Below are 144,179 nucleotides of genomic sequence, written 5' to 3'. Positions count from 1 at the left end.
TTGAACTGACCACGGGCATGGCTATTCAGTACTCCATGGTTGCACCACAAATGTCATCCTCCCCCCAGCTTCCTGTAGGAACTTTCAGCCTCCACCAGCCATTTTCCAGAAGCTTCTTTTTCAGCCTTTGTCTGCTTGTTAGTCTCAAGGTTCATGCCACGTTTTAGATTTTTGTTAAAGCAGGATGCCATTGCTGACACAAAATTGAAATACTGCATTTAGCTCTGACTGTATAAAAAACAAGCCCAAAATTTAGAAGCTGAAAAGAGCATTTTTTTCTCACCATTCTGTGAGTTGTTTGGGCTGTTCATCTCTGCTGATTTCATCTGGAGTCCCTTACACCACTGAATTTGACTAGAGGGTTAGTGCAGTGGACAGACTAAGTTGCCTCCTGTCCTAGTCTGTTCTGTGCTGCTTTGACAATATACCTTAGACTGGGTCATTTGTAACAAGAGAAAGTTATTTCTCACAGCTCTGGAGGCTGGGAAGTCCAAGATCAAGGAGCCAGCAGATGTGGTGTCTGTGGAAGGCTGGCTCTCTGCTTTCAAGGTAGCACTTTTTGCTGCATCCTCAAATGGTGGAAGAGATGAAAGGGATTAACTTGCCCCCTCAAGCCCCTTTATAGGATGCTGATATCAACCCTAAGAGTGGAGCCCTCATAGCCTAATCACCTCCTAACAGACCCATCTCTTAATACTGTTGCATTGAGGATTACATTTCAACATGAATTTTGGAGGGACACAAACATTCAAACCATAGGAGCTTCCAATAATCCCTATGTCCTCGCATTCATGCCTTTGAGTTGTCCCCTCTTCTGGAATGTGGGCTGGCCTGGCCACTTGTAACTTGCTTCTAAAAGCAAGAACATGGCACATGTGATGTGGTGTCACTTTCATAATTAGGTTACAAAAGACTGTAATTTCCATCTTGCTAGCTGACTTTATTGCTTCTCTGCCTTGCTGGCTTTGATGAAAAAACACATGATGTTGGGTAGGCCCATGTGGCAAGGAATTGAATACAGAGGAAAGGAATGGTGCCCTCATCTTTATTCCCACCATCACTCACCATCACCATCCTCTTTATCTCCACCACCTTTCATTATCTTGACTCTTGATGAGTCATTCTCCACCATTGACTGAGCAGTGGGTTAGCTAGGCTTAGGATCTTTCCTCCCAAAACCTGTCTCCTGAATTCAGCTGATTCTGGAGCCCAAAGGGCCGCTCTCCAACTTTCTCCTTACTGATATAACTTTTCGTCTTCAGGAGATCAGCTCTGGACTCCGCAGCCAGCACCAGTGGTTTCCTCAGATCCTGCCTGGTTTCTTCTCACATCCAGCAGGCCTATCTAGAGCAGACTTCCAAGGCTCCAGCCTTCCCTTCTTGGGCAGTAGAAGGAGTTGGCTGGTGCTCAGCCTACAATACAGCTTAACAGGAAAGATCAGGCCAGGCCCCAAGGGCACCAACTTCCCGTACTCTGCTGTGACCCTCTCCTCCAAATGCCTGCACCTGTCTGTGATGTCCATGTGGCCTAGCTCCCTAGTAGCACATCTAACCAGAGACCAACCCTGCCAGAGAGAGGAAGCTGGGGTCCCCAACTCTGAGCTACCCCATCCTGCAGAGGTGCCGTGGCACAGCTCTGGTTATCTGGAACAAAGACATTTCTCCCCCCAGCCCTGGAAGACCTGGTGGGATTGGTGGAGGAATGTTTTGATCAGGCTCTGGGGGTAGACAGCAGGATCCTAGAGTTGTGGAAGGTGGCCTAATTTCACTCCAGTGTTGCTCAAAGAGCCTCTAGAAATAATTTATTCTACCTGCTGCCCACAGGCAGGTGTGAGCAGCCCTCCCTCCCCATAGCTGATGGGGCCTCTCCAATTGTAAAGAGATTCTGAGAAGAAGCTGCTTTCTGCTTCCTTGAGAGTAAGTCTCCCTCCACACATCCCACCCCATCTCCCACTTTCCACGTTTCCCTCTGGATCTCTTTCTCTGTATTGCATCAGACAGGCCGAGCCAGATGCCAGAAACCAGTGTGGGGCAGGATGGAAAGAACCATGCATGGCAGGGAGCAGGCGCGACTCGTCCACAAAAAACCCTTATTTGTGGATCGTCAGGGGAGACCAAGGTCAGCGCCCTGTTTGGTTCAAGACTAATTCAAATGCACCTTTTCATTTTTTTTTTTAAAAAAAGCCTTCTATTGAATTAATAAGACATTATTAAACCTACTGATAAAATTAAATTAACATAAGCATCATTGTTCACAAACCTAGTTTTCAATTCATGAGTTATTGATCTTCACTTGCAAAGAGGGTAAGATTTTCTTGGCCTAGTCTATTTGTAAATGAACAACTCTTCACCCACAGGCCTGGCCTTGCTGGGTTGAAGGAAAAGAAAGTCGCTAAGAGACACTCTTCCAATGGGGCCTCTCCAGACCACCCTGCTTCAAGTTCTATTTTGAGCACTCCCCTGCTCCTGCACTAAGGTTCTTTGGTTCACTCCTGCAGCTCAAATGCCCAGATTAGTGCCTGGGACATAAAAGGCACTCAATAAATATTCTTTATTTTCATAAAAGGAGTCTCGCTCTGTCCCCCAGGCTGGAGTGCAGTGGTGTGATCTCAGCTCACTGCAACCTCCGCCTCCCAGGTTGGAATGATCCTCCTGCCTCAGCCTCCTGAGTAGCTGGGACTACAGGCATGCACCACTATGCCTGGCTAATTTTTGTATTTTTAGTAGAGACGAGGTTTCACCACATTGGCCAGGCTGGTCTCGAACTCCTGGCCTCAAGTGATCCACCCCTTGGCCTCCCAAAGGGTTGGGATTACAGGCACGAGCCACTGTGCCCAGCAATATTCAATTTCTTTCTTTCTTTTTTTTTTTTTTTTTGAGATGCAGTACAGTGGTACGATCTGCCTCCCAAGTTCAAGCAATTCTCCTACCTCAGCTTCCTGAGTAGCTGGGATTACAAGCGCATGCCACCACACCCAACTAATTGTTGTATTTTTAGTGGAGGCGGGGTTTTGCCATGTTGGCCAGGCTGGTCTCGAATGATCTGCCCCCTCGGCCTCCCGAAGTGTTGGAATTACAGGCATGTCTTTTTTTTTTTTTTTTTTTTGAAACAGAGTTTTGCTCTTGTTGCCCAGGCTGGAGTGCAATGGCACGATCTCAGCTCACCGCAACCTCCACCTCCCAGGTTCAAGCGATTCTCCTGCCTCAGCCTCCCGAGTAGCTGGGATTACAGGCATGTGCCACCATGCCCAGCTAATTTTGTATTTTTAGTAGAGACAGGGTTTCTCCATGTTGGTCAGGCTGGTATCCAACTCCCAACCTCAGGTGATCCGCCCACCTTGGCCTCCCAAAGTGTTGGGATTACAGGCATGAGCCACCACGTCCGGCCTCTGCAATATTCTTAAATGAATGAATGAGCAACTCTTGGAAAAATAGTCTGTCTCCTAATTATGCAAATGAGGACACTGAGAGAGGAAGCAATGCCAAATGACGTGCAGCTAGAGTCAAGCCTGGGACCCGCTGTCCTGGCACCCAGTCTGGCGCTCTTTGTGCTACGCTAGCAGGGTTCTCCAGCTTCATAGAGCCAGAAGTCAGCCTGCTCTTCCCGGCACACCCTGGTGCGCCCCTCCCATCACATCACCATTGTTGGTAACACCCCAGCGCCAGGCACCTCTCAGGAGATCTAAGGAGTGAGAAGACGCCCTGTGTGCTCTCAAGACAGAGGCCTGCCTACCTAGGGGGCAGATAATGCATGTTCAAGGCTTCCCCTGAGCACATTTCTCCAAAGCGACAGGCTTCCAACAAGGCTTTCAAAGGCGACGCATCAATCCAGTAATTGTTACGCCCATAATGAAAAAATCCACAGAGGAGACAGAGTGACACAAAGACCACAAAGCCTAGAGAAGATTGCCAAAGGATAGTTGACCCAGGTGGTGAGGTCCTGGGGCTGTCACCAGGCCTGTGCCCCCTGATGTTAGAGCCTGGTGAAGCTGTGGCTGAAGGTGGCCACCACTGCCTACTTCTTGGCTCCGTTCTCCTCCCAAATGCACAAGGCATCTGCCCCTCACCTTCTGTCCCTGCTCTGTCCTATCCCAGTCTAGCAGGCACGAGCAGTTCTGTGATCTTCCTGGCAGCTGAGCTTCCTGGGTGGAAATGAACCCATTTCTGGGCCCCAGACAGTTTCCTCCTGCAGGGTCCTAAAAATTCATGCTGTTGGCCGGGCACTGTGGCTCACGCCTGTAATCCCAGCACTTTGGGAGGCTGAGGTGGGCAAAGCACCTGAGGTCAGGAGATCGAGACCAGCCTGGCCAATATGGCGAAACCCTGTCTCTACTAAAAATATAAAAATGAAGTGGCAGGCGCCTGTAATCCCAGCTACGCGGGAGGCTGAGGCTAGAAAATTGCTTGAACCCAGGAGACGGAGGTTGCAGTGAGCCGAGATCGCACCATTATACTCCAGCCTGGGCAACAAGAGTGAAACTCCGTCTTTAAAAAAAAAAAAAAAAAAAAATTATCCTGTTGAGCACAGGGCTGATCTCCCTGCTCCAGTACCATAGCGTGCTGCTGTCACACGGCTGCTTCGTGGTTGTTATGGATTTCTGTTTCTTCACTAGCTTGGAAAATACTTAGGGGGAGATTTCTAAAAATTCTAATTGAGTCTCAACCTAAATACCTCTGTGTTCCCACCCCTGTGGTGGGCATGGAGAGCAGCTGCTGGCCTTGCCCAGGAGCTGAGGATGCCCCAGGCAGGATGAGGGAGCTGACCCATGTCTACTGAGAAGCAGAAAGGAAGCAGGGAGCGTGGTGTAAGCTGCAGCAATCAGGGAAGCCTCCCCGGAAGCAGCAGGCTGCGGCAAAGCTCTGACTATGTCTTGTGGCAGGGCTCAAACTGCTGGCTTTAAATGAAAGCTGAGGCTCTGCTGAAGGGCAGCAGCCCCACCCCCTGTGTAGAGGAGCAAGAAATCAGCTCTACACAGGGTCTGCTAGGTCCCTGACCTGGCGTCACCAAGCCCAGTGCTGTGACTGGTTTCCAGCACCTGAGTTGGAGACCCTGGTGGGGCTCCGCCTGACCCCTAGAGAAAGACAGATACAGAAAGACAGAGACAGAAAGACAGGTGGGGAGTGGGGCCGGGCCTGACCTGAAGCTGGACACTGAACCGCTAGGCCTGGGGAGGGGAGGTCTGAGGAGCCCCCGATCTCCCGTGGAGCAGCCTGGAGCACCCCTGCCTCGGCTTCCCAGAGGGAAGACCGGACTCACTGTGGGCTGAGGAAAGGTGTGTTGAGTACACGGTTGAAAGTGTGGGAATAAACATATGTATGTTGAGATGTCCTTGTGATTCAGCTATCAATCTACATATTTCAGTCAGAAGCACTTAAAATTATATCCATTCCTGACATGCTGCATCCCTTGCAGGTTTATTTATTATTTATTTATTTATTTATTTATTTATTTATTTATTTATTTATTTTTTGAGACAGAGTCATGCTCTATCACCTAGGCTGGAGTGCAGTGGCGTGATCTCGGCTCACTGCAACCTCTGCCTCCCGGATTCAAGCGATTCTCCTGTCTCAGCCTGCCAAGTAGTTCGGACTACAAGCATGTGCCATCACACCCGGCTAATTTTTGTATTTTTAGTAAAGACAGGGTTTCACCATGTCAGCCAGGCTGGTCTCGAACTCCTGACCTCAGGTGATCTGCCCCGCCTTGGCCTCTCAAAATGCTGGGATTACAGGCATTGAGCCACCATGCCTGGCTCAGGGTTTATTTTATTTAAAAACAGACAGTCCAAGCTGGGGTGTGCTGATGCCTCCCTAGTGCCTCCTATTGCCTGCAACATTGGTCGAAGCATCTGGTGGAGGCTTGGCTGCTGATGTCCATGGTGGGGCTGCCGTGCCACTGTGACCGAAGCGAGCCTGTCCTGCACCGAGGCCTTCTGTAAGAGCCTTCTGGGAAACCCATTTGGTAAGGTGGGGCTGCTCCCACCAAGGAGGGAGGAACCAAGTAAGACAGCTCTGCTCAGGGGAATGTAATAGTCCTATTTTGACAGCAACACAAATACTGTAGGATGTTTGATTTGAAATATTTTACAGTTCACCAACTATTTTCCTAAAACTTATCATTTTATTCGTGACAAGCAACTGTGGGACCAGTAGAGAAGAGACGATTGACCCCATTTTACAGATGAGGACACATAGTGTTAGAGAGATTTTGTCCAGTAAAAGTGGAACTAAACCCAAGGTGTCTTTTTCTTTTTTTTTTTTCTTTTTGACAGCATCTTGTTCTGTCACCCAGTCTGGACTACAGTAGTGGATCATGGCTCACTGCAGCCTCAACCTCCTGACCTCCTGGGCTCAAGCAAACCTCCCACTTCAGCCTTCTGAGTAGCTGGGACTCAGGCATGCACCACCTTTATTTGTTTATTGATTTAGTAGAGATGAGGTCTCACTATGTTGCCCAGGCTGGTCTTGAACTCCTGGGTTCAAAGGATCCGCCCACCTCGGCCTCCCAAAGTACTGGGATTACAGACATGCAACACGGAGCCCAGCCCCAAGGTGTTGGCCCCTAGCACTGCCTGGGGTTGAGCTGGCCCTGCAGGGCACACAGACACGTTTGGGACACACCTATGCCTTCAAGCAGCAGTCTCAGGGAAGACCTCACTAGACAGATATCAATAAAGACAGGATTCCATCTGTCAACTCGTTTGAGAACTGGTGGCTTTGGCCCAGTGTTTCAGCCATTCCCAGATGGCGTGGGATGCACTGTCCCCTGAAAAGCTGGCTCCTTGGGTGGAAACTCACTAGGATCGCTGCTCCCTGCATCTTATTTGCAAGATGCCATTGCCCTCAGCAGCTAGGATGGACAGATCTAGCAAATAAAAGTTAAAAATGCCCAGTTACATTTGAATTTCTGATAAATAATAAACACTTTTTCAGTATAAGTATGCCTCAAATGTTGCATGGGACATACTTACACTTAAAAAGATTCATCACCAACATGAAATTCAAATTTAACTCAGCATCCTGTACTTTACCTGGCAGCCCCATCAGATCAGCAGCTTAACGCACTTGGAGAATTTTGTTTTCCCACCTACCCTGGGCACCTATCTGGTGGCCCAAATTCCAGGTTTTCTCCAGTAGGACCAGGCAGCAAGCCCTTTCTTCCCTGGCCCAAGGCGGCTGTGTTGATGAGTATGAAACCTCCCAGGTTATTCACACTCCGTCAAAGACCCTCTGGAGCCAAGATGGCTTAGCTCAGAGGAGTGAGGCGGATGCTGAGGTTTCAGACCAAGCTATCTTGGGCCATGTGGGCTTCAGGGAGCCCAAATCTGCCTCAGAGGCATAGCAATGGTCCTGAGGCTTCTGAGTCCTGGATTAATGAGGCCGAAAGGTTTAGGCAGGGGGGGGTCACACAGCTCTTAGATTTTATCCTTTTCACTCCTGAAACCACTGGAGAGGCTGTTTTTAAACACAGAACATCTAGAATGCTAGGGACCTCCCTGGAGGCAGGTTGGGAATCGTGGCCAAAGCTCCCTCCTCAGACACCTGCACATGTGCACACGGTCCTGTGCAGGATGCACATTTCACAACGACGCGTTTGCTCACCCAGGCACTTGCTGTCCCTCCAACGTTCAGCCAGCAACTGGATAAGATTGGCTTCTTCTCACATGAGGCCTTCTTTCCATTTGCAGATTTAATTTAGATTAACATGAAAAAAAGTCTTAGACGACTTTCCTGCAGGCTGAGTGAATACTGCTTAATTTCAAGGAGAGATAAGGGTGTGTGTATATAGGGGATATCTTCCTATATGCTCTAAGGGAAGGAGCGTGAGGGTGAGCTCCTGGGATGGATTCTGGAACCCTGGAGACACTGACCCGCACCCTGCTGTGCTGACCAGAATGAGGGATCCTGAGGATGTTGGCAGGGCGGTCCCTGGAGACTGGGTAGGTGTGGAGAGAGGAGAATGCTCTCTGTAAGGGCCAATTACTCAGGGAAGGCCTTGAAGCAGATGGAGGTAGGGCTGGGCTCCAAGCTACAGCCAGTTCCAAGCTACTGACCCTTCTTCTGCACCTTTTGCCTCCACAACCAGGCAGGTACTGTTGAGACTTGGGTCAAAGACTGTCAGAGGGGACAAAGAAGGCTGTGACATCAGGGCAGGAGATCTTCACTCTTGAGAAGACACAGCAGGGGATGCCTCTGGACCTCTGCAGGCCTCAGGGTCTAGACAATGAGGGGCAAGGATTCCAGCCTCAAAGTCTCCCTGGGCTTCTTAGCACGGATGGCAGTGGCCACAGTCTTGGTTTATAGTGTTATGAAGTTATTCCTGCCCTTTCCTCCCTGAAAAGGGTGCCAATTCATGTGAAGTAAGGTTTGTACCCGCACCAGCAGTCCCTCCTCAAAACCTCCAGACCATTTCCATTTTGATCAGTGTAATTTTGAAATGCGGCTGGGTTTTCTCTTCCACCTTGCAAGCGTCCCCCTGCCCAGATTCAATTTAGATTAAGGAGAACAAAGGCAGGGGATGTTTGCCCTCTGCTTAATCAGAGGGGCGTAGTTCAGCTGTCTTCCTCCGGCCCCCCTCCAGGCTGGACGGGGCTGGCAGTGGGTGGGGAGGGGCATCTCACAGAATGGATGTAGTGGGGCTCTTGCAGGCGTCACATCCCAAAGCGAATCCTTCCTCCTCAGCGTCCCTGCTGTATTCCCATTACCCTCCTCTGTTATTTACAGTCTGCCTGTCTGCTGCTCCAGGCTGGAGGCTCCTCTGGGGAAGGCATTTCCAGGTCCTCCCCCTGCCGCCAGCTTCCTGAGCTCGGCAGCACTCAGTCACCCCACAGTCCTCTACTGTCAGAGTCCCCTATAAAAACCTGTGCAGGAAAGCCTTGCTTGGGGAGGAAGTCAGGGCTCCCTCACCCCCTCTCCATGCCTACTGCTTCTCCCAACACCTAGAACTGACCTTTTGGATCACATCTTCCTCCTCAGCCCTCTCCCCACCGTGTGCTCACCTGGGCCCTGCTGGGGACAGCCGGCATGCAGAACAGATCTGGACACCTAGTGTGTGTGCCAGGAAGGCCCTCAGGGGTGGCGACTAAGAGTGAGGTCCTGGGCATAGGTTGTGTCTCCCAGCCCCACCCTTACCAGCTGCGCAACCTCATGCGAGCGGCTGGACTCTCCGACCTTCCTTTCTCGCCTATCAAATAAGAATCCTGAAAAGGAGCTCTCGGTGCCCCAGCTGCTCCCCACTGTGCGCTGAAGTTGGACATCCCCCTTCCCCACTGCAGGAGTGACGCAAAGCCCCCACCCCCACAACAGCATTCCTGCACTGCACACACCCCACTTGAGCGTGTGCCATGGAGTCAGACTGCGCACACCCGAGGCCCAGCACAGGGAAGGTGCGGGGTCCTAGGAGGAGCACAGCACGGACTTCCTCTGACCCCAAGTCCTCCCCTTCTGAACAGGATATACAGGAGCTCAACTCCACCTGCACAAGCCCAAATGACAGATGTTTATGTCCAAAGTTGTTACCTCCATAGAACATTATCGCTCTATTCCGGTTTGCAGGTGGGAGCTTGGAGGCTGCCCCCAGCATGGCCTGGGAAGGATGGGATGGTCTCCACCCCAGGACTCTGATGCACTGCATTGAATGAGGTCGAGGCTTCCACCATTCTAGGACTTGAGGCTCTCCGTAGATTAATGACCCTGGCTGGTCCGAAGGGCATGAAATTATGAATAATCTATTCCTGATGGAACAAGGCTTTGCCTTCCACTCCCAGCCCTGTCCTGGTTGTAGGAGGCTGCGGAGGGCCCCATTATTCACGCCACTCAGGTTCCTGCCTGCTCCACACTCACAGGGATGAATGTATTGCTCAGAAACACGGGATGGAGTGTTACAACATTGATACTAGGGAGGCATTATTTTCATTGTCAGGCTGCTTGATGGTTTCATAATTTTCATAAAAGAACTGGGTTTTAGGCTCTAAGGAGCAATTAATAAAGGAGTCCACAGGCACACGGTGACACAGAAGTGCTCTCAGAAAAGGGGGCTGAGCTCCCAATGGGTGTGAGGGCTTGGACCTCCCTCGCCTGGTTCTCCCCAGATGGAGAGAGGACGGGGAGGTGCGCTCATCACTCAGCAGCAAGCCCTCTCCTCCTGCCTGCAGACTCAGACCCCCACTGCAGGTGCACAGTGAAATCATCGTACCCTCTAAATAGAAGGAAAAACAAACTAGAAGCATTTAAGCACGTGCCTGAGCCAGGACCCTCTCAAATGACGATGACAGAAAACCAACTCTGATTTAAATGAAAAGGGAAAGTCCGGTAGGGGTGGGGGAAAGTGAATTAGCTTCAAGAATTCCAAAGACCAGGAGGGCAGATGTCCCTTCAGGCAACGCTGCGTTCAGGGACTCAAATGAAGTCCTTGGCACTCCCTATCCAGGCTCAGTGCTCCTGTCTTGCCCACGGTCCTGCAGTCCCCAGCTGCAGCCCAGGGGTTCCTGCCGCGGGAGAGAAGGCTTCACTGTGCGGGGGCACCCCACTCCGCTTTGTCTTCCTTCTAACCCTATACTCTACTTTGTTTGGTGCTCACCTCCCTTGGGCTAAAGCAGGGGATTTTGTTGGGTTCATTGATTTATACCCAGAGCCTTGAACAGGGCCTGGCAGAAAAGGCTCTGAAATATTTGTAGAGTAGATCAATGAGCCCCCTGAAGGAAATCTGTTTTGTGTCTTCATCTTCCAGATGGGAAGGTGGAGATCAGAGAGAAGAAGTGAATTCTCTGAGCTCACTTGGCTGACAAGGGGCAGAGTTGCGGCCGGACCCCGGATCATGTGACTTCAGACCCTCTGGTTATGAACAGCGCATGTAGACGTGTGGCACACCCGACCTCCAGGAGGCCCTGAATGGGCGAGGGATGGGGAGAGGGGAGGGGCGGGAGATAGTTCCACCAATGGGCAGTTCTGGAGAGTGGGAATGGGAGAGGGCCTCTCCTGGTTCCCTTTCACAGCTGCACTGGAAGGCAACAGTTGGGGAAAGCTAGAGAGGGAACCTATTGAAGGAGCATCTAAAATCATTAGCAAAATCTTACTATTGGCTGGGTGAGGTGGCTCACACCTGTAATCCCAGCACTTTGGGAGGCTGAGGTGGGAGGATGGATTGAGCCAAGGTGTTTGAGACCAACCTGAGCAACACAGCAAGACCCCATCTTAAATATATTAAAAATAAATTTAAGATTAGGTGGGCATGGTGGCATGTGCCTGTAGTACCAGCTACTCAGGAGGCTGACGGTGAGGGGATCCTTGAGCCTAGGAGATTGAGGCTGCAGTGAGCTATGATCACATCACTGCACTCTAGCCTGGGCAACAGAGTGAGACTCTGTCTCAAAAAAAATCCTAATTCATTCATTAATTTTAAAAATCTAATTATTGAATCATTTCACTTTCTGCAAGTCCTGCCTGACCACTTACCTCAGGGCATTTATTCATTTTCCATTTATCTCACTAAGAGACAGTGGGCAGTTCACCTTGTCCCCAGCCCTAGCCCCTCTGCAGTCCACAGGGGGACCCCGAGGGTTAGTGCTGGGCAGAAAGACAGCCCGGAGGTGGCTAAACCCCAAATCTATGCTGCCCTCCCCAGCACACTGATTCGTGAGCAGGGCTCGGGAGTCTGACGGCTGAGGCTGAGCCCCAGCCCCACCACTCACTGACTCCTTGTCCTCAGGCAGGTCATGTCACCTTTCCAAGCCTCAGGCTCCCCTCTGCAGGGTTGCTGCAAAATCCACAGGATAACGTGGACATTGTCAGCACAATGCCCGGTAGCACAGGCGGTCACCAAAGGTGCTGCTGTTGCGAGAGGACCCACGGTAGGTTTCATGATGAGGTGAGAGGGGAGGCGCACTGAGCACGCATCTGATGCCCGGGCCCCCGCGAACTCCTGTTGCTGGGGGAGGGCTCCGGGGCTGCAGAGGTGGCAGGATGCACCCTTAGCGTCCAGCCCTCCCACGGTGCCGTGGTGTAGACACAGAGTAGGTGATGTCGTTATGTCACCATTGGACACACATGAAAGTAGCTGCTATGAAGCCGTCAGTTAATTATGAAGTGATTGCAAACACCCCAAAAGGAACATCTGTGTGATTTATTCTAATGGCTTAGACATCCTCAGGTTCTCCTGATTAAATGCAGGCCTTAGGATGGCAGCTTCCAAGTCCAGGCTTCAGTGTAGAGCCAAGAAGAGGATCCTGGGGCTCACGGACCAACAGAGAGAGGGGGCAAGAATTTGGCCTTGAGGGCAGCTCTCACACAGCCCTCTAGGCCTCAGGGACGGAGCCATCTTTGAGGGTCTATTATTCCCTCTGTTTGGGCTGTTGAGCAGATGCCCAGGGTAACATTTGGGGTGGCCAGCCCAGCCCCCAGTACTGCCAGCAGAACAATCATGCACTGTCCCTGCCTGCTATGCCCCAGGCACCCCCAGGAACCCCATTCACCCCCAGGAAACCCCAGGCACTCCCAGAAACCCCCATGCACCCTCAGGAATCCCCAGGCACTTCCAGGAACCCCCAGGCACCTTTCCTCGGACACTTTCTGTTATGACTTTTCTAGAGCTTCTGTAACAGACAGAAATGTATCCTCTCACAGTTGTGGAGGCCAGAAGTCCAAACCATTCAAGCTGTCAGCCTGGCCATGCGCTCTCTGCAGCCTCAGGAGGAGGGTGCTTCCTGGCCTCTCCCAGCTCCTGACAATCCGGGCAGTCCAACCCCGGCTGGCGGCCACATCACTCCCCATTCCACTTGCGTCTTCACGTGGCATGCTCCCTGCCACCCTGTGCCTTCCCAAGGCTGTCTCCTTGTAAAGATGCCAGTGAGCATGGACTGGGGGCCACCTTGCTCCAGGATGACTGCATCTCAACTCATCACATCTCAATCACCCTGTCTCCAAATGAGGTCACAGCTGAGATCCTGAGAGTTGGGACTTCAGCATGTCTTTCTGGGGGAGCACAGTTCAACCCATAACACACTCCTACAGGTGTTGTATTTGCCATAGCACAAACATCTCATACGCTTTGGAGCAAAACGGGAAGAGAAAATGCTCATGTGCATGTCCACCGGTGCCCAGGATGCACTAAGAAACCCGTTTCTACTAAGGGCTGCTCCTCCCTCTCCCCTCTCTGCCCTTGATTGTGCCCTCATCTGCAGCATGGAGGGATTGATCGGGGCCAAGAGCTTCAAAATGCCCTTTGCGGCCAGGCACGATGGCTCACGCCTATAATCACAGCACTTTGGGAGGCGGAGACAGGTGGATCACCTGAGGTTAGGAGTTTGGGACCAGATTGGCCAACATGATGAAACCTTGTCCCTACTAAAAATACAAAAATTAGCCGGACGTGATGGCGCATGCCTGTAATCCTAGCTACTCAGGAGACTGAGGCAGGAGAATCGCTTGAACCCAGGAGGCAGAGTTTGCAGTGTCACCCCAATGACAAGAGAATGTCTTCCCTTGGGAAACTTCAGCAGCCCCCAGTAGGCAGCAGGACTAAACGTGACCACAACAGGCCCCAGGGATGAGACCGGCATGGACATTGGTCTCTCCTGCCTTTGACTGGGCTTGACATCTCTTCCCTTTTCTTCCCCCAGATGGAGGCACTGCAAAGGGAGCTGAGCCGCCTGGGATGAGAGGATGGCCTGGCTCTGGCCAGGAGCTCCCTAAGGCAAACACGTATGTCCCTGGGCCCTGGGTGTCCTCCTCAGAAAAGAAGAAGCCACCTCTAGGGATGGCAGTCCAAAGTGGCTCTCACCAAAATTATTTGAGTAGTGTGGTCTCTGGGCTGGCGATATCAGCATGACTGGGAATTTGTTAGAAAAGCAACTTCTCTGGAAATAGAGCCCAGAAATCTGTGGTTGCCAAGTTCTGCAGCTTACGGCATTCTTGCAGCATGATAAAGTGTGAGATACACTAATCTCTAAAATGAGATAAAGATTAAAAGTTGCATCAAGGTAGCAAGCAGCCTCCCTCAGGCCACAGCGGCTGGGGGTCATTCCTTGCCCCTCCTGCATTAACCTGCCCCTCAGCTTCAGCCAATGAGCATCCACCCCCTCCATGTCCCCCTACCTCAAACAATTTCATGTTTTCCCATCTCTTCCCTTAGCCTGGCTCTCCTAGGGCCTGGAGCCTAACCCCCTCCATGGAGAAGGAGGATGGTCAGTTAGTACAGAAAGAATCCGTTGGATTCAGCACTGGGGGTGAATGTGTGTCCAGGGAGCCCTGCAGGAAGCATCCCATGTCAGTGGGGCTGGTTCGCTACCGTGACCTGGGAATGCGCCTGACAGATCTCCAACGTCAGGAATCTGGACCAAGCTTCTGTGCTCCGAGCAGCGTTTATACCAAAGCTTCCCAGGAGCTGCTCCCAGCCTGCGTCTGAGCCGGGCAGGGCTCCCAAGACAGGCAAGCCCTGGCAGACTGGGAGAAGGCACCACTCTGCTGGCTGATTTTGACTGGAGGCTTCCCTGACAGCCTTGGTGGACGTTCCCTAGACTGTACCATGGTCTAGGTGGCTCCCACCCAAGCTTCCCTCCCACTTCCCTTCATTTAGGGTCAGGTTTGCACCTCCTTTTGATGATTCTCCAGGCTTTTCCCACTTTCCCTCCATTTACTTCCAACCCTGTTTCCCTTAGGAAAATCGTTACATGCAGAATCCTATGTTGCCATTGTCTTCTCCAGGCACATGGAGTAACGCAACCTCAGATTAGAAAATGTCAGAAGAAAATTGGTGGTGGTGGGGGGAGAGAGAGAGAGAAGGAGAGAGAGCGAGAGAGAAGGAGAGAGAGAGGGAAAGGGAGAGAGAGAAGGAGAGACAGAGAGGAAAAGAGAGGGAGAGAGAGAAAGAGGAGGAGAAAGGGAGAAAGAGAGGGACAGAAAGAGAGAAGGAGAGACGAGAGACAAAGAGGGAAAGACATGAGGAGAGAGAGAAGGAGAGAGAAGAAGAGCAGGGGAGAGAGAGAGGGAGAGGGGGAGAGGAGAGACAGAGGGAGAGAAAGGGAAAGAGAGGGAGAGAGAGAGAAAGGGAGACATAGGGGGGAGAGAGAAAGGAGGAGAGAGAGGGAGAGAGAGAGAAAGGAAGAGAGAGGGAAAGAGAGAAAGAGGAAGAGAGAGAGAAAGTGGGAGAGAAAAAGAGAAGAGGAGAGAGAGAGGAAGAGGAGACAGAGAGGAGAAGGACAGGGAGGAGGAGAGGAGAAAGAGAGGGAGAGAGAAGGAAAGAGAGAGAAGGAGAGAGAGGGGAAGAGAGGGAGAAAGAGGGAGAGGGAGAGAGAGAAAAGGAGAGAGAGAGGGAGAGAGAGAAAAGGAGAGAGAGAGGGAGAGAGAGGGAAAGAGAGGGAGAGAGGGGGAAGAGAGAGAGAAGGAGAGAGAGAGGGAGAGAGAGAGGGAAAGAGAAGGAGAGGGGGGAAGAGAGAAAAGGAGAGAGAGAGGGAGAGAGAGAGGGAAAGAGAGGGAGAGAGGGGGAAGAAAGAAAAGGAGAGAGAGAGGGAGAGACAGAAGAGAGGAGGAAAGAGAGGGAGAGGGAGGGAGAGAGAGAGGGAGAGAGAGGGAAAGAGAAGGAGAGGGGGGAAGAAAGAAAAGGAGAGAGAGAGGGAGAGACAGAAGAGAGGAGGAAAGAGAGGGAGAGGGAGGGAGAGAGAGAGGGAGATAGAAAGTGAAAGAGAGAGGGAGAGAGACAGTAAGAGAGAGGAAGAGAAGGAGAGGGAGAGAGAGAGGGAGAGAAAGAGGGAGAGACAGAGAGAGAGGAGGAGAGAGAGAGGGAGATAAAGAGGAGGAGGCAGAAAAAAGGAGGAGAGAGAGGGAGAGAGGGAGAGGGGAGAGACAGAGAGAGAGAGAGGGAGAAGGAGGGGAGAGAAAGAGAGAGAAGCGAGAGAGGAGAGGAGGAGAGAAAGAAGAAGAGAGAGAAGGAGAGGAGGAGAGAAAGAAGAAGAGAGAGAAGGAGAGGAGGAGAGAAAGAAGAAGAGAGAGAAGGAGAGAGGGGGGAGAGAGGGGGGGAGAAAGAAGGAGAGAGAGTGGAAGAGAGGGAGAGAGAGGGAGGGGGAAGAGAGAAAAGGAGAGAGAGAGGGAGAGAAAGAGGGAGAGACAGAGAGAGAGGAGGAGAGAGAGAGGGAGATAAAGAGGAGGAGGCAGAAAAAGAGAGGAGGAGAGAGAGAGGGAGAGAGGGAGAGAGGGAGAGAGGGAGAGAGAGAGAGAGGGAGAGAGGGAGAGAGGGAGAGAGGGAGAGAGGGAGAGGGGAGAGACAGAGAGGAGAGAGAGAGAGAAGGAGGGGAGAGAAAGAAAGAGAGAGGAGAGAGGGAGAGGAGGAGAGAGAGAAGGAGAGAGGGAGAGAGAGAGAAGGAAAGAGAGAGAGGGAGAGGGTGAGAGAGAGAGAGGGAGAGGGTGAGAGAGAGAGAGAGAGAGAGAGAGGGAGAGAGAGAGAAAGCTAGAGAGCAAGCCCCGCAGGAGAGAACACAGTGGGCACAGCATTCAGACAAGTTGAGCTCAGGATGCAGATTCAGCCTGGAGATACAGACCTGGGGGCATCAGTATATTTTAAACCTCAGGAAGGATTTGATCACCAGGGAGAATACCATAAGGTGGAAGCAAAGAGGCTGGGGTAGAAGTGGAACACTGGCCATCACCAAGTTTTATGGAGCAGCCACAAGAAAGAACCTCAGAGGCCCAGGAGGGAGTTGCAGAGAAAGGGAGGAGCAGCACACAGCAGAGCCGGGGCTCTGGGGAGAGCGGGACTCCAGCGCGGTGCAGGGCTCCGGCCCACCTACACTTGGCAGCATCTTGGTGAGCAGAGCAGGGCGGCTCCTGCTGCGAGAGCGATGCTAGCAGATGCTGAGACAGAGGCTAGGGTGCAAAGAGGCTGCCCTGAGCAAGGAGGGAGATCTTCCGGAAGTTTGACTGAGGTGCCCGTGGAGTTGAGGGAATAAGCTTTCGAGGTGGGGGGCACCGAAGCCCACATAGGAGGCCTGCAAAGGAGTCAGGATGGGACAGGATTGGAGACTGTGAGGAGCCAGCCTGAGTGAGGAGGAGAACAGGCACCTCCTTAGGACAAAACCCAAGCAGAAGAGCTTTACAGGTGACACTGTTTGCAGGCGTCGTTGAGGGCCAGAGGCAGAAGTTGAAGAAGTTCCTGTCTGGGGCTTCTCCTTTATCCCATGCCCTCTGTGGATTGCGATAGAGAGGATCTGGAGTAGGAGGTGGAGTCGCTTTGGAGAGGGGAAAGCTCACCAGGTGAGCAAGTGACCAAGGAGAGCGAGGGAGAGCACAGGAGGACAGTGAGGTTCCTGGGCAGCTCCAGGACCGAGTGTGAGATTGCCCCCACATCTACCAGTGGGTCTGGCTGATGCAGGGCTAGAGTCTGGCTGGGCAGGCATGGCAGGAAGATGAGGATCTTCACAAGGGAGGGTTGACAAAGTAGGCCATGGCCTCTGGATGGTACGGGAAGGCTGTCAGTCCAGCGGGGGAGGGTGGGTGGCCCAGGGGGTGAGGCTGGAGACTGCAGTCTGTGAACGAAAGACGTGCGTGTTCATCCTCTGGGGTGTCTTAAGTGTCGGCCTGTTGGGGTGGTCATATACACGGTGGGCCTGGTTGTCACGCGGGCAGAGCAATCACACTTGGAAAGCCTGTCATAAGGCTGCCTGGTGAGTTCCGCAGTGCTTGGGAGCCCTTTTCTCAGTACTGGCATCGGCCGTGAGTTTCTGATGGAAAGAGCCCGGCTTCCTGGAGAGCGGCACCAGAGCTTTTATGGACTGTTGCTTCAGGTGGAACGTGGAGTAATTATTTTCTTATGACTGTTTGTAGATATAATTGTGTCCTCGCTACTCAGGAATTTATGTTCAGAAAATAATTACTATTGGATTAACTGCAATGGCAATCCTTTAATTCCACTCTCAACACTGTTTGTATTTAAGCCGAGCTTCCTCCTTGCCAATCTGATGTGTCTGTTACAATAAGCGTTTTAACTCAATTATCGTCTCAGACACAATCAAATTATCTGTAATATGATGTAATTACTTTTTTTTATTAGGCTAAACGGGGGATCCTGAGCTGCGAATGCCTAGCGTAGCTTTGAGAAGTGATTAAAACAAACCCGCAGGCCTTTCTACAATGAGTGTGTTTTTCAAAAGTCCAGTTTGAAACCCAGATCCTCCACTCAGGGCCTAAAAACGTATCCCTTGTGCCAAATTGACCTCCTGCAGGAAGGCTTCCTTGCCCTTAAGTCACCCGGCTGTGCGTGGTTTGCTCTACCGCCTCCTGGCCCTTGGATGTGGGATTTGTTTCTCTGTACCTGACGCCGCTTGACTTCATAGCTCCCTCCAGCCAATCCCATGTGGACCTCACTGGTAGACCAGACTGTGAGGCTTGCACCCGTAAAGGAATTCATGCTGGCAGAGCCCCTCCAGAGAAAGGCACTGTTAGGATTGAATTGTGATAGGGTAAAGTTGTAGGGGTGGAAAAACTCCACCTCTGTCCTCAGGGTCCCGGCTGGGCCTGAGAATTAAATGGATATAACATAGACTAACAGGAGAAAAGTGTAATGCAGGATTTATGTAGCATGGGAGCCCTCCTGCAGAAATGAAGACCCACAGAAGCAGTGAGTCAGTTACTCAGAGATTGGACGGGACAAAGAGCAGAGCTGTGAAGAAGCAACTGAAGTCTGCGGGGAAGCTCAGAGAATGGAGTGATGCTAATGAGGTACTCACAGTATGCTCTCAGTTTGGACTTTTCACTCCCAAAGATAAGGATGTTGCTTTCCCTTCTAGGGTAGAGAGGGCATCTTTCGCATTGGAATTTCATCTCAAGGTACAGCATGGAGGTCACTGTGATCTTTTTGCACCTGCTGTTTCTCAAGAGTCTTTAGCTGAAATTGTCAATATGCCAGAAGAGCCTGTTTTAACCCTTTCAAAGTCCTAATCTTCAGGACCTCAGAATGTGAACACATTTGGAAATAGGATCTTTACTGAGGTTAAGGGTTAAGTTACAGAGATTAAGCTAAAACAAGGTCAGGAGGGAGGGCCCTAATCCAACATGACTGATATCCTTATGAGAAAGGGGAATTTGGACACAACTGTGGACACAAAGAAGACAAGGAAAGACAGAGAGAGGAGGCGGCAACCTGTAAGCTGGGGAGAAAGGTCTCAGAGAGACCCAGCCCTGCCAAGACCTTGATCTCAGACTTCCGCCATCGAGAACTGTGAGAAAATCCATTCCTGGCTGGGCACGGTGGCTTATGCCTGTAATCCCAGCACTTTGGGAGGCCGAGGTGGAAGGATCGCTTGCACCCAGGAGTTCGATACCAGCCTGCACAAAAAAACAAGATATCATTTTTACAAATAATTGAAAAAAAAAAAGCCAGGTGTGCTGGCACACCCCTGTAATCCCAATTACTTGGGAGGCTGAGGCAGAAGGACTGGTTGAGCCCAGGAGTTTGAGGCTGTCATGAGCTGAGATAACACCACTGTTCTCTCGCCTGGGCAAAAGAGTGAGACCCTTACTCAAATAAATAAATAAATAATTCCTGTTACACAGACCTAGGAAACAAATACAGGCACTTAACTCTAATGGTTAAAAACACAGCACTGGAATCAGAGTGCCTGAGTGTTAATCCCAGTGCAATTACTTATTAGCACCGGGCAATTTAATCATATGCCTTTGTTTTCTCATCCTGAGAGTAGGACTAATAATCACATCCACCTTGGAGGGTTGATGTTTGTATGAAGACCTTAACATTGTGGCTGGGATATAGTAAACATTAGACATGCATTAATTTTTACTCTGCATCAGATGTTGTGCTGTGTACCTTACTGAGTAAATCATCACCATGGTCCTATGAAGTCAGGGCTTTTATTTTTCTATGAGGAAACTGAGTTAGAGAGAAGTTAAAGAAGAGGTGGAGTGCGGACCTTGACCCCAAGTCTATGCTTACAAATAGTGGATTGCCTCATGCCAGCCTAGGGGGCACAAGGTATGATTATGGGGTGACTGTTGTCTTTTTAAATAAAAATATCCCCCTTTCTGTAGTTTGACATTTTAATTTCAGTTCAGTTCACATACACATGAATTCAATCTCATACAAAATTTAAACATAGATAAAGAATTCCAATACAGATCAAGACAAATGTCCGCCTTCAGGAAGAGGCTGGCAAAAACACATACAATTTGCTCTCTCAATCAAGTGTACAGTGTTCAATGAGTAGAGAGTTTCAGTTTTCCAAGATGAAAAAGTTCCAGAGACCAGCCTGGCGTTCACCACTGATGTGTTTAAAAGCTTCCTACTGTCTCGATAACAAAGCTCCTAAGACTGTTGTTCTGTGACAGTGGATTTCCTGGGCTGAGGTCCAGGGCGGGGCAAATGCAGCAGTTCCCACCTTCTCTTAAAGGCTGCAATGCCCTGATGGAGAGTTCTGGTTGCCCCAAGGCCTTTTGCCAGCTGCTGGCCCATAGCTCTGTCCGCCTTTGTGTAATAGGCAGGGCTGGGTGTGGACATCTGGGTCTGAAGCCGAGCCCTGGCACTGCACACATGTGGCCTGGGCAGAGCCCACTCTGTGCTGTGTTGCCCACTAATGGTTTTTTGATTTTAGCCTGACCACCAGTGTTTACACCATGCATCCTTTTGTCTTTTTTATTTGTTTCAAGAAAATAAAATATCTCACAAGCAGACCGCCACCCACTGTGGCAGGGATGCTGCTCTCTGTTCCCACATGCTCCGCTTGGAGGGGGGCACACAGTAGACCCCCTAGAAGGATGTGCCAGTGAGTTTATTCCTCCTGCACTATCCAATATGGCCAGGTGTGGTGGTTCAAAGTTAAATGCAAATTATTTAAAATTAATGGCCAGGAGCCAGACCCAGGCCGCCTCACTCACCTTGTGACCACTGAATCTCTGCTGGTTCTTCCATTGAAGGGAGACGCCTCAGGGCACCAGGAGTGTTCTGGGTTTGATGGAATGGTTTGAGATGCTGGTGGTGGCAGTGGTTCCAAGGATGCTGGCATCTGTCAAGATCATTGTGCTGTACGCTTCTAGGTGATTATATGGAGATCAGAAAGCTGATTTAAAAAGTGAAATGTCCCTCCCTGCCAAAAAATAAAGAAAATCTTTTATTTGCAGTCCCAAACTGACCTAGAGCAAACTATTGTCAGAAGAATGAAACCAACCAATTCCTAAGTAGGTGGCACCACTCACAGCACTTAGGAAGCCCCAGAAAGGGAAAGGCAGGATTTCCTAGTCCCTGAGGAGTTAAAGAGAGGGAAGCAGAGCGCCAGCCTTGGGCATCCAGACCACGGGCCAGCGCCTCCCACTCCAGACACCTGCCAAGTCCTTCCCTGCCACACACAGTGCTGGGCGCAGCGGGAGCCTTGCAGGGACTGAGATGGGGCTCGTGGATAGGTGTGTATCGAGGGGTGTGTGAGTGTCTATGTGTGTGTGCTAGGTGTATGTGTAAGTTAGATGGGTGTGTATGTGCAGGTATATGTGTATATATGTGTGCCAGTAGTGTGCATGAGAATTAGGCAGGTCTATGTGTGAATGTGCACTTGTATATGTGTGTTAGGAGTGTGTGTGTAAGTTAGGTGGGTGTATGTGTGTATGTGTATATATGTGTGTGAGGTGTGTGTGTGTGTCAGGTGGGTGTATGTGTGTATGTGTACATATGTGTGTTAGGTGTGTGTGTGTGAGTCAGGTGGGTGTATGTGTGTATGTGTATTAGGTGTGTGTGTGTGAGTTAGGTGGGTGTATGTGTATATATGTGTGTTAGGAGTGTGTGTGTAAGTTAGGTGGGTGTATGTGTGTATGTGTATATATGTGTGTGAGGTGTGTGTGTGTGAGTCAGGTGGGTGTATGTGTGTATGTGTATTAGGTGCGTGTGTGTGTGAATTAGGTGGGTGTATGTGTATATATGTGTGTTAGGAGTATGTGTAAGTTAGGTGGGTGTATGTGTGTATGTATATATATGTGTGTTAGGAGTGTGTGTGAGTTGGGTGTATGTGTGTATGTGTATATATGTGTGTTGGGTGTGTGTGTTAGGTGGGTGTGTGTATATATGTGTGTATGTGTGTTAGGTGGGTGTATGTGTGCATGTGTATATATGTGTGTTAGGTGTGTGTGTGAGTCAGGTGTGTGTTAGGGGTGTGTGTGTCTTAGATGGGTGTGTATGTGTATATATGTGTGTATGTGTATATATGTGTGCTGGGGTGTGTGTGTTAGGTGGGTGTATGTGTGTATGTGTATATATGTGTGTTAGGTGTGTGTGTGTGAGTCAGGTGGGTGTATGTGTGTATGTGTATATATGTGTTAGGGGTGTGTGAGTCAGGTGGGTGTATGTGTGTATGTGTATACATGTGTGTTAGGGGTGTGTGTGTGAGTTAGGTGGATATATGTCTGTATGTGTATATATGTGTGTTAGGGGTGTGTGAGAGTCAGGTGGGTGTATGTGTGTATGTGTATACATGTGTGTTAGGGGTGTGTGTGTGAGGTGGGTATATGTCTGTATGTGTATATATGTGTGTTAGGAGTGTGTGAGAGTCAGGTGGGTGTATGTGTGTATGTGTATACATGTGTGTTAGGGGTGTGTGTGTGAGGTGGGTATATGTCTGTATGTGTATATATGTGTGTTAGGAGTGTGTGTGTGAGTTAAGTGGGCGTGTGTATGTGTATATATTTGTGTTAGGTGTGTGTTAGGTGGGTCTATGTGTGAATGTGCATGTGTCTATGTGTGCTAAGTGCATATGTGAGTTAGGCGGGTGTATGTGTGCAGGTACATGTGTACACATGTGTGTTAGGGGTGTGTGTGTAAGGACAGGGTAATGGAGAATAATGTTACTTGGGAATCCGAGGCACATTCCACAAGGAAGCCCCACTGGCCTTCAAGTTATGTAAATCCATCAACCAGAAAATCACTGATGTTTTCGGGAAGACACATCACTAATTACCATAATGCCCACATTTGTGAGGCATTTAGCACCTGTGCTAAGTACTGGGTAAACTGCAAAGGTATTAATCCACACGGCAGCCCTGCCAGGCAGATGTCATTATCTCGTTTTGTGACTTGGAACCTGGGTTTCTCGAAGAGAGTCCCTCAGCTGGAGCCTACACGTCCAGGCAGTGGTAGGTCCGGATGTTCGATGCTGGGCTCCTGACCCTCAGCTGCTTCTCAGCCCCAGCCCAGGAGCTTAGATTCTGACTTTGTTCAGCGGCTGCAGGGACCGAGGGCTCCTTCCTTCCAATGCCCTTCCTCCTCGCCTGTCAGAATCCTCCATGGCCCTCAACATTTGGCGTGCGGAAAAATCAGCTGGGACCTTCTTAAACAGCAATTCCCACCCCATCCTAAGCCACTCTGACTTGCAGGGATGGGCTCAGGGCCAGGAATCAGCATTTTAGCACGAGGCTTTCCCAACACTCCAGTGCTGGTCTTGGGAGAACATCACCCTGGGGATTCCACCGCACCTGGTGCCAGCCTGGCTTTTATCCAAAGGATGCACAGGGATGTCCCTGGCTGCTGTTTACAGAATAGACTCAGCCACAATGGAAGAAGCAGAAAGACCTCTCCGGAGGCCACTGCAGCCATCCAGTTGAGACAGGACAGAGATACATTGAAGCAATGGAAGTGGTTGGATTGGACAGAAACTTCGCCAGTGATGCTGACATGTTGTGAATGACGTAGAAAGAGAAAGAGACTGAAGTCACTGCTGACTTCAGGTTTCTACTGGCCATTAGGTGGAGACGGTGATACTGATGGGGTACCATGCACCTGGATAGAGTGGTTTAGGGGAGGGGAGAACACAGTGGTTGGTTTGTGGTGTGTTTCAAGAGAGTGTGTGAGGAAGACAAGGGGAGCCTGACTTTAGGGGAGATGGGGGCTTCACTGGGAAGGGGTGAAAAATATTTGAGAAGTTGGGTGGCAAATGTGTAGAGGAGACTGGGCCAAGAAGAAATAGCAAACAGCCCAAGGAGGGAAGGGATCAGAGGAGATGATGTAAAAGGTAGGTGCAGATTTAAAGTATTGCTGGGCGGTGAAAAGAGCAGAGGTCAGGAGTCTTGGGTGGAGTCCTGCCCCTCCTGCACCAGGCCCCTTGGCTGCTCCAAGCTCAGGGTTTCTCCAACTGTAAAAGCGAGGTAACACCTGTGCTGTGGCTCTGGCAGGGCTGTGGTGAGAATCAACATCATATAGCATTCAAAACACCCTGGGGGGTGTGTTGCTATGAGCAGAGCTTTCCCAGCACCCTTTGGGGTTTCTGCTATTGACCCCAGGGGTTACCCTGGGTGCAGGGCCCCAAACTCTTTTGGCAGAATGAACTCTTTTAGCCCCTGGGAGGCAATGACAGCCCTGTGGGAAGCGAGTGTGCTTCAAGATGATGTGCTGTTTTCAAAATCCAGCTCAAAGCCAGGTGCCAGGGCTCACACCTGTAATCCCAGCACTCTGGGAGGCCAAGGTGGGAGAATCGCTTAAGCCCAGGAGTTGGAGATCAGCCTGGGCAACACAGAGAGATCTTGCCTGTAGAAAAATTAAAACAAATTGGGCATGTTGGTGAGTGCCCGTATTCTCAGCTTTTCAGGAGGCTGAGGCAGGAGGATGGCTTGAGCTCAGGAGATTGAGGCTGTAGTGAGCCACGATCGAACCACTGCACTCCAGCCTGGGCAACAAAGTGAGACCCTGTTTTATATATATATAAAATATATATATATTTTTTTAATTAGCTGAGTACAGTGGCGCACACCTGTGATCCCAGCTGCAAGGGAGACTGAGGTGGGAGGATCGCTTGAACCCAGGAGGTAGAGGTTGCAGTGAGCCATGATCACACCACTGCACTCCAGCCTGGGCGACAGAGTGAGACCTTGTTCATAAAAAAACAAATAAAAATAAAAATAAAATGTCCAGCTCTGCGTCTGGGTGACCTTGGGCCACTTCTCGCCTCTTCGGAGCCTCCCAGTCATCTTCTGTAGACTGAGAAAATCCATACCAACCTGGTCCTCATGACACATCTCTTGGGTGCAGGAAATAGAAATCTACTTGGGCTCACTCCAGTAAACAAAGATTTATTTAAAAGAATGGACGTGCCTCACAGAGCCCATTAGAGTGGAAGCGCCCTGGACAGGGAGTACTGCACACTGGGCCCTGGAACAAGGCCACAAGGCCTGGCCCCTATGCAGCACCCAGTACAATAGAACATCCATGGAATCAGTGCAGCTACGGGAAGGTGGGTTCTCAGGAAGGCTGGGAGCTGAGGGCTGGAATCTGTCTGGAGCTTTGGTGATCAACAGCTCCATACCGCACCCCTCTCTATTCCTTATCCTCTCTGTACATTTGCTGGTTCATTTTCCTCTCTCTGTAGGTAGGAAACCTGGAGCTCCCATCTGCAAGTACCAGCCCAGGCTTGTGTGGGTGGGGCCTGCCTCTCAATGGCCTCTATGTATTTCTGAGCCCAGTTCCCCATCCCCCAGAAAGAGAATGTAAGTGGCCCAGGCTGAATGAGCGTCCACTTGGTTACAACTAGAGGAGAGCTCCCTGGCATTGACAGCGGCTCCTCAGGCTGGAAGAGGGGCATCCTCTCTAGAAAATGAGCTGGGGGAAGGTGCTACATCCCCTTTATGTAAATTTGACCAACGGGCCATTTTACAAAGCCACCTAGAGCTGTGTGTGGCACATAGTAGGTGCTCAGGGAATAGGAGCTATTGTTCTGTGTGGCCAGGAGTCTCAGGACCTCAGCAGGTGGGATCTTCAGCTCATTTCTCATCTCTGCATACCTGACTGGTGACTCCGTGTGTGTGTGTGTGTGTGTGTGTGTGTGCGTGTGTGTCTGCGTGTGTGTGTGTGTGTGTGTGTGTGTGTGTCTGGTGTGTGGGGGGCGGGAAGGGAGGAGAGCTGTCACTCCCAGAGTCTTGAGACCACAAATTCAGCAAAGTCCCCTCAGCTGGCAGCCTGATAAAACATGTGTTAGTTCCCACATTTTGGAGTCCAGTTCCAGCCCAGATCTGATTTAAGAAGCTTTTGAGTAGGTACTGTGGCTCATGCCCATAATCTCAGCACTTTGAGTGGCCAGGGCGGGAGGAGGATTGCTTGAGGCCAGAAGTTCCAGACCAGCCTGGGCAACATGACAAGGCCCCATCTCAACAAAAAATAAAATAAAATAATTAGCTGGGTATGGTGGCACAAACCTATAGTTCTAGCTGCTGTGGAGGCTGAGGTGGAAGGATTACTTGAGCCCAGGAGTTAGAGGCTACTGTGAGCTATGATCATGCTCAAGTGAGCTTTCATTTTCTCTGTGGAGACAAGTTAAAAAAAAAAAAAAGCAGCAGCTTTCACAGTTACAAGCAGAACCAGGGACATGATATAGCACTTCACTGCAGCCACATCTCATGGACTTCCCTCCCTTCTTAATACTACAAATTCCAAATACTTTACTCATGGAAAGAACATCCTTGATTAAGTTGGCTTATCATCATATAACGTATTCTGGGTCTCTATATAATTTATTCACATGATCATTCAACATTCTACAGTTAAATCCTTCCCCCAGCACCACGAATGAGAGTCTTTCACTGCAGATGAGTGAGGACCGGCCTGTCTTGAGCTGACATTCTTGCTACCGCCTGGAGCATATGTTATACATGAGAATTAATAAGTATGAAGTTCAGAACATATCTAGGTATTGCATCTATGGTGTTTTTCATTTTTTGTTTGTTTGTTTGTTTGTTTGTTTGTTTGTTTGTTTTTGATGGAGTTTCACTCTTGTTGCCCAGGCTGGAGTGTAATGGCCCAATCTCGGCTTGCCACAATCTCTGCCTCCTGGGTTCAAGCGATTCTCCTGCCTCAGCCTCCCAAGTAGCTGGGATTACAGGCATGCAGCACCATGCCCGGCTAATTTTTGTATTTTTAGTAAAGATAGGGTTTCTCCATGTTGGTCTGGCTAGTCTCGAACTCCCGACCTCAGGTGATCCACCCTCCTCGGCCTCCCAAAGTGCTGGGAGCCACCACGCCTGGCAGCATCATATGTATTTTATGAGAATTCTACCTTGAGTGTTGAGAAAGAGACTGAGAGAGAGAAAATTGTCGTTCAAGCCATCAGAGTCATCGAGGTGTTTCTATCAATAGCTCTCTGTAAACTGAAAATAAAATCCTAAGCCCCTACCAGCTGAGTACCTCTTCTTGGCCTAGTGGACCCCAGAAAAATCTTAGAAAATCAGTGTCTGACCATGACAGGAAGGGAGGCCAGACACGCCTCGTTACACTCCCTCCCTTTTGGAGTTTAGACAAAACCACTGCTTGGCATTCATGCTAAAATAGAGATCAGAAGACTGACAGAGCAGACCCTTTGCAACAATAAGATACCAATTATAAACAGGACCTAAGGCCGTGCCAGACAAGGGGTAAGTCATGCACCCCTACAGGTCACTCTGACCCAGTAGTTTGGTTAACAAACTTCCTTAACTTAAAACATTCTTCTCTGCTAACTCCAAATTTTTAGACAAAGCTCTACTCCTTTGATCAGTTGCAAATTAAAGAATCTCTAGGTCCACTGATGATCTATAAGTCTCTGCTTCAAGATATTCCACCTTTTGGGGCTGATCCAAAATACACCTTCCATGTATTAATTCATGTCTTCACTCGCAGCTCCTGCCTGCCTGAAATGTACGAAACTGAGCTGTAATCCAACTGTCCCGGACGCACTCTCTCAGGGCCTCTTAAGACTGCATTTCCGGGGCCGTGGTCACTCATACTGGCTCAGAAGAAACCTCTGAAAAATACCTTACGGAGTTTGATTTTTCCATCAACAGCTCCATCAGTTAGCCGGGAGATGAGGAAGTTGCCTTGCTGATCTCTCTTCCAGTCCTGAGTCCCATGCATCTTCCATGGCCTGGGGATCTCTAGATTTGGGGGTCCTGAGGCTGCGGGGATGGGCCGGCGGGCCTGGCTGATGGGGCGGTGGCAGGTGGGGCTCCTCCGCAGCATGCTCAAATCTGTGGCACATGTGACCCTGCTAAACATTTCCCTTTTCTGCTTCTTGAATTTTTAAATTTTTTATTCATTTTATATTTTAGAGACAGAATTTCACTCTGTTGCCCAGGCTGGAGTGCAGTAGTGTCATCGTGACTCACTACAATCTCTGAACTCCTGGGCTCAAGTGATCCTCCTGCCTCAGCCTCCCGAGTAGCTAGGCCCACAGGCACTAGAGATGGGGTCTTGCTATGTTGCTCAGGCTGGTCTTGAACTGCTGGGCTCAAGTGATTCTCCCATCTTGGCTTCCCAAAATGCTGGGATTACAGATGTAAGCCACTGCACCCGGCCACATTTTCTGACTTTCGCAGGCAAGAGCGGGAGAGCTGGGTGCAAACCTCAGCATTACAGACATCTGCAAGAACTTTCCAGCAGGCTGCTGGCTTCCTATGGCTAAGTCCCTTTTCCCTGGGGTAGTGGTGGTCTCTGATCCGCAGAATGTCAGCTGTTCAAGTGGGAAAGCCTGGGCCCAGAACTGAGAAAAGGCCTTTTCCAAATCCCAGAGTGAGCTGCTAAGTGAGATGGAACAAAACCTTCACCTCTGGCTTCTTCTCAGCCAAGCCCACATTCATTTTCCCTGTTTGACATTTTTGACTGGAGGTTCCAACTAAAAATAGTGACCCAGTTACACACAAGGACTAGGAAACTCACCCTCCGGCCCTGGTGGCTGCATCATCTCGGCTTCACTCTGCGGGGCATCCTCCACAGACCCATCCCTCTCCAGCTGCCTCTGCAGTGTCAGGATGATTGAAAACAAAAGGAGACAGTGCTGAGACATGCCAGGCTTTACCACAGGATTCAAAAGGATTCAGCATTCAACCTCCAGCCTGGCGATTCAATGCCAGATTATCAGCAGTTCTGAAGAAGGAGCTCAAGAGGCTTCATCAGGAGTGCACAGCATGGCCTGAGCTGGTCATGAGAGTGAAGGTCCCACCATGTGGGCTGGGTGATGGGGGAGCACAGAGAAAGGGGGTGGGGATGGGGTCACGTTGAACCAGGCTGGGCAGCAGCCTGTTTAGTAAAAGTCAGTGGGCACACAGAGCTAATGCCTGAGCTTTTCATTCAAGACCACAAGGTCCCATCAGGGGTTCGGGCACCCAATGTGTTAGGAATTCTCCTTAAAGGTGGCCCCCAGCCCTCCCAGCCTGTCTTCCCCGAGCATACCTGAGCAACATCTTCATTGCATTTTAGTCCTGAGATGGGGAAGGGACCCCCTCTTAGGGGCCTAATGAGCCTTCCCAAGCATGAAAATAAAGAAAACTCCTGCGTTCCTCGAAGGGAAATTCCAGGCACCTAGGTAGGCCTGAGAAGTAAGTAAGCAAGAAAGCAATCGTCACCTAAAGCCAAGGAAATAAGTCCAGAGATTTTTGGTTTCTCTACAGAAATGAAAGATAACATCTCAACATATGTCCCTGAGTTCTTTCACACACCCAGACCCCACTGCAGACCCCTGTGGGATTCGCTGACAGGTAGACCTCGGATAAGGGGGAATTGCAGGCAGAACTCTGACCACACTGTTCTTTGTTTTAAGTTTATTCCTGAGAGGCTTGGTGGGAGTCACCCCGTCCCCTAGCCAGTTAACATGTTTTTCTGCTAACCCCCAATTTTTAAACAAAGCTTCTCTTCCTTAACTAATTGCAAATCAGAAAATCTTTGAATCCACCTATGACCTGTAAGCTCCTCCCCTTTAAAGATGCCCCCACCCTTTTAGGCCAAAATCAGTGTGTACCCTCCATATATTGATTTCTGACTGTGCCTGTGCCTTCTGCTTTTCTGAAGTTTACCCCTATATTTATTTATTTATTTATTTTCAGTCTTGCTCTGTCTCTCAGGCTGCAGGGCAGTGGCGTGACCTCGGCTCAGTGCAACCTTTGCCTCCCAGATTCAAGCAATTCTCCCACTTCAGCCTCCCAAGTAGCTGGGACTACAGGCGTGTGCCACCACACCTGGCTAATTTTTGTATTTTTAGTAGAGACAAGATTTCACCATGTTGGCCAGGCTGGCTTGAACTCCCAACCTCCAGTGATCTGCCTGCCTCAGCCTCCCAAATTGCTGGGATTACAGTTGTGAGCCACTGCACCCAGCCTACCCCTACCTTTAAACACCTTCACCCTCAAGCCATGCGGGAGGTCAGGAGCTGAGCAGTAGCTTCCAGATCCTCCTTGCTTGGTGCCCTGCAAATAAACACTTTCCTTTTTATTGCTGTGAAACCTCGGTGTGGCTGTCGGGTTTTACTCACCTAGCGCTTGGACCCCAGTTCGGTTCTGTAACAGTGCCTCTCAGCGCTCAGGGCTTCCTGAGGATAATGGCTGCAGAGCTGCTGTCTCCCTCCCCAGGGCTAGCTCAGGGTCTCGTGTCTGAACCACATGCTTTGTTCTGTCTGTCACAGTTGTTTTTCTATATTAGAGGAGAGGCTGCTTCCCACCTTCCTACTTACATTTGTGGGTGTCCTCCCGAGACCATCCCACACTTTGCTTAAGGTATGGGGCTGGGCAGGAGAAAGGTGAACCGTGAACTTCTAAGAGATCCATCTGCCCCCACAATTTGGAGCTTGGGGGATTCTCTGACTCCATTCCTTTGGGTGAGGGGAACACGTGTTTAGTCAACACTGTCCTTGTTTAGCCAACATTTGCTTTCAGAAAAGTACATTTCCCATGGAGACTTTTATTCCTAAGCTTGGTTGTCCCGAAAAATCTTTTCTCCTTTTTCACCCGTTAAGCAGAAACAAAAATGCATTTCTGCACGGAATAAATCATTTGCCTGGAGGCCGAAACTCTAGAGGAAATCTGTCCAAATGTTCATTTGCATATTCGAGCTTTTAGCATTCTCCTCGTGCCTCCGAACTGGAAACTTGGGAGAAGTACCGACTCAATGTTCCAGCACAGTGTTTTATGAAACCCAAACCAAGCTGATCAGTGAATCAGTCACCCAGAACTGTTTCCTCCCGGGAATGAGCTCTGGGAGCTAACCTTGAACCAGGAAGACGAGATGAGGAAGGAGGGAAGGAATCACTGGATTAGAGCTGCCTCTGTCACCCGGTGGCTGATAAACTTTTTATTTCTCTGAGGCTTGTCTTTCTTATCTGTAAAATGGGCACACTTTGTTTTCTTCCATCCAAGTATTGATCAATCCAGAGCCTGTTTAGCTTCTGAGATCAGATGACACCAGGCACATCCATGGTATTATGGCCATAGACACCTTGTTTTCTTAATTGAAAACAGTTTTTTTGTCAGGGGCGGGGGAGTCACATTTTAACCTTTCTGAAGCTGCTGCCGCTTTTTCAGTGGACCAGCCGTCCTCTTAATAGGCTCCTCCTGCAAGCCGCTTTGTGTGGAAATAGCAGGGCCTTCCTTTGGCAGAGGAGGGCAGGGAGGGGGAGCTGGTGGCTGCCTCCAGCTCTCGCTCACAGTGACGATGCCACACTTCCCCAAGACTGCTGCCCTAGAGTCCCAGGAGTTGGTCGCATTCTCTCCCTTGCTCATGGGTCCTGGCGTGGATGCATCTCCAGACACCCGGACATTTCCAGGGCTGGGTGATATCCTCCATGCTGGCGTTAGATTCCAAGATAAGATTCCAAGGTAGATTCCTCCCACATCTACTCCTAACTCCCTGCTCTCCAGGTGCATTATGGGATGTTTGTAAAGAGCGGTTCTGGAGGCCCTGGACTCTGGTTCCATTCCGGGACCCGTCACCCATGTCTTTGAAGTGGAATTCCCCCACCCCTCTCCCCGCCTCCCTCACCCCTCTCCCCACCTCCCCCACCCCTCTCCCTGCCTCCCCAACCATGCACCAAAGATGGCTGGGGCACCACAAGGATGTATTTAGGAGTGAAATGACACGATGTTGGGAATCTGCCTTAAAAATGTATATGTATGGGGCAGCTGAGAGAAGAATGACAGAAACACGTAATTGTTAAAAATGAGGATTCATTATATTATTTTCTCTACTTTGGGGAGTGTTTGAAAATTTCTGTAATTGAAAGTAAAAATAAAATGAAAACTTATGAACAGAGAATTGAATGGAGGATGTGTGTACCCCACTGGCATTGATAAACAGCTCTTGCTTAGAGCAGGGTGGTCCAGGATATCATTTTTCCAGGCTTCCGAATCCAATTTACTCGTTAACCTAATTGTGGACTCATTGCAGGGTGCAGAAAACCAGGGGAAGAGCTGGGCCCGGGGAAGCATTTTGCAGGAGACAACTTAGCCTTCTGTGTGTCACCCTCTCAGCTCGGGGTTCCCCTGCCCCTTGGGGTGTCCCAGGACAGAGACATAGAAGGCAGCTTATGGGGGGAGGTCACCTCCTCCATGCCCACCTTCTGCTCTTTCAGAGCTCCAGCCCCTGAAGAGGGCGAGGATGTGATGATGAGGATGCTGATGGCTCCCCTAGTCTGAGCACCTACTGTGTGCAAGCCCCCAGGCATTTCAACTACACAGCAGCCCTGTGAGGTGGCCCCTGTCACCGAGGCTTACAGGGGTAGAGTTTGAGGCCTAGAGGGACTGAGAAGTGGTACTTGGCAGTATTGAAACCCAGTTCTCTCCGGTGGCTGTAGGCTGAGCTAGGGTGAGAATGGTCTTGGCAGCCACAGCTCTGAGCCTGCCTCAGGAGGGAGGGAAAGAACATGAGGACTCTCCAGTCCCTGGGGTTCCCCTGGCACCATGGCTCTGCCCCCGAGAGAGCACAAAGTACCTTACAAGCCTCCCTGAGGCTACAGGTGAAGGCTGCTAGTGCAGGCCCCAGCTGTGGCTCCCTCAACCAACTAGTCCCAGGGATACCTGCATCTTCCGTGTGTACCTCCCTGGGGGCTGGTGTTCAGAAAACCCTCTGAGAAGAGACTCAGATGGTTTGAACGTGCGCCAAGAACACCCTGGCTGTGTGGGCCATGTCTGACTGCCTCGAGCGAGACTGATAAGCTCTGACACTACAGGGAATTACATCTGACCTGACACCCATTAGGAGATAGTCATAAAAATCTCAACACCGTCAACAGTCCTCACTATGTCCTGATCACCCGCCAAGACTGACGGCTGTTATTATTCAGCAGTTACAGGGCGCTTTATATTTGCAAAACCCAGACAGGAAAGGTTATTGTGCATTCTCCTCTGTCTTATTAGGCAGTCAGGAGCTGCCCTGGGAGAGAGGTCAGCCAGGCCTTCAGTGGCAGGGTGGTGGCTTAGAAAGATGCCTAGGGATGGAGCCTGTCACACCCAGGTTTAAGTTCTGATTCTGACAGTTAGTGGCTGTGAGACCTTGGCGACTCACTTTACCTCTCCAGTTCATAAATGGGAAATGACTCTCCATACTCCAATAATTTTGTTGTGAAGACAAAATGACCTCATTTATGAGCAGTAATGTGCCGAAGCCTGCGTATTACTTTCATGTTAGATGTGGGAAAGCTCAGATATGATTTAGATGTTTGTCCCTCCAAATCTCATGTTGAAATGTGATCCTCAGTGTTGGTGATGGAGCTTGGTGGGAGGTGTCTGGGTCACGGGGGCAGGTCCTTCATGGATGGCGGGGTGTGCTCCCAGTGGTAATGAGTTCATGGGAGTGCTGGTTGTTGAAAGGAGCCTGGCACCTCCTCCTCCTCGCTCTCTTGCTCCCTCCTCACCACGTGGCACTCCTGATCCTCCTTTGCCTTCTGCTATGAGTAAAAGCTTCCTGAGGCCTCCCCAGAAGCCAAGCAGATGCTGGCACCATGTTTATACAGCCTGCAGAACCATGGGCCAAACAAACCTCTTTTCTTTGTACGTTACCCAGTTTCAGGTGTTCCTTCATAGCAACACAACACAAAATGGACTAATACATGCTCTTTATCAAAATGAACTGATAAACACATGTGTCTTGCCCTTGGGAATACACAGTGCAGCAGGAGAAATAAGACATAAACATGTGACAGTTTTTATTAATTGCAAGGAATTTATATTTCAAGGCAGAATAAACCATCGACCCAATAGTAACAGGCCTCATGAGCTGAGGCTTAAATTATGTGGAAGCAAATGGTATAATTAGGTAGCCATATAATTTATCATTCACACCGAGAAACGATTAAGAGTGAAAGGGGGTGTTATGAGTAATCAATATCAGGGCATCATATGCAAGTGGGGACTGACCCGGGCACGCTGGGATGTAGGGCATCCTAAGGACGGCACATGCTGCCTCATCTAAGGTGTAGATGTGTGAATGTTTAACCCGTCCCTTGGAGCATCCCCAGGCAGGCATGTGCCTTTTCTTGCAAGATCTAGGCCTCTGGGACCATCGGTGTCCATGGAGAAGCCTGCACACGTGTTAGAATTTTAGTCTGTTTCCTGGGAATTGCTCTTGCACTCACCAGCTCCCCATCTGCCTGAGGAGAAAGTCCAAATTTCTGAACATGCCCCGCAAGGCTTTCGATGGTCAGGCCACAACCCTCCCTGACTCAATGCTCCCTCCCTCCTCTCCTGCTAGGGTGCTCCCTCTCCACCCATTTAACTTGCTCTTCTTCCTGCCTGGATGCTTGTCCTTCGGCTTTCACACAGTGTCTTAGCTCTGTGATTTGCATCTTAGCTTCATGTCCCTCCTTGCAAAGGGCTCCCATGGCCATCAATTCCCAGCCATCCTCAACAGACTCCCCAGCCTCTGGCTTACTTGTGTCATTGTGAGGAGAGAGGCCATTTCTCTTACTGTCTCCTGTCTCCAAAGAAAAGGAGGAAGTAAAAACTGAAAAATAACAGACTGATCGGTGCCACCGGCCAGGCCTGTAGGTTAAACATTAACCCCCACCCTAGAGCTTGTGCTATCTATAGATCACAGACAATGGTGTGGAGAAATACTTGCCTTGCTAACCACCCCCACCTAGTCACGTACCACCTGCTTGCTCAATCTATCACGACCCTGTCACGTGGACGCCTTAGAGTTGTAAGCCCTTAAAAGGGCCAGGAACTCTTTCTTAATGGAGCTCAGTTCTTGAGAGCAAGTCTACCGATGCTCCTGGCTGAATAAAGCCACTTCCTTCTTTAACCCAGTGTCTGAGCGGCGTTGTCTGTGGCTCGTCCTGCTACAGTTGTCTCCAAAACATTCAGCACAAATGATATTCTTTTTTGTTTTACAGAGAGTCTTGGTCTCCCATTCTCCACTAGCCTGCACCCAGAACAGAAGCACGCCATCCAGGTCTTGCTTCCTGAATCATCCCCTTTCCTAAAACAGGCCTGGCTCCTCACACAAACCTGATGGGTGAGTGGTCCAGTGGCCTCCAGGGGAGCCTTTAGACAGAAGCACGGGGATTGCTTTCTGGAGAATGATCATCACTCACCTTGGTAAGCCAAGGATAGAGACCAAGAGATAAAGGGGAGGAACTGTGAGGCAGAGCTGAGAGTGGTGGAAGGGTCTTCAGGAAAAGGGGAGGATCAGGAACCAGGCACTCTTGTCCCAACTTTACCACTAACTCCTCAGTGACCTTGGGGAAAATGCCTTCCCTCTTTGGGTCACAGTCTCACTGTCTGTTAGTCTAGAACTATTCTGCCAAGGGCCAGATTGTAAATGTTCTGGGCTTTGTGGCCACACATTCTCTATTACAAGTGTTCAACTCTGTTGTTGCAGCTGAAAGCAGTTATAGGTAGCATAGGAACAAATGGGCATGGCTGCATTCCAACCATAGTTTACACACACAGAGAGGCTGCAGGTCACATTCAGCCTACAGGACTTATCTGCCAAACCCCAATCTAGAACAACAATTTCCAAACTGCCTTCTCCCAAAAGAGGGTCAAATAAATGTGGGAAATATTGAGTTCAAGGTATCTCCTCATTTCAGAACTTCTGAGAACACTCACTATGTGAGTGAATACTGTGACTTTCCAGAAAGGGATATTACATATTATATTATATAGTGAGTGTGGCTTTTGTGTGTTCTGATTAGAATGGGGGCTTCTTGGACTACAGAAGTTTTGTTTTAGGGTAGAGTATTAGGGTTCTGTAGAAAAACAGAACAAACAGCATGTATCTATCTCTCTATCTATCTATTATCTATCCATATCCATCTATATATATATATACCTAGTGAGAGAGAGAGAGAGGAAGTTTTTGTTTTGTTTTGTTTTGTTTTGAGATGGAGTCTCGCTCTATCACCAGGCTAGAGTGCAGTGGTACAATCTTGACTCACTGCAACCTCTGCCTCCTGGGTTCAAGTGATTCTCCTGCCTCAGCCTCCCAAGTAGCTGGAACTACAGGCGTGCACCACCATGCTCAGGTAATTTTGTGTGTGTGTGTGTATTTTTAGTATAGACGGGGTTTCACCATGTTGGCCGAGCTGCTCTGGAACTCCTAACCTTAAGTGATCTGCCTGCCTCGGCCTCCCAAAGTGCTGGGATTACAAGCATGAACCACCATGCCTGGCCGTGAGAGAGATATTTAACATGGGGGGCTGGTTCACATGACTGTGGAGCCTAGGAAGCCCTCACAGTCTGCCACCTACAAGCTGGAGGCCCAGAAAAGCTAGGGTGTAGTTCTGATATGGTTTGGCTCTGTGTCCCACCCAAATCTCATGTTGAATTGTAATTCTCCATGTTGAAATAGGGACCTGGTGAGAGGTGATTGGATCATGGGAGCATATTCCCCCCTTGCCTTGCTGTTCTTGTGATGGGGAGTGAGTTCTCATGAGATCTGGTTGTCTGAAGGTGTGTAGCATCCTTTGCGCTCTCTCTTGCTCTGCCATGGTAAGATGACCTTGCTTCCCCTTTGCCTTCCACCATGATGTAAGTTTCCTGTGGCCTCCAAGCCGTGTTTCCTGTACAGTCCGTGGAACTGTGAGTCAGTTAAAGCTCTTTTCTTTATAAATTACCCAGTCTCAGGTAGTTCTTTACAGCAGTGTGAGAACAAACTAATACAAGTTCTAATCAAAGGCCCGAGACTCAGGAGCTCCAGTGTCCAAGAGCAGGAGCAGGTGGATATCCCATCTTAAGAAGAGAAAGCAAATCCGCCCTCTTCAGTTTTTTTTAATCCCCTTCTGGTGCTGAATGGGTTGGGTAATACTTGCTTACGTGGGTGAAGACAGTCTTTACTCAGTTGCTTGATTTAAATGCCAACCTTTTCTGGGAACACCCTTATAGACACAACCAGAAATAATGTTTTCCTAGCTAACTGGGAATCCTGTAGCCGAGTCAAGTTGACATAAGATTAACCATCACAGGCAGGGTGCTGTAACAGACACTGCCAGGCTTCCCACATGGCTCCATGCTGACTCTCCCCAGGTGAGCTCATGGTGCCTTACTGCAAGTGCCAGCTTCTCTGCACAAGGACTTTCTCTCCCCTCATACAGATACAGGCCACCAGTGCTAGAGAGCCACTGCCCCTGAGGGCTGCCCTCCACCAGCAATGAAAGTTACTTGGATGGTAGATACCCAAGCTTCAAACTAATCCAGGAACAGAAATCCAAATACCACATGTTCTAATTTATAAGTGATAGCTAAATGATGAGAACACATGGGCACATAGAGCAGAATGACACACACTGGGGCCTAATGAAGGACGGAGGGTGGGAAGAGGGAGAGGATCGGGGTACTAGGGTAATACCTGGGTGATGAAATACACCATACAACAAACCCCCATGACACAAGTTTACATATGTAACAAACCTATATGACAAACATGTACCTGAGGGGCACATGTACCCCTCAACCTTAAATAAAAGTTAAAAAAACTTCTTGTTCCTTGGGGATGGGTAGAGGCAACTGTCATGTACAGTGTGAGCCTGTGGTTCTCCAAGTGTGGTCTTGGGCCCATCAGTAGCCATGTCACCTGGGACCACTGAATCGGGGACTCTGGGGTGGGGCACAGACTCTAACAACCCCTCAGGGGATTCCTTCATGTGCCAATGTATGAGGATCACTGCCCTACACTGCCCTTCAGAGGTCCCCAGGGGACTGAGCCCCAGTTGCTCACCAACATTCCTGGTGTAGGCTCTCTTCTCTTCTCTATTTCACTTTCCGTCTTCCTTTCTGTGCTTTCTGGAATTGTCTCCCAAATCAGCCATGTGGCATGCAAACCCTTGTTTCAGGTTTGCCTCTAGGGGAACCCAGCCTAAGATAGACCCTCATAACGTCTAATGGAAGAGGCACTGTATAAATCCTGATCTAGAAGCTATCAGAGGCCCCTCCAGCAATATATTATATAGTGACTGTGGCTTTTGTGTGGCCTGATTAGTCTGCTTTATCAAATAACCAGTGTGCCTTGGTTAAGTGCCTATTGTTTGCTCAACGTTATACCAGTTACAAAAATACATTTAAGTGGCGTGGTTGTCTGAGGTAAATGCCCGGGGTTCATCGTCTCACGCCAAGGAGATTAAGGACACAGACACACATGAGGAGTGAGTTTAGGAGCAGAGGCTTAACAGGCAAAAGAAAGAGAAAGGGGAACAGCTCTCTTCCTGGTGCGGGAGAAGGGCTTCTGAAAGGAAAATCTGGTGGCTTTACAGGGTCTGTCTGAGCACCCTGTGGGGTGCGTGGCACCTAACAGATGAATGTTATTTTAAAATGTGAGTTTTATTTTTATTATTTAGATAGGTGAGGTCAATGGATCAGAAGAGGATTGCCATTAAAATGGTAATTCGTTACTCCTGTAATTCCCTGACCAGTTCTTCCTGCCTGCCGCACAGATCAATCAACTCACTGAGACCACAGCATCGCAGTAAAGAAAAAGTTTACCTGATATAAGGCCAGCCAAGCAGAAGATGGAGTTATCATTCAAATCAGTCTCCCCAAGGCTCGTGGGGGTTAGGGTTTTTCAAGGATAGTTCGGTGGGCAGGGGCCAGGAAGGGGGAGTGTTGATTGGTTAAGAATGAAATCACAGGAGTATGGAAAATGGTCCTCATGTGCTGCATTTGCCTCTGGGTGGGGCCACAGGATCTGTAGAGTCGTGAGCCACAGGTCCAGGTCCGGGTGGAGTCATCTGATCTCAGAAATGCAAAAGCCTTGTTATATGTAAAAATGTGTATTTAAAAATCAAATGATTGTTCTCCGGTGCCACAAAGAAATAGCACTTAAACACAAATTTCATTATCTCAGCAAGGCCAGTTTTACTTTCTGCAGAAAGGGTACACTCACCAGCAGTTTTGCCACGAGAATACACCAAACAAAGGAGACAGGGTCATTTATAACGTAACATGTCCACCTTACTGCTGTGTTTGGTTTCCATTGCTTGGAATGGGACCTCACATTTTGTATTTGTCCCAATTGGCTAGCAACTTAGAACTTTTCAAAAGAGGCAAAGGCAGAGGAGAACAAAGGAAGGAGGAAGTAACTTGTGGAATGCTGAGAAAGGTAAAAATACCTCCAAATAAGGAAGAGGAACAGGCTATGACCCAATGCTTGCTTGGAGCAGTATAAGCATGCCAGGGCAAATATTTAGGCTAAATTGTGGGAGCTAAGAACACAAAGTATATTGATTTCTTTATTATGGCTGGCAGATATTTAAGAATGTTAGCACAGGTCTTGTATAAATTTCGCTTCTAAGAGAAGTTACTACTTGTTCTTCGTCAGATGGGGAGGAGAGTCTCTTTGAAGAGGAACCTCTACTTCACTTTTTACAGTCTGAAAAGACATCTCCAAAGGCCAGGCACAGGTTCTACAATAGTGATGTTACCTGCAGGAGTAATTGGGGAAGTTACAAATCTTGTGACTTCTGGAGCAATGGCTGGTTATCATTTAGCAATGCCTATATCTTAGCAGAATTCAGGTCCCTCTCATCATCCTAATCTTGTGGATTTTCATTAGTTTTACAAAGGTGGTTTAGTTTGGGGAAGAGCTATTATCATTCTTGCTTTAAACTAGAAAGTATAATTCCTCCCAAAATTAACTTGGCCTATGCCCAGGAATGACCAAGGATAGTTTGGAGGGTAGAAGCAAGATGGAGCCTCTTACTGTCAGATTTTGTAAAGGCAGTTTCACTCGCAGTTCCCAAAGTGGGAGGCATGCCATGCAGGGCCTCCTGGGGAGGCACCAAAGTCGGTCAGGAGGCAGGGAGAGCAAGGGAGAAACAGGGACCAGAGCCTTTACTGTGGTTCCCATGGAAAAGGCAAGGCAGGGTGGGGTAAGCAGACTTGGGGCTCAGGATAGGCTCGTTCTAGTACTTTCAGAGGCCCCTGGGCTACAGGCACCTGGCCCTGGGATGATCAGGGAAAGGGAATAGTGGTCCAAAGTATATGAGCCCATGCAAGCCTGATAAAGGGGGCCTGGGGGGATGTGGGTTCTGCATTTGTTGGTTTTCATATGAAAGGGATGCTTATTTACTATCTCCAGCCACTGGCTAGCCCTAGGAGGGGTAGGCTCTCTAGGATCTGCCAAGTTCCAAGAAAAAAATTAAAAGGTGTAATTAATACACAAGTGTTAGTCGGTAAGGCTGTAAAGTTCCAGAGCAAGGTGCCCTGGCAGGCAAGTTCCATATGGATCAGAGCTCCTAGGACATCCAGGTGGAGCCTTCCCCTGGGTTTGAAGGACACCTGAGTACAGAAGACAAGTAATATCATATCAAGATAAAAATAACTTTATTATCTTCTCTAAAATGTAATCCAAGCTTATTAGAGAGAAATTCAAGAATTCAGGCCAGGGAAAGGAAGTTATAAAACAACATCATGATTTTGGCCACCCAGAAATGATTGCTGGGGAAAGTGCTTTATAGCCAACCTCTAGATGTTCAGTTATTTCAGTTGCAAGTGACAGGGAACTCAATCTAAACTGGCCTAAAAACTCAAATGGATGGAAACGAAAATTCTAAATATGGACTGGCTTCAGGTACAGTTCGATCCAGAGATTCAAAATGTCCTCAGGATTCCAGCTCTATTTCTCAGAGACTCTCTCCTCTGGATGTTAATTGTGCCTTCAGACCAGTTCACCTTATAGCTGCAATAGTTATTTTAGCAATCTCAATAGCCCATGGCAGCCTGGCTCATGGGAAGATGAGCTACGTCCCACCATTCCCAGGAAGAAAGTCCCAGGTGTCCTCCTGTCAGATAAGCCTGGGTCACAGGCTCGACCATGAGCCAATCCCTGTGGCCTGGGAACTGTGATTCATGAAGGAATGGGCAACCGGGGACCTCTGTAGTTGAAGGTAGGTTAAGTGACAGGGAAAGCATGGTGCCCAGAACTCTCTTCGAATTCCAGAACCACATTCTCCACTCCCTGAGTCCTATTTCCTGAACAAAGAGGGACTGGATGCTGTAAGCAACAGGTGTGCTTTATCCATTATTTCACCAGTGCCTTTTCAGTGATTTTTCCTATTGCAAATTTCCTTAGAGTTAAATCTCCACACCCAAGCTTGCCTAGGAAGTATTCTATTTACCCTCCCTTTCAGTCCAAGTGTGGGATCATAAGTGTAGGGTGACAGGTCCCCCACCAGGTTACCTAAGGGTGCATGTCCGCTGCTTGAACCCTGAAGACCGGGTTATGAATCAAGGCCATAGAGCCCAGCCGAGAAGCAGGTGTCCCTGAGAACCCAAACATCCCAGAGTGTATCTGGGAACAAACCAAGAGAAACAGTCTCTTTGCACACAGAGCCAGAAAACTAGCTCAAAAGCAGCTTAGAGATGGGAGGCAGGGCAAATCTCCAGAGCTGTCCTGCCACCACCCAGGGGGGCCATGCATGGAGTCCTAATAAACTCATATATTGGGTGTGTCCCAGTCATTCTTTGGTCTCAGCTCCTTCCCAGTTTGGGGGGATGTTCTTCTACACGGTCCAGGTTTTTCCTTTAACAATAAGCAAGTGGGTTTTTCCTTTAACAATAAGCAAGTGTCTCAAGGATCACTTGGGAGAGGAAACTTTAAATGCCAGGTACAGATTCCACAGCTGGGAGAGTTCTTCCTACTTCCTGATGCTGGGGAGCTGCCGCTGGCTGCAGGGTTCCAGGAGGATCGTGAGTCTCCAGGCTGAGAGATGCTCGCCTATTAACTGCCTCCCTCGGCAGGCTCCCAAGCTTGGCCCTTCCCTCTGGCCTCGCAGTCAGTGTGCACAGGGTCCTGCCTGGAAGATGCCAGCTGCTGCTGTCACCCCGCCCTGGGCCTGCAGTTAAGAAGAACTGGGCAGGAAGGAGAGATCACATTTCCTTCCCTAACCATCGGGCCAGTGAAGCAGCACAGGCGGAAGGCAGGCTGGCTTGTCACGATGACAGATTCTCCCGCTGGCTGGTGGGGGCCCTGGCTCAGGGTGAAGCTTGCCGGGTGTTAGAGTGCTCTGGTGCTATTGACACTGTCTGGCCCCACTGGCTCTCAGTCTCCCTGGCCCTGGCTCCTCCTGTAGGTCATATCCTAAAACACCACCCAAGATGCCTGGTTCATCTGTGGAGTCTGGCCATAGTACAGAGGGTCAGTGGTCATAGGGGCTGGCTGAGTAGCCTTTTTTTTTTTTTTTTTTTTTTTTGATATGAAGTCTCGCCTTGTTACCCAGGCTGAAGTGCAATGGTGTGATCTGGGCTTACTGCAACCTCCGCCTCCTGGGTTCAAGCCATTCTCATGCCTCAGCCTCCTGAGTAGCTGGGATTACAGGCATGTGCCACCAGGCCTGGCTAATTTTTTTTTTTTCTTAGTAGAGATGAGGTTTCACCATGTTGGCCAGGCTAGTCTCAAACTCCTGACCTCAGATGATCCTTCCGCCTCGGCCTCCCAAAGTGCTGGGATTACAGACGTGAGCCACTGCCCCTGGCCTGAGTAGCCTTTTGACTTTGGATCTTGAGGGCACAGAGGAGCAGGGCTCCAAGACAATCCCACCTGCTCTCAGCAGCCTCTGTCCTAAATATAGTGAAAACGCCTGTTTTTGAAAAACTCTCAAACTATGTTCTTCCTCTGCCCTCAAACCACTGCAGCAGCAATCATCAACACAGAAGTGAGCAAACTTGTGGGGCGTTTTCCCCACCAGCAAGCGAGTGATGAATTCTGCAGCAGGCACCAGCAGGGTGTCCAAAATCCATTCTGACACCATCTACCTGGAGAGAGTGTCATATTCCACAGGGTGATGGCTCTGTCCCCAAGACTGCCCCACCCCCAGACACCAGTCACAAGTCCAGGCCTCCAGAACCTCTGACCAACCGAAGCTCACAGAACTCCGGGAAACACGTGTGCCCGTTTGTTATATAGGATGTTACAAAGGATAAGAGATGCACAGGGGAGATAGACCTGAGGGAGGGGCATGGAGCTTTCGTGCCCTCCCTGGAGGCCACCCTCCAGGAGCCTGCCTATGTTCAGCCGTCCTAAAGCTCCCGAACCCAGTCCTCTCGGGTTTTTAGGCGAAGCCCCAAGACGTGTGCATTCCTTCCCCCAGGGAGTAGGGTGGGACCCTCTCTGGGGAGGGTCTTATGACCCCAAATCAGAGAGGCAGGAGAAGATTCGAGTCCTGCTTTGGGGCAGGCCAAGGGAGGGCAGGAAGAGCTTGGATAAATACTGTTTCCTGAGGCCTGTCCCTGAGGCCTGACACACCCAACATGACCACAAAAGACTGTTGCAAGGGCTACGGAGGTTATCAGCCAGGAACCATTGTCAAACACCAATATAAATACGTCTGTCACAACCCTACACTACCTGATCTCATCAGAGTAGCAAGGACAGCACATGGCCCTCATAGTCCCCGCACGGTCCAGGCTGAAACATTTGGAGCACTTCCTCACTGGACATCAGCAGGAGGTGGCAGTGATGAGTGCATCGGTCGGGGTGAGTGCCTGGAGAGAAGCAGTCGGGCCCCGTGGAAGCGTGGAACCAGAGGAGAGGGGCAAAGCTTGAGGGTGATTCCACAGTCCACCTCCAAGCCCAGGCTTATGCAGGAATCAAGGACAGTGAAAAGGGAACCCCGGGGGCCACCGTGGAACCCTGCCTGACACACAGCTGGTGGTCTCCACTCAGAACACGAGGCCCTGGTCCAAAGTGCAGGACGAGGGGATCACCTGGGAAACCAGGAGCACTGGATCCCTCCAGACCACTGGATTCTCATCTCATGACTGAACTGTGTGGGATGCTCCTTCTCTGGGACGACAGAGGAAATAACCAGCTTGAGTTTCGGGGCCACAGCTCTGAGGCGCCTACACGCTGAGGCCTGCACACAGATTCACTCCTGACCTCACACTTGCCAAGGGAATGGCAGGCACAAGTGTCCATGTTTATGTGATTTTTCCCTCTTGCTCCTTTAAATATTTTGACAGTTAGGGTTTGTTTTGAATATTGTGATAAAGTTACCAAAGAGGTGCAAAAAGAGTGCAGAGAATTCCTTCATACCCTTCACCTAGTTCCCCAATATGTTAACATTTTACATAACCACAGACCGTTTATCGAAACTAAGACATTAGCCTTGGGACTGTGCTAGTAACCACAGCACAGAACTCATTCGGATTTCACCGGGTTTTCCTCTAACAATCTTGTTTTGTTTGCCCTTCCTTCCCTCCCCCGCTCCCTGCCTTCCTCCCTCCTTCCCTCCTTCCCTCCCTCCCTCCCCCACTCCCTCCCTTCCTCTCTCCTTCCCTCCCTCCCTCCCTTCCCTCTCTCTTTCTTTCTTTCTTCTCTTTTTTCCTCTTTTCTTTCTTTCCCTCTGTCTTTTCCTTCCCTCCCTTCCTCCCTCCCCTTCCTTCCTTCCTTCTTTCCTTCCTTCTTTCCTTCCTTCTTTCCTTCTCTCTTTATCTCTCTTTCTTTCCTTCTTTCTTTCTCTCTTTTCCTTCCCTCTCTCCCTCTTTCCCCTTCCTTCCTTCCTTCCTTCCCTCCTCTCTCTTCTTTTCTTTCTTCTATCACCTACTTCTTACATAAAAATAAAAATATTTTTCTGTTTCAGCATCTGACCCAGGCTCCCACATGTTATTTAGCCACCTGCCCCCTCAGTCTCTCCGCCCCACAATCTGTGACAGTTTCTTGTTCTTCTCTTGTCTTTCTTAATCTTCAAAATTTTAAAGAACAGCCTGGACAAGATAGCAAGACTCCACCTCTACAAAAAATAAAAATAAATAAAAGTTAGTCAGGCATGGTGGCATGTGCCTATAGTCCCAGCTACCAAGGAGGCTGAGGTGGGAAGATTGCTTGAGCCCAAGAGTTCAAGGCTATAGTGAGCTATGATTGCACCACTGCACTCCAGCCTGGACGACAAAGCAAGACCTTGTATTAAAAATATTTTTTTTGAAGAAGACTGTTAAGATGGCTGGGCATGTTGGCTCACATCTGTAATCCCAGCACTTTGTAAGGGAGGAGGATCACTTGGAGCCAGGAGTTTGAGACCAGCCTGGACAACAAAGCAAGACCCCATCTCTAAAAGCATAAAAACAGCTGGGTGTGGTGTTGCACGCCTGTGGTCCCAGGTAGTTGGCAGACTGAGGTGGCAGGGTTGCTTGAACCTGGGAGGTCATTGAGGCTGCAGTGAGCCATGATTGCGTCCCTGCACATCAGGCTACTGCACTCCAGCCTGCGCAACAGATCTAGATCTTGTCTTTAAATAAAAGAGGAAGAAGAAGAAGGAGGAGGAGGAGAAGGAGAAGGAAAAGAAGAAGAAGAAGAAGAAGAAGAAGACAGAGGAGGAGGAGGAAGAGGAGGAGGAAGAGGAAGAAGAGAGGAGGAAGAAGGAGAAGAAGGAGAGGAAGAAGGAGGAGGAGGAGGAGAAGGAAGAAAGAACTGGTAAGTTATTTTGTAGAACGCCCCTTTATTTGGGTGTGTCTGCTGGTTTACTCCTGATTTGGTTGACATTATGCTTTATTGGGAAGGATCCCACAGCAGCGACTTGCCCTTCTTAGTGCCTCATCCTGGGGACACATTATGTCACTTCAATGTGTCTTACTCTTGGTGAGTCCTTGATCACTTGGCTAAGGTGGTATCTACCAAAATGGTCTACTGCAAACTTACTATTTTTATCTTGAAATTACTAAGTATTGGAAAGCAGATATTTGAGATTATGTAAATATCCTGTTTTTGCTTAAACTTTCCCCCACTCATTTTCATATCCATCAGTAGATCTTGGCTGTAACAATTATTACTGTGGTGTGCTATTGATGAATTTCTACTTCCCTTATTTCTTCTACATTTATTATTCGGAATTCTTCTGTAAGGAAGAATTGCTGCTTCTCCCTCATTTATTTATATATTCAGTTACACATTTAATCAGGATGGACCTATGGATATTTACATTATGTCTTGGGCTATAATTCAATACCATAGTTATTTACTTTGCTCAAGTTGTCCTAACTTTGGCCATTCGGAGCTCCTTCAGTTTGCTTCCTGTAGCCTTTTGAAATACACATACACATACATATATGTTTTTGTTGTTGCTGTTGTTGTTTTTAGAGACAGTCTCACTTTGCTGCTCAGGCTATAGTGCAGTGGCACAATCATAGCTCACCGCAGTCTCAAACTCTTGGGCTCCAGTTATCCTCCTGCCCCAGCTTCCCAAATAGCTGGCTATTTTTTATTTTATTTTTTGTACAGACAGAGTCTGGCTATGTTGCCCAGGCTGTCTGATCTCCTGGCTATTTAATACTTTCTTACTGTCTAGTGGCCACAAGATACTCCAGGCTCTTCCTCTGTTTTCTCTGCCCCATCCCTGAACCAGCTGGCTCTCCATGGTTACTCCCTTCTGTTCATTTTCCCTATGATGCACGGTCTCTGTATTGCCACATATCAGAGGCAGAGACCATTTCTGTTGGAGGAGATGCTGGGAGAGCATAGACCCTTCATCATGCTGGGGAGAGGTCTTGGGAAGGCCAGAGGCATGACTGTCGAGGCGCTGCTGAGACTGAAGCACTAAGGGACCACAAATTCCAAAGCCCAGAGAAGGGATTTCAGAGAGTCGACCCTGCGTCCACAGTTCCAGATCCGTTTCTCCTCCTGGAAGACCCACCCAGGAATCCATGATATAACTCCCAGGTGGGGCGAGGCCATGGAATAGCCCAGCTCCTGAGCTTGCACCTCTCCCCACCTATGCCCACCCACAGACAAGAAGGGGAAGTAAAACCCCAGCCTGCCGTCAGCAGAGGAGGGTCGTGCATGCCACGGCTGGAACTCCTGTGGGTCTGTAGGTCTTTCAGTCTTAGCCTGGATTCCTCCCAGAACCCAAGAACTTGGGACAAGGGCCTGTGTGTAGAAGGTTGATTTTTGGAAGTGACTTCAGAGAATTCGGGATAGAGAACTGGGAAGACAGGAAGACAGAAGGAAGGAAAGTGAACCTGGGGGCATATCTATCCACTGGCTCCGTCCCCATCGGTCCAGGGCTGTCACGGAAGGTGCGCGATCCCTGGCATCTCTGGATTGGCACATGAAGCAGAGAAACTCTTGGGCAGAGAGCACTGGCCAGTGTGAATGAGGCAGCGAGTTGGCAGGACACACGGCACGCAACCAGCTGCAGAGAAGGAGAATGAGGCCCAGAGAGCTGACAAAAACGTTGTCCAAAGTGGCAGAGCTTGAGATCACTCCTAGGTCTCTGGGGTGCCGTGGTACAAAACAGGTTTCCAGAAGTGCTCCTCATGTATCCACTCTGCTTCCTAAATGCCTGTGAACTCCAGATGGCCTCTCCTCGCCCTGGGCTTGCAGAGCGCCATTTGCACCAGCAAAGTGGGTTTGGATTCCCTCTTCACAGCAGGCTCTGCAAGTGAGTGGCCCTTGTGCTCAGTATGGCGTGGCCTTCCCGCCAGCCGTCTACCTCAGACTCCTTCAAAAGCAGATGAAACAGGGGTTGCTGCTTCCAGCAACCTCAGATCTGCGTAGCTCCATCAAAGGGAACTGCTGTCCCCTGCCTCTTCAGTGTGAGATGCACCCGACAGCGGGTTTGTCCTGCCCTGTACTCTCCTAGGACTTCAGAGCACCAGGCGCTGGATGCTGACAGTGGCCAGATCCCACTGTCCAAGCATGCCTGGCTTTCTTTGGAAAATGTCTGACTTTCAGCCTTGCTCCTGCTGCTGAGGTGTGGAGGCTGCATGGGGACTCAGACCAGGGGTGTGGCTCTTGCCACGGCCACCTCGGGCTTTGGGCCATGTTGCTGCCAGTGGACTAGGGGTGTGGCTGGGGTAATCTACGGAATACTTGAGCGTCATCCACTATTGCTGTCTCTTCCTTTTGCCTTTCTAGTTTCCTCTTCCTCTTCTCCTTTTTCTTTTTAGAATTTCCACTTTTATTTTCGACTTGGCAGCTGCGTGTGCAGGTTTGTGACCTGGGTATATTGAGTGACAATGAGGTTTGGGCTCAAATGACCCCATCACCCAGGCAGTGAACATGGTACTCAATGGGCTGTTTTTCAACCCACACACCTCTCCCACCCTCCCCCGTCTAGTGGTTCCCCCGTCTATTGTTGCCATCTTTATGTGCATGTGGAACCAAGGTTTGGCTTCCACTTATAAGTGAAAACAGGTTTTCTGTTTCTGCATTAATTCACTTAGGATAATGGTCTCCAGCTACATCCATGTTGCTGCAAGGAACCTGATTTGGTCATTTTTTACAGCTGCATAGTATTCCACAGTGTATATGTGCCACATTTTCTTTCTCCAGTCCACTGTTGACAGACACCTGGGTTGATTCCATGCCTTTGCTATTGTGAATAGTGTTGTGATCAACATACAGGTGCAGATGTCCCTTTGGTGGAACAATTGATTTTCCTTTGGGTAGATACCCAGTCATGGGATAGGTGGGCTGAATGGTAGTTCTGTTTTAAGTTCTTTGCTTCTTCTTCTTCAAAAGTAGAGTTAACCTGAGAATCACTCATGCCTTGTTGTGACTGTGTTGGTCAGACCTTATCCTTTGCATGGAAAGAAATTGCAGACAGCTCGGGGTGGAGGCAGATACCCATCCACACTCTCCCCCTGGGAGTCCTGGGCCTAGCTCTGTGGGGGGTCTTCACTCAGCTCCTCACCGTGGTTCCCCTGCCTCAGTGTGGGCATGGGCAGTCCTTCCCCTGCAGGGTGGGCATGCCAGCTGAGCTGTCCTGAGAGCTGTCCTCTGCTCAGATTCTGGTCTGTGTCTGTGTCCTCCCAGGGGCCTGCAATGTAGGGGCCACTTGACCTGGTGGCAGAGGTCCTGACCATCAGGAGCTGCTGTGTGACCTTGGGCAAACCCATTCTTCCCTTTCAGCTCTATTTTCTGCTCTGACCAATGTGTGGTGGGCTGGGGTGAGGTGGCCCTCATCAGGTGGCCCTCAGAGGGCCTCTGTGGGCCTAGGTAGTGCTGAGACCACACCATCGGGCCCTAGAAAATGATCTTAAGTTCCATATACTCCCAGCAGGGAGGCAGAGTGGCTTTGGGAATAAGCTGTTTTCCCACCCGGCCTGTTCTGCTCCAATAACCGCTGCGGCAATCGTCTCTAGAAAGAGGACTTCATGCATATTCATGAATCCTATCATTCTCTACATATTACCGGGGGCGGCCTGTTTTTCTGTCAAACAGCGTTTCATCAAAACAGCAAGCTCAGCTGTCCAGGTACTTTCTGAAGCCTTGGGTGGCTGGCTTGGTGTTTTGGGATAATGACGTTTAGGTGTCTGCACAGAACACCTTCCAAATGGCAGGGTTTCTGTGTTGATGTGTGGGCAGAGGCTGCAGTGCATCTGGAAACGGGAAACATTACCCGCCCAACCACGAACACAAATACCCAAAGCCTATTATACACTACCTTTCAGCTGCAGCCCTCCCACTCTGGCCCTAGCTCTCTGACCAGCTTTGGAAACATCCCTAATCCATAGAGGCCCTTCCTGTCCCGGCAGGTGCTTTACCTCCATCTCCTTCCACACACCTGTGGGCTTGTGCAGGACCAGAGGCTGGCTCTACCCTCTGAAGCTCTTTGACTCCCCTGTCCTCTCCAAAGCCTCAGTTCTCACCTGACAAAGGGGCTGGGATGTTCCATACACCCTATAGGACTGTTGGGGTCACATGGATCCATGCTTGCGAAAGGCCTGAGTGTGCAGAGTTGGGAGCTACACTTCGGAGAAGCCCCTCCTCCTGTCCATTTCTCTCTGATAACCAGGTGAGGACCCTGCATGGCTTGATCCATTCTGTTTACTTCCTTTTAAGCCATACTGAGGAGGTTTACTTTAAACAATTTGTTGTTGGTGGTGGTTGTTGGAGACAGGGTCTCACTCTGTTGCCTGGGCTGGAATGCAGTGGTGCGATCACAACCCACCACAGCCTCCACCTCCTGGGTTCAAGTGGTCTTCCTGCCTCACCACCCCCCATCCCCCGAATAGCTGTGACTACAGGTATGCACCACCATGCACAGCTGTAGTTTGCCTTTGAAATCTTTCAGTCTTTCTGCCTCTCTCTTTCTCTACCTCCCCTTCTCTGTCCATTTTTCCTTTCTCTCCTCTTTCTTCTTTTTTTCTGCCTCCATCATCCTTCCTTTCCACATTGCTCTAGAATAAGCTGGTCCAACAGTAGATGACACAGGGGAAGCCAGGGCCTCTGGCTGTCCAGCTGGTCATCTCAGCGCACAGCCCCGATTCTTGAGACACATCCAGGGCCTGGCCCTCCCATGTGTCCTCAGCCTTTAGTGAATGGGTCTGAAGTTTCTGTCTGTCCTCATCTCTCAAGAGCACAATTTCTTCTGCTCATTTTTCCTTAATGCCCCCCAAATAATATCATTCAGATAATAAACGGCTCCAGCTTTTAGGATACAGTGTCCAGAGGGCCAGGATGTAGGGGTCTTGTCCCCATCTCCAAATCCATCCTCCTCCCATCTCCTCCATCCTCCCTTTCTCTACCCCTCTCTCTCCCCCTTTCCCTTCTTCTTGCCCCTCCTTCTCTCCTCCTCACCTGCCTTCCTCCTTCTCCTCCCTCTCCTTTCCTTCCTTCACCTCCTCCTTCCCTTCCTCCCTTCCTCCCCATCTTCTTCCTCCTCGTCCTCTTCCTCTCCTTCCCCCTGAAGGTGCTTAACTGGCACAAAAGGCCTCTGTGTTTCCAGGCGTGGGCTCATGACGTTTTTAATTCCAAAGGAATCAGCAGAGGCCACAGTCATCTGTGGCCTCTCTGTGCACAGTACATGAGGCAGCATTTGCTTACAGGCTGGCTGTGAGGAGCCTGTGGTCAAAAAAACCTGCACGGGGGCGGAGCGCAGAGGCTGCGTTTGCTGTTTCTGCCACACTCGCGTCCTGGAGTATCCTCTCTTATGGGCTACGTGGACTCACCATTGAGGCATTCACTTGTTCATTTGTCAAGGACCAGCGAAGTGTGTGCATCTCCTGTCCCCGTGATGGCTCCTGAGAATGGCGCGGGCTCCTCCAGTGAGGCCCGCTGCCTCACTCCCGTCTATCTCTTGGTCAAGAGTGGCCACCTTCTGGACCAGCCCTAGGACTGGCTCACCCGCCTCCTTCACCTTCCTCCCTCTTGGCCGTTAGCCAGGCAGGAGTCATTTTTCTCTCTCACTTCAGAGTACGAAGTTTTTTTTCTATAAAAGTGGCTAGAAAGGGGGGACATTATGCTATGAAATAAGCCAGGCACAGGAGGCAAATCCTGCATGGCTTCACTCATATGTGGAATCTGAGAAAGTTGACTGCGTAGAAATAGAGGGCACAACAGTGGTGACCAGAGGTGGGGCAGGTGAGGGGCGGGGTGAGGGGAGACACTGATGAGACAGTGCAAAGTTTACTGCAAGAGGAAGTTTTACTGATGTATTTTGATGTGTGGGGACCACAGTTAATAAGAATGTATTATATACTTCAAAATTACTAAAAATAGATTTGTTTACACTTTCAACACAAAAATATGATAACTTGGTGATGGATATGTTAATTAGCTTGATTGAATTTTTCTACAATGTATACATAGATCAAAACATCACATTATACCCACTAAATACACACAATGATTGTCAAAAATAAATGAATAAAAAAATAGAAAAAATGTCCATCAGTGTCAGTTTCTTTTAATAAAATTTGCAAAATTCAAAAGTATAAATAATAAAATAAAAAGTCTCCTGTTATTCTATTATACAAATCCAAAGATTATTAATGTTTTAGTGTATTTCTTTATATTTAAGTACCTAGCTAGATAAATAATTTTACAAAATTGGGATCACCAAAATATATGATTCTGCATCTTACTTTTTTATCACATTACCTTGTTTAACAATGAAAATTTTCCTTTTAAAACTTTTTTTTGAAAACACGATTTTAATGGGTTTATGGAGATTCCACTATATTTCTAAAAAATATGGCACTATTTTTGAACATGCAGGCAGTTTTCAGTTTTCACCACTGTTAATCTCATTCAGCGAGTATTTGCTGTCTCTTCTGTGTCAGGCGCTGGAGACAGCAGTGAGGATGATGGGGTTTGATGAGATCCCATCCCCAGGGGAGTCCAGACAGAAAATGGAAAGGAAATGCATCAAACATCATTTCAGGCTGTGATCAGCGTTATGAGGAAAAGTGAGATGGATTTAGGAACTAGAGGGTGATGGAAATAGGAGCAAAAGGAAGAAGTCATTTTCACCCAGGAACGTCCTTCCAGAGCAGGCGAAATCTGGTTAAATCTAGGTGTGGATTGTTGCAGGCAAGTGCAGATGCCTGAGGCAAGAATGAACTTGGCCACTGGAGGACAGTGGTGGGGCAGTGTGGTTGGTTTAGAGAGAGCCAGAGAGAGCAGAGACAGCAAGAGTCTAGGAAAGTGAGCAGTGACCACACAATCAAGGTCTTGAGGGCCAAAGTAAAGAATTCAGAGTTTATTCTAAGTGTGAAGGAAGCTTGAGAGTCACAGGTTTTTAAGCAGCTTACTCTGACTGCAGATGGAGAATCTCATGACTGGGGAGGGCCGGCTGGATTGGAAGCAGGGAGGCCAGGTAGGAGCTTAGAGCACTGTTTCAGGTGCATGTCACGGATGTGAACAGTCACAGAAGAGTTGGTGAGGGTGGCTGCATTCAGAATTGATGTTGAAGGGAGCATGATGTGGATTCACTGGTGGGTTGGAGGTAAAGTGGCAGAGCAAGAGATAACTCAGTTATAACCTGTAGGTCTTTGGTCTAAGCAATTGTGTAAACAGTGGTGCCATTTACTGAAATAGATAAGAAAGGAGAGGAAGGCTTGGGAGGGGACCAGCAGTTTAGTTTGGAACCTGTTGTGTTGGGGTGCTTATTAAATATTCAAGTAGTGATGTCTACTAGACTGCTGGATAGACAAGTCTAGAACTCAGAGAAGTTGGGACTGGATATGGATATCTAGAAGTCATCAAGGTGCAGATGACTTTTTCAAACTATGGGACAGTAATAGATCCCTCAGGAAGAGTGTGGCAAAAAGTAGTCCCAGGTACTACGTCCTGGGTCCCAAGTGTTTAGAGATTGGATAGAGGAGGAGTCCATGGGAGGATAGGAAGGCCCCTGAGTTAGGGGAACTCACAGCTGTGCTAGGGAAGAACATGCATTTTCTGTTTATCTTTGACCATTTCTTTAGAATAGATTCCCAGCAGTGGAATTACCAGGTCAAAGGGCGTCTGAACACATTTAAAACTCTTGCAAAATGTTGTCACATCCTTTTCCAAAAATGTCGCATCAATTTATATTTCCATTATCAGTGCACGGTGTTGCCCATGGCAGAGAACCCTTACATCATTGCCAATTTAATAGGCAAAAACATGACATCCTGATTTTAACTTGTAATTCTTTGCCTTTCTAGTGAGCTTGAGCCTTTGTTTTCCACGCTTATTGCTCATTTATGTTGCTTGTATAATTGTCTCAATGTACTTGTCTATTGTGGTTATATAGTGTTTTTGTAATTGTGAGAGTATTTTTTTAATTTGTTAATAACTAATCCTTTCTTGTATTTCTTACAAATGGTTTTTGGTTTGCCATTTCCCTTGGAATTTTACTACAGTGTTTTCTGATACGAGGTTTTCCATTTAAACCTAATTACATGTATCCATCTTGTTCCTAATGATTTCTTCCTTTGCCATTACTGTTAAGAAAAGCCTCCCTGCCACTGTATTTTGGGAAGTGTTGGTGTGTCAATTTTTCATGCTACTTTTGCCAAATTTGGTTAATAGAATTTCTTCATAAAGTAGATGGATTTGCCTTCCATTTTCTTCTATATTCTGCTGTAAATTTTATAGTATGCATTTATATATTCCATGAAGTCCAGACAACATGCACTAATAAAGTTTCATCACCTCCAAATATTTTCGAAGGCAGTGTGCTAACAACACTTTCCCGTCTCTTCCATGGCTATGGCTGCGTTCTAGGGTGCTACTTCCTCTTGAGCTATTTTTCCTAATTTATTATTTTCACTAAGTGTTACATTTTTACATGTTGATGGAATTTATTAGCATATAACTGTGCATTATATTATCTCATAATTATAATTACTTTTATCAGCATATGTTATGTCTCTTTCCTTAGTTCCAATTTTCTTTATTTCTATTTTTTCTTAATTAGATTTGTTAAAGTTTTGTATTTCATTGAGTTCTTCAAAGGGCCAACTCTCCAACTTACTAAATCATGTTAATGTTTTTCTTTCCAAATGTGTGAGTTTCTGATTTAATCTCTGTCATTTCTCATGATTTCCACAGGCTGGTCTCACCTGACTTTCTCCACTTCTCCAACTGCCCTTTCTGTTCCTCTCAGACATGACAGGCAGCTTGCTACACTTCTTCCTTCCAGTTTTCCAGGGGCTCCACTGCTTCCTGACACTTGACACTGCAGAGAAGTCTGAGGTCAGAAAGATTTCTATTTCTTTTAAAATTCTTATTTTTAAAAAATAAGAAAATCTCATTTTCTTCTTATTTCTTTTCCTGTGTAGATGTCTATGGGCATTTTCATTTTCTCTGAGTTTCCAAAACATCGACTAGGTCTAGAATGACACCCGTAGCAGTGGTCACCGTCCTCTCTGCGGTCCTCCTGGTGGGCACTGAGCTGACTGCAGCCTCTTTTCTCACAGGGAAGATGAGTCCAAGGTTCCCAGCAGCTCTCTGGGAGAACTGGCCCTAGAGGGGGCGCATATTTGCCCTCCCTGGTGGAAGTAGTGGCCTTTCCTCATTCATTTTAGCTGGGGCTCCAGAGACCCTGGCAATCAGTGGATTTGAGTCTGTCTTTGGCACAGCAAAGTTTTTGATTTTGTGGATTTCAACACTGCCTCTACATCTGCCTTTTTATTTTAACCTTCTGAGTTACTTTTAAATGGGGGTTTGGACTCCTAGGTTAGTGATTTTTGTCTATTATCCTTTCCCTCAGTTTCCCTGTTTTTGTTTTATTACCTCAAGGAAATCTAGCATTAAAATAGCATCATTTAGATGGGGCCAGAACAGATTCCTGGGCTCACTTAACCACCGTAGCCAGAAGCCCTGGCCACAGTGACTGTGACACCAGGCCCAACCTGTGCCCTGATGTCTGCTCACCAGTAACAGGTTTTCCTAGAAGCCAGGGAATACCTAAGAATGTCAGGTAAGGCTGCAATGTTTCTTTGAACAACATAGGGCATACCAGGGCTCACTTCTCTGCAGAATGTGTTCCTGGTGCTATTCTTGCCTCTTTCTCTATTTAAAAAATACTGTTATATTTTAGATGCTTGCTTGCTCCATGGCAATATTGCATACAGCGGGGACTGGACTTCTAGTGTGCCCATTTCTCTCATTTTTAGCTCGTGTTTGGTGATCTGGGGGTGCCTGTCTCTTCCCCTCCCCTTGTGCTGCACTCAGAGTGGCCCTATTTGACCTTCAGAGAGAGGAGTAGATGAGGACGGTGGACAGGCCAGTGGGACGGTCTACCTATGGCCTGTCTTCTTTTCTAGAATGTTAGCTTCATGCAAGCAGGAAGCTTGCCTTTTTTAATCCACTTTCTCCCCAGGCCTCAGAACACAGTGGTATTCAGTAGCGAGTTGGCCAACTGAACGCACGCAGGAACAAGGGCAGTTCCCAAGCTCTTCTTAGGGCCGAGGCTCCAGCCCTGCTGCGCCTCTCCTCGCCCCTCTCTGCCATGCCCCCTGTTCTCTCCACACTGTCTTTGGACTGTAGCATCTCCTCCCTCCCCTCCAGGAGGGCTTCCTGTTATGAGATCTTCCTGGCACCAAGCAGAGTGTGTACCTGGTAGTGGCATGAGTGGAGCCAGCCTTCAGCCTGTTCCTAAGTAGAGAACCTGTCCCCAGAGCCCCGGTGCCTTGTCAGGAGCCAGAACACTGGGCTTTCGAGGTCTGGGGCATGGGAGCCAGGGGTACCTTCAGTCCTCAGGAGGGTTCCTGGAGCCCTCATGCAACCCTGACTGCACCTCTGTCCTGAACCTCCCGAGGGCAGCATCACTATTTTACTTTCATGACATTTCACACCCCAGTGAGTTGCAAATGTGTGCTTTTCACATTGGATGGAATTCTTACAATTTTGGTGAATTGTGCATTCACAGGAAGTACAATTAAAATCAGCCTCCTGTGTATCCTCCATCACCCAGGCATATGAGAGTAGGTGGCAGAAGTTCAGAGTGTCTGCATCTCAGGTAAAGCACTCTGGAGCCTGGCTCTTCGTGCTCAGATCTCACGCTACCACTTGTTAGTTGTGTAATCTTGGATAAATACAAAATCTCTCTGCACCTTCATTTTTCCATAAGCCACAGCAGGATAAAAATAACACCTGCTTCATAGGGTTATTGGGAGAAGTACGTGAATTAGTTGATGTGAAGTGCTGAGAACAGCGCGAAGCATGGAGTACCTGAGACGCAACGATTAATGTGGTTCTGACTGTCCTCTCTAGAGAGATGTGGGCCTGTACCTTAGAGACTTGCAGACCTGGACTGCCATTATCAACTAAAGCCACACACACACACACACATGCAGAAACACACCCATGCACACACACACATGCATGCACAGACACACAAACCCCTACACACCATGGGCAATTTTCTCCCTCACTGCCAAGGGGGGTAAGCGTGAATACTTGCTCCGACCTTAAGGGTGGGGTTGAGGGCCCAGGTGGAGCAGGCTTGTGGCTTGAAGCATGAGACCCCAGATGGCTATGCACAGTGGGCATTCCCCATGGTGGGCATTCCTGCTGCAGAGCCTGGGGTAAGTGCCCTGCTTGCCCCGTTAGGGTACCCTAGCAGCTTGCGCTGCTCCTGGTGCAGAATGAACAGGCCGAGCAGCTGCAGAGAACACCTCCTCCTCCTGGCCTCGGGCCTTTTCCAACACGTGCAGGTTTGCTTGGGGTCTGCCTCCAATGCCTTGAGGGTCACTGTTTTGTTTTAGTGGTGATGCCTGCTCTTGCAAGCCCACTTGGGCCTAACTTTGGAAACAATCCTCTGGTTGTACTCAGCTCACAGAGCTGTTTCTCAAACACGACTTCACCTAGGATTGATCAAATACCAGCTTCACCACTTCCTAAACCTAATCCTCTGCAGGTCCTGGTAGCTTTGTTCATAGAGCAGTTCTTTGGATTGAACCAGAAAATGTATACAAATAATTTCACACCGTGTCTGGCATCTGGTGTATGCTGAATACAAGTTGGTTGCTTCTGGGGATCCTCGATCCAACCCCAGGAAGTCTAGAAATGATTCTCCCTGATTTAAAGGTGTCACAGAGACTCCTCAGAGTAGAGAGGGCTGGAATCTGGGTCTCTAGTTCACTGTTCCCTCCTTTCACAGGATTCCCTTGCTGTTCAGGAACGTAATGTCTATATGAATATCGTTGCCAGAATTGTCTCAGGCCATAGATATATCTTCACTTTCCGTGTTGAGTCCTTTGGAGGCCTCGGGGAGCTGCTGTTCCCCTTCATCGTGGCTACCTGCTCAGGGAGGTCTTGGCTTCTGCAGGGTGGACCAGCTTGCACTGCTCTGTGGGTGCGCAGTCCCTGGAACGCCCTTTCTGTGTGGATGTAAGTGATGCATAAAGATCTAAAATCCCAAATCTTAGGCTTTCTCCAGGATTTCTGCTGCAATCCCAGAACGGCAGCTCTGGAGTCGCTCTGAATTAAATACACAATTTATTTTCACATCTCTTTTATCATGAGGGCTCACATGTAGCTAACGCATTCGTCTGTGTTTGAGGCTGCAGTACGGTACATAGACCCACCGCTGGCAGAACCCATTCCTTCCTGTGGAGGTCACCCACATGTTATTTAAGTGCAGTATTTTGGATCACACAAAATAAAAACCTGTACTGTTGTGCTCCTATTGAGCACCTATTATGTAATCTCTGAGTCAACTGGAGATGGTTTTTAAATATAGTTTGCATGTTTACTCTTTGTGAAGTACCCACGCTAAGAGCTTTGCATGTCTTCTTCCGTGTAACACAGCAACCTAAGGAGGCAGGAACTACTGTTATTCCTGTTTAATGCATGGAAAGCTATTGTCCACAGAGTGGGGAAGTGATGCCAGCAAGATCACATAGCTGGCACCCATGGGATTAAGCCAGGGCTCAACTCCACCAGACATAATGACTTTGCTCTCAACTGCCACATTTTATTGCCTTTCTTGATGGTTACTTTGGGTCTTAATTTGCGTTTTTCTGATGACTAATTTTGAGTTTTTTAATATATTTATCCTCTTCTGTGACCTATAATTTAAAAATGTTTCTCCTTATTGATTTTTATTAGGATATATTAAATAATCATCCCTTATTGGAGTGTTGCAAATACCTTCTCTAGTTCATAGCTTGCTTTTCAGTTTCTTTATGGTATCATTTGATAAACAGAAGCTCTTAATTATGAGGTCTTAATCACGATCAATTTTTTAGTGGTTAGCAGTTTTTATGTCTTGTTTAAAACATCCTTCCCTACTCTAAGCTCCTAAATATATGCTCCTAAACATTTTAGGCTTTGGGTTTTTACACTGAACTTTTTAATCTATCAAAAAGTGGTTTGTATGTATGGCACGAGGTAGCAATCTGACATTATAATTTTTTATCTCGGTGATCAACTGTCTCAGTGCCATTTATTGGCTCTTTCACTTGTCTTAGTTGAGTTCCTCAAAAAGCAGAGCCCCAGAAAATGCCTTGGGTGCAGGTTACTTATTTGAGGGTGACTGCAGGAAATGAGAGTGAGGGTATAAGGACAGTGAGACAGGGAAGGCACATGAATTAAGTTGCTGCCATGGACAACAGGGGTTCAAGTCCACCAGGACCCACCAAGACATGGACAGGATGTCTTCCAGAATTCTCCACCTGAAAGATGGGAGGCAGGATGGTTTATCCACCATCTGCTACTGCCTATCCCCAGGGATGATAAGCCCATAACTCTGGGCTGTCTTAGTGCGGACCTAGAGGTGTCTCATGAAATCAGACAGGGCCCCGTAGCAGAAAGTGGAATGACCCCGAGGTGGGACAGCACCAGAGCCAGGGGCTGGAGCTGGCATGGACCTCAGATGAGAGGAGAGCTGGAAGGCGATGTGGCCCAGGGTGCCAGGCAGTCAGCTATGCTCTCCCAGGACCACTGTCTTCATCTTACAGAGTAAATGCAAGTGGTCCTGCCAGAGCCTGGCCCAGAAGTTTTCTGCCTTGCTCTGTGCCTCAGGAGGTGACCTGGAGGGATGACCCAGATGGCTTTCTTGTCTCTGCTCCCTCAGCTCCCGGGGGGCCCTTGGGAGGAGGGCAGAAGGAGAGACGAGGGAGACAGGGCCTTCATTCCTCCTGCGTCCTCCCTGCAGGGCCACCTCGGGCTGGCTGAGTCCCTCCTCTTGAGGCAGCTTCCTCCTTCTGAGCGCCTGGAATCATGTGCTCCCTCCTCCCTCTGCTGTCACTGTTCCACTGAAATCTTTGCAAATTGTCAGGTTATTGAATCCTCTGATGTCCATGCGCCACCTGTTCCTTCGGGGATTTTGAGTGATAGAAGCAACTCAGTCCATTCACATCCACCAAGACCACTGTAGTCTCCCTGAAATGTTGGTGAGCAAAGGAGCTCAATTTCTCCATGCCCTCCCCCGGCCCCAGCTCTGTGACTGCTCATTGCTCAGGGCTGTGGAAGGGACGGGGCACAGGTGTGCAGCTTCTGCCCTCGGGAGCCTTCCAGTGTGGTGAGTGAGATGAATGAGAAGGGGAATGAGGCCCTCTGGAAGGACAGCGAGAGTGCTCAGGGCACATTGGAGCTTTGTCCCACACCAGAGTCTTCCTAGGTTCCTCTAGAGACCCCGCCTGGGCCTTCTGGGGCCGCCTCCCACATCTTGCCTTTCCTCTCTTCTCCATCCTGGCTAGAGTTGGGCTTTTCCCTCATTCTCTTTCATGTTGCAGTTCCAGAGGTTTCTGCTGACTGATGTCTCTTTTATAGATGTTCATATGACTGAAAAGCAGGCTTCAGATGTATACATCTCATATTGACAAGAGAGTGAGTGAGGACAATGGGGAAATTCATGGTCTTTTTACCAAACATAGGGATTTTGTGATTGTGTGTGTTTTTTTTTTTTTTTGCCTTTTTCTTCTGAATTCTGCAAAAGCTGTTATACTAATAGCTGTGATTTGCATAATTTCTGTAGTGCAGCAGAATAAAAAGCCAGGCTTGCAGGCAGACAGTCTGGCTCTGCTGGTGGAGGGCAGGGCCTTGTATTAGGGGAGAGACAAATCAACATACAGCCCCTGGGTGCTTGCCAGGGCGAGGGGGCATGGCTGGGATGGGTGTGGTGAGTCAGAAGGTGGCTTCCAAGCCCTCTCCTGTGACAGTGTCTAACTCAGGGACTGACACTTAGGGAGAGGGCTGGGGGAGGGGCAGTTCTCAGCCTGTCCTGGACTCCAGGTCCAGGTCAACCCCTCCACAGTAGCTAGTGCTCCGTATGGAGCTGCAGAGACATTGGCTGTCCTGGGTAAGGGCAAGGGCTCTCTGATTTGGGGTCTCCCTGCTGAAGGGGTTCTTTGGAGAAATCAATCATTGTCAAGTGTAGGCTATACTTCATGCCAGACTCACACAATTGTGAGAATCACATAATTAGCCTTCAATGGGCTAAATGTTGCACCACAAAGGGCATCTGTGTGGTATCGAGGTATACAAATGGGCTTTAGAGTTAAAAAGAGAAGGGTCCCCATGCACGAGGCTAAGTGAGTGACTTTAGCTTAAGAATAAAAATAATATGGCAGCGTGCAGTGGCTCACGCACGTAATCCCAGCACTTTGATAGGCTGAGGCAGGAAGATCATTTGAAGCTAGGAGTTTGAGACCAGCCTGGGCAATGTAGTCAGACCCTATCTCTACAAAAAATTAAAAAAGAAAAAAATTAGCTGAGCTTAGTGGTGTGTGCTTGTAGTCCCAGCCCCTCAGGACTCTGAGGTAGGAGGATCACTTGAGCCAGGAGTTAGAGGCTGCACTGAGCACTGCACACTGCCTTGTGCCACTGACTCCAACGGGGGCAACAGAGCGGGACCCTGTCTCATAAATAAATAAGTAAATAATAACAGAATGAAGGCCGTGTGGCTTCATGAGGATCTTGTGAACGTGTGAGATCGTACGGTGTGTGTGCTAACTACATGGTTGCTATTGTTACATTTCATTCTCATGGGCTTCCTTTGCCAATCTTTTACTTCAGAGTTTGTGTTAAGGGGTCTGGGTTGGGTTAAATTTATCAGTGTCTTCTGAAGGACAAGAGTCATGGTTACAGATGTTTTCTGACAATTCCAAATTTTATGAATTCCCCACTTAAAAGTCTTGTTCGTGCCCCCTGCTGCCTCCCTCTCTTCTGAGGGCTAAAGGCCTCTTGTTGGAGGCAGGCCAGCAATGACAAGTTCGTCAAGGCTACAGCTGCAGAGGCTCATAGGAGGAGCCCAGGGCCTCTCAAGACGCGGTGGCCACAGAGTTCTGGAGTGTAATTAACAGGACAGCAGCCGTGGAGACTTGGGCCGACTGAATGCTGGTGTCGAAGGACACCCTCCCTTTACCCCACTCTATGCCAGTGTGCCTCTTATTTCTCCCTGAGCTACAACTGTTATTAACGTCAGATTTTGGAGATAATGGTTTTAATTAAACTACTTTGCCGTTTACTACTGTTTCGGGAATTTGCTAATTAATCTTTATGTAATTGTTTTTGCAATGGTTATACAGCAAAAGTTCTTAAATTATAAGTTAAGCCTCTTGCAGAGAATCTAATTTTTAGTCAGCATCCCATGTTAGTAAGTGACAGTGGGGATGGGGAATTAACTAATTGAAGTCCCTGCTCCATGGAGGTTGTCTGTCTTCAACCCGGCAAGTTGGCTGTGCTGTGCAGAGCCCTCTCCCTGCATCTCCCCATGGTCTCTGCATTTCGATGGTGCTGAAGGAACCATGGATGTCCACATATTAGGATAATAATTCTGATGCTTCATTTGTAGGGGATATGTCTCCAAAGGGGCTGCTCCTCACTGACGCCTGAGGCCACCTTCAATTAAACCCAGGCCTCTTCCTCTTCTACTGGAGCCCCCGTGAGTAAAGTCTGTGGAAATCATATCTGTTGAATTTTGGAGAAGGGTCATGAAGTGTTGAGAGGTGTTTCAGGCTATCTCACAATATTTGATATGGAAGAAGAAGCATTTCTAATGGAAACTGGAGGGAATTGCTCTTCAACTCCTAAAATAAGAACAAGAGACTTCAGGTACATCTGGAGCTTATTTCCCTACTGTCTTACTATCTTAGCCTGTTTATGCTGCTATAACAGGATACCAAAGACTAGGTAATTTACAAAGGAAAAATTTAATTGGCTCACAGTTCTAGAGGCTGGGCAGTCCAAGATCAAGGGGCTGCATCTGGTGGCAGCTTTCTCGCTGCATCACCTGTGGCAGAAGGCAAGAGGGCGAAAGAGAAAAAGCAAGAGATGGAACTCACAGCCTCAGGTCCTTTTATAATGGACATTAATCCATTCAAGAGTGTGGAGCCCCCATGACCTAGACTCCTCCCATTAAGCCCCACCTCCTGACACTGTTGAGTTGGGGATTACGTTTCTAAGACATGCTTTGTGGGAAACACATTCAGACCATCACATCTGCCTAGGCCAGTGTCCATCTCTCTCTGATTCAGGGTTCTGATCCCAAGACTCATGGAAGAGACAAACTACAGATTAGACAGAACAGTCTAATCTCCCTCCTGGTATTAGCCCCCAGGAACAGGCATGTAATCTCAGCAATGCTCACCTCTGCCTGAAAGGTAGGACTAGCAGAGAACTCCACCAAGCAGTACAGTGCTCAGGTTAGAAGCATGAAATTCGAAACCAGACTTCCTGGGCTCTAAGCCTTACTCTGCCAGTCTTAGCTCTGTGACCTTTGATGAGTTACCCAACTTCTCTGGGCCTGTTTCTTCCTCTGTAAAATAAGGGTTTGTAAGAGTGCGTGTCTTATAGTACTGTTATAATAAGCAAAGGGATGAAACAAGAAAGTCTTAGTACACTACCTGGCACACAGTCATGCATATTATTATAATCCATTAAGCAATTTTATCCATGTTTTTGTTTTCAACTTCTACCATACTGCATGCTGGGTCTCATAGATGGATTGCCTAATTTGCTTATAGCTATAATCTTCTCACCACCAAATATTTCTTTCCTATTGTGCTTTTCTATGTTGGGAGATAGTCAGATTTTGCTTCATCTGTGATCTCAAGTATGTTTAGGGGACTGCTGACTTTAAGCACACATTTGCCATAGAAGAATAGTTCAGGGGTGACAGGTACTGAGTATCTTTTCTCACACCTTTGGAAGAACTCACTCATGCACCACAGCACTCTTGTTCACCAGGTATGAGTCCAGCCTGAACTCCTTCTCAATATACTGCCTTAGCATTCAAGAGTCAGAGTCTTAAACCAGGAAACAGAGCCCCAAGCAGAGCGGACATGCTAATGCTTTATTGGGAGGTGCAATCCCAACAACCAAAGTAAGGGACATAGGGAAATAAAGCAGGAAGGAGAGAAAGCAAATACAAGGTCGTATGTTACCAGGATGGCCACAGTTTCTCCAGAGCTCCAGCTGGTTGCTCAAGTCATGTGGGATATCTCCAGGAAGACATGTGAAATACTGTGGCTCAGAACAGTCCGTCATAGTGGAGGAAGGCCAGATGATTTATCTGCTGGCTTTTTTCCATTCTCTGTCTCCTACTGGTCAAAGTTCATGTTACGGACCATCAATGCCTTGCATGACCAGGTTGTGTTAATTGTGCTAACCAGCCTCCCTGTCCCAGGACAGCCACTGAGGAGGCCAAAGCCTCTATGAATCCAGTGGAGTTAAGCTAGGGGCACAAAAACTGTTTTCGGTCCCAGCACAGCAAGTGCAGTGGGAGCCATGCAAGCCTGGCAGACTCCCCAGGGGAGGCTGAGCGCACTTGGGTGGCAAAGAGTCAGGCCACAAGCAGTGGTGCATCTACAGGAATTTAGCCAAAGTTCCAGAAGCTGTAATTGCTGAGTAGAGCTGGTGGCTCATAGACTGGCTTCTGTGAAATTGGCATGTGGCACAAAACCAATCTTGGCATCCAACGTTTCGTTGAGAAATATCCCAGGAGGCTGGACGTGGTGGCACACATTGTAATCCCAGCACATTGGGAGGCCAAGGTGGGAGGATTGCTTTAGGCCAGAAGTTTGAGACCAACCTGGGCAACATAGTGAGACCCTATCTTGATAAAAATAAATGAAAATTTAAATAAAAAATCTAAAAAAGAGAATAGCCCAAGGGCTTTGGTCTTCAAAGTCTTTGTCCCATCTCTTTATTATTTCCATCTCTTTTCCCTAGTTCCTTAACTTTTTGCTAAAGTGCAGGGACCACCCCTGCTTAGGGTATGAGATATTCATTAACCTCTTATCCCAGACCCTAGAGGCCCATGATGGGACCACATGGGAGAGGAACAGGGTGGCCACTGGTTTCAAACTGAGACACCCTGACGTCAGCTTCTGTGTCCTCTCTGCTGTACTATATTCCTCTCTTCATCTCTCACAATCTTCTTCCACCTGTTGAGGTTGTATCTCATATCCAGCGTCTCACCTAATGGTCTCTGCCCACAGTATCTTTTTTCAGCTCCCAGCAAAGACAACACTTTGTGCTGAGATGTGTTTGGAAAACAACTCCACTCCTCTTTGTCTGGCAAACTCCTGCTCATCCTGCCAGTCTTAGCTTCAGAAAGACCAGCCCAGACCCCACCATATAAGTCTCTGTTGTCCATCACATCGTATCATCTTTCTTCCTCTGTAGGAGAATATTTATTGGAGCGATTACTGAATTCACATCTGTGTCCTCCACCAAGCTGTATGACCCCAGGAAGGCAGGGAATATGATTATTCTCTGCACCACTGTGTCGCTGGCTCCTGCCCTCTGGTTCATAATAAATGTCACACCCACCCACACACATGCGCACTCACAATAAAAGAATAAGTGAACAAATAGGTGAACACCTGGATCTCTCTAACTTTTTGATCCTTTGTCTCCATAAGCCTGGAGGCTGACAAGCTAATAATTCCTACAGCAAATGCGGGGCTGCTATCATTTTCTCTAACGGTTGTCCTGATGGCCTTTCAGAAAGTAATTGACTTTAATTATGCCCTAAACTGACCCTTTGAGTAGAACTGAAGAATAACTGAAGAGAGAAAAATGATTCGGAATGGTCCTGTTGGGTCCAATTATCAGTAGAGAAAGGGAGTGAGGATGAGGCCTGGATAAACCTGGGCTCCCCGGCATGAACCACACTGTCTGCTCATTACGTGTTCCCTGCAGCCTGTCTGGGCTTTTGGGAAACTCGTCTGTCTATTATTCATGCCCATTTATCTTCCCTGACAGAGGTGGCAGCAATAGGCTCCAAGTTGTGAAAACACAGTGGAAATTCCAGGCCCACAAGATCAAGTGTCAACAATAGCTGTTATTCCTCTACCAGTGCCAAAATCTACACTTCTCCGGGTTTGGGACAGCAGGTGTTGTTTGAGTAGCCCTGACCCCAGGGCCAGAGGGCAAGGAGGTAGTTGTCAAAGTTCTCTGCCTCTGATCTTATTATAAAGTGTGATCTGGTCAGAGTTCTCTGCCTCTGATCTTATTATAAAGTGTGATCTGGTCAAAGTTCTCTGCCTCTGATCTTATTACAAAGTGTGATCTGCCTGTAGAGAATGAGGAAGAAGTTACCATGGACCTCAAGGGACCCAGCAGAAAAAACCATGTGCAGAAACTGAACCACCTCCTTGGCTGTTAGATGGCAGAATCCCTATTGCATAGAGCTGTAATTAGGGCCTGAAGAAGAGGATATATAGGCCTCCTGGTGAGCCAGTTGTCCCTGGCCAGTTGACCCTGGGCACAGAAGTTTATGGGGAGCACAGATCGGTATCCATAAGGGATGGTGCACCTATCTAAAATTTCAGAACGTTGATGTTTTCTTCACTTTCTGTCTACTGGGGCTCCATGCACCCAGCTCGGTTTGTTTTGCAAAGAGCAATCTGTTCTTTTCTCTTAAAACTTCTGGGATCTGTTGGCAAGCTTGCCATATTCTCTCTTCATCCCTCTGTTCAAAGAAGCCTCAAGAGTTGACTCAGATACCTTGAGCTCTTTGCTGTGAGCATCAGAAGATCCAGAGAGATCTACTCTCCTTGTTCTTCTTTCAAAACCCACCTTCCTTTTGAACTCAAATAAAGCGGGGCTGTGTACATCCTCTTGTATAATTCTCAGAGGTGTCTAGGGTGATTTTTTTTTTTTGTTTTTTAACACTGGGAACACTGACACCCTTCTTTTTTGTCTCCAACTGGGTGGGCTATTGCTTGCTACTTGCACTCCTTAGTTAAGAAAAATCCCTCTACAGCAAACCCTCAGGAGAATGTCTTAAACCTCTGGTAAAATCTCTGGAAAGTTTGGAATAGGTGAGCAGATACAAGGACTGTACAGAAACATCCTGTCTTCACAGAGTCCTTTTCAATCATATCTTCCTTTACATTCACTGGAAATGTTTATAATTTAGGATGAGCAATAAATGGAGCATAATGCATCTCTCTGCTTGTGAGAATGAATTTTGTGCCTACAGAGGGTTCTTCGGCCAATAAAATCTTCAACGAAATGAGGGTGAAAAGACTCATAAATGTGTTCTGTGTCCTGCGGGGAGAGGGATGTACATTGTCATTTTTATGCCATGCATAAAAAGCTCCAAGCTCCCCAAGTTATAGGAGATATTATTTTTGCAGAGGCCAATATGGGGAATATTAAATTACTTTGTTTATGTTTCCTAAAATAAAAATTTTACTACAGATTTCAAATATGTGCAAAAGTAGAGAGAATAGTATAGTGACCCCCCCCCATGTACTAATCACCCAGCTTCAACAATTATGGATGAATGGCCAATTCAGATTTTTATAATTTGATCTACAAATATTTCAGTATGTATCTATACAAATGTTTTTGTACAATTATACAAAATGTACAATGTACAAACATACAAATGTACAAATGAGGTACAAATACCTGATTTTAAAAAGTTATACCCACAATACAATTTTTTACACCTAAAATATTAATAATTCCTTAATAACATCAAACGTGGAGTCAGTGTTCACATTTTCCCAATTGTCATATGGCTGCTCTTAAAATTTTTACACAGTTTGTTTGAACCTGGGGCCAAAACAGACCCACTCATTGTAATTGATGGGTATAACTCTTATGTTTCTTTTAATTTACCTTCTTCCTCTGTATTTTTTCTTTCTGGCAGTTTTTTTTTTTTTCGATGTTGTTGTTTTTGAAGAATCTAGACCTTTTGTCCTAGAGAGTGTCCAACAATCTGAATTTTGTGAAATTTGCCCCACGGAGACATTTCCCGTGCTCATCTATCCCCTACATTTTCTCTATATCCATAAGCCAGTCCAGATGCTTGATCAGGTCCAGGTTTAATATTTTGTGACAAGACTGCTTTAGAGGTGGTGCTGTGTGAGTTTCATAAGGCCTTATTGTGTGATGTTAACAGCCATCAATGATTACATCATAATCTCTCACCTCACAGAAGGTTACAAATGGGGATAGTCCAGTCTCATCGCACCTTCTTCATTTGTCAGCTGGAATATGCTCATAAAACGGAACTTTCCCTTATCAGTTTTGTGGTTCCACTGAGAAAGTGTGCATATAGGGAAGGCATTACACATGCTTTGGTTTTCCCCTTTATGTGCAAGGCTTTTTTAAATTAAAATTTTAATTTCAAGATAATTGTAGATTCACATGAAGTTTTAGAAAATAAATACAGAAAGGTCCTGTGCACCCCTTACCCTGCTTACACCCCATGGTACCACATTACAAAGCCATAGTACAATACACAGCCAGGAAGCTGACATTAGCACAGCCAAGATTCCAAACACGTCCATCAACACAAGGCTCCCTCCTGCTGCCCTTTCATAGCCACACTTCCCTGACTCCTGCCCACCAGTCCCCAATCCCTGGCAACCACCAATCTGTTCTCCATTTCTATAATTTTGTCATTTTACGAATATGGAACAAAAGGAATTATATAGTCTATGACCTTTAGGGATTGGCTTTTCTCACTTAGCAGAATTACCTGGAGATTCATCCAAGTTACTGCATTTGTCAATAATTCATTTCTTGTTATTGGTGAGTAGGATTTCATGGTATGGATGTACCATCATGTGCTAATAATCTGTTCACCCATTGAAGATCATCTGATTGTAGGTTTTTTAATGTGCTTACTTGCCGTTTATTACATTACTTAGTAAAGTATCTATTCAAATCCATTGCTCATTAAAAAAAATTAGAGTTTGGCTGGGCACGGTGGCTCACACCTATAATCCCAGCACTATGAGAGGCTGTGGCAGGTGGATCACCTGAGCACAGGAGTTTGAGACCAGCCCAGGCAACATGGCAAAACCCTGTCTCTACTAAAAGCACAAAAATTAGCCAGGCGTGGTGGCACGTGCCTGTAGTCCCAGCTACTTAGGAGGCTGAAGGAGGAGAATTGCTTGAACCCAGGAGGCAGAGGTTTCAGTGAGCTGAGATCATGAGATCGCACCACTGCACTCCAGCCTAGGTGATGGAGCAAGACCTCATCTCAAAAAAAAAAAAAAAATCAAAGTTAAATCAAAGTTTTTTTTTAATTGAGTTTTAAGAGTTCTTCATATATTCTTAAGGCAAGTTCCTTATCAAACGAACATTTAAAGAATATTTTCTCCTGAACTGGGTCTTTCCTTTTAATTTTCTTCATGGTGTTGAAGGTGGAAAAACTCAAGCTGTTTCTCCTCTGCTGTCATTCCACACAATAATCAACACAGAAGACTTCTGTGACCAAACATGTGGGAATTTCTCCCCACCAGTGAGCAAGTAATCAAGCCTGCAGTGGACAGGAGCTGGGCCTCCTCCCATTCAACACTGTTTACCTAGAGACAGTTTAGATCTCACGGGTTAAGAGCTCAGTCACTGAGCCTGTGAGGGGGACCACTGCACCCTTCAGTCACCAGTTGCAAGTTCGGGCCTTCAGAACTTCTGAATGACTAGCTATATAAATCAGGGCTCCCACAACCCCCTTTCTGGGTTTAATTAATTTGCTAGAGTGTCTCACAGAACTCAGGGAAACACTTATGTTTATCAGTTTATTATAAAAGATATTGCAAAGAATAAAGAGAAAGAGATGCATAGGGCGAGGTAGTGGGGAAGAGGCGTGGAGCTTCCACTTTCTCCCTGGGCGCACTGCCCTCCAGGAACCTCCACATGTTCCGCTATCCAGAAGCTCTCCAAACCTTGTTCTTTTGGGTTTTAATGGAAGCCTCATTACATAGACATGATTAACTAAATCATCGGCTGTTGGTAATGAACTTAACTCTCAGCATCTCTTCTCTTCCCAGTGGTTGTGAGGTGTGGCTAAAAGTCCTGACCCTGGAACCCTGCCTTGGTCTTTCTGATAACTGCCCCCATTCTGAAGCTACCTAGGGTCCCCCAGCTACCAGTCAACTCATTAGCATACAAAAGACATCATTTTGGAGATTCTAATCTTCAAAAAGAGTTGTATGTCAGAAAACCGGGTTGAAGACCAATATCACAGGTGTCTTTCAAAAAGCAGATTTTTGAAACGTATACATTTTGTTTCCTATCAAAAAAAACTTTCGGACTCCAAGGTTGCAAAGATTTTTTCCCTAGGCTTTCTTTCAGAAGTTTATAGTTTTAGTTTTTAAATTAATGTCTATGATGCATTGAGTTATCTTTTATATGGTGTAAAGGAAAGATTAATTTTTTTTATATGGATATGTAGTTCTTCTGGCAGCAATTGCTGTTAAGACTGTCTTTTCTCCATTGAATAACCTTAGCATCCTTGTTGAATATCATTGGATCATTCATATGTGGATCTATTTCTGGATAGTTTATTCTGTTCCATAGATTTATTTGTTTTATCTTTTACACAAATACTATCTTTCTTGATTAATGCAGCTTTATATCAATACATATTATATATGTCTTCAAATCAGATGTCAATCCTCTAAATGTTTCTTTTTTAAAAAAATGATTATGAATATTTCAGGTACTTGGCATTTTCATATCAATTTTAGAATCTGCTTGTCAATTTCTGCAAATTCCTGATGCTAGAATTGGACTGATCGAATTTTGGATAAATTTGGGGAGAAACGGCATGTTAACCACAATTGAGTCTTCCAAACCAGGAACATGGGCTACCTTTCTATTGGTTTAGGATACTTGCTTTGTCATTGTTTTCAAGGACCCAGGAAAAAAAAATGTTAAGATAAAATATAAAATGAGGTCACACTGCTACTCTTAACTCAAATTCAAGACTACATGGTTTTACTTTACCTTATTGATCTTATATCTGTATTTTCCCCAATGTTAAAAATGCAAATTTCCAACAAAAACCACATGGTTAATCATTTGCTTAATTCTATATTACATATATGATACTCTCATAACAATACCATTGCTAATACCAAAAATATGATGGAGAACAGTTTAATATTCTTTTTTAAAGTTCTTTTTATCAGAAAGTAGATTCCACTGGGAATATGCAATCAAATTATTGTGTTCAAAAGCATTTAGAATATTTCCTCTGTGCATGGTTATGCCAGGAGTCATCAAATAGTTTCTTGTAAAGAGTCAGACAGTTAATATTTTAGGCCTTGTGAACCACAGATAGTCTCTGTTTCTTCTCCTCTTCCTCCTTTTCCACAAAGCCTTTAAAAAATGTAAAACCTCTTCTTAGCTCATGTGCAGTACAAAAAGAGACCTGGGATGGAATTAGCCTGCAGGTCACAGTTTACCACCCCTGGATTATGTCAATCATTGAATTTACAATTAAGAACATTGATTTTGCTTTCAATCTTCTACCTTCCTTATATCTATTTATATTACATTATATTATCATTTTACAAATATTCACCCCTTTCCCCTACCCTACCTTCATGAAAGAACTGTACTCCCTACCGTGCTAATGTTGAGCCAGGCCCGATGACTTGATTTTGCCAGTGGAATGCAGGCAGAAGTGACTGCGTGTGTTCTAAACCCAACCCTTAGTGTGTCATGCTTCTATTAACCCTTCCAGGAGCTGCTTCTGCCATGAGGAAGACTGTGTTTCTGTAATTGCCCGATGAGTTCTTCCTGTCTACTGCACAGACAAAACTAGTCCAATGAGACTGTGAAGTTGCAGTAAAGAGTGTAATTAACACGAGGTTGACCACATGGGAGAACTGAAGTTGCTACTTAAATCAGTCTTTCTGAAGGCTCAGAGGTTAGGGTTTCTCAAAGATAGTTTATTGGGCAGGGGCTAGGGAATGGGTGTCCCTGACTGGTTGGTGATGAAATCATAGGTGTGTGGAAAACAGTCCTCATGTGCTGTGTCTGCCTCTGGGTAGGGGCCATAGGACTGGTTGAGTGATGAGTCACAAGTCCAGGTGGGGTCAGTCTGTTGCCAGAATGCAAAAGTCTAAAAAATATATCAAGAGACCAATCTTAGGTTCTATAATAGTGGTATTGTAGGAGCAACTGGGGAAGTTACAAATCTAGTGACCTCTGGCCACATGACTCCTGAGCAATAAAGAATTATAGAAACTACAACTATATCCTAGCAGAATTCAGGCTTCTCCCATAATCTTGTGGCCTTTTGTTAGTCTTACAAAGGTGGTTTCAGCCCCTAAACAAGGGGGAATCAGTTTTAGGGAGAGACTATTATTATCCTTCCTTCAAAGTTAAACTATAAACTAAATTCCTCCTGTGGTTAGCTTGGCCTCTGCAGGAATGAGCAAAGACAGCCAACCTGTGAGGCTGGAAGCAAGATGGAGTCAGCCATGCTAGACTTTTCTCACTGTCATCATCTTTGCAAAGGCAGTTTCATTTCTGGTAGCCCTGTCTTTCAGCTGGGTCCCCAAGTGAGACACCTAAGCAGAGCTCCACCTGCTGCCTTGAAGACCCACAGCCTAAAGCAAAGCTTCTCCTGCGGACCCTAGACTCACATCTCAAAGAAAGAAGACAAACCCAGTGTGACCCACAGCCTGGGAACTTGGGAGTAACTGGCTATTCTTTTAAGCTAGTGAGTTTAGGGTAGTTTGTCACATAGCACTATTGTAGATATAGTTGGCAGATACAGTAACCATTTTTATCTTTCCTTTTTTAATATAAGGAAATCACACATGCATTATCTATGTGTGTGTGTATATATATATACATACATTGATCTATATCTATATCTATATATTAAAAGGGGTGATGAATATATAGATATCACCCCTTTTTAGTTTTTGTATTTTTCTGTTTTAGTACATGACAGCATACTAGCACATGACTCTCCTTTTTAAGACTCTCTTGACAATATCCTGGTGGTCACTGCATATAGTGTATGAAGAGATCCCTCATTCCTTTTCACAGCTGCATGGTACTCAATTGTGTTGTGCACTGTACTCTGTACAACCGACTCCCTACTGGTGCGCATCTGGGTTTTTGCTATTTCTAATAGTGCTGCAGTGAATAGCCTTTTAACATGGCTCTTCATGTTTTTTTTTTTTTTCTTTCCCAGTACATCTTTGGGCAAGGTCTTTAGAAGTGGGATGGCTGGGTCAAAGGATAACTACATACATGGTTATACTATATATTGCCAAATTTTCCTTTCCTGGGTTGTACCATGTTGCACTTACACTGCCAATTTATCAGAGGGTCCATTTCTCATAGAGTCACCAACCAAATATGTCATCAAATTTTTAGATTTTTTTTTTTGTCTGATGACACAAAACTCAGTACACTTTTAATATGCATTTCCAAGTTACGAGTTAAGTTTAACCTTTCAAAATATTTTAAGGAGATATTTGTGTTTATGTTCCTGTGGAATGTGTGTTCATAATTCTAGGCTATTATAAAGTAATTAGTTCCCCACCCCAACATTTAAAAAAGTCCTTTATGTAGTAGGTATATTCACTCATTGCCTGAAATATACATTGCAAATATTTTATCCTGTTTTGCCATTTGACTATTTGCTTATTTTTTCTATTGCTACCAGAAAGGGGTCCCGATCCAGACCCCAAAAGAGGGTTCTTGGATCTCAAGCAATAAAGAATTCAAGGTGAATCCACAGAGTAAAGTGAAAGCAAGTTTATTAAGGAAGTAAAGGAATAAAGAATGGCTACTCCATAGGCAGAGCAGCAGTTTGGGCTGCTGGACTAAGGATACTTACAGTTATTTTTTGATTATATGCTAAAAAGGGGTAGATTATTCATGAGTTTTCCAGAAAAGGGGTGGGCAACTCCTGGAACTGAGGGCTCCTTCCCATTTTAGACAATATAGGGTAGCTTCCTGATACTGCCATGGCATTTGTAAACTGTCATGGCACTGGTGGGAGTGTCCCTTAGACTGCTAATGAATTATAATTAGTGTATAATGAGCAGTGAGGATGACCAGAGCTCACTTTCATTGCCATCTTGGTTTTGGTAGAATTTGGCTGGCTTCTTTACTGCAATGTGTTTTATCAGCAAGGTCTTTGTGACCTATATCTTGTGCTGACCTCCTATCTCATCCGGTTACTAAGAATGCCTAGCCTCCTGGAAATGCAGCCCAGTAGGTCTCAGCCTTATTTTACCCAGCCCCTACTCAAGATAGAGTCACACTGGTTCAAATGCCTCTGACACGATCATACTAAGATCTTAAATATTTTATTTATTTAAATTTACTAAACATTTCTCTTACGTTTTAAAATTTTATGTTAGGAAAATATTTCTTTACTCCTAGATAATAGAAAAGTTCACTGAAGTTTTAAAAATTATTTTGTTGCTTTTTTTTACATTTAAATATCTGATATATTTAGAATTTTTTGGTATTGAATGTAATGAATAGACCTAATTTTATCTTGTTCCATATAGGTATACGGTTTTTCCAATACTGCTTTTTAATAATTCTATTTTTCTCCACTAATTTGAGATGTTGAATTTATTGTATACTAAATTTCCACTTATATTTGGCTATATTTCTGAAGTTTTGATTCTGTGATTGGATTTTTTAATTTCTATAAAGATAAGATATATTGCAAAATATGTGAATCTTTATCACAATAAAGTTGATTACGGTAAGGGTTGAAACAGTCATTTTTCCTCTACTCTTCTATTTAGCTAGGATCCCCTGTAAAACAAACAAACAAAAAAAGGACAAAACAAACAGAAGTTTATTGACATGTATTCTTTAGGTGTGCATGGGAGATACTCAGGAAAAAAGGGGAAATATAAAAGAAATGGCTTAGAATTTAGGCTTAAATACCATCTTCATCTAAAACAAAGAAAGAAGACTGTGGGGGAGGCCAGTCCTGGGGAAGTGACCAGGGAAAGCATGATAGAAAAGGGTGAGGTTTGTTATGCAGATTTAAATTGGTGCTTTCTCCATGTTATGCAGATTTAAATTGGTGCTTTCTCCATAGATGAGTCTTTTGTGATTTAGCCATCCTTTCCTTCCTGGTACTGAAAGGAAGGTATCCTTACAAAAGAAGATTTTCATTATAGAAGTAAGTCTTCCTTGCAAAAGAGTAACTTCTACTCTGTTTCTCCGGTGTCTGCTGTTTCTCAAAAATAGTTGGCTCAAAATAACGCTTATGCCAAAGAGGCATATTTTGAGGTGGTATATTTTGGTCTCTTAAGTTATCCAAAAGTGGAAAAACACATTAGACATGCTTAACACATGAGAGAGGCTTAAAGATGTCATCCAGAGTGTGGAGCTAATAATGCTGCAATGATTGTTTAATTACCAAAGAATTGCTCAACAGTTAACATTGCTGGTACAAAGAGAGTCTAGAGAGTGGAGAGGAATAGCGCTTTGAATGGTGTCTATTGCTCTCATGGAACAGGAGGATGCTAGGCCATTGTGGTGTACCAACCTTAAACAATGAGATTCGGAAATTATGATTAAGTATAGAGTTTATCTGAGCTTGAAGATGGCCACCTGGGAACATAGATTCAAGTTGTCCTGAATATACACTCTCATTGTAGCAGTTACAAGTGAGTTTTTAAGGAAAAAAAGAGATAGTTTCTAGAGTTTACATTGAAATAATATGTTATTAATTGGCTATTCATTGTTCTTTGTTTCATATATTACAGGAACATGAAGGTAATGGGCTGGGCGGCTACTCAGGAACAAAAATGTCTTAAAATAATTGCCCCTGGGAATGGATGCAGGGGAAGGACTGAAGTCCAAAGCTCATGCCTCTCTGGGCCTGATAAATTTCGCAGACCTCACACAGCTCAGTCTGCTATGAGCTGCTTTCCTTCCTCAGGTGGCTATTATCTTTTGAGATCCTCTATACAATACTCAATAGGGGTGCCTTGGGATGCACTGAGGTGTGAAAGCCTTCAGGATTTTTGCTCTTGCTCCTGAAACCAAAACATTACCTGCCCACAGCATCCTCTGAATACCTCTCACAGCCGTGCTCAGACAAGAGATTCAAACGCTACCATTTCACAAGTCTGCAATAACGACAGCTAACATATTCTGTATTCTGGAGAAATGGCCCAACCATTTTAGAATAATTAATCTTGGGACAAAGGAAGCTTATGGGAGGAGTGGAATAGCCAAATATTTAAAAAATAGAGGGTGGTTTTACACATCTTGTCATTTCCAGTGGTTAATAATTTATTACCAACTCAGCCACAGCTTTACAGAAAGAAACTTTTTAGGATAACCATATAATTTTTTAGCATTGACACTGCCGCTCACTTACTCTAAATATAAATTCTAGGAATTCTCCTACTTTTTCTCTTTTGCCCACCTAAAAAGAAGAGAATGAAATGCAAAATGAGATTTAAACAGTTTACTTGAGACTGAGAAATAAAAATCCTAAGTCCCTCAGTGGACTAAATGGATTCCCCTGTTGGCCAGGAGAATCCCAGATAAACCTTAAAAACTGAGTTCCTGGCCATGATGGGTTGGGAGGTCAGACACGCCTCAGTAAGTCCCTTCCTCATTAACCTTTAACCAGAATTCCTTCCTAAGGAGTAAACAGAAACCAGCTCTAGAAAGCAAGAAACAGACAACTCATTTTTTAATCACCTTTAGCAAGTCATCTGAGGCCACAACTGGATTCATTTGACATAGACACATTTGACCCAACAGCTCGGCAGTTTCACGATGCTTCCCTGCCTAAAAACTGACCATCTCTGGACTAGTTTTGGCCAACTTGTGGAGGATGCTTAATGAGAGTTTTTGTGTCCTTCTCTCTGTCACCTTTTGGATATCTGAAGGCCCAGATATCCACCCTTAGATCATGCCAACATCACCATTTTTTAAAACATGTGACCCATGAAGAAGCATGAAGCTGAGTTGCACATGTGCTTGTTTCTCCTTTCACAGATATTCATGATGTCTCCTATAGCTTGTTAAATACTTACGTTTAGCCAGCCTGTTGAGCCTAAATTCCTGTTCCCTCCACACCTCCCTCAACGTGCTTGCTTTGGGCTTTGGCTGGAGGCTACACTTCCCAGCCTGTGGGATGGCCAGCCTGCAGGTTGCAGCCCTTCATGAGAAATAAAGATCTCCTTTCCAAAGTTGTGAGCCTTGTGAGTCTTTAGCTCACATGCTAAGATAAGGACAGCTGCCCAGGAGGTTCAGGTCCAAGTAACCTTGGACATGAGCTTTATTTGGCCTTTGTTACAGGCAGGCTTTTAAAGGAAAAAAAAGAGAGAGAGAACGGGAGACAGAGAGAGCGTTGGTGGAAGGTTCTGTGAGGAATTCTTATTGGTTTGCAGGAATAAAACTGATCACTGATCAGCTATACATTCTTTACACTGTGGGGGTGTGGAATACAGTGTCTGGTGAAGCATTATTAGTTTAATTCATAGCTATCTGTGACAATAGCAAGCTGTTTCAATAGGTGAATACATAGCTTAAAGGCAGGAGTAGGATGTGATTGCTGTCTCATTTTCATGTCTCTCTAGGCCTGATCATTTGAAAGGGCTTGCATTCCTCCTATAAAACTTCTTTTCTTTCCTCACTTGAATTTGGGAGACAAATAACTTATCTCTTTACACTACTCTAGTTCCCTCTCATGTCTTCCTTATACATTTTCTTGACATTATAATTTTATATTTAGTTATCATTTTAGTTATTTTCATGACCATAGGTAATATACATGTATCTCTATTTCTTACTCTATTAATAGTTTAGAAAGTATGAATTTCTAGATTTGAAATTCCACACTCTCTATCAGAGTTTATCTGTCTCAGATAGTTCCCCTAACAATGTAATTGGGCAAATTTGGATAAGGAAAGATATGGGTATTACAAGATGTGGGTAACGTTTAGGAAAATCAAACGGATCATGGCAGATCCACTGCAAGCCCAAAGAGAGAGAAGATGAACAGGGAGGGCTTCCTGGTTTGACCTGTGGTCTTGAGTAGAGAGATGCACCCAATCTGCAACTCTCTGGCAGGAACATAAGGAGGGGATACATACTTTGACTTCATTCTCTTTCTCCTCTCAGTCTTCTACTTTTGTCTCTCATCCTCACAACCCAACTGAAAGCCAGAGGGCAAGGTAACACATAGCTGCTGGTCTACCGGGGCACAAAGCAGGATGGCAAGAACAGGGAAGCCTGGAAATACCCAAGCTCAAAATAATTTTTCTTCACAACATCATGTCTCTGCCTTCTCATGCCTACTAGTGGCAGTGAAATATTTCTGTACCAGTCTGAAGTTTCTGGTTCACTTCTGGAAGTGAATAAGCTTCTCTTGACACTCGGTGCTTTGAAATTTCCTGGGAATAGGTTTATGTCTAGGTCATTTTGTATTCATGCTACCAAGAAATCAGTGGACATTTTAAATCTAAAACCTCAGATACTCTTAGAACCTCAGTTCTAAGAAACAGTATTCTTTTTCTGCAGTAGCCTCCCTAATTTTTTCCCACTTCTCTTTTTCTAGAACATTTATTAGATGGCGACTGCCCTCTCAATAAATTTGCCAGTGCTCCTCAAATTTTATTTTTCTTTTGTATTCCTTTGTGTTTTGCTCTATACTTTGAAAGATTTGATGACTTCTACAACTTTTTAATTGCATTTTTATTTTGGCCATCGTATTTTTCATTTCCAATGATTTGTTCTCATTTACATGTTGTTTCTTTTACATAGCAACTTGGCTTTGTTTTGTTTCTATGGATGTGATGTTTTCTTGAATTTCTCTGGAAAAATTATTTAAAGTCTATAAGAAATTATCTCCTTTTAACTTTCTCTGTTCTCTTCAGAGCCATGCAGTGTATGTTCATGACAGACAGAGAACCTGGGTTCTCATCCCAGCTCTGGCATTCGCTTGTTGTTGACCTAGAGCAAGCCACCTAGGCTTTGTGCTTTGGTTTCCTCCTTTGTGAAAACCACCCCAGAAGCCAGGCGTGGTGGCTCACCTCTGTAATCCCAGCACTTTGGGAGGCCTAGGCGGGCGGATCACGAGGTCAGGAGATCGAGACCATCCTGGCTAACACGGTGAAACCCCATCTGTACTAAAAAATACAAAAAATTAGCCAGGTGTGGTGGCGGGCTCCTGTAGTCCCAGCTACTCAGGAGGCTGAGGCAGGAGAATGGCGTGAATCCGGGAGGCGGAGCTTGCAGTGAGCCGAGATCACGCCACTGCACTCCAGCCTGGGCGACAGAGCGAGACTCCATCTCAAAAAAGAAAAAAGAAAAAAGAAAAAGAAAACCACCCCAGAGAATGGATGTGAGAATCACATCAGTTAACATTTGCAAAATCTTTAGAAAAGTGCCGGCACAAAGTGCTCAGCGAGTGCTAACTAGAACCTTTACTCACCTCTCTTCTGTGCTCTGTTTACCACAGCAGCTGGCAATTCTTCATTGTTTCAAAGTATTTATAAATTAGGGATTTGTGAATAAAGGAGTTTCTGTTTTATTTCTGGCCATTCTCTCACAAGGCTGACAGTGAGCTCTGGGTGGATGGGTGGATCTTGTTCACTGGTGGGATTTACCTCAAGGCTGGGGATGGACAGGCCTGCAGGCTGCTCTGCTCTTATCCCACAAGCCCATGGAAGAGGGCATGTAAGGATTCTACTCACAGGGCCCTGCCACCACTGGGAAGCAGATAATTCACTGTCTTGCTGCAAACTCCGTCTCTCCGTATGTGTGTGTTAGGCAGGGCCACTTTCTTAGCCATCCACCAGGCAGTTCTTCAGGTAAACATTTCTGTGTGTGTCTCTTATCTTGCAAGTGTCTGTACCTGCTGATTCAGGAATGGGATTCTTCCCTTCTTCCCCCAAAAGAGAGCTCCTACCTTTCCAGAGCCTTGTCCTGGGTCAGCTCAGGACAGCATCCACACTTGAGATGCTGGAAATCCTTAACAATTCTCCCTCCTCTGATATTTTTCCGTTCTACGCTGGTCTTCTTGGAAATTCATTCCCTTTCTGTCTCTTTACTCCTGTTTTTTAGAGAAAGAGAAAATGTCTTAGCTCATTTGGGAACTCAAAATAAATAAATAAATAAATAATGGTAATCATAAATAATAAATTACTGTGGCTTACACAACAAATATGCATTTCTCTCAGCTCTGGAGGCGAGAAACCTGAGAGCAGGGAGCCAGCACACTCAAGTTCTGGTGAGGGCCTCTTCCAGGGCGCAGACTGCTGAGCTACCATTGGATCCTCACATAATAGAAAGAAGGCAAGAGAGTGTTCTGGGGTCCCTTTGATAACGGCACTAATCCATTCATGAAGGCGCCATCCTCATGATCTCATTAACTTCCAAAGGCCCCTCCTCCTACTGCCATCATGTGGGGGTTTGGGATTTCAACATATGAATTTTGGAATGGCACATTCAGTCCACTGCAGGAAATAAATATGTGCTCGCTCTGTCAGCTGAACCAGACACTAAACTCAACTGAAAATTTTTACTTCTTAGATAGATGATATTCCATGCTGAAGGGATACTTTGAGTTTTGCTACCTAGGAGCACTTGGCTAGCTGCTGGTTTACACATCCTTCTCGCAGGTCTCCAGGCACCTTGTGCACACCTGTGCTGTAGACGTGGTCTCACTGCACACCCATGTCTGCTTGTCCACCTCTGCCATTATGGCAGAATGGGCAGGAGCGTCCTCCCAGCATTCACGGTCACTCACACAGCACCTGATGCATGCTCAGCATCTTCCCATGCCTTCACCTGTTCCCCACCTCACTACACAACAAGAGGATTTGACAAGATCACAAATTTATACTGAACCAAGACAGTGGAGTTCTAAAACATTTGGGCCAAAGGAAATGTTCAGTAGAGTTGAGGTATAACACCAGTTAAAGGAGTGAGCAGTGGGGAAGAGATGACATTCAGGGCCTCAGGGCCTCTACAGTCATGAAAACTGGGCTACAAATGTGGCTTTTGGCCTCTGGGAGGCCACAGGAAGAGTGAAGCACATTAGAAACACTTATTTTGTATATAATGTGTTCTTGAAAGCATGCATAAAAGACATTTCAAAACAAATAGTATTATACTTTTAGCTGTGGTGGCAGCTGGGTGGATGTGCTCTGTTGCCAGAGACTGAAAACTAGCTTAAAATATCTGAACACATTGTGCCTTTCAGGCACAATATTGAACACATTTCATTGAATCTAGTTCTTTTCCTTTATAATGCAACCATCTGACAGTCTATTGAGATGGAGACTTACGCATGCAGCTCATTGATCAATTCCATCTCGGCCTTAATTATATTACAGTGATGGGACCAACATCTTTGTTACTAGTATCAGCAGCTTCATTTTTCTGTTCTAATTTATTTTTTGAAGCATAAAATAACAAACACATAAATAGTGGCACAAACACTGGCTTACTGAGCTGGACCTTTAGGAGGCGGGCATTGCTGCACCTGAGAAAGCTACTAACACTTGTCAACTGATGCGCAAAAGTCCAAATTCAGACTGTGAAACATTTAATTCTACCAATATATAATTAATGCAAGTCAAACACATGAAAGTTAAAGAAGACTGTAATCACAACATTTACATTTTTTCCAAAAGAAGAAGTAACTCAATTTATGACAATAAACAATCCAGGCCTCAGAGTCTTGTACATTAGAAAGTGGGACCGCCCCCCCCCCCCCACAAACACACACACACAGGTGTAGTTTAGAAGTTTTCATTTGCCTGGGTAAGCTAACATACAGAAGGAAATATTTTCTGATAGGTAATATGTATTCTTACCCTAAATAAATTATGATTATTTATATATTTTTTAAAAGCAGGGCTTACCCACGGATGAAAGAAGGTTAAAGTTGAGATTTGTTCTCCAAAATGGCATTCCTTCTGTTTGAGTTTTAGTGGGAACCTCACCAATATAGATGCCAACTATTTCCATAATCCGTAGCAAGTTGCAAAATCACCCGTTTTAGTTCAGGTAGTACTCGTGCTTTAAAAAAGAAATCCCCACATCTCGAAACTTAAAACAGAACTTCATAGCCTGGCATGGTGGGTCTGGCCTGTAATCCCAGTGTTTCAGGAGGCTGAGGTGGAAGGACTGCTTGAGGTCAGATGTTCGAGATCAGCCTGGTCAACATAGCAAGACCCTGTTTCCGCAACAAATGAAAAAAATAACTAGGTGTGGTGGTGCATGCCTGTAGTCCTAGCTACTCAGGAGGCTTAGCAAGAGAATTGCTTGAGGCCAGGAGTTTGAGGCTGCAGTGAGCTGTGATTGCACCACTGCACTCCTGCCTAGGCAACAGAGCAAGAGTCTGTCTATAAAAAATAAAATAAAATAAATTGAACTTACAACATCTGAATTTTATTCCTGGACATAGACTATCTCTTAACCCCTCTGGCCTCAGCTTTGGTATCAGCACAATGGGAACAGCATTACCCACCACCCGGCAATGTGGTCAGTGTAAAAGAACATAACAAATATCAGTGAGCCTCCCACCCTCTTATATCTGGAGTGGAATGTGCTTTCTGCGTGGAGTGCTGCGTGTCTCTGAAGTTCCACACAAGCCATTGACCCTCACAGACTTTGTTCTTCACTGTCATTTCCAAGTCTGTCCTGGTTACTGTTGTGTGTGGTGTAGATAAAGCACTTCTCATTTTCTTAGTATCTCGACTACAGGGGAAAATTATAGTCATTAACGCATACTATTAAATTATGTCAAACACTAGACTCAAAATTTCTGCTGAATACCAAGTAGGTTTTGGTTAAAAGGAAAATCTGATGTAGATTTAGGACTCTACTTGGGACTGTCCCTCTAGCCTCCCCTCCACTCTGCCCCATCTTCTTCAAGGTGGTATAATACGTTGCTGAATTTCAAAGGAGATAGGAATAAATAGCCCGTGGGAGATCTGGGCCAGGGGTAAAGTCCAACCTTGAACCTGGCAGTGTCAGACTGTGGACCTGAGTCAGGGGCTGCAGTGCACCAGCGCAGCTGTGGGAAGAAGCAAGTGCCCTCTTCCCATGCAGCCTTGCTGTGGCATGTCTCCCATGGGCACCCTCGGGTCTAACCTTGCGGCAACCTTGCAGCCCCCAAATGCAAGCTCCTTTTAAAAAAGTGGCAGTCACATGTTTACCAAAGTTTTCACTGGGAGACCCAAGAAAAGGTCTCTATCACTCACCACCTGTCAGACAACTTCAGAACCTGCCCTGTAACATTGCAGCCCCCGTCATTCCCCTTTCCTGCTACCCGTCTGCCAGCCACTCAATTTCCCCTGGCCCCACCCCAACCCTGTATTAGCCACTGCCTTACTTTTCATTTATTTTTCTGTTGTGTGTTGGAAAATTCAGCTCTGTACCAACTCCTCCTCTCCTGCATCTCCATACTCATCACCCCCTCAGCAGGGGGCCCTGATGAGGGATTCACCTCCCCGCCATCTCCATAGCCATCACCCACTCAGCAGAGGGCCCCTGATGAGGGATTCCCCTCCCCCACATCTCCATACCCATCACCTATTCAGCAGAGGCCCTGATGAGGGATTCCCTTCCCCGCCATCTCCGTACCCATCACCCACTCAGCAGAGGGCGCCTGAGGAGGGACTCACCTCCCTGGGAGGCAGCGGGGGTGGTAATGTACACATTTATAAGTGCTTTCCTTTCTCTCTATGGTACCATGGATGGCACAGTGTGAGGCTCTACGACTCCAGCAATGATTAAGAAGCAGGTCTTGGCCAGGCATGGTGGTCACACCTGTAATCCCAACACTTTTGGAGACCAAGGTGGGATCATTGCTTGAGGCCAGGAGATCAAGACCAGATTGGACAGCACAGCAAGACCCTGTCTCTACCAAACACTTTAAAAAATAAACTTTGTGTGGTGTTGTGCACCTGTACTCCCAGCTGCTCAGAAGGCTGAGGCAGAACTGCTTGAGCCTAGGAGGTTGAGGTTGCAGTGAGCTGTGATCCCACCACTGCACTCTAGCCTGAGTGATAGTGAGATTTTGCTGAAAGAAAGAAAGAAGGAAAGAAAGAGAGAAAGAAAGAAAAAGAAGGAAGGAAGAAAGAGAAAGGAAGAAAGAAAGAGAAAGAAAGAAAGAAAGAAAGAAAGAAAGAAAGAAAGAAAGAAAGAAAGAAAAAGAAAGAAAGGAGAGAGAGAAGGAAAAAAAGAAAGAAAGAAAGGAAGGAAGGGAGGAAGAAATCAGGTCTTGTCCACAAAGTGCTCTCCCTCTGTGGGGTGAGCAGCCAGCTTTCTGTGCCTCTGGGGTGAGCAGCCAGCTTTCTGTGCCTCTGTGGGGTGAGCAGCCGGCTTTCTGTGGTGGCTTAGTTTTTCATCATGCATTTAACGTCGTTCATCACTGTTTGTGCTCATAAGAACCCCCTCCAGGAAGACAGACTTCCTCATCCGCACACAGCAGCAGGTGATGCAGGGCCTGTGAGTTGTGGCTCCTCTGGCATTACATGGGGGTCTCAGGCAGAATAGACCACAGCCTCTCATGTTTTCAGAAAATGTGGTTTTGATTCTATAATAGAAAACTCACAGGCCATCCAAGAGAATTCCAAATGACAAAATGAACAGAGCAGGCTTCATTACCACACGGAGGCTCCCTCTCTGTGGAGGCATTTGGAATTTGGTGAGGACTCACCATGTCCCTATAACAAGAACCAGGGCAGTGTCTGGAACCTGCACCCAAGGCCTCCCAGAGAGGAAAACAACAGGGCGTTCCCAGGGAATAGCGCCTTCCCCTTGCTCTCATCTCCAACCTGCCCCATCTCCTGGACAAACATAGAATAAACTTTCTGCTTTGAGTCTAGAATTTGGAGCCAGCTCTGGTGGAAGGAAGAGGGTGCCAGCCCTCCAGATACCCAGCCGCCAGCCCTGGGCCCCTTCACAACTTCCGTGGTGCCTCTTCCTTTCTGGCAGAGTTGCTGATGGGAGCTGAGCAGGGCCATCCATCCGTGCAGCTGCGTATGTTTAATCAAGGGTCTGTCTGACGGTGCTGGGGCTCAGCGAAGCAGCTCCCCCGCTGCGAAAAAGCGCTGATCGATGCTCCACTGTTCTTTCATTTATGGGTGGCTCTCCCCCTCCCGTGCCCTCCCCCTCCCGCCCTCCCCCTCCCCCACTGCTTCTGTGCACCCATGACAGCGTGAGAGGCCTGGGAGAGCAAGACTGCTCCAGCAGACGCCTTCTTGTACATCCAGAAAACCAGGGGACAGTTTCCACGTGGACTTGGAGGGGCTGGAGACGCAGCTGCACCAGGCCACCCTGCAAGTAGAGGGAGGAGGTCCCATGGAATGGCTTCACTATAGTCTTCCCAACTGTTGGGCACTCTGCCCTCTTCCTTTTAGGTGCAGATTCCTGTACAGTTCAAAGCAGTAGCTGAAAGAGGCATGTTAAGTGGTCAACAAGGCTCCTGGAAGCTTCGTCACTCACCTCCAGTGTTCAGATTTCCCGTCCTCCTAGACCAGGGCTTTTTGACCTGGGCCCCACAGACATTTTGGCTGGATCATTCTTTCTTGCGGGGGCTTTCCTATGCATTGCAGGGTGGTTAACAAGGTCCCTGGCCCCCACCCACTGTATTCCAATAGCACCTCCCTCAACAGTGTGAACAACTAAAAGTGTCTCCAGGCATTGCCAAACATCCCCTGTGGGTGAAATCACTCGTAGTTCGGAACCCCTGACCTAAGTGGTCCTGACATGGCAGAGCCATGTTCTTTCTTCTGCATCCTGGCTGTCATCCCATCGTCACAGCAGCAGCATAACCACACCTTCATCATCACCATCACCACCATCATCATCCCTTAGGCAGCATCTGTGTCAGTCATGATTACTAACATCTGTTCATGATGATGGAAGACCCTGTGAAGGAGCTGTGCTGCTCCCCAGGTGCCTGGCATGTTCCTGGAAATGTGTGCAGACTAACCCAAGATCCCTGGGAACCCTAAGAGGTTAATCCTACTATGCCCATTTTATTTTATTTTATTTTATTTTATTTTTATTTTTTTTTTTTTTATTATACTTTAAGTTTTAGGGTACATGTGCACATTGTGCAGGTTAGTTACATATGTATACATGTGCCATGCTGGTGGTATATCTCCCAATGCTATCCCTCCCCCCTCCCCCCACCCCACAACAGTCCCCAGAGTGTGATATTCCCCTTCCTGTGTCCATGTGATCTCATTGTTCAGTTCCCACCTATGAGTCAGAATATGCGGTGTTTGGTTTTTTGTTCTTGCGATAGTTTACTGAGAATGATGGTTTCCAATTTCATCCATGTCCCTACAAAGGACATGAACTCATCATTTTTTATGGCTGCATAGTATTCCATGGTGTATATGTGCCACATTTTCTTAATCCAGTCTATCATTGTTGGACATTTGGGTTGGTTCCAAGTCTTTGCTATTGTGAATAATGCCGCAATAAACATACGTGTGCATGTGTCTTTATAGCAGCATGATTTATAGTCCTTTGGGTATATACCCAGTAATGGGATGGCTGGGTCAAATGGTATTTCTAGTTCTAGATCCCTGAGGAATCGCCACACTGACTTCCACAATGGTTGAACTAGTTTACAGTCCCACCAACAGTGTAAAAGTGTTCCTATTTCTCCACATCCTCTCCAGCACCTGTTGTTTCCTGACTTTTTAATGATTGCCATTCTAACTGGTGTGAGATGATATCTCATAGTGGTTTTGATTTGCATTTCTCTGATGGCCAGTGATGATGAGCATTTTTTCATGTGTTTTTTGGCTGCATAAATGTCTTCTTTTGAGAAATGTCTGTTCATGGAACAGAACAGAGCCCTCAGAAATAACGCCGCATACCTACAACTATCTGATCTTTGACAAACCTGAGAAAAACAAACAATGGGGAAAGGATTCCCTATTTAATAAATGGTGCTGGGAAAACTGGCTAGCCATATGTAGAAAGCTGAAACTGGATCCCTTCCTTACACCTTATACAAAAATCAATTCAAGATGGATTAAAGATTTAAACGTTAGACCTAAAACCATAAAAACCCTAGAAGAAAACCTAGGCATTACCATTCAGGACATAGGCGTGGGCAAGGACTTCATGTCCAAAACACCAAAAGCAATGGCAACAAAAGCCAAAATTGACAAATGGGATCTAATTAAACTAAAGAGCTTCTGCACAGCAAAAGAAACTACCATCAGAGTGAACAGGCAACCTACAACATGGGAGAAAATTTTCGCAACCTACTCATCTGACAAAGGGCTAATATCCAGAATCTACAATGAACTCAAACAAATTTACAAGAAAAAAACAAACAACCCCATCAAAAAGTGGGCGAAGGACATGAACAGACACTTCTACTATGCCCATTTTAGAGATAAGAAAACTGATGATCAGGGAGCCTAAGTAACTTTTCTCGAGATGCGGCAGAACACAACTGTGCCACCGTTTAACCTAAGTGGGAAATTTTGTTCACTGTACTCTGCTGCCATACACTTCTCTTTGTTCCATTATCTCTGCCCTTAAGCTCCTGGCAATGGTCAGGCACAGGCTTGGCATCCACATCAATGTAAGGAACAGGAATCAAGTCATTCAGCTTAGCTCAAGTAATTCAAATTAATGTGCACCTTGTCTGTTGAGGCAATAAAGAATTGTTTGCAACACATGACTAATCCCAGAATTCTGGTTCCAGCTTTGACTTGCTCTGTGAGCTTAGACAAGCCACTTGACCTTTCTAAGCCTCCCACACTTTATTTGTAAATGCATTAATACTTGTAAGAAGATAAGAACCACACCTGGATACAGTTAACCCTCAGTGAAAGTCGCGTGTTACTATTAGTGACAGATGCTCTCCGGGTAAATCAACATCTGTCTTTTTGTTCTCTCTGCAAAAGTGGTTGGGGAGGTGCTGTGTGAGCTTAGGGGAGATTAGAACCCCAGTGTTGGGGTCAGACAGGAAGATGCCTGGCTGCTTCTCTCAATTTCTCCTCTGAGAAATGGCAGCTTGTCTTGGACAGAGTCCAGCCTGGGTGACAGAGGTCCTGAATTTCAGTTTTGGGAATGGACCACATACAGCAAGACCGAGCAAGTCATGTACCTGCCAGGGCCCTAATTTCCTTATCTGTACATTAGGCTAGATAATCACAAAGCTCCTACATCAGCATGTTGTACAACAGACAGTTTTACTCACCTGCTATTGTAATGCATACACTAGCACCGTCTATTTCAGCGTTGGATGAGGTCTTTCTCCAGTGCTGCCTGGGCTGGCTAAGGCCAGAGAGTGGTCGGGCTCCCTCCCTGGAACAGCTCTCCAATGGCTGACACCCATCCTTGCCCATCTCTGACGGCAGACACCCTGCCCAGGATTAAGGACCAGAAGTGTATATATATATAATGGATAGATAGATAAATCAATAGATGCTTTTTCCTTTTATACATATTTTATCTTTTTCTTCCCTTTTATCTTCCTATAGCAACAGATTCTTCAAACAAGCTGCACTCCCATGTGTACTTAGGCGTGCTTTTCTTAGGCAGAAGCAGGGCATGCAATCAGGTTCATACACAGCGGGTGCGACTTCATGAATGCATCTGAAGAACCGATTGGCTGGACACGTTTTTAAAGATGTCTCCTCTTGACCTGTAATCTGAAGATTGATTTTGCTGAAAGAAAGGGCTGAATTGCAGGTCAATACCTTTTTTTAAGAACCTTCTCACTTTAATTAATTGTCCTTACAATGTCCTAGATTACAGCTGAGGGATAGGTGATAAGAAATTAATGAAAATGCAGAGCGTAGGGAGGAGGTAAGCTCTGACAAGATTATGGGGTGCGGGAGAGGAGGATTTGGGAAATAGACTGAGAGGAAGCAACGTCTTGGGTGGTAGCAAAGGGATGATTTCCTGTCTGTCTGTCTACTTGTCTATCCATTTGACAGCACTGTCTCTAGGGCATTTTTTTCAGGGCTGCTGGACACAGCTCACACCATCACCGTTATTTATAAGACACACAGTTATTGGAAGGAGCTCGGGGTTTGCAACCACACGATCATGCTGGCAGCTCCAGGTCTGTCCATTGCTCACCTTGGCTTGCTTCTCTGGTAAATGAGGATAAGAGTTCCTACTGCATAAGGAAGCTACTTGGCTCTATGGCAAGCAGGGACTGTGGATGGGCCAGGGAGGAGGCTAGGAGACAACTCAGGGTCACACCAAAGTCATGCCTAGTGTCCTGCCTCCTCCCTGAGCTCCCCGGGGCACAGTGTGCTTCTCCTGCCAGGTAGGGAGAAAGCCCACAGGGGCTTTGGAAGTCATTACTGTGGCCCTCTTCCACAGAGTCTTCATGCATTCTTTCTGCTTTTCTGTTTCTTTCACTTCCCTTCCTTCAGAGAGGGTTGGGTAATGAAGTGCCAAGAGTAGAGATCTTCGAAATCAGACAGCCACCATCCAGCTCTGCCTGGCTTTGTGAGCTTATGGAAAGCATGCATTCAACAGAAGACACGCATGCCAAAGCACACTAGGAGTTCTGTAAACCATGCAGGAAAACTAGATGGTGGTCACTAGCCACTGGAAGCTAGACTGGAAGGTCAGCAAAGCTTTCTCTGAGGAAGTGATATTCAAAGACTGAAAAGACAGCTGGGAATCAACCAGGACACAAAGAGGCAGGGAAAGGAATGGAGAAGAGTTCCAAGGGGAGGGAAGAGCTTGCTCAAGGCCCCAAGCAGGGCAGAGGCCAGTGTGTGAAAAGCTGAAGGCCTTGCCAAGCAGGACTGGCAGAAAGGAAAGTGCAAGAGATGAGGTTGGAAACTAAAGAAGCAGAGGGAACATGAGGTTTTATAGATGCAGTAGAAGTTGGTGTCATATCTAAAGGGCAAGAAGAAGCTCTTCACAGATGGTGACTTCTTCTTCTTTTTTTTTTTTTTTTTTTTGGTTTTTTGTTTTGTTTTTAAAGAGGCAGAGCCTTGCTCTATTGCCCAGGCTGTAGAGCAGAGGCACAATCATGGCTCACTGCACCCTTGAACTCCTGGGTTCAAGCAGTCCTCCTACCTCAGCCTCCTGAGTAGCTGGGGCTACAAGCACATGCTACCATGCCTGAATAATTCAAAAAAAAAAAATGTAGAGATGGAGTCTCATTATGTTGCCCAGGCTGGTCTCCAACTCCTGGCCTCAAGCCATCCTCCCACCTCGGCCTCCCAAAATGCTGGGATGACAAGTGTGAGCCACTGTGCCTGGCCTCTAGAGACTTTGGTGCATCAAAGTTTATGGTTTCTACAAAGGCTCTCTATTAAATACCAGAGATATAAAATTAACAAGTCCCTACCCTTGAGGAGCTCCTAAAGTTGTGGAGTATCATCTTTATAGATCTAACATATAGTCACCCACAGTCTTTGCTTGTTAGATCTGCTATGTACTGGGCTCTACACCAGGAGAAAATCCAGCATGATCTATGCCCCACAGGGCTTGCTGCCGAATGAAGACACAGACATTGAACAAATAACCCAACAAAGATATGGAACATTTTAACTATAATCCAAGGCCATTGCAAAGAGGAGTAGAGGACTTTAGGGAAAGCACAGCGTGTGCGAAGGCCCCGTGGCAGGAGGGGTCCAGGTGCATCTGAGGGGCTGCAGTGGGAGTGATGAGAGGTCATTCTAGGAGGAAGGTTGGAGGCAGACCCTGCAGGTCTGCTGGGCCTTGTGAGTAGCCTTAGAGTGTGGTCAGAATCCACAGTGCGTACAATGCACAGAGGGAGCAGGGGGAAGAGCGACCCCAGCTGGAGGATCAGTGAAAGGCCCCTGGACAGGGATCTGGGTTTAAAGGATGCCTTGTCACTCTCTCAGCATGGTATAGAGAAAAGTATATGAACAGCAGGATCAGAACATGTTCAGAAAATTTCCTGTGGCCGGAGGGCCAGAAGGTGGGGGTGGAAGGTGAGGTTACAGAGGGAGGCAATTGGGGTCAGATCCTGAGAGCTTTCTAGACTAAGCCAGAGCAACTTGGAAAAAAGGATCCACCAGCTTCTCGAAAAAGCATTTAGCCTGTGAGAGCCAGGGCAGGCCTAGAATTCAGGTCCAAGGGAGTAGCTTGTCCAACATCTTCTCTTTAAGCGGAAACTGAGACCCCTTTCGGCTCTGACATCCTCTGACTCTCGAATGAGATTTGCAGACTCAACCATTGCACCCTTGGAGACTGCTGTTGGATAATTCTTACACACTTCATGGCTTCAGTAATAGAAGTGTGATCTGTCAAAGCTCTGGGCACCAGAAGCTGGATGTTGGTAGGGCCATGCTCCCTCCCAAGGCTCTAGAAAAGAACTCTTTCTTCCTCTTTCAGATTCTGGTGGCTCCAGGTGCCCCTTGGCTTGGGGCAGCTTCTCTCCAGTCTCTGCCTCCACTTTCAATGGCCCTCATTTCTTCTGTGTCTGTTATCCTGGGATTTATGTCCCATAAATTAAACCAAAATGATCTGCTTCTCTTGAGACCCTTAACTCAGTTACATCTGTGAAGACTTTTTGCAAATAAGATCACACCCACAGGCTCTAGAGATTAGGACGTGGGCATATTGTTTTAGGGGCCACCACTATCCCACTACTGACCAGCCTCAGAGTCTACCACTAGATTGTTTTTCTGCAAAGGTGCTCACGATAGTCTCATAGGACTTTCTAGTATTTTAAACCTTTTTGTTGTTGTTGTTGTTTTTGAGATGGAGTCTTGCTCTGTCACCCAGGCTGGAGTGCAGTGGCACGATCTCAGCTCACTGCAGCCCCCATCTCCAGGGTTCAAGCAATTCTCCTGCTTCAGCCTCCTGAGTAGCTGGGATTACAGGTACATGCCACCACCCCAAGCTAACTTTTGTATTTTTGGTAGAGACAGGATTTCATCATGTTGACCAGGCTGGTCTCGAACTCCCGACTTCAAGAGATCTGCCCGCCTCGGCCTCCCAACGTGCTGTTAAACTGTTTTTAAGATCTTTGTTTATGCCAAAGCAAAATGAGAAAAGGGGAATTCTCCACAGTGGCAAAATTTTTACTACAAAATTTTCACTTGGTTTCTCTCTACACCCAAGTCCTGTGCCCATACGTGGGTTGTGAAGGTCTGGCCACAGTTGATTTTCATCCAGCCTCAATAACAAATACTGTGCCACCTCTGTAACCAAATGCAAGGAGACGAGAGGCAGGAAGCCTCATGAACTCACTGGGATCTCGAGGTGCCTTGGTGCCCACTCCGGAATGAGAGTCTCAGCGAATGCTTGTTGGCTGCGGGGCTTGAATGCATGAACCCTGCTTCGTGAGGCTTCCCTCCCTTAACCAGCACTCCGTGGTTATCTGATGCCTTTCTCCACAATACCTGGTTCTGAGAAATCAAATTAAATATAAAGTCCCTCTGCCACTGAGCAGTTCATTGGAACCCTCCTAATAAAAATTCTTTTGAATGTGCCACTCAGCGGAATTCTGTGTAATTCTAGACAAGAAAAATTATTTCAGAAATATGTTTCTGTATTCAACGGTGTAATGAATACAATCCTTCTTATCACCCAGCACCGAGATTGCGGGTGTGACTGCATGTTAAAGACTGTTTGTAAAAGGGGCGCCTTAGCTATCCTGGCAGCACACCCAGCCACCGGTCCACGTGGGATCTGCCTTATCTCCTTTCTACGGCAACGATTGTGGGAGAGGAAGATAATGAGGTTTTTTTTTTTTTGTTTTTTAAAAACCATGTCACAAAAGGTAAATAGAAACTTAAGCCCCAAAAGAAATTTCTCCATTAACACAACTTCTGAAAACATTCTGTACAAAGAAGTCTGTCATGCTACCTCTCCAAAACCCTTGCAGAAGAAAAACGTGGAAATTCATCTAAAAACAAAGTTGGAGTGTTCCTTGTGGCTTGTTCAAGACATCGTTGTCCTCGAAAACTCTTCAATCTTCTCAGAGGCCAGTCTGGATCACTGAGGTTCACATTAGACACTATTTGAAAAGGAGGACTGTTTCATTCTGCAGACCTTACACTACACATAACAATTAAATGTGATGCCAGAGAAGAGTGGGAGAAACAGAGCCTGCTGAGCCAACTTCAATGAACTGATAAAAAAGACTACAATTAATGCCACCAATTTTTATATTTCATGTTAAAATCATGTATTTTCTTACATAGGTTAAACATATTCCTTACAATGTTATTTTCCCCTTCTACAGAGAGCACACTTATGGCTAATCAAGGCTGAGTTCTTAGTGCCTGGATTTTTCGTGTGCATAGATTCGTATGTTTCACAGGTTCCTAAATGCCAGAAGTCAGAAGCCAGAGCACTTGGAATGTGAACTGAGCTCACGGAGTCACCATTGGCAATCGAGACATTCCAACATGTTTTCCTGACACATCTGTGTCAATTGTCATCTCTACAATCAAAACTATTTTAAAACTAAGTTCCCTTCCTTAGACTGTTTCCATCACTGCCAATCTCAAAAGAGTCACTTGAAGCATGATTCAAATTTTAAAACATGTTAGGGCCGGGGAAGTGCCTCAAAATTGGTGTGACCTGCTCAGGCATGGGAGCTGGGTTCAGAGCGTGTGTGAGCCCTGCCTGTGAGCAGTGTACCCTCATGAGCTCTGTGGTTCCAGCCTTTCCTGCAGAGCTGAGTCAGACAGCACTATGCAGGAACTCCTTCTCACACTACAACTTTGCCAAAAGATACTCATGGGCTGGAACTGCCAGAGTCACTTTTTGGCTTAGAATATCACACAATGTCTGTATGATCATTTGCACAATGGAATCTATGTTGTGGAACAGCCAAGATAAAAGAGGCAGATTCAGCAAGGGGGGCTCTCACTCTGATTCATAAGCACTTGGCGTTTAATGTAGAACCTCTCTTGGTCCAAACTCTGCTCTCCTTTGACTCCCTGATCAAGTGACAGGCAATGCATCCTCCTCTCTGTCCCACCAAACCACAAAGAACCTGTTCATCCCTGAATTTCTCCGCATTCCCCAAACCTGGCCAAAGCCTTTGGGTCAGAACTTTCTCCTACTATACCTGCTTTCTAGCTCCCCTGCTTCCCATTCCTTCCCTTGGTGCTATGATCTTAGCCATGCTGGCATGGGCTTCTTTTTGATTAAAAACCAAAGGCCACCCTTACACCTCAGTGTCTTTCTTCATCTCCCAACTCCCTGCCAGAGCAAGTCCGGCCTCTTGAGGGTGATTCCTGTCTTTGCAGCATCTGGTCTCAACCTGCTCCCCCAGCCTCCCTCTCTGCTCCCCTCTACCAACACGCCATGCCCTTTCTCACATGAGCATGGCCATCTCTGAGCTCTGAGGAATACAAAGCCTATGAACACGTGAGCACAACCCCAGGTATTCCCAGCTACCAATAATTAAGCAGGTACTTTGTTAACCCTGACAACAGTTATGAACAAAGCTCCAGTACACAGAAGTTGCAATTTCCTGTCTGTGTGGCAGATATGAGCTGCTGTTAACATCTGTGCTAATTATTGAAATGTGCCCTCTCCATTCTGAAAAGCATTCTTTTTCTCTTTTTTAATTTATTTTTTATTTCAATAGGTTCTTAGAGAGCAAGTGGTGTGTGGTTACATGAATAAGTTATTTAGTGGTGATTTGTGAGATTTAGGTTCACCCATCACCCAAGCAGTGTACACTGTACCCAGTGTGTAGTCTTTTATCCCTCACCCCCTCCCACCCTTTCTCCTGAGTCCCCAAAGTCCGATGTATCATTCTTATGCCTTTGTGTCCTCATAGCTTAGCTCCCACTTGTAAGTGAGAACATACAATGTTTGCTTTTCCATTCCTGAGTTACTTCACTTAGAATAATAGTCTCCAATTCCATCTAGATTGCTGCCAATGCTATTATTTCATTCCTTTTTATTGCTGAGTAGTACTCCATGGTGTGTGTGTGTGTATGTGTGTGTGTGTGTAAGTATTATGTAACATATGTATATATATATACACACACACATACCACATTTCCTTTATCCACTTGTTGATTGATGGACATTTGGGCTGGTTCCATATATTTGCAATTGCAAATTGTGCTCTGGGCAGCATTTTCATGCAGACTCATGGGGTCCTGCTGGCTGCCCAAGCATGACATGCTTCACTTCTCATCTCAACTCAACTTCCCTTCCAGCTGACTTTCTGCACATTGAAGGAACCACTGAGTATGCATGTCAGAAAGTGTGCTCCATGGAATGCCAGTTCAGCTGCAGGCTAAAGACAGTTTATTGAGGCCATGGACTATTCACTTTTCTCTCTTTGTAATAAGATACTACTGGTTTGTTTTTCTCTAGGATTCCTAAAATCTTTAAATCAGTTTTTAAAGGCTGGGTAGCAGGGCATTAGAGTGTGTAAACTTTCCCAAACTTTGCTGTTCTTCAGCCTCTGCTGGTGATACCCAGGCAAATAAGGTCTGCAGCAGACCTCCAGCAAACTCCAGCAGACCTGCAGCAGAGGGGCCTGTTAGAAGGAAACTAACAAACACAAAGGAATAGCATCGACATCAACAAAAAGGACGTCCACTCGCAGGCCTCATCCAAAGGTCACCAACATCAGAGACCAAAGGTAGATAAATCCACAAAGATGGGGAGAAACCAGCACAAAAAGGCTAAAAATTCCAAAAACCAGTAGGCCTCTTCTCCTCCAAAGTATCACAACTCCTCGCTGGCAAGGGAACAAAACTGGATGGAGAATGAGTTTGATGAATTGACAGAAGTCGGCTTCAGAAGACGGGTAATAACAAACTCGTCCAAGCTAAAGGAGCACGTTCTAACCCAATGCAAGGAAGCTAAGAACCTTGAAAAAAGGTTAGACTAATTGCTAACTAGAATAACCAGCTTAGAGAAGAACATAAATGACCTGAAGGAGCTGAAAAACACAGCACAAGAACTTCATGAAGCATACACAAGTATCAATAGCCAAATCAATCAAACGGAAGAAAGGACATCAGAGATTGAAGATCAACTCAAGGAAATAAAGTGAGAAGACAAGATTAGAGAAAAAAGAATGAAAAGAAACGAACAAGGTCTCCAAGGAATATGGGACTATGTGAAAAGACCAAATCTACATTTGATTGGTGTACCTGAAAGTGACGAGGAGAATGGAACCAAGTTGGAAAACACTATTCAGGATATTATCCAGGAGAACTTCCCCCAACCTAGCAAGACAAGCCAACATTCGAATTCAGGAAATACAGAGAACATCACAAAGATACTCCTTGAGAAGAGCAGCCCCAAGACACATAATCATCAGATTCACCAAGGTTGAAATGAAGGAAAAAATGTTAAGGGCAGCCAGAGAGAAAGGTCGAGTTACCTACAAAGGGAAGCTTATCGACTAACAGTGGATCTCTTGGCAGAAACCCTACAAGCCAGAAGAGAGTGAGGGCCAATATTCAACATTCTTAAAGAAAAGAATTTTCAACCCAGAATTTCATATCCAGCCAAATTAAGCTTCATAAGCAAAGGAGAAATAAAATCCTTCACAGACAAGCAAATGTTGAGAGATTTGGTCACCACCAGGCCTGTCTTATAAGAGCTCCTGAAGGAAGCACTAAACATGGAAAGGAACAACTGGCACCAGCCACTGCAAAAACATACCAAATTGTAAAGAACATTGACACTATGAAGAAACTGCATCAACTAACGGGCAAAATAACCAGCTAGCATCATAATGACAGGATCAAATTCACACATAATAATATTAACCTTAAATGTAAATAGGCTAAATGCCCCAATTAAAAGACACAGACGGGCAAATTGGATAAAGAGTCAAGACCCATCTGTGTGCTGTATTCAGGAGACCCATCTCATGTGCAAAGACACACATAGGTTCAAAATAAAGGGATGGAGGAATATTTACCAAGCAAATGGAAAGCAAAAAAAAAGCAGGAGTTGCATTCCTAGTCTCCAATAAAAGAGACTTTAAGCCAACAAGGATCAAAAGAGACAAGGAAGACCATTGCATAATGGTAAAGGGATCAATGCAATAAGAAGAGCTAACTATGCTAAATATATATGCACCCAATATAGGAACACCCAGATTCATAAAGCAAGTTCTTAGAGATCTACAAAGAGACTTAGACTCCCACATAATAATAGTGGGAGATTTTAACACCTCACTGTCAATATTAGACAGATCAATGAGACACAAAATTAACAAGGATATTCAGGACTTGAACTCAGCTCTGGACCAAGCGAACCTAATAGACATCTACAGAACTTTCCACCCTAAATCAACAGAATATACATTCTTCTCAGCACCACATCGCACTTATTCTAGACCACATAATTGGAAGTAAAACACTCCTCAATTTTTCTTTAAAGTAGCAGTCACACTGGTTTTCTACAGAGCTTATTTTGGAACACACCATCTTAAGTTTTCTGTTGTCATTCCTGTAGGCAACTGCAGAATAAAATCCTGCCATCAAACGTCATTCCCACAACATTTACTTTTATGTTCCTGGATCCATTTTTCAAGTGGGACATCTGGCCGTTTGCTGTCTGTATTAATTTTCTGGGGCTGCCATAACAAAGTCCTGCAGTCTGGTTGGCTTAAAAAGCAGAAATTAATTTTCTCACCATTTTGGAGGCAGGGAGTTGCAGATAAAGATGTTGGCAGATTGGTTTCTTCTGAGGTTGCTTTTCTGGAATTGTAGATGGCCATCTCCTCCCTGTGGTTTTCTCCCTGTGTGTTCAAATTTTCTCTTCCTATAAAGACACCAGTTATAATGGATTAGGGTCCACCCTAGTAACCTCATTTCAGCTTACCTCTTTAAAGACCCTGTCTCCCAATGCAGTCACATGCTGCTATGAATTTTTGGGGGATAGCCCATAACACTGCCAGAGCATTGCAGTGCTAAATAGGAGGCATTGCAGGCAACATGAATAAATCACTAAATTCAAAGTTTCAGGATGCTGTAAGAAAATACATAATCAAAAATACATATGTAATCTGGCTAGGTGCAGGGGCTCAAGCCTGAAATCCCAGCACTTTGGGAGCCCAAGGCTGGTGGATCACCTGAGGTCAAGAGTTTGAGACAAGCCTGGCCAACACGGTGAAACCCTGTCTCTATTAAAAATCCAAAAATTATCCAGGCATGGTAGTGGGTGCCTGTAATCCCTGCTACTCTGGAGACTTAGTGGGGAGAATCGCTTGAACCCGGGAGGTAGAGCTTGCAGTGAGCTGAGATCACACCACTGCACTCCAGCCTGGGCAACAGCACAAGACTCCATCAAAAAAAATACATATATAATCAAAGTGTTCAATCATATAGGAAATTCCATTGGAAAAGTGGATTCCACAAAGAAAAGAATTTCCTGGCTTTGGTGGATGTGGCAGGAATAACATATATAGCAGCATGTTTTTATGGATCAGGGTTTCCAAAACCTAAATCAAAAACAGAAGGTAGTGGATTATCTACCTCATCTGAAATACACATCACCTAGTCCTCTTCCTTAGAATACACACAAATCACACTCATACATACACACACTCACATATCCTGCTGGAATTTAATTTTTGAAATTTCATGTACATTTTTCCAAGAACTCTGACATCTTTTATCCTGGCTGGTTTCTACTGCAATCCTATTAAACAAATACAGATAAGTTCATTATTTTCCATTGACAGATAAGACCACTGAAATTCAAAAGAAATTAAGTGATCTTCCTACAAGATATTCCCCTCTTGGCTCTTTTAATAAATCTATTAGGATTCTTTGGGTAGCAAATAATGTAAACCCAATTCATATTAGTTTAAGTAAACAGAGAAAAAATAAGCTTATGTAACTAAAGACCAAGGGTAGATCTTTTTGACCAAGAGGATAGCTAGGTCCAGGTTTGGAAAGGACATCATTAGAAATTAGTCTCTCTCTGTCTCTTGGCTCTGATTTCCTTGATTTGTCTTCACTTTCAGCTAGCTTCTTGCCTCTTGGTGACAAGATGGCTACCAGCAGCTTCAGAATTCTCTCTTCATCTGAGCAACCTCAATAGAAACCATGTGCCGCTCTCCAACATAAAACATACTTTGTTTTAGAGAAGAATTTATAAGTGAAGGCTATTTTTTTTTCTCATAGGCTTTTTTGATGGATTAATACTCTTTGTTGTTTAATGATGTAGTTGAATTTCTTTTTGTCTTCATTTGTCTATTCCACAACCATGGCAGACATCACTAGTCAGTCATGGAATATTTGTTTGCTGCTTTCTTTTGTTTTGTTTTTTTGTTCTTGTTTTGTTTTGTTTCTTTGAGACAGAATCCAGCTCTGTAGCCCAGGCTGGAGTGCAGTGGTGCGATCTCTGCTCACTGGAACCTCTGCCTCCCAGGTTCAGGCGATTTTCCTGCCTCAGCCTCCCCAGTAGCTGGGATTACAGGCAGGTGCCACCATGCTTGGCTAATTTTTTAATTATTAGTAGAGACAGGGTTTCACCATGTTGGCCAGGCTGGTCTCAAACTCCTGACCTCAAGTGATCCACCTGCCTCAGCCTCCCAAAGTTCTGAGATTACAGGCGTGAGACACCGCGCCTGGCATATTTGCCATTTTCAATCAGTAAGATCTGGTGTGTGAGTTGAAACCCTAGACCTCCTGCCAGCAAGGATGCACATCCTGGTGTCATTTTCTTCATCATATTCTTTTTTTTTCTTTTTGAAAATTCATCAATCACTTGAATGTTTTTTCCAAAAGTCTCTCTGGCTGTTGATGATAAGTATTTCCCCAATAAAACCTAAATGAACCAAATAACAGCGAAGTGACTCATTGAAGCATAGCTGGACTCTTTTTCACCCTCTCCTTGGCCCCATCCTCTCCCCAGCAGACCAGGAGCTTAACCCTAAAATCCAGAAAACTCTGCAGAGCCATTTGCCCCAGTCCATACTGATTAAGAACAGGCATTCATGATAATGATGTCTTTTCAAATTAGAGCCTGAGTATTTGCTGCTACCAAATATTCAGCATAATAGCATTTGAAAGTCTGCATCAACTGACACAATTTGGGCTTTTTTATTGAGACGGAGTCTTACACTCTCGCCTAGGTGGAGTGCAGTGGCGCCATCTCGGCTCACTGCAAGCTCCGCCTCCCGGGTTCACGCCTTTCTCCTGCCTCAGCCTTCCGAATAGCTGGGACTACAGGCGCCCGCCACCACGCCCGGCTAATTTTTTGTGTTTTTAGTAGAGACGGGGTTTCACCATGTTAGCCAGGATGGTCTCGATCTCCTGACCTCGTGATCCGCCCGCCTTGGCCTGCCAGAGTGCTGGGATTACAGGCGTGAGCCACCGCGCCCGGCCCAATTTGGGCATTTTAAAGGAAACACAAAGTGACGATATCACATTAACTAATAACTCTGCAGAAATCACAGAAATGTTAGCATTGCAGTGGGAAAGAAAAGCCACACACCCTCTTCCCCCCGCTCCACTCTCCCTACCCCAGACAGTGACAGATGGCAATGGTGAGTCTGTGAAACCTCTGGTCTCCGGTCCTGTCTTGCCCACAACCAGCATGTTGGTGGCTGTGGTGGGCTCTGAGCATAAGTGGCAACAAGACAGAACCAGCAAGTACCCTACAGGCCATTGCGAGTTGCTGCTGAATTAGTAGGCTGACAACCAGTAGTTGCAGGAAGATTTGCCACTGAGTTTGATGAGACAGCTTTCTATGCCTAAGAGAGCCAGGGCACAAGGAAGCCTTTCTGCTAAGAGACCATGGCTTCCCTTAGTGTCCTGGCTGTTTAGGTCTAACACATTGAGAAGCTGTTTCTAAGAGTAAAATAAAGCAATCAAGCCCATTGGGGACCTGGTGAGAGCATCGTCTGTGTCTTCGGTGGGAGGGTCTTGGCCAGGGCTGCAGGAGGCCAGCCTCTGCTCTCAAGTGCTTGAGATCCTGAGTGAGAGGCAGGTGAGCACTGGGTCCTCCGTAATGCAGGTGGCAGGGAGAGTGACGGGGGTGTCAGCAGGAACACAAGGCAGGAGGCCCAGGCAGGAGCGCACGTAGTGGAAGTGCACAGGCAGGAGGCAACACAGTGGAACTTGGTGCAGGGAACGAGGCTTCCTGCAGCTGAGTCTTAAAAAGTGAGTAGGATTTGGACAAACCAGGGAGCTACACCGGGCAGGGGGCCTCATACCAGTGATGCCAAGGGACCTCCATCTGGCGTGTGTTCCCAGGTGAAGAAACCAGGCTTCATTTCTGTAGGCAGAAGGAGCCTACAGTGACTGATTGGAGGCATGGCTGTGAGAAGAGCGTTTGTGAGGGCTCTGAGAACGGCGCTTTCTATCCATCACTTAACTTCACTGCCTCTTTCAGACCGATGCGTGTGCTAAGCTGTCATTTATTTACTCACAACTTCCACTGAGCGCCCGTCTGTGCCTGTGCTGTGCTCTGTCCATGAGGCAGGCACGGGCTCTTTCTGAGGTCACATGGGTGTGAAGGACCTTTGGGTCTCACACACTTTGCACAGCTCCAGGTCCAGGGTATACACCTATAATTATGTGTTGAATAAATATCTTCATACCATGTCTTCAGATGATCAGTCAGACAATCAGACCTATTGTTTATTTCTCATTTTGTTACCCACATGACAGGTGGGTTCAATGGCTTGGCAGGTGACGTCCAATGACGACAGCCAAGGCAGGTGTAACAAGGGGATTTGATGCCTTGCAGCAAGTAAGGAGGACATCGGGGATAGTTCCCAAGCAGTGCCTCCCAGAACAAAGGTGAAAGCCTGGCTTTTATTGAGCTGAGTCATTGAATGTGGAGACGGATTAAAGCCCATCACTGATCATGTTCCACATACCTCACATGTACAGAAAACGGTGCATGAGCTCCTCCCTGGGTGGAGATTTCAGTATGCTAACAGGGGGAGTTCTTCAAAGTTCATCTCCAACTCAGGCATCTCTGGGTCAAACCCATTTTTGTTTTCCAGGGCTGAGATTCTTCCTGGAACTTTTTGAAACAGCAACACTGTGTGCGGTCTTTACCAGTGGGAGCTTGTTCACAGTGCATGCACAGAAACCTGTAGACCATGGGTTAGGCTCTTGCAAGACTTCCCTGAAAGATCGGACCTGGTCACTGACAAGATTTGTCTGCATTTCCCCATGACAAGAAAGTCCACTGTATGATGAAGCTGGTTCTCCAAGGCAGACTAGATATAGAATGGTTCCTGGAAGAGAGAGCTTAGGAGCCATAGCGTGAAAGATACTTCAGAGATCTCATTGTGGTTGCCTTCCGGCCATCTATTCTCCCTTCTGCTGCTGCCAGCATCTCAATTTGCCTTGAAGAATCGTCCTCCTGTTGGTCTCAGACAATGTGGGTCTGGTGCCCAGCTCCTTCCTGTACACACCAGCTTGAGCAGTTGACAGCTGACTCAAGACAACAGCTGTGCCATTCCCCTGACCCTTGTGGCTGGTTCTGGAGTGTGCATGTTAAATAGGTCAGTCTACTATGGACCAATCCCACACATTTTTCTAGAACTGGGAAAAGGGAAATTATCTTGTCTTAGGCAGTAAGGCCTCTGGGGTGGACTCCCCAAGAGTGTGGTCAAGTAGTGAAAATAGAACCAGGAGATGGAGGGGGGCAGGGTCTGATTAGAGCTGGGAAAGATCCAGGTGGTTGGCCTGATGTGACAGTTTCTAAGTACTGAGGACAATTTGTAGGTAATGAGGAAGTGTTCTCCAGCTATGCTGTAGCCCCAAGCAAGCTATCTGGTTCCCAAAAGCATGGCAGACCAATACCTCCTTCCAGAGTGGACCCAGGGAATACTAGACGGGATTCACTGAAGGAAGCACCACACTGAGTGACTTCCATCCCAAAGGTGCAGTAATGGCAGATTTGGCAAAAAAAAAATTGGAAAAACAGTGTCATGGCATCTCAAATTATTCCACATCTCTCCATCTCTATCACCACCACAGGCATTCAGGCCACTGTTGCCTCGCCCTGAAAGTCTAAAACAGTCCTCAGTTTTCATCCATATCCTCCTGTCTTCCATTCTCCACAGTGTATCCAGAATCATCTTTTTAAAATACACATTCTGTTAAGTCACTTTCCTGCTTAAAATCCTCTCATTCAAATGAGATGACTTCTCATTCAAATGAAAATAAAATCCAAATTTCTTACCAAGACCTGTTTGGTCCTAAAAGACCTGTCCAAAATCTCCTCCTCTACCTCATCTCATGTGACTAAAATTCAGCCACAGTGGCCTTTATTTTGTTTCTCCAACACATCAAGCTCCTTCTGATTCCAGCGCTTTGTTCTTGTGGTCCCCGTCACCTGGAATATACTCTCTCATACTTTCCTCATAGCTGAATCCTCAACCTTCTGTCCCAGATAAAATGCCACCTCCTCGAAGAGTTCTTCTCTTGCCACCATATCTTCTCCACCTCAATCAGTTTTTAACCTAGGCAACCCTGATAAATTACTTCGTGACATTCAAACATGTATCTATAGAGGCTCTAAATAACTGAAAGTCAGCTACACAAGGGCAAGGATCTTGTCCATCCTTGTCTACAGCAGTTTTTTGAGCTCCTAGAATGAGCACCATGTTCCGTATTCTGTTAGTATTTGTTAGATAAGTGGCTGGATGGATGGCTGGATGGATAAATGGTGATTGTGCATGGCAATGTAGTTCCTAGATGCTATGGAAAGCAGCCAACCTCGACCAGAAGCACTGGACTTAGGAAATTTTGAAATCAAAGAATCTCCAGCTCTTAGAGCCACAGAGCACTTGGCAAGAAACAGGTTTCTCAGCACACAGAGTACCATCAAGTATAGAAGCAGACAATTCAGATGAGAGCCATCTTCTTCCATTGCAATGAGATTAAATCTCCTAGTAGGGTCAAGTGCAAGACACCTTAGTCTCTCCCATCTGCTTGCATTGAGATGATGACTAACTTTCAAATTGCCATGTTGTGCAACCTGTCTTATTCTACTTCACATGGGATGGGTTATGTGCTGGTGGTATGAGAGGGTTTGAGGGAGGCACATCTCACACATGAGTATGAAACCCAATCATCACACTTATAAACTATAGAGGGATCAAACTATTGTATTTTGGAAGGAAGGGAATAACTTTGGGAATCAGTAAAAACCCAGCGTGTGCTTCAACTGTGTGTGGGCACTTGTTTTCCCCACTCCAATAATGACCCATTCTGGAATAATCTGAACACATTTAGCTGTGCACTTCACCTGGCAGACACCAGACAGCCATGGAGTTCAGACTACTGACACAAGATGAAAGTGGTTCTGATCCTGAATTCCTTCCAGCAGTGACACTCCCGACATCGTCAATCACTCAGACCCAGAGAGTGGGCAGAGAGCTTTGGGCTAAGGTCCTCGGCAGTCCTTTAGCTGATGAATGTGTCTGTGGGCTCAGAGACATTTTCTGTGCGTTCTTTTTTTTTTTTAATCAAAGTAATACATTGAATGGTAAAAAAAATTCAAAAGGTTATTATGAAAGCCAAATTTAATGCACTTCCCACATCTTATGTCTCAGAGATAATTTCTTTAGATAGTTTCTGTCTTATTTCCTTTGTTCTTTACCTCCATTGTGTGAAATAATATGAATGTATATCTGTATTGATTTATTAAATTGAGGCCAGGCACAGTGGCTTACACTTGTAATCCCAGCACTTTGGAAGGCTGGGGCTGGAGGATCGCTTGAAGCCAGAAGTTCAAGGCCAGACTAGGCAATATAGCAAGTCCTTTTCTCTACAAAGAAAAAAGACTTTTGAAACATTAGCTAGGCAAGATGATGTGCACCTGTAGTTCTAATGACTCTTGAGGCTGAGGCAGGAGAATTGCTTGAGCCTGGGAGTTTGAGGCTACAGTGAACTGTGATGACAGTACTGCACTCCAGCCTGGGTGACAGTGAGACCGTGACTCTAAGAAAAAAAAATAATAATAATAATTTAAAAGATTTATTAAATTTAGAGAATATCTATTGACTCTCAAAAATAAGAAATAAGGACTTAGCTCACCAGTACCTCTTCCTCTGTTTCTCTTCTTTATGTTTAATTGTTGTATTATTTTTAGCTCTTCCCTTGATTACATTGTTCCCCACATTTTATTATGACTCTTTTCAAACATACACAAAGTTCAAAGAATTTCACAGAGAACACCCATACTCACACCACATAGATTATTTCATCAACATCTTACTCTACTTGCTTTATCGCACATCTTTTCATTTGTCTGTGCCTCTGTCATCAATCCATATTAATTTTTGATGAGTATCAAAGTAAGTTGGAGACATCAGTGCACTCCACCTGTCAACACTTCAGCCTGCAATACTGATCCAGAGTTCAGTCAGCCATGCAATCATCACCACAATCCAGTCTTAGAACATTCCACCACCCCACGGTGAGGCAAGGGAATTGCTTGAACCCAGGAAGTGGAGACTGCAGTGAGCTGAGATCATGCCACTACACTCCAGCCTGGTGACAGAGAGAGACTCTGTCTCAAAAAAAACAAAACAAACAAACAAAAAAAACTTTCCAATACCCATTTATAGTCAATACCACTCTCATTCTCAGGGCAATCCTTTTCCTTCTTTATCTTTTTGAAATAAAATGTGTACAAAATTCAATACACGGATCTTAAGTGTACTCTCAAATGAGTTTTGACAAACACATATTCCTGTGTAGCCGAAGCCTCTGTCGAGGTACTGAACTCGACAGTACCCACTGCCCCAGGGTTTTCTCCACGTCCCTACACTGTCCCCAGCACAGAGACAATGGCTGTTCAGATTTGTTCCATGGTAGATTAGTTTTCCTTGTTCTATAACTCATACAGAAAGAATCTGTAAAATAAATAATGTTTTATAAACAGCATTTCTTTTTCACTCAGCATAATGTTTTTTGAGATGGTTCATGACACTGCCTATGTCAATTGTCTATCTGGTTGTTTACTGATGGACTCATGGCCTGTTTCCATGAGTTTTTGCTCATCATAAATAAAGCTGCTAGAAACATACTTGTACAAGTATGTTATTGGCAGACATATGTTTTTATTTCTTGCAGATATGCACCTAGAAGCAGAAATGTTGTGTGTATATAGCTTTATAAGAAACCACCAGAACATTTTTCCAAAGTGAATGTACCACTTTATGTTCCCATTAATAATGCTTCAGAATTCTAGTTCCTCAATATCTTTGCTGATATTTTACTGTTCTGGTAGTTGTGTCTCATTATAGTTTTAATTTGCAGTTCCCTGATGACTTAATGATGTTAAGAGTTTTTTTGTGTGTTTATTGGCACTTGTGTTTGTGTGTGTGTCTGTGTGTGCATGTGTATGTGTGAAGTGTCTGCCTATGCCCAAGTCATAAGGTTATTCTCCTATAATTTTCTTTTAGAATATTTACTTATTATATTTTTAAAATATAATATTGAGATATAATTTCTATGCCATAAAATTGTAAGTGTGCAATTCAATGGTGTTGGTAATTTATAGAGCTGTGCAACCATCACCACAATCTAGTTTCAGAACATCCCTGACATCCTAGAAATGTTCTCCTACCCATTTAAAGCCAACATCACTTCCATCCCAGCAGTAGCCAAGCACCACTCTGCTTTCTGTCTCCATACATTTGCCTTTTCTAGACATTTCCATTTACAGGAATTTACCCAAGAAAATTAAAACACATTTCTACGAAAAGACATGTAAGTAAACGTCCATAGCAGCATTATTCATAACGGCCAACAGCTTGAATTAATTTAACTTTAAATATAATTCAGCGCTATTGCTTGCTCCAGGAGTTCTCTGCCCTCCACTTTCTGGATGAGAATCTCAGAACTTCTAACATTTTCTCTGCCTTTTCCATCAACTCCAGCCTCCCCCTCCAGGATCCATCCTTCATCAGCCATGTTTCTACTTTTACATCTGAAGGCCATTCACACTTTAATACATCTTGGGTTTTTTTATTTGTTTGTTTGTTTTTGTTTTGGAGATGGAGTGTCACTCTGTCACCCAGGCTGGAGTGCAGTGGTACCATCTCGGCTCCCTGCAACCTCCACCTCTGGGGTTCTAGCAATTCTCCTGCCTCAGCCTCCTGAGTAGCTGGGACTACAGGTGCATGCCACCATACCTGGCAAATTTTTTATATTTTAGTAGAGGTGGGTTTTCAGTGTGTTGCCCAGGCTGGCCTCAAACTCCTGAGCTCAGGCAATCTGCCCTCCTCAGCCTCTCAAATGCTAGGATTACAGGCTTGAGCCACCAGGCCGGGCCTTAGTACATCTTTCCACCTCTATTAAGTCTCCCATTCTTTGCCCAACTGTGTTTCTAAAATTGAAATCTAATAAACAATGTTTGTAACATTAAGGCGGTATAAGCACTCATTTATGCATTGAAAAGTGCCAGGTGGTGCTCCAGCTGCTGAAGTTACTGTGATGAACAGACGGGAGGAGTCCCCTGGGAGTGAGGGGTGAGATGCAGACAGTAAATGAAAAGACAGGGGGATCACGCAATGGTTTAAAGAAGTGTTGTGCTATGGAGAGTAGGGCTGCACGTCACTCTCCCTGGGTCCAGCTACCTCACTCCTGTACCACAACTGGCTGTTCCCAACACTAAGGTCAAATGGTCTTTCTTCTTCCTCTTTATTAATTGCTTAAAAGTATGCTTCATTTGGTTTGTTTCATATTTGGACTTAAAGTCACAGATATATTTTAATAGGCAATTAAAAACTTAAAGAAAAATGAACAATAACAATAAAAAATCTCTATCCCATTCTATTTTTATTTTGTTTTTTTCTAGCAGCCTTGAACTCCTGGGCTCAGGAGATCCTCCCGCCTCAGCTTCCTGAGTAGCTGGGACCACAGGCATGCACCACCACACACTGCTAATTTTTTAATTTTTGGAGAGATTTTTTAAATTTTGTAGAGATTGAGTCTTCCTATGTTGCCCAGGCTTGTCTTAAACTCCTTGGCTTCACAAGGTGTTGGGATTACAGGCATAACCCACCATGCCCGGCCTCTTTTTAACTTTTCTAACATCTAATGTTACTCATGAGAAATACTGCTTTTTCATTCCCACTCTTCATAGGTGAATTTATTTTTGTCTTTCTGAAAGCTTTTAAGATAGTCTCCTCATCTTTCATGAGAATGTGTCCAGACATGGGACCTTGGTAGACACTTTTTAACTTTTTTTTAGAGACAGAGTCTTGCTCTGCTGCCCAGCCTGGAGTGCAGTGGCACAATCACAGCTCACTGCAGCTTCCAACTCCCAGGCTCAAGTGATCGTCCTGCCTTCAATCCGAAAATCAAGTGTTTCAGCTCTAGAAAAGCCTTTTCTGATATTCGTTTGATCACTTTCTCCCATCCATTGTCTCTTTTCTTTTGGGGGCTTTGATTAGATATGGGATATTCTGCACAGTTTTCTCTCCCTATTTATTTTTTACTTTTTGATCTTTATTCCAGAAGATTCTTCCAACTTTACTTGCCATATTTTTCATTCCTTCTCATTATCTGTATTTGATTTACCAATTTCAGTTATTCTTTTTATTTTATAGCTAATACATGTTTTGAATCTTGTTGAGTAAATTCGGAATCACGTTCTCTTTTCTTTTCTTTTCTATTCCCTTAATTGACTACTTTCTCTGGGGTCATGTTTTCTATTTGTGCATTTTGGTCCTTCCCTTCCTGCTTGCCAATTCTCCTCCTACAGTTGGTGATGCCTGGGTGGCCTCGCACTTATACAGTGTCTGACTAGGAGCCCTGTGTAGGGTGGGGGAGAATATTAGAGTCGAGTGTCAGGCCTCTGTCCATCCCTCTCCTTGCCAGAATGAGGAGGGTGTCACGCTGGGCTGCCATTGTCCACCCCAAATGCCTTTGCATCCACCATGTATCTTTTCAAAGTTTTTAGAGAAAAGCCATCTTGGGCTTTGCTAGAAGCAAGCTGTCCTACTGAGTGTCCTCTGGGGACCAGTGGGTGGGGAAGGTAACCTGCTGGTGTACTATTGCAGACTTCTAAGAATTCTCTTGATCCCAGCCACTCCTGAAGGACCCTGAGCCCAGTCTTGTCTGGGATGCTGGAGGACAGACTGGCTTTCATCTCCTCTACAGTCCAGTTGCTTTTCTAAAATGCAGCTTTCTCTGTCCATTTCATTCATGAACTTGTTACATAAAACTATTTGTCTTCTAAAATTTGATGATAATTTTATCTGTGATTGCCTTTTTCTCTTTGCTGTTTACTCCCTTTCAATAGATAATTTTTATTTTAGCAGTGTCCCAAGGAAGTCATAAATAAATGAAAATTCACATTCTCCCTCCGGGAACCTGAAGCTACTGAAATGCGACAAGAACAATTTCATCGACACAACTGGAAGATTGTTGTTGGGGTTCCAGGCATAAGCAACATATACAAAATTTACACATTTTATATACATAGAAATGCCTTATCTTTAACATGCATTACCTTTAAAAATTGCTTTATTTTCTCTGGTGATATTAATGTTTTCATACTTATTATCAAGTCTTTCTTTTAAACAACAGGTATGCTTCCTTTGATAAGATAAAAAAAGAGCCAGGCAACTGAACTTGTTTCTGATTTTACCTTGGCTACCAGGAAGTGCTGTGTTATATTTAGTGTACAATTACAGAAATGATCTCAATCTCTCAACTGTAATTCTGCTTTTAAATATATTTAATCTCTCAAACCAATGACATATATATATAGCATATATAGCTTATGTCATTATTTGAGAGATTAAAAACATATTTAATACATTCATGTAATTTTGAGTTAATCTCATCTTTTAAAAAATAAGTAGAATACAGGCCAGGCATGGTGGCTCACACCTGTAATCTGAGCACTTTGGGAGGCCAAGGGGGACGGATTACGAGGTCAAGAGTTTGAGACCAGCCTGGCCAGCATGGTGAAACTCTGTCTCTACTAAAAATACAGAAATTAGCCAGGCATGGTGGTGAATGCCCGTAATCCCAGCTATTCAAACGGCTGAGGCAGGAGAATTGCTTGAACCCAGGAGGCAGAGGTTGCAGTGAGCCGAGATCGTGCCACTGCACTCCAGCCTGGGTGACAGAGCGAAGACTCCATCTCAAAGTAAATAAATAAACAGAATACAAATTGTAAATGAATAAAGTAAACTTAAATGTGCTCTTGATCTCCTATATGATGGAATAAAGGAATTCTTAGTATGAATGGGGCCTGAGCCTAAGCACTGTGCACAGCTGCAATCCAAGTACAACTGGTAAACTGGTAGCCGGGCTCCCTACGTGGCCATTTTTCAAGGTTCCAATAATCTTTCTGCTAGAGTCCCCACTATAGGGGAGAGGGAGCCAGGCATGGCAAGATCACCCAGTAAGAACACTCCGTGATCTTGGTGGTTTTATAGGAGAAATTCTGATGGAGTGTGCTGTCTGTTATGTAGATTATCTCCCAGCCAAGCTCCTCAGGGATTCATAATTTAGAACTACAAAGACTAGAAAGACTGTGAGCATAGCAGAACTATTTCATTATAAACTCAGATTCTCATGCAAAAGTAACACTATTGGGTCCCTTAGTAGAGGTTAACCAAAAAAGGAGGAAGGTATAAACATAGAATTTGTTTGGGCTTGGCTTGCTTTTTTAAAAATTATATTCACATTGCCATGGTTTGGGATGAAAGTATTGGAGTGAAAGGCTGTTTGTTCAGCTGGACACCTTGAAGGAGAGGTGAGCCTGAACTCTGACACCGGATATGCGGACATTGACATTTGAGGTAGCTTTCTCCATAGCTTTGGAGAATGGAAAGGTCTCATGTGATTCAGGGATAATAATTCTGTGTTCCCAGGGGAGATCTGAAGGAGAGGGGAGGAACAGAGAAGGAAGCCATACATATTTCATGGTGTCGCGGCTAGGGGCCAGTGGCCGTTTTCCTTAACCATATGGTGGATACCACTTTAAAACGGAACCATGTCCTGGAGCCTAAGTCAAGGAGGACAGGCTTCTCTATTCTCTCTCTGTGGAGTGGCCTCAGTGTTTCTAGCCATTCTTTCATGGGGATGGCACCCCTCCAGAGCTCCTGGCTTTCTGTCGGGTGGGCAGGAGAAAATCTTAGCTCCAACTGCCCAGCTCTTTCAGGCCCATGGCTTCATCTCCCTGAAGCCATGAAAACCTAAGCTCACTGGCTGGGGAGACTGGCAGGTCATGGTTATAACTTTAGTTTTAGTTTCTGCCCTGGTTTTATTTTCTGGGTATTTGTCTTATTGTTGTGTGCTAATTTATGCATTTGAAAACTTGGTTTGTTTTATGCATTTTATCCAGCTTTATTGGGAGTTTGTTTTGGAATAAGCCTTAGCAATAATTTTTATTTATTTAGTTGGCCACTGTGCTGATAAAGGGCTCTCCGTGTCCACAATGTGAACCTTGCCCTATAGCTCCATGAAAACTGCTTCATCAATGTCACCAATCACCTTCACTTTGGCCAAATGTATGGACAAAAAGCAAAATGTCCCTATATTTTTTTCCCTCTGCAAATTTTTGACACTAGTGACTACTTTCTTATTCTTGAGGAGTTTTACCATCTTGCCTTCAACATATGCAAATGCTTTTCACATTTATGCCTCTAGCCAAGACCTTAGCCGTGAGCTCCAGCCTTGAATATCTGACCGTCTCTTTGACATCTGTACTCAGATGTTTTAGAGACACCTCAGAATACCATGTCTGAAACACAGCTTCTGTAGTCCCTCCCTCAGTGCCAGGACACCCCAACCCCCAAACCTTTACCTCCATTTTTATCACATCTCAAAGAATGGCACACCATCTACCACTCACTTAAACTAATGGTGAAATGTACTCCTTGGTTATTTTTTTCTGCTCCTCCCTCCCAATTTCCACCAGCCTAGACAACCCTGCCTTTTTTGTTTTAATGTGCAAACTGTATTCAGATTTCAAACTTAGCCTTGACACCACACTTCTCTATCTAGACTGCAGCCCCTCTTGAGTAAGGCGCTCCCAGCCCCTGCATTCTTCCCCCGGTCATCTTCTGCCACACTCATGCCTTCTTTCCTTCTGTGTGTCCTCCTCAGAGGAACCAGGGGACCTGCTCATGGCACTCAGCACTGCAAATATTTCTTTCTTTCAATAAAGAAAAGAGGTGTATTTCTTATATTTCTGGAAGCTGGGAAGTCCAAGGCGGAGGAGCGGCCTCTGGGGAGGGTCTTCGTGCTGGTGGGGCTCTCTGCAGAGTCCTGAGGTGGCACAGGCCTTCACACAGCAAGGGGGCTGAGTGTGCCAGCTTAGACATCTCTTCCTCTTCTTATAAAGTCCCAGACCCATTATGGGGGCTCTACCCTGATAACCTCATCTAGTCCTAATTGCCGCTCAGAGGTCCTGCCTCTCAGCATGGTTACAGTGAGGATTATGTGTGCACATGAGACTTGGAGGGGGCATTCAAACCACAGCCTTCTGCCCCGGCCGCCCACAACTCATGTCCTTTTCACATACAAAATAGATTCATTCCATCTCAGTACTTCCAAAGCCAAACAAACAAACAAACAAACAAAAAAAGCAAACAAACAACAAAAAAAGTGGTCTCACTCTGTTGCCCAGGCTGGAGTGCAGTGTCACAATCATAGCTCACTGTAACCTCAAATACCTGGGCTCAAGCAATCCTCCTCCCTTGGCCTCCTAAGCAGCTGGGACTACAGAAACATGTCACCATGCCCTGCTATTTTTTTTTTATTTTTTGTAGAGACAGGGTCTCACTAGGTTGCCCAAGTTGATGCTGAACCCCTAGGCTGAAGTGATCCTCCCACCGTGGCCTCCCAAAGTGCTGGGGTTACATGTATGAGCCATGGCAGCCTGCCCAAAAGTCCTAATTTATTCCAGCATTAAGTTGAAAGTGCTAAGTCCAGAGTCCCATCTGAATCTGATGTGCGTGAGACTCAAGGTTCAATTCATCCAGAGGCAAATCCTCCTACTGTGAGCCTGTGAAATCATACAAGGCATCTGCTTCCAAGATACAATGCTGGGATGGGAATAGGGCAGGGTATTCCCACCCCAAAAGGCAGAGATAGTCAAGAAGAAGGGAGTGACGAGCCCAAGCAAGTCCAAAACCCAGCAGGGCGGACACTAAATCTCGAAGCTGGAGAATCACCTGTTTTCACTCCCAGTCCAGCATCCAATGCACTTTGGGAGGTTTGGGCCCCCAAGGCCTCGGGCAGCACCCTACACCCCCGCACCCCATCATGGCTTTGATGGACTCCATGTTCCTGCGCCCATGGGCTGGAATCTTTCCCATGAGATGCTGCAAGCTGGCTGCTCTGCAGTCTGGGGGTCCCTCAAGTGGCCCCCCTCCCATGGCTCCACTAGGCATTACCCTAGTGGGGACTCTGTGGCAGCTCTGACCCCACCTTTCTGTTTGGAATTGCCCTAGAAGGGGCTCTCTGTGGGGGGCTCCACCCTTGCGGCAGGTTTCTGCCTGGTGACCCAGGAGGAAAGCCCCGACCACTCTTGAGATCTGCATGCCTGCAGAATTAACACTGCGTGGATGACGCCAAGGCTTATCACTTAGCAGCTCAAATATTTCTTAACTGCAGTCAGAGCTGAGTCCCAAATCCTCGCAATCCCCCTTGTGCGCTGCCTGGCCTGACCCTACCGCCTCTCACTCTACAGGCCAGCCACCCAGCTTCCTTTCCATCCTCCTCAAATGCGCAGGAGCCTGTCCCACCCCAGGGCCTTTGCCCTTGACATTCCTGGGAGAGTGGGGCTCTCTTCCAGCCGAAATCGTTCCAGGCCCACCTTTTCCTCCCGTTTGGAGTTCACCATAGAATTCCCTCCCCGGAGTCCTTCCCTGACTGCACCATTTGAAGCCGACCTACCACCATTCTGTGTTATCATAGCACCTGTCTATTTTTGTATGTATTCATGTGCATTTCCTGTGCGTTGCCTGCATCCCCACTAGAATATTAGTACCGTAAGCACAGCGGCATTTTCTTTCTTGTTCTTTAATCTGTGCCCAAGACTGGCACTTAGTTGCTCCTCAACAATGTGTTGAATGTGTGACTGCTGAAAGGACAAACGGAAAATCAGGGCCCATTGAGGATCTTTCAGTGCACAGCAGGCACTTTGCTGGGCGCTGCTGAGCCTCCCTACAGAGCAGCTGTCTGTGGCTGGGAGGAGTTGCCCTCAGTCGCATTTCATCTGAGCTCCTGGGAGTGCTGCTCTTTGCAGCGTCTCTGATTCACAGAGCCCCAGCTGATGGGAGCAGAGCTGTTCAGAATGACAAACAAAGCGCAAAGCTGGAGACTGCACCCACCAGGCGTGGGTCGGGAGCTCGCGGGCCTCCACTCCTGGCTCCAGGAGGGTGGCTTTGTGAAATTCCGACAGAAACGTGAAGAGGTTAATATGCCTTGAAAAGGAGGCCAGGCATTTTATTTTCCACATTGGACTATTTCTGAGAGTAAAAAGGGTACTACTAAGTATGCCAGAAAAATAGGCAAAAATTAGGGCTGTGCTAGGCAAACTCAACCCGTTATCACTCAGGGGAGATTCTAGCTGATTTTTAGAGAAGGAGCGACTGCCCTCGAAGTCTAAAAAGGCAACTCAGATCACAGAGAGCACGGGCCAGATGCCAGGAGGACTGAGGTCGGCGCACGAGGTCTCACCTGTGAGCTGTTGTCACAGAGGGAGCCACACGGCCTCTGGGTTTCTTCCTTTGTAAATTGGAGATGATAATGCCTGCTCCATCTCCTCTCACCATCACATGAGCCATAGCACTCCAGAAACTGTAATTGTTTTAGAAATTTTTGGTGGTATTGATATTTGTTATTGTTCTCAGTTTTCTTTAGCTCGAAATTAGAATTTTTTAACTTTAAAGAGAATTTTTTTCCACTGGAATTTCAATATTGCTTACATTATAAAACAGAAAAAGGGACCAGGGGCAGTGGCTCACGCCTGTAATCCTAGCATTTTGGGAGGCCGAGGCAGGTGGATCACCTGAGGTCAGGAATTTGAGACCAGCCTGGCCAACATGGTGAAACCCCGTCTCTACTAAAAATGCAAAAATTAGCCTTGTGTGGTGGTGGGCGCCTGTAATGCCAGCTACTCAGGAGGCTGAGGCAGGAGAATCGCTTGAACCTGGGAGGCAGAGGTTGCAGTGAACCGAGATCACACCACTGTACTCCAGCCCAGGTGACAGAGTGAAACTCCATTTCAAAAAAAAAAAAAAAAAAAAGATGTGATGTCTCTTAAAATGTCAAAGTCATCTCTTTTTTGTATATTTTGTTCTAGTCTTTTTTCTGACATATAAACATGTTTATGTGCATATTTTTAATATTTATTTACAAATTTAGGATTATACTATATGTACAGTTTATTCAGTGACAGGAAAAAGAGAAGATACAGACATACAAAACAAGGTAATTCTTTGCTGAAAAATACTGCCCAGGAATGAAAGACTTAGATCTATTTCTTTCTTTATTTTTGAGACAAGGTCTTGCTCTGTCACCCAAGCTGGAGTGCAGTGGTAAGATCATGGCTCATTGCAGCCTCAAACTCCTAGGCTCAAGTGACCCTCCCACCTCAGCCTGCCAAGTAAGTGGGACTGCAGGTGCACACCACACCCAGCTATTTAAAACATTTTTTTTTTTTTGTAAAGACAGGGTCTTGCTATGTTGCCCAGACTGGTCTCAAACTCCTGGCCTCAAGTGATCCTCCTATCTCTGCCTTCCAAAGTGCTGGGACTCCAGTCATCAGTCACTGCGCATGGTCAAAGGACAATGATTTTAATCATTGTGTATTTTGATCGGTGATCTGTTTCCCTTGGTTTTTTTGTTTGTTTTTGTTTTTTTTTTTATAATATGTGAGGAAGAGGAGAACATTGTAATACTAAGATTTGTGCCACAGTTTCTGATAACTTCTTAAGAAGCCACAGGAGAAAGCTTCTGGGTGAAATGATCAGACATTTCTAAGCTGCCTGTTGCTGCCAATCATGCTCCTGGTGCAGTGTGTGAGGATCCACCTCATGCACCCCACAGGCATGGAGGATGGCTGGAGTTTGTTGTGTTTCAAGATTTAAAATTAAAATCCGCTGGGCGTGGTGGCTCATGCCTGTAATCCCAGCACTTCAGGAGGCCGAGGTGGGCAGATCACGAGGTCAGGAGTTCGAGACCAGCATGGCCAATACGGTGAAACCCCATCTCTACTAAAAATACAAAAATTAGTCGGGCGTGGAGGCGTGGGCCTGTAATCCCAGCTACTCGGGAGGCTGAGACTGGAGAACCGCTTAAACCTGGGAGGCAGAGGTTGCAGTGAGCCAAGATTGTGCCACTGCTCTCCAGCCTGGGCAACAGAGAAAGACTCTGTCTTGAAAAAAATGAATGAATGAATAAATTAATTAATTAAAGTTAAAATCTTTCTTGAAGGACAGCTTTTTTCTGGACATCTCATTCATGAGCCCCCACTGGCTCTGGGCTCCCCATCCTGCTTCGTCCGAGTCAGAGAAGTCTCCTAAAATGTGGAAGTTTCAGGGATACAACTTGGAGTAGTCCTGGGAGCCCAGCTGGCTTGTCACCCAGCAACAGGCTGCTCACTGGGAGCACAAAAAACCCACACCTCTTTGGAGGGCCTCTTGGTCGAGTTGCAGATTTAGCCCTTCCTGGGCCCCCCCCACAACATTTTGGGTGGAAAAAGCACCATTTCTGCTAAATGATTTCTCTCAGAGCTGGCCAGGGGCAGCCACGGGGACCACCCAGCACCACCCAGGATTGCTGCCAGAGCTTTTCTTCTCTGGTGAACACCTGGTCTTCTACGCCCAGCTCATGAGGAAGAATGTCCCCAGAGATCCCTCCAGGCCCAACCATTGCTTCCCAGACAGATGCCCTATGGGAAGAAAAAGGAAGAGAGCTCCTCTTCTAGGCTTTAACACAGATGTCAATGCCGCCCAGCGCTGTTCCTCCTGCCCACGGGCTGACGGCACGAGGGGCCTTGCCATGGTGGAAAGGAGGCCCTGAGTGCATCCGGAGGCACTGAGAGAGCCTAGCCTGGAGGGACAAGCGCTTCCCCCACACGCTTCTCTCGCTCGCCCCATGCTGCAGGGCTGCCGAACCTGAGCTATCTTTGGCAGCTCCCCCAGGGCCAGAGAGGAGCCAGTGCCTCAAAGTTTATGGCTTGAATTATTCGTGTGTTATTAACAGCAGCAGTGATGAGGACGGGAAAGTGGCAATCCTGACACCATGGCAGTGGCCCGTCCCAAGAGAGCCAGAGAGGCAAGGCTGCCTGTGAGTCCGGCCATACTGGCAGGGGATGAGTCACGCCTCTCCCGTTCTCCTCTTCTCTGCAGACAGGGTCAAGGTCATCACAGGCCCCACCCCGAGAGAGCCCCTTCTCCAGCTGAGGTTCTGTGGGCTCCTGGAAACCTGTCATGACTAGTGCAGCACAGTGGCTGAGAGTCCAGTCAGGGGCAGCTGAGGTCCCATCCCACAGCCTCCACTTAGGAGCCCATGACCTTGGGCAAGGGCCTCATCTTCCCTAACCCTTCCTGACACTCCAACAGGGATGAGAGCAGAACGTCCTGTAGGGCCACCCTGAGGATTAGATGAGAGAAAGGACAGAGCGTGACGCCCAGCATACAGTCAGTGCCAGAAAATGGAGCTACCTGAGCCTCCTTCATGCTGTTGGTGCTCACTCTGTGCTGGCTCGCACTTATTCCTCACCCCACTCAGGTGGCCCTCTTCGCTCAAATTGGAATTGCTCTACTGGTTTTGAGTAAGCAAATCCAGCCTTCTCCAAGGTGGATGTACCTTACCAAATCGTTTCTGTCCTTACCAAGGTGGAAGGTCAGGTCCCAGGAGGGGCTTCTGAGCACACGGGGTTTTGCACTGGTTGGTGAATGGCAGTCCTTGACTCCTCATCAACCAGTGTTTCTGCCTCTTGCTTCAGCCTGGCCAGAAGGGCAGGGCATCCGAACAAGCCACTCCTGGGAGAGCTTGCTAACTTCTTCCAGGTTTTGCTAATGGCCATTGCCCACTCCAGGAAGAGAGACCATGCCAGCCGCCAGCCTCTCTCTTTCACTGGACTCTAGGTCCAGTGGACCTAGAGTGCTAAGATGGATTTCTTAAGGCTTTGACTCCAGTCTTCTCTTCATTTGTGAGAGGGAAGAAAAATATGATCATTCATTCTTCACAGGGTTGCGACAGGAATAAATGGTAGCTCACAAATAGAACTTCACAGTGTCTGGCATTCTGGATGGGTTAAATCAATGCTGAATATGTTGTAATTCTTCTACTCATAAAAGTTCTATTTTGATGTCTACTTTATCCCAAATCTCTCTGATTGGAATTTTCCAAGACAGGTAATAAGGTGCTTTGGTTGGGGCATTTTGACAAGTCCCTAAAAAGATTTTGAGCAAAATCCTCAAAAAATTCAAGACTTACCTCTGGTACTCACATCCCAAAGGGTGAATCCAGCTGAGCAGGAATATTTAAGACCTTGCTCAGGATTTGAACTTGAGCCTCAGACTCTACCAAAGCTCTGACATGTCCACAAAGAGGCTACTGGAAGGCTTCAGGCCTGGAAGGGAAGTTTCTGATGAGATTCTCATCTTAGGATGGATTTCCTAGAAAAAGAACTGAAAATGTGGATCTGTGTGAACACGATTATTCAGAAATGACTAATAGAAGAGTGAGAAAGTGGGGCAGAGAGGAAAACAGCACCCAAGGATGCAGCATCAAGAACAGTCCCCAGGGGGTGCTGGCTTGGCCCCCAGAGGGAGCTCTGGAGGGTTTAGAGAGCTGGCCTGATCAGAGGCAAGGGGGCCGGGCGCCGTGGCTCACACCCATAATCCCAGCACTTGGGGAGGCTGAGGTGGGAGGATCACTTGAGGACAGGAGTTTGAGACCAGCCTGAGCAACATGGCAAGACCCTGTCTCTACCAAAAAAATAAAAAACAATTAGCCAGGCTTTGTGACATGCACCTGTAGTTGGAGAGGCTGAAGTGGGAGGATTACTTCAGCCCAGGGGGTCAAGGCTGCAGTGAGCTGTGATAACGCCACTGCACTCCAGCCTGGGTGACAGTGTGAGACCCTGTCTCGAGAACAAGCAAACAAAAACAAACAACAATGAAAAAAGAAAAAACAATTAAAAAGAAGCAAGGGGATTTATACCTCCCCACCCATTGTTAGTGGTGGCTGATCCTGGGGTGATGTAACTCCTGAGGCATTTTTAGCCCTCAGTGCAGGCAAACAAGGTCAGTCAGGGCAGCTGGCACAGAGACCCAAGGAGGCTGAGGGGAGTGGGCATGCACTGAGTGGGTGTGTTCCAGAGGGTGACAGGGGCCAGGGAATGTGGGAGGAGCCCCGATGGCGGGCCTCTCCACAAGGCAAGGTAAAGCTCCCTGGGAACCCACTCTTGCCATGATAAGAGACCCCAGGTACTGGGCTGTCTGCTCTTCCTTCCCTTTGGCTTTTCCCTACCCAAAGCGCTTGCTTCTTCTTCCTTCTTCCTTTCCTTGGACATTTATGGGGCATCTTCTAGACACGAGGCTTGGTTTCAGGGGCTGTGGGAGCCACAGGAGGCAGAATGAGCTGTGCAGATCAGGGAGAGCATTGAACCACAGCAGCTGGGTTCCTTCTGATCTGAAGCCATCCACTGAATTTGCATCCCAGATCAGCCACGGAGCATGAATAAATGATGTGGCTCACTAAGCCTCATTTCTTGAAGTAAAGGAATAGCACTTATATACACCCACTTCGCAAGCCTATTTTCAGAATACTGTGAGGGAATGGGTGTAGAGAGCCCAGCCCAGTGTGCAGTTTATGCACTGGCCCCTCCTTTTCTCTCCATTCATCTCATTTCTTTCCTTTGCCAGGTGCCGGTTGCCACCCTCCTGCCCTGAGTAAAAGTCCTGGATCCTTGAGCAATGACCCCTATTAATTGGTTCCTGGGCTCATCATCCCAGTGACTGGGAGATTCCTATGGTAACAGTGAGTGAGACTCTTTAAGAAGAAAGTGGCTGGGCCCAGTGGCTCACGCCTGTAATCCCACCACTTTGGGAGGCCAAGGCAGGCAGATGACGAGGTCAGGAGATCAAGACCATCCTGGCCAACGTGGTGAAACCCCATCTCTACTAAAATACAAAAAATTAGCTGGGCATGGTGGTGCATGCCTGTAGTCCCAGCTACTTAGGAGGCTGAGGCAGGGGAATCACTTGAACCCCAGAGGTGGAGGTTGCAGTGAGCCATGATCACACCACTGCACGCCAGCCTGGCAACAGAGCAAGACTCTGTCAAAAAAAAAAGAAGAAGAAGGAAAAAGAAGAAGAAGAAAGCAAGAAGGTAATTAGGAGGACACAGGCCCACTGGAAGCACGCCAGAAGACCTTCTGGAGGGGACTTGTTTTGGGTGCAGCTGCTCACTCTCCCTCTCTCACGGCTGGTATATGCCTCTCATACTCCAGCTGGCCAGTCCTTTTTGTAAGCTCAGGTGCAGGCCCCAGAGCTGTGGATGGGTCAACTCCTCCCCATGTTGGTCAGAGCCCCTGGTGGGGGCCCCTTCCTAGGCTGCTGGCCTCTGGATGGCTGCCCTTGTGCAGGTGTTGGCCCTTGATCCAGAGATCACATCACCCTATGTATGAATAGACCTGTGCTGCTCCTCCAAGAGTGAGGGTGGGCTGGGGAGACAGGGGTGGCCAGCCTGCTCACTCCTCCCAACAAAGGCCAGTTTGTGCCTTTCCTCCTTGAAGATCTTGGAGCTTGCCTGGAAAGTGGCTGGGAAACAAGATGTCATAAAGAACATATGATTTGGCTCAATCCATCTCTGCAGGATTTCTCCTTTCTCCTCCCTGAACTCATGTCCTCTCTCTCTGGGCTTCCGCTTGCTCAGAGGGTGGCTGTGACATGCCTGGTGTGCCCTGGGCCTGTAGATAGAGCACTTTAGCTCCAGTCATGAGGCTGGTCTATGCAGGCTTCTCCCAGGGAGCAGCTCTGGTCTTGTGTTTACTCCCTTTGAATCCTCATCATCTGAGCACAATCCCTGGCACACAGTAAATGTTTAATAAACTGCATTTATCCAATGAACCAGTGAGTGAATTATCATGAATACACATGTGTGGCATATGTGAGAAAGAGGCTGTGCAGGGCAGGGGTGTTGTCCAGGTCCTATGGCACTCACTACAGGTGCCAGTTTCAATGAGAAACACACCAGGGACCCAGCTGAGCTTGTGTGCGTAACCTGACTTACAGTCATGGCTGCCCGGAAGGGTGAGCTGGAAAGGCTGTTTCCAGGCTCAGGATTGATTGGTGATGTCTGCCCCGGGGAAGAGCAGGGTGGTAACTGCACCTGTGTCATGTGTCTCTAACCTTCGGCCTAAGCCATCTGATCATCATTTCTGAAACCTCTTTAGCCTGAGGGTAGGGCCCAGTACAACTCTGAGAAAAACACATTAGTCTATTCTACAGGTAATGTCTGGCATAACCTGGTCAACATTGTCCTCCTGGCTGCCTATGGTTAAGAAGGGGCAGGGACATCATTTCAGTCCCAACACGGTGATTGTCACATGAAATGCCAGGCAACCCTGAAGCTGTGCACACAAGAACTGCTTTCCTGAAACATCCTACACAAACCCCAGACTCTCAAGCCTGTTTCCCTGAGAGCTCAGATCAGCCCAAGTTTCGGATCTCTGGGGGCCCTTCTTCTTTTCCTGGTGCTCTTTCCTGACAGGAGGAAACTGAAGTGTTCCAAGGCTCAGTGTAGGGCTTTGACACCCTAAGCTAAATGCAATTCTGACTTTGGAGCTCTTGCAGGGGGGCAGGGTGTTCAGTGAGTGAGCTGAGTGCTTGGCCTGGAGACAGAATGAATTTCTGTTTCAGAAGAGCAAGGAGGAAATTCGCCCAGCTGCCACTGTCACTGCACAGCCCAGCAGGGGATGGCAGCTCTGCAGAGAGACAGGGTGCCTTCATCTCGCCGGGTCTTGGTGCTATTAGGGCTCCAAGGGAAGCAGGGAGGTTTTTCTTCTTTAGAAATTAGCAAAACCACATATGCCTTTGGTAAGCTGAGGCTGAGAAGTTAGGCCTTGGTGCCCAGAGCATTCTCCATGGAGCTGAAGAAAAGGCAGCAGGCATGTGTAGTGGAAGAATGTGTGAGCCCGTCTCAGCAAAGGAGGGGATTTCACTCTGGGCTGCTCCTAAGGCAAGCTAGTTCAGCATCAAGAGAAGTGTTTGCACCCTGGATGCCTACAGTGGTTCGCTTGGGTATGCAGCAAGGCTTCTGAGAGCTGGGGTTCTCCTTTGCCGAACTCTGTGTGCACCATGAGATGGCAATGATGGAGGTGGAGCCCTAACGAGGCGGAGATTGTTGGTTTCCCACTGCACCTCCATGAAGTCAGAGTTGCCGACAGTCAACATCTGCAACTCCACCTCCCAGGGGTTTTTGTTTCTGGCCATTCTTGCACACATCAGAAGCAGCCCTCACCAATGCTAGAGGAAAGCCGACAGATGGATACCCCGAGAATCCTCACTCCTTGGCTGTGACCACCCTGTGATGTGTTCCACACTGACTCTCAACATTCTCCAGTGGGATTCAGGCCAGAGGCCCATGCCCTAACCGAAACATGCCGACAACTCAATTCCAATTAGCTCCTCGTCCCTGCTTTTCCTGCTTCCCAGAACCCTAATGGTACTTCCGGAAATCACCTTCCAGGTAAACCAACTACACTCCTCCCTTGTTTGTGGTCTGCTCCCAGGGCAGCCTGGCCTGAGACAGCTGCTCTCAAGATTGGCTTAGGCTCACCTGGGTAGATCAACATCCATCACATCCTAATCCAGTTGAGAGAACCCATCTTCCTGGATAGGCTGGTGCAGTTTTAAATCACATGGCCCCTTGTTATACACACATGAACACTTTTCTCCTCTTGGTAACTCATTTCTTCCTCTACCAATGTCTGTGGAGCAGAAAGCAATGAGGCTCAAAGAGTCCCTGCCATAGAGAGGACCACATCTATCAGAGGAGGATGGCATGGACTGTGACTATCTACATACAAGAAAGAAAGGGTTGAGGCCCCTAGGGAAGTGCAGAGTTGGGACCACAGGGACCCTGAGGTGGGTCCCTTCCAGGCTAGAGGGAAGGAGGCTTGGGAGCCACCTCAGAAATGGTGGAAGAGAGGAGCTGCAGGTCCGGGAACGGTGGCCCCCAGGGTAGCAGCCTTGATGGGATAATACCATGAAGCAATGGGAAAGGCCATGGGTGTACCTGGCGAAAGGTGGTGTGTACCCTGGTGGGCTGGGAGATGATTTTAGGCTGCGCATTTGTTGCAGTCTGGATTCCCTAGAAAGCAGAACTTGAGGCAGAAGCTGACTTTACTGACACTTTGCTGTCGAGTGCAGTCCCAGGAAAGCAAAGTGAGGCAGGCAGAGGGGAGCTGTGTCTGCCTTGCTCGTGTTTGGTGAGAATATCATGAGTAGGGTGAGGCTTTGTCACAAGTGGACTGCTCAGTATCTCAGCAAGTCTTTAGGGAGGCCAGGGGAACTGCTGGGTCCCAACACAGCATAGAGGCTGGGGAGTGGGATAGGAAGGGGAAGGATTCAGCCATAGGCCCCTGTTTCCCACTCATCCAAATTTCACTCTATGGGGTGTAACGTCCCAACACTCCATCCCTGGGGGCTGGTGTGGGCACTGTGGGTAGACTTCTCAGTATCTCACACTTCCACAGCAACAGGGAAACTCCAGGGCAGGAACCAGAGATATGCACAGCAGGAGGGGGCGAGATGCTCTTAGGGTGGGCTCGTGAGCCACTGAGGGCCCAGAACGGCTGTCTTAGAAGGCCCCAACCTGTGGAGGAAGTGGAGACAGCTCCGTGGCCAAGGAGCAGCACCAGCTGGGCCAGAGCCATGTCAGCCAAAGTGGGCAGCCCAGAGATGACATCTGATACGACACAGACACATGTCAGAGGCTATGAGCTTATTTTCCTGTATCTTAGAAAAATAGGAATCCAACATATCACACCCATGATAACGCAGACTTTATTTAGACAATGTAGATAAATAAGCACACAGCTGGAAGGTAATCATGACACCAGTTGTGAAGGGGCACAAGTGTGAAGCGCTGGGGCAGGGGAGGCGGGGAGAGAGCTGTCTGGCTTGTGTCTGTCCTAGGCCAGGGTGTCTGGAAGGAAGATGCAAGGCAGGAGGCTGATGAGGAGCTTGGGGCCGGGGACTGGGGGGCCTGGCATTCACAACAGGGGACACTTGCAGGCAGGTGTGCTTTGCTGACATTCAAAGGTTGGAAGGAGAATACTGCTGTGACTTGTTACTTTGTCAATAGGAGCAAATAGATCTGCACTGGAGCCACACTTGGGTGTGGGATAGCTCATCCCAAAACAGTGCATACCCTGGAGAACTTTCTCTAAATCCAACTTTCTTTTCTTTGAAAAATTAGATAGATAAAAGTAGTATGAGAGGTATTATTATGAGAAAGACCTTGAATCTTTCTAAAATAATAATTTTAAAGGACTGAAATTGCCAAGTGTTGGTGAGAATGTGGAACACACTGCACTCCCATGCTCGGCTGGTGGGAGTGCATATTGGTGCAACCACTTTAAAAAACCATTCATCAATATCTCCTAAAGCCAAACTTATGCCTATACTATGACCCAGCCATTATATTCTTAGATATATGCCTGACAGAAATGTGTACTTATGTGTGCCAAAAATGTGTACTTATGTGTGCCAAAAGTCTGTGAAAATCCCTCAAGCCATAGGCTTGCAATGTGTGGATTTTTCTGTATCCATGTTGTACTTCAGCAAAAGTTCAAAAGAAAAAGAAAGGAAAGTAAACAATTTGTAAATGTCTACACTTCTAAACTGTGGTGCTCTTTTTAGTAACAAATCATGTCATAACTGATTAGAGTGTTCAGCTGATTAAAGCTGAACCAGAGATAACGGAGAAAGAAGCCCATTTGGGGGATTTTCCTGTGTCCGGCAAGAGGAACAGGTGATGGAGGAGCTGAGCTTCGTGCCTACGGTCTCAGAGATGCTGGGACTCCCTGCAGCCCACATCAGGAAGTGAGGTGTGAGATCTTGCTGCAGGGCAAGGACTCGCTTCTGCCTGCAATCATCGCCCTTCTTCAGATTAGCCTGGGGAAGTTCCCACAAACGAGCCATTTAGGGAGATAACTCAAAATCAACGCCATCATCTCAGGGAGGAAAAAAAGTGGGGGCCAAAAATTTAATCACTGCTTTCTTCTTGGTCATTCTTGAAGTAATTGTGTGGCCTCTCATTTCTTGTGCTGAATGTGATAGAATGTATTGCTGTTCCCATGTCAGTCGGTTTTAGCAAGCCAGCTGTAGGGAAGGTCAACTGTGCTCTTGGCGAGAGCAAGACAAGACACAGTGGCTGAGCCAGCCGAGCCGAGGGAACAGGCAGAGCAGAGTGCAGCAGCTCCAGAGTCCCTCCCTCTCCCTGGAACACAGCGGGGCCATCCCCCCGACTCCCTGAGGGACACTGGGCTGCTGTGTCACCCTATCATTCAGCAAGAGAAGCAACCACTTGCAGGTGTAAGTCATGGTTTTGCCATGGTCTGGGTGGTCTCAAACTAACCCTTCAAATTCCCTGAACTTCAGTTTTCCCATCTCCAAAATTGTACCCACCTTGCAAAGTTGTTATAAGGACTGCATAAATCAGGGGTCATTTTATTGTAAAGAACCAAACAGTAAATGTTTTAGGTTTTGCTGTCTGTGAGGTCTCTATCCCATACTGCAGTGTGAAAGCAGCCATAGACAACCATAACTGAGCAGCTGTGGCTGGATTCCAATGAAACTTTACTCACATGACAGGTGACAGGCCAGACTTGGCCTGTAGGTCATGGTTCACCAACCCTAGCATAGGCTAAGAAGTTAGTTCGCTTGTATAAGATGGAATGCGTGGCATTGTCTATATGCATTACTTTCGTTCTTTCCCCTTCCCGCTGTGTCTTTAGCAGGGCTACATACATGAGCCATGTTGAGAGAAGCGTCTAGCTCAATATCTGCATTGAGCTGGTATTCAGCATGTATTTGGTGTTTCTACCCATTTCTCAGTTGAGCATTCATTTGTCTGAATGACTCTCAAGCTGTGCCCTGAGGGTGTCTGTTGGTAAATCGGAGCCCTGGAGAGGTGAGGGGTGAGGGAGGGTGCAGTTGAGCAAGAGGAACCTCGGGAAACTCCTTACTTCCCTTCCAAGTCAGAGCAAGACACTCACTGACGACCCCACCATGCCCAGACAATGTGACCCGAGCACACTACTTAACCTCCCCGTGGCTGTCTCCTCATTGATAAACCAGGATGTGGACATCAATGAGGATTAAATGAGTTAATATCTGCAAGTAGTTGTAACGATGCCTGGAGCATAATCTAGTAATGCAAATTGTATTCACAGTAAAGCAACAGAGGCTTGGGGTCTCTGTCCAACCCTCACGAGTTCACAGCTCAAGACCCCCTGGGCTCCATAGGATGAATGCACCAAGGAGACAGGTGTGTACTAGGCCAAGCCATGTCCAAGGCTCTGCTTTCCTTTTTTCTTTATTAAATATAGACAAGGTCTCACTCCGTCAGTCAGGCTGCAGTGCAATGGTGTAATCTTGGCTCACTGAGGCCTCAACCTCCCCAGCTCAAGAGATCTTGCCACCTCAGCCTCTCAAGTAACTGAGACTACAGATGCACACCACTATGTCCAGATAATTTTTAAATATCTTGTACAGATGGGGTCTTGCTATATTGTCGAACTCCTGGCCTCAAGGCATCCTCCTTCCTCAGCCTCTCAAAGTGTCGAGATTACAGGCGTAAGCCACTGTGTCCAGCCACCACTTTCCCTCTTATCTTGCTTTGTGGGTGTAGGCAGAGCCAGCGTCAGAGAAACACAGCCTTGGGAAATACATTGCAGGTGGAAAACCTGTGTAAGTAACGGCTGTGGCAGGAGCTGGCACATTTTCTCCTTCATTGCCTGGACCTGGAATGTGTTCCCTGATTTCACTCTCGTTGGCTGCAGTGTTGAGATGGGTGGCTGCTTTCAATGCAATTGCTCTGGACTGTGGCCTCCTAGATTACAGCAACCTCAGGGGCTCATGTCATCTGTGTGTGCATGTGTGTGTATGTGTGTGTGCATGTGTGTGTGTGTTGCAGCCCAGGTAAACAGGCACTGGAACAGTTTCTTTCAGTCCAAGAATGAAAACTGGCTTCTAAAATGTCAATTTCCCCCTGCCTGCCCCAATTAATTTCATCAAGGAGGCCCAGGAGGAGAGATGTAGAGTCTGAGCTGAGCCCCAAAAGATACATTTTCTCCTACACAGATAATGTGTCATTAATTAGACAACTGGGTGCACCCGGAATTCATTTTACATAATTGCCTATCTCAACTCAGAAAATGGGATTTGCCTTCTGGGCAGGGAGCAGTCAGCCAGCGGCTCTTTGTTTAAAGTAGCCCAAGGTTTCTAAAACTTCCACGTGGAAGGGGTGGTGAGAAAGTAGATCTTCGAGGAAAGGCATCAACTACCCACGGACTCACAGAGGGTAGTGGTGGGGCACCCAGACCAGGGCAGTCGAGAAGCGCTGGTGAGAAGACAGGACTCAGCCAAGGCAGAGCTGAGAGCAAATCCCGCTCACTCCACACGTGGCTGTGGGAAAGGCAGTGACCCCTCTGAGCTCAGCTTCCTCACCTGCCACATGGGGAAAGTGGTACCTGCCTCCCTGGGTTGTTGTGAAGATTAAATGAGACAGAGCATTTGGAAAGAGCAACAGAAAATTACTCACCAGCAGTCTTTCCAAGGAAAGACCGTGTTTGTTTGGGAAAAAAAATACATTCTCTGATAAGCCACTGGATTGCCCAGGATTTGAGGCAGGTGATTTTCTTGGGAGGTGACCTCAGGAAGCTTAGGATCATGTCAGAGCATCATGGAGGAACAGAAAAGAGTTTGGGTATCAAGCGTAATAGAAAAAGTGAGAAATTGTGGCCAGGTGCGGTGGCTCAAGCCTGTAATCCCAGCACTTTGGGAGGCCAAGGGGGGTGGAGCATCTGAGGTCAGGAGTTTGAGACCAGCCTGGCCAACATGGTGAAACCCTGTCTCTACAAATAAAAATACAAACATTAGCCAGGCATTGTGGCCAGTGCCTGTAATCTCAGCTACTCGGGAGGCTGAGGTGGGGGAATCGCTTGAACCTGGGAGGCAGAGGTTGCAGAGAGCCCAGGTGACAGAGCAAAACTCAGTCTCAAAAAAAAAAAGAGTGAGAAATTGTGAACTTCAAAAGCCCCAACAATAGAAGAATGGTTCCAGTCAGAGAATTTACTAAATCTTCAAAGATGACTTTAAAAATAACATCTGATGATAGGTAAAAACAAATAATATATTAAGCTAAGTAATAAAAACTATATGCATGTATGCAGAGGAAATGAGAAGAAAAATATCAAACTATTTGAAGTGTTAGCCTCTGAATAGGGGGTTATAGATTTACAAATAAATTTAATGTTATTTTTATATAACAATCTATACTGTCCAGTGCTATATTCAAGGTATATACAACTTTCTATTGTATTACATTATCAGTTTTGAAGAAAAATAAACATAAATTGTAACAGCAAACGCAGAAGACAATTAAACGCAATTGGTGGTACCAACATCCTTCTAACTTAGGAAACATTAATACCCACAGTTATTAAATTTAAAATTCCATTTCTTGAATTTAACGTTTTTAAGTAGTCCATGTGGTCAGAACGAAGATGCATTAGATGCACTGTTCAAGTCTAGTATCTATCCCCAAATGCTTCATGATGGATTTTCCTATAGACCGGCATATGGCATTCTTCACACAGCGTCCTCATACATGCAATGTTTATCATCAGACAGACTATTCATCCCGGTCATCAGAAGGATGACTCAGGCTGGAGCTTCACCCCCAAGATTACCACAGTCACTAACCAGTCACAACCAACAGCTGTCTTTGCTGGAGATCCAGAGGTCCCTAGTGACTCAATGGATAGGCTCTGAGGGTCTACCCACTATATCTGTATGCAAAATGTTGACTGTGGACCTAATGATATTGGTCTGGGGGAAGCTGACCAGCCTTTTATCAAATCTCAAAGTTATCTCCAAAGTTTAAGAACTCCTGTTAAGTGAAGCCATTTGAGGCTTTGTGGCTGTAAAATAACCTAAACATATCCAAGACCATCTCCAAATACAGTCTCCAATTGAAAACTGATCTAATCCCAACTTGAGAAAGAGGTTAATAGCAGCAATGCCCAGTTCAGCACATGAGTTTTAATACCAACAGACTAAATGTAAAATTAGAAAACGTAAGCCACTCGTTTCCCTACTAACTGGATTCTGGATGGCTTGTTCATCATGAAACTTAGGTATTTGGAAAAAGGCCATGAGGAAAATGTTATCTTCTAAACCCAGACCTGGGCCACTGGTCCTGTGCCTACAGTGTTTCCCGGACTTGGCAATAGAATGGATTTTAATAATGGTGAAGCTCTGTCCTGCAGGAGCTTCCATGGGGCCACACTTACAGATACTCCATCCCCCGGCTGCCGGGCTGCCATGTTCCTGGGATAACGTCATGATTCATCCGGTTTCCTGCACCTCCAGAATAGGCCATTTATCTGAGCCTGGCCAGGTGGCACCGGAATGATGACTAGAGAAGGGGCTTCATTGTTTGATAATAATTTACACCAGCCTGGGGAAATAATGTCTGTCTTGCAAAATAATGTTCTGCATGAAGGGAAGCGTGCACGTACTGGAAGATGAAAAACAAACAAAATCAACAACAAAAAAGGAGAGGCTTCTATCAGAAGTTGGTCCACATAGGAAATGAATTTAACCTAAAGTAAATGGACACTGACACTAAGTTGCCCTTAATCATTTCCTGGGCTCTTAAGGAACTTTCCTCACCTGCAGAAACCAGTTTCCCTTTATCTCAGATTAAACCAGAAGCAGACCTCGTGATGAAGATGTGGGGCCAGGAACGACTCCAGGGAGCATTGAGTGAGGAGCAGGGAGCTGGGAGATGGAGAGGAAAGAAAACCAATGCAGGGTGTGTTAGATTAGCTTGCCTTGCGGGAAAATGGAGCTTAATCCTGTTGGATTTGGTGCATGCTGTGAAACACATTTCAGAATTGTTCTAGCCGCAGGGCAAAGAAGCTGGAGTGCTCACCCGCCATATCCCAGTGGTGGCTGGTGGAGAGCTGTTCCAAGGTACATTTACTCCCTGGCTCTTGTTGTCTGCCCTGTGTACAAGATTGAGTGTGGAGCCACTGGTATTTGCTGTAAGAAGCCTTTGGTTTGCACACAAACAGTGAGTGCTAAAGGGAAAAGGCAACGTCTCTGAGGGTGCCTGCAACAGCCCACTCAAAACTCCATGGACCATCACCATACTCTACGAGCAGAGCCCCCCACCCCCGGCCTAGAAAATGAAATGGTTATGCCTGTTCCTCTTTCGGTTCTTTAATTAAGCAACACATCTCTTCCGAGCATCTTCAGTGTATCCGCCCCTCTGTTTTGTACAGTGGGAGAAACAAACAGAAGGGAAGATGTGATCCCTGGCTTCAAGCAGCTCATTATGCAGTTGGAAAGGCAACATCCACAGACCCAAAACAATCCACGAAGCTGACGCTAAGCTGAAAACTGGCTGTGAGCAGCACAGTCAGCCTTTTTCCAAACGAGAAACATTGTGACCCTCTCCCTGGCCAGGCATGGCGCACGGGCATTTCTTCACCACCAGACCCTTCCCTAGTCACGCTGAAGCTGGAAAACCAGGGGACGGGCAGACTCCCTCTGCAGTGAGGCTACTGTTAAGTCCATTAAAAGAGAGCAGCCATCAGTTATAAGCACATTGGTGTTTGCCTCTAGAGAGAATGTGTCTTATAGGCTGGACTCTCTCAGGAGCAGATGCTGAAACAAGGATTAGTGGGCAGGTGGTTTTCTTGGGACGTGATCCCAGACGGCACAGGTAGGGGATGGGGAAGTGGAAGAAGAAAGGAAGGACACTAAGGAGCAGGTTACTGCTAGGGACCACTAGGGAACTGGGGGCTTCACTGCCCTGGGGAATTATGGGACTTGATGTAGAAACTACTTGGGGTCTTTGCGTCTGAGAGATGAGAAATCTAAATGTTGATCTCCAAGGAAAGAAGCAAGCAGGGAGTCATGGGCGTGCCTGGAATAGGGAGTGCAGAAGGGTGATGGGCGGGAGGGGTTGATGAGACACTGACAGTGTCTGTCAAAGAAGGAAAACAACTTGGTTTTTGGTGCCATTTCCATCCTGGCTCAATGAACGCTTGTTGGGGATTGCTGCCTAACTCACAATCAACTCCTCTCCTTGGAATGGCCCCAGCAATTACACAGTTGCATGGCCTTGCCTCTCTGGTCTTAGCTCATCAATTCATTGGCAAGTACCTGCCTCCAGCTGGGCCACTCCAACTTTCTCTCTTATGAATTTGAAATTTAAAACAAGGAGACACAAGGACTTAAAGTCACTGTACGTGAATCTCGCAGAAAGTCCGTAAACTTTTGACGGCTGAGAGTCTCACTGCTGTCCTGTCCCTGTTCCTTCAGCTTCCTGGTTGTTCAAGCTCTTCTTCCCGCTCCATTCTCTTTGAATAAATTCTTTATTTGCTAGTTGTGAAGAGAACCATGGTTTGTTTCTGTTGCTTTCCATGAATACAATGTTAATATGCATTTATGTAGTCTCAATGTTAAAAACTCTTATAACCTGAATGCAATTCTAGCAGTCTAGGTTTTTGTCTAAATCAGTAGCACTTACCAACTGACTCTCCATCCAGCAGGCATGTACCAATGGGAAATCCTGACAAAATGGTAAGGCTATTCAATATTGACAAAAGTATATCCGTATATCCCCCAAGAGCTCATAAGCAAAAACACACAATTCATGTATTTAGTCAGATTGTAATGGGAACAAAATGGTTAATCCCAAACTCTCCAGTATAAAGGAAATCTGTTTGCTTTTCAAAAAAAAAATGAGAGTTTAAACTGTGAGTTAAGTAATCCTTTAGACAGCAGTACCCACACCTCAGTATATTAAATGTTTTTCAATCATCCACTCTCTGTTCATTATAGAAAAGTAAATTTGCTTAGCTGCTAAATACCAAATGTTCACTTAGAAAACATTAAGTAATGTGATCAAGAAATTTTCTTTCTTGTGAAATAATTGCCTCAAAGCTGCATAAACACGAAGTGTACATTTTCCAAGGGAACGCGGGAATGACCTTCGGCAACGGGCAGATTTATTTGCTGCTGGAAATTACTCCCTCGCCTGCTGCAGCCCTGGTGCTTTTCTTGGTCTGTCTCTTGCGCATGTCACCCTCCTAGGGAAGAGCCCGCTATGGGATTTAGGTCCAGATTTCCATTGGGAGGTGTGGCTTTTGCATCTATACGTGTTTGGTCAATAGTCAGACCCAAGAGCTAAGAATAGAAGCAGGGGATGGGCGTGGTGGCTCAGGCCTTTAATCCTAGCACTTTGGGAGGCAGATCACCTGAGGTCAGGCATTCGAGACCAGCCTGGCCAACATGGTGAAACCTTGTCTCTACTAAAAATACAAAAAACTTAGTTTGGTGTGATGGCACGCACCTATAGTCCCAACTACTCGGGAGGCTGAGGCAGGAGAATCACCTGAACCTGGGAGGCAGAGGTTGCAATGAGCCGAGATCATGCCACTGCACTCCAGCCTGGGTGACAGATTGAGACTCTGTCTCAAAAAAAGAAAAAAAAAAAGAAGAAGAAGAAGAACAGAAGCAGAAAGAATTCTAGACTGGAAATAAGGAGCTCTGGCGTTTTCTTAGGGTCAGCTGCTATTTTACTGTGTGACTTTGGGTAAGACACTTTCCCTCTCTGTGCCTCAGTTTTCTCACTGTGAAAGGTTGATCAGAAAGACTTCCTAGTTTCATTCTATGAATTAATGCTTCCCTAGGTCTACGAGAGCTGTTATTTAGAACATGGAATCTTGGTGCTCCTGGGTTCCATCTTTAATAACACACACTCTCTCTCTCTTTCAATAGCAATAATGACAGCAACAACTGACACATGCATGATGGTTATCATGGGCCAGGTGCTGCTCTCAGCACTTTGCGCATTGCCTCATGATCCACACTGCAATTTCACCGGACAGGGCCTATTGACTGTCCCCATGTTAGCAAGGGGGAAATGTAGGCTGAGAGAGATGTAGTAACTTGCCTAAGGTCACATATCAAGTAAATGAAGACGTGAGAATTTAAACCCAGAACATCTGGCACCAGGCTGAACCAATATGCTATACTATCTCTCTTCTAACAATCCACATCTGGAAATACACTGAAAGTATATTTTCTTTTTCATTTTGTGTCTCTGGTTTACTATATTTCTCTGGTTTATAATATTTTGAGAAATATCACAAAGAGGTTTTTAGAAAATGAGTCAGCAAATCTTTATTAAATATTTTTAGTGCATGCACATGTGTATGTCCTAATGTTAGGCACACAGGAGAGAAAGGAGAAGGAATTAGCCCTGTCCTCAGAAAGCTTACTGTCTAATTCAAAGTCTGCCCCATGCAATCTTGACTACCTTCCTGTCGGAGCAGAAGTGGGAGGCAAACATCCAGAACTACCATCAAAGTTTAACTTGCTGTTCTAACACTGAATCTTCACACATGAGCCACCATGCCCGGCTAATTTTTGTAGAGATGGAGTCTTGCCGAGTTGCCCAGGCTGGTCTCAAACTCCTGGGCTCAAGCAATCTGCCGGTCTTGCCCACTCCAAAGTGCTGGGATTATAGGCATGAGCCACCATGCCCAGCCTGAATCTCCTTTCTGATGCTGCCTGTTTCTGGAACTGAGTGATTCCTTGCCCAGCTGATTGCCATCAGATTCCTGGGAATTACTGGGTGTTGGGTTTCTGGATCCCAGGGCTGGGAGAAGGAGAATGCGGTAACATCTCAGTTGAGCAGTGCGCAGGCACTGAATTGGCCCAGCTGGGGGCTCTGGAAGGAGCCTCTGCTCCACTGTGACCTCCTGCACAGGCCCTCATTCACTCTGCAGTCTGAAAGACTCTCACCCATTCACCTGTTTGGCCTCCCAGATTCATTATTTTCTACATTAGCCCCGGGACACTTACTCATGGTGCTTTCTGCTATGCTGATTGGGGCCTGACCATGCCTTATCCACTAGAAGACAAGTTCCCCAAAGGCAGGGCAGTGTCTTCATCCCCCCGACTTTAACATACATCCAGGATAGACTCTTGGAGAGAGTAAAACTTACTAATTAAGCAACAAAGGAATGAGTGAAAAGGATGTATTAGGACACTTTGGGTTAAAAGTTAAATGTCAACCTGAAACTAGCTAATCAAACAAGGCAATCTAGGTGCTCATGTAGCTGTGAAATTAAGAGGCGGGTCTAACGCCAGGACCCCAAATGCCGTCTCTCCATCTCTCCCTCTGCTTCCTTCTGTGGCTTCTTTCTCAGGCTGGCTCTGGTCACACAGTGGCATCCAGGAGTGCCAGGTTTCCAATTCACCAGCTAAGAAGCCTCCAGTAGAAGAGACAGAATACTATTCGGCTATTTCTGCCAATTTGAAGGACCTGACTCTGTCACTTGCCCAAAGATCAGTTAAAAGGCTGTTATAATGATGCAGAGAAGTGGAGATCTGCTTTGGGAGTGGCTCAGTCTAGGGGAGCAGGGAGACCCACCGTGGGCCCAGCAGTCTTCCCCATGTATTACCAGTCATATGAAAGAACTTAGAAAAGCATCCACAATGTATCCTTCACCATGGATGCCGTGTTTGTGCACGTGAATTGGAGAAGTAAAAAATGTAATGTTTCCTTAGTTCCACTAGTTAAAAAAAGAAAGTATTGCAGAGGGAGGATGGATGCTTGCCAGTGAAAATGCCAGGTGTCTTCCACAAGAGAAAGGAATTGGAGTTGGGACCCAGCAAGCTGCTCAAAAGGGTTATGCAAGGGTGAAAAGAAGAATCTGGCCTCATAGGTATCTGAACTGTCCTAGAAGAAGACTGTCTTAGAGTAAGATTTGCCTCATGTCTACCAAGCGTATCGTCAGTGCTCAGCCCCGTGGGTGAAACTTAGTGAGAGAATGAGTGAACCGTGTGTTAAACTGTTTCTCAAATTCAGGCTCAGTTAACTTGCTGTCTAGTTCATAAACTGCTATAACAAAATACCACAGACTGGGTCATTTATTTAACAAATATACATTTACTTCTCATGGTTCTAGAGGCTGGGAAGTCCAAGACCACAGCCTGACAGGTTGGCTGCCTAGTGTCTGCCTCAAAGGGGATCTCCTGACTGCTGCATCATTCTGAAGGGAGGAATGCTTTGCCCTCATATGGCAGAGGGCAGAAGTGCAAAGCGGACAGACTCCCTCTATCAGTCCCTTTTATAAGGGCACCAATCCCATCCATGAGGGCTCCACTCTCATGATTTAATCATCTTCTTCTGGGCACCCCAACTTTTAATCCTGTTAGACTGGCTATTAAATTTTAGCATGAATTTTGAAACGAACACAAACATTCAAACCACCACACTTACCTGTAAATGCAATGGGGAAAAGTGTTCTTTCCCACGATTTGTCTGTGAGGACATAGAGATTCGCCCTAAGCTCACAGAGCTAGGAAGAGGTGGAACTGGGATTTGAACCCAGGGCCTCTGGAAGGCCTCCTCTGAAATGTCTAAATAGGGAGATTGCTGCCTGCTCCTGGCAGCCTAATAGCTTACCTACCACGCCCGTCACAGAGCTTCTGCCAGCTGCATTAGCACCTCCTCTGCAGGGAAGCTTCTTTTAGTGTTAGCAAACAGAAATGGCTTATTTGTCCCCCGACAGCCCATATTGTAGCAAAACAGCCTCACTCTCTATTAGAAGGCCAGGAGAGCAAAATCAGGGATTGCTTTAAAAACAAACAGTGTAGCAATAAAGAATCTCAGAAGGAACCCAGTTTTCCCATTTTTTCTGTGCCTCCTCACTGCTCTGCTCACATCTGTGTGATCCTCAGAGAGAAGACTCAGCAGTTCGGTGTGCACAGGGAGGCCCTCCGAGCAGAGCTGATGCCTCTCATGCCCACTGTGTGGGGTTAGCATCTCTCTTCCCATACCCCCAGACACCCTCTGAGGCAGGAGTCCTGTCTTCTGTTCCCCACTGCCATCGTGCACAGAACCCTGCCAAGGGAGCCACTCAAAAGTGCAGACAAGGTTGGGGGTGGTAGCTCCTGGCTCAGCCTGTAATCCCAACACTTTGAGAGGCTGAGGAAGGCAGATTGCTTAAGGCCAGGAGTTCGAGACCAGCCTGGGCAACATGGGAAAACCCTGTCTCTACAAAAAAAATACAAAAACTAGCTGGCATGGTTGAGGCCCTTGGAGCAGACCCTGGGTCTCAGGTGGGAGAATCACTTGAGCCTGGGAGATCTAGGCTGCAGTGAGCCATAATTGTGCCACTGCATTCCAGCCTGGGTAACAGAGTGAGACCCTGTCTCAAGAAAAAGAAAAAAAAAAAAAGTTCAGACAAGACATCTGGAAGTAGCACTCCCTCAGCCTGTCCCCAGCTAGCAGGACAGCTGAGATGCTCACCCAGTGGAAGAAAAAATACTCAGCCTAGTCAGTGACCACAGGGCAGAGACTCTGCCAAGCAACGGGACACACATAGCGGGGAGAACAGACAAGCCTCTGCCCACAAGAACTTAACCATTCAGCAGACAAGAAGCACTGGAAACGGTCATTGTCATGATGATTAGGACACTGCAAACTGTGCATTATGAAGCAAAAGGAGCTGGGCCTATTAGAGCGTGTAGTCCTGGCCTAGGTGGAGGGGAGAGGTATGAAGATGGGTGAAGGTTATCCAAGGACACTTCCCTGCAGAAGGCGTGAGAGACAGCACAGCAAAGTGGGGGCCCGAGTTCAAATGCTGGCTTGGCCACTTACGCTTTGCATAATTCTGGACAATTTCCCTTCTCTATCAAAAAAGGGGCTGTGACAACTACAGTTTCTACACCCCAGCCTGTTATGAGCGTTCATGACTGAACAGTGGTAAATTCTTTATTTTCTTCTGAAATTCTTTATTGCCACACTGTTTGTTTTTAAAGCAATCCCTGATTTTGCTCTCCTGGCCTTCTAATGGAGAGTGAGGCTTTCTCTTCTAATGGAGAGTGAGGCTATTTGGCCATCAGGGGCCAACGAGGGTCCTGGCACTTCCATGCTGCAGAAGTATTCACTGACTTCAGAACTCACTTAAGTGGAGGCCTGAAGGTTGATCTAGAATGACAAAGACAAGAATGAGGACCTGGTTCCAGGCTGAGAGGACAACACATGTTTCTATGTTTTAAATGTTTCTTTCCTCCAAAACTTACGTTGAAATGTAATTGCCAATGTAATGGTCTTGGGAGGTGAAGCCTTTAAGAGGTGGTAAGGCCATGTAGGCTCTTCCCTCATGGTGGGTTTAATACCTTAAATAAAAGGGCTTTCGAGAGTGGGCTCTCTCTTTCCTCTTTTGTTCTTCTGCCATGTGAGGAACTGTGTTTCCTCCACGCTGGAGGATGCAGTGTTCAAGGCATCATCTTGGAAGTGGAGAGTGGGCCCTCACCAGACACCAAACCTGTTGGCATTTTGATCTTAGATTTTCCAGCCTCCAGAACTGTAAGAAATATATTTCCATTATTTATAAACCACCCGGTCTCAGGTATTCTGTTATTGCAGCACAGAACAGGAGGCTAAGACACACATGGAAACTCTGAGGCTGAGCAGAGGGTGGCACGTGGAGGCCCTGGGAGCAGGCTCAGCCCATGGGCTGGGAAAGCGCCATGCGATGGGGAGGCTGAGGAAGGGCGGGTGCAGTGCACGTGGGGCCTCAGAGGCCAAGAAGCAGATGCTCCAGTTCATTCCAGAGACAAAGCGAAGCTTCTGAAGGGTCTGAAACGGGGGCAGGGGGCATGATCAGAGTTACGGCTTAGGAAGGTATAGCTGACTGTGACATGGGGAAACAAAGTAAGAGGCAGTGGAAAGAAAGCTTTCACTTCTGGCTTACTATTGACTCTACTGGTAGCTGAGAGTGGGTGAGGTTATCCTCCACTTTCTGGGTAGTCTTCATCCAACTGGGCAGTTTTGTGATCACCCTGGCACTGTGACTGCCTCTCAGCTGGGAAGCATTTGTTGGTCCCATCCATGGTGGGTAGAAGCTGGGGCAGCATCACCCAGGTACAATATGCACGTCATTTGGCCCCATGTGTGGTCCTCTTTGACATATGCAGAGCCCTAAGGGAAAAGCCAAACTCTGTTTTGCTTCCTTGGGTCCTAAGTCCATCACAGACTTTTTTTTCCACTACTTTCTGCAGAGCTGGGTCCGGTGAAACATGATGCTGCCATTTTATGTGGGCTTGGGAACTTGGTGAGAAGAACAACCTACTCCAACCCTGTATGAACCCCCATTGTGGGGAAGGCAGGATCTAAGAAGTAGAAATATTGAAAAGGAACACTGACATTCTATAGCGGGCCAAGGAGCAAGACACTTTGACTCATTTAAAATTACTTATTTAATATAAATATAGCAGAGGAGAGAGTTACAAGGACCCTAGGAACAGGGAATACAACTATTTTAAATTAAATGTGTAACCCCAGAATGCAAGTGACTTTTACTGTCTTCAAGGTACAATCCTTCTTGTCATCTTGATATTCTAATCTTGGTTCCATTATATGCGTTTTCACAATGTCAGATAGAGAATGCCTGACACTAAGGTATTTAAATCAGGTCAGCCTGACCTGAGATACACATTTTACGTCAAGTTGCCATAAACCGGCAGATCCAATTTCTAAGATGTAGCATGTTTGATCATTGCAAGTGTGGGGAGGGGTCTCTTCAGGGTCCCTGGCCTTGCTTGGTTACCGTCAACTCCAAAGTGCGTTTATTTCAGTGAAGCACCACCTCAGCCCATGACCTTTTCTGGAAATGGATATAGATGAACTCACAAGGCTAAGTTAAAAGTTCAAATTGTGTTTGAATGTTTACCACTTTTCTTCTCACGAGTTAAGGTTGGTTTTTAAAGATGTGGATGCTTCCTCCAGCTCCCACCAAACTCCTTAAAAAAGCGGCTCTGGGAACATGGCACACCCCAAGTCAGATGTCACCTGCTATGGTGCAGTCAGGCTGGAGAGGCCCTACTGAGGACCGGGCTCCTGTTGCTGCCAGGGAAAGCCCTGTCCGCTCCCGCACTCTGGCATGGGGAGATGTGTGCATTTCAGGATTTGCACAAGTATTTCCTCATTTGCCATTCAGGTCACATAGCATCCAACACCAAGATAAATGGAAAAAATATGTCTATGAAATACTTCATTAAGAAAAGCTCATCATCTCATTCCATGACACCAAAAGGGTAATCATAACAAATGATTTATAATGGGGGATCTGAAATATTTAGATAAAACGTTGCTTTGGTGGTGTTTCTACATCAGCTCACTTTTATAACTACTCAGACTTGAGATACCCGCTGACCTCAAGGTGTAATAACTGGAGGCCAAACTTCTTCTTGCTCAAAAAGCTGGAAGCAGCATCTCTTCATTAATTTCAAGCTCCACCTAGGCCCATTCTGCTGAGCCAAGGACTCATCTGTAATGAGAGAGGATAGAGAAGGGGGTAAAGGATATGTCTACAAGGCCTGGGCCACCATCTCCCCTCACTCTGCTAAAAAATAGGGACATTTCCACTCAGTATAATAAAGAGCATCTGAGCATCACGGCTGCCCATCAATGGAATTAATTGCATTAGAAGCCAGTTAAATACATCACGGAAGACAGGCAATAGCTGCCTACAAAGTCCCTCTTCACTCAGAGATTATGTGATTATTTAATTCTTTCTAAGTATTTTTGAGCACAACACACTTATCAGTCCTGGAAAAAGATAAAAGTAAACAATGATTGAGGACTCGTTGTACAGTAAGCACTATAATAGGTACAGGCAGGGGAAATGGTTACAGAGAGCAGACACCTCCAGGTTTCAAGAGGATGGCAACTGACTGGGAGATTTTCCTTTCCTCTGGATAAGAAGGTAATTGGGTCGGGTGCGGTGGCTCACGCCTGTAATCCCAACACTTTGGGAGGCCGAGGTGGGTGGATCACCTGAGGTCAGGAGTTTGAGACCAGCCTGGCCAGCATGGCAAAACCCCATCTCTACTAAAAATACAAAAAATTAGCCAAGTGTGATGGCGTGCGCCTGTACTCCCAGCTACTCGGGAGGCTGAGGCAGGAGAATCACTTGAACCTAGGAGGTGGAGGTTTCAGTGAGCCAAGATTGTGCCACTGCACTCCAGCCTGGGCAACAGAGCGAGACTCCATCAAAAACAAAACAAAACAAACAAACAAACAAAATATATATATATATATATAATCAAAGTGTTTAATCATATGGGAAACTCTATTGGAAAAGCAGATTCCACAAAGAAAAGAATTTCCTAGCTTTGGTGGATGTGGCAGGAAAAAAAAAAGAAGGTAATTGGCACCAAGTTTCCACTTGATGTCTAGGACTCTTCACCTTCTGCACATCCACCCCACTTCTCCTGTTTCATATATCACCAGGAGCACATGCAGGTTTGGTCCAAGGAGAGGCCCAGGCCTCAGTCTCAGCCTCCAGCAGTTAATGGAGTTTGCAGGGAGCAGGAGAAAGGAACCAGGCTGAGCTCAGTGAGCAGGAAGCGGCATCATCCATTCAAAGTAACAAAACTAACTTGCGGTGGGGCCGAGCATCTGACCAATCAGCAGAGCTAGCCAATTTTTCCACCTCTGTTCCCTAGTTGTCTTGCTGGCCTTTGGCTGGATCCCAGACTCCAGAAGACTCCCTGTGAGCTAACCTTCTGCTGACAACTGTGCTAAATCCTAGATGACTCTGGCAATCTGGCCACAGCCATAAATTCATATCACCTATAATCTCCAGGCCTAGATCCATATCTTTCTTTCCTGTTCATTTATTTGCCTACTGGTTTTTAAGGAGCTGACACTCAATATTTGAAACTTGCAAATGGCATGTGTTCATGTGTGGAGTCCAAACAGAAAGAGGTTTTAGAGATTTCAGGGCCAATGGGATTCCTAGTGCACATCGGTCTCGTGCTCTGTGCAACTGGATTATAATCAGAGGATTTTGATAAAGACAAAATTGGAGATGAGATTGAGATATGATTTTAAACATCTTGCTTGTTGGCAAAGTCCCCAGCTGCACCACTTGCCAATATGCACGTCCAACCTTACTAATGATCAAAGGAACACATCTCCAAATAATCAGGGCCGATTTTCTGTTCAGAAACTCTCATACCTTAACCATGGGAAGGTTAATTGGTTCAATTAGCAGAAAAAGTAAGCTAAGGTGGCCAGTGCTTTAGATCAAGTCCAGTGGGCTATGAAGGGCAGATATTAAAACTAGTAATTAGTTAATATTTATTGAGTGCCTACTATATGCCAGGCACTCTTCCATGTATTTATAAGTATTATTTAATCGTCACATCATTTGTATGAGGAAAGCACTCCTGTCATCTCATGTTATAGAAGAAGAAGCTGAAACACACAGATGTCCCAATAACTTATAAGTCAGAAAGCTGGGGAGCGAGGCAACTAGAATTTAACAGTGAGCAGTGTGACTCCCTAGCTCAGGTTCACACATATGAATCCACATGTGTGTGCAGCACCACATTCTGACATTCGTTTTCTCAAATTCTAAATGAATTACTCGTTGTAATAAGTAACTTAAAGGGCCAGTCATTTCACACCGGCTGTTTTGCTGCCATCTTCCCCAGGCCCTGCTCTAGCCCTGTCCGTCACCTCGTCTACGATAGCTGCTATCTTCCTAAGTGGGGCAGGATATCAGGCCTACAGCTGCCATAGGCATCAGTGGAAACCCCTAAAACTCCAGCCAGCATACAGGATATTATAAAACCGTGCTTGTGTGCACCAACCACGTTACAATACTGCCTGGAGAACTAGGGCAGACTTGAGTTTCAACAGGACTCTTCAATTGATTTCTGGGTAACTTTGGTCAAATTGCTTCATCTTTCTAAGCTTCATATTCCTCCTCTGAAAAACAAAGCTCTTCAAATCAGGTTTTGTTGTGATAATACCGTGTAACAAACATCTCCCAAATTTCTGTGGCTGAAATCACATTCATTTAGATTTCATTCATGGATAAGCTACTGCTCATCAGCTGCTGCTCGGCTGGCTGGGCTCCAGAGTGACACTTGGGCTTAAGTGTGTCCCATATGTCTCTTCATTCTGGGCCCAGTGACTAGTGGGGCATGCTCTCATCATGGCTGAGGGCAGGAGGGAAAGAGGATGGGCAGAAACTCCACACACACATTTAAAGCTTCTGGCACGTGTCTGTTCATGTCACATTGGCCAAGGAAGTCATATGGTCATGGTCAAAGGCAGGAGGGTGGGACTGTGAACTGCTCTCAATGAACCAAAACTAGGAAAGGAAGGGAAGGAGGAATTATGAAGAAATATTACCAACCAACACAGAAAAGTGGACTAATATTATTTTGGTATTTTTACCTCCACAACAGAAAAAAAAAAAAAAAAAAGGCAAAAAGAGGCATGGCCATAGTAACCTATCCAAGAATTTCAGCTTTGTTTTGGAAACCCTCTGCCTTCAGGAAAGCAGAATCATTTTATGCTGTATGTGGTGGGGCCGGTGTCTTACTTTGTATCAGAACAATTTGTAATACGTTCATTCTTTGATGCAGTCATTTTTAGGAGCCTCCAGGAGTGCATTTTAAAGAAATAATCAGAAGCATAAAAGTATTTATGTGTAAAGGTGCCCATCAAGGCATTTTTTGTAATAGCAAAAAATAAGAACAATACGTCCATAAATAGAATATTTAAAATCCATACAAGGGAAGATTATGGAGTTAATTTTTAAATGGTATTTTTCTAAGAATATCTATGGAGGCAGAAAAATGCACCTAATACAATGCTAAGTACATAAATCAGAATGTAAAAAACATGCAATAGAATCTCACTTTTGTAAAGCATATGGCTCTGTATCACTGAGAAGTGATTGGATGGAGTTTAAAAATGTTATCACTGGCTAGCTACAGATTATGGACAGATGATGCAGCCTGGGTATTTATTTTTTCCTACCTATTTTTTTTCTATACTCTCCAAATTTCCCACAGGAAAAAAAATAGAATACTTTTAGGCCAGGTGCAGTGGCTCACACCTATAATCCCAGCACTTTGGGAGCCCAAGGCAGGCAGATCACTTAGAGTCAGTAGTTCGAGACTAGCCTAGCCAACATGGTAAAGCCCATCCCTACTTACTAAAAAATACAAAAATAATAAAATAAAATAAAATAGAAGAATGTTTTTAAACTGCTAAGCTGGTTCATGAGATGCTTCAACTGTGCAGGTTCCCAACCAAACCCAGCTAAGAGTTTGGACCACGTGCCCTGGAACTGAGAATTCCCAGAAAGCATGAGTGCTGCCGCAGCTCTCTTATCTCCACCCTCTAATGACAAACAATCGATGCAAACGGCATGCGCGCCCACTGCTGAATCCACAGTTCTATCAGGAAGACACCACGGCCTATCAGCAATACTGACGGTCTAAAGGCTGTTCGGTGCTGAACAGGATGTTTCATTTCATTTGATTATTTTCTAGACCTTGAACATTGCATTTGGACAGGAATCCAGTTACCTTGTTTGTCAAGGGCTTTGGGAAATGGAGCGGAGGCATCTGATGGTGGAGAACCAGGGTTTCCCATTTGGGTCCTCATTTATTAGGCAAAATAATTCTTTTGGGACCTGGATGACCTAGAAGCAGGAATTTGACTTATGACATCGGGAGGACAGTCAGCACTGAACAGCCTTTAGATGCCAGGTTTGATGGATTCCCTCAGAAAGGTCAGGAAACCGGGCACAGTTCCTAGAGCCTCAGATCCTATCTGAGCTCTTTCTAGGGGCAAAGGTGCCCCCTCCTCTACTCTCCAGCAGCCACTGGGCCAATGCTCTTTGCCCAGAATTTGACCCACCTATAGGCACTTCCAGTTAAACATCAGGCAGGTACTTTCTGGGCAAGATTTCCATGAACATTCCCCTACCGTTAACTTGCTTGCAACCAAAATTGGGTGATTCGTCCCAGTGCCAGACCCATGTGCACACTCAGGACAGTTTTTCTTTACAATCTCAAATTGATCTGAACTAATCTGTTCAGGTCCCTCTTTCTGGACAAAGACCTCGTGTGCCAGGTTTCTTCTGCTTGGAGCACATTCTTACTTTCAAGTTATAAACCCTGAAAAATGGGTTTCATAATGGGAAGGCTGACACAGTCTCAGCCATCGAGACTCAAGCAGCCATCAGCCTTACTCTGCCAAAGATATTTATTATTATTTCCTCAAATAGCCACTATTTAATACCTGTCACTTTTTTTCCTTACAAGGATGAGGGCTGTGTAGTCTCGGTTGCAAGCTCTCTTGGTTGTCGTGATGACTTGTTCCGGAGAGGCAGGTGCTTAGAGACAGATCCTTGTAGCGGGGAGTTCTGTGCTGAACTCCCCAGTGGAGGGAACAGTCACAGCCACTGCATTAAGCCCCCGTTGCAATGCAGGGTGTGGAACCTCTCTGCTCTCTGACAACGCCTACAAAAGCTCAGTGGAGCAGAACTTTCCAATGTGGTCATCTCTTGGAGGGCAAGGCTGAAGGCCTGAATCCCCATGGCATCTCCACACACTTCTTTGCACATTT

General features: G+C 46.4%; 2 long non-coding RNA genes and 1 other non-coding gene across 5 annotated transcripts; all 3 read right to left on the bottom strand.

The window, feature by feature from the left end:
• Positions 1-18,945: 18,945 nt before the first annotated feature.
• On the bottom strand, positions 18,946-30,935 carry LOC101130879 (uncharacterized). Its single transcript, XR_176833.4, has 5 exons — positions 30,239-30,935; positions 29,164-29,302; positions 28,651-28,729; positions 20,874-21,082; positions 18,946-19,310 (listed from the first exon to the last, which is right to left on the bottom strand). It is a non-coding gene; the product is annotated as an uncharacterized lncRNA (long non-coding RNA).
• A 30,969-nt stretch (positions 30,936-61,904) lies between these two features.
• Positions 61,905-67,649, bottom strand: LOC109024121 (uncharacterized). 3 transcript variants are annotated; one of them, XR_002003566.4, is made up of 5 exons: positions 67,423-67,649; positions 63,729-66,843; positions 62,933-63,100; positions 62,509-62,575; positions 61,905-62,372 (listed from the first exon to the last, which is right to left on the bottom strand). It is a non-coding gene; the product is annotated as an uncharacterized lncRNA (long non-coding RNA). The 3 variants fall into 3 exon arrangements; XR_008674063.2 differs by having other exon boundaries at positions 61,963-62,372; positions 63,189-66,843; XR_008674064.2 differs by lacking the exon at positions 63,729-66,843 and having other exon boundaries at positions 61,963-62,372; positions 67,423-67,621.
• A 35,821-nt stretch (positions 67,650-103,470) lies between these two features.
• On the bottom strand, positions 103,471-103,573 carry LOC115931692 (small nucleolar RNA U13). The gene has a single exon (XR_004068137.1). It is a non-coding gene; the product is annotated as a small nucleolar RNA U13 (small nucleolar RNA).
• Positions 103,574-144,179: the final 40,606 nt, after the last annotated feature.

Source organism: Gorilla gorilla, chromosome 20, assembly GCF_029281585.2.
Source record: "Gorilla gorilla gorilla isolate KB3781 chromosome 20, NHGRI_mGorGor1-v2.1_pri, whole genome shotgun sequence".
Lineage (NCBI taxonomy): Eukaryota > Metazoa > Chordata > Mammalia > Primates > Hominidae > Gorilla > Gorilla gorilla.
The sequence above is the reverse complement of the archived record's forward strand: the minus strand, read 5'-3'. Positions and strand labels throughout refer to the sequence as shown.